This window comes from Lonchura striata, chromosome 3 (genome assembly GCF_046129695.1).
Source record: "Lonchura striata isolate bLonStr1 chromosome 3, bLonStr1.mat, whole genome shotgun sequence".
Lineage (NCBI taxonomy): Eukaryota > Metazoa > Chordata > Aves > Passeriformes > Estrildidae > Lonchura > Lonchura striata.
This window is the reverse complement of record NC_134605.1, coordinates 29,988,758-30,106,834: the sequence shown is the minus strand read 5'-3', so window position 1 is coordinate 30,106,834 and position 118,077 is coordinate 29,988,758. Positions and strand designations below refer to the sequence as shown.

At 54.6% G+C, this 118,077-nt stretch overlaps 8 protein-coding genes and 1 long non-coding RNA gene across 20 annotated transcripts in view; 6 read left to right on the top strand and 3 right to left on the bottom strand.

Moving 5' to 3' along the window:
* Nucleotides 1-1,114: 1,114 nt before the first annotated feature.
* Nucleotides 1,115-14,210, top strand: CAPN11 (calpain 11). 2 transcript variants are annotated; one of them, XM_021550427.2, is made up of 22 exons: nucleotides 1,115-1,207; nucleotides 4,279-4,561; nucleotides 5,141-5,210; nucleotides 6,559-6,677; nucleotides 6,819-6,952; nucleotides 7,120-7,288; nucleotides 7,797-7,880; nucleotides 7,965-8,050; nucleotides 8,249-8,323; nucleotides 8,671-8,831; nucleotides 8,911-9,080; nucleotides 9,287-9,298; nucleotides 9,569-9,780; nucleotides 9,898-9,937; nucleotides 10,200-10,265; nucleotides 10,613-10,670; nucleotides 10,768-10,832; nucleotides 11,683-11,751; nucleotides 11,882-11,960; nucleotides 12,415-12,531; nucleotides 12,605-12,663; nucleotides 12,910-14,210. In XM_021550427.2, the coding sequence occupies exons 2-22, from the start codon at nucleotides 4,316-4,318 to the stop codon at nucleotides 12,934-12,936; spliced, it is 2,118 nt and encodes a 705-aa protein (XP_021406102.1). In that variant the 5' UTR covers nucleotides 1,115-1,207; nucleotides 4,279-4,315; the 3' UTR covers nucleotides 12,937-14,210. The 2 variants fall into 2 exon arrangements, with proteins under 2 accessions (XP_021406102.1, XP_021406103.1); XM_021550428.3 differs by lacking the exon at nucleotides 1,115-1,207 and adding an exon at nucleotides 1,796-2,232.
* A 6,138-nt stretch (nucleotides 14,211-20,348) lies between these two features.
* LOC110481690 (uncharacterized) lies at nucleotides 20,349-34,540 on the top strand. 2 transcript variants are annotated; one of them, XM_077782028.1, is made up of 23 exons: nucleotides 20,349-20,939; nucleotides 24,021-24,128; nucleotides 25,523-25,678; nucleotides 26,356-26,487; nucleotides 26,610-26,801; nucleotides 26,882-26,965; nucleotides 27,082-27,200; nucleotides 27,356-27,470; nucleotides 27,738-27,821; nucleotides 28,135-28,250; nucleotides 28,422-28,566; nucleotides 28,781-28,887; nucleotides 29,004-29,070; nucleotides 29,227-29,352; nucleotides 29,428-29,559; nucleotides 29,819-30,075; nucleotides 30,193-30,316; nucleotides 30,482-30,676; nucleotides 30,985-31,140; nucleotides 31,616-31,836; nucleotides 32,151-32,328; nucleotides 32,643-32,792; nucleotides 33,017-34,540. In XM_077782028.1, exons 1-23 carry the CDS (start codon nucleotides 20,511-20,513, stop codon nucleotides 33,548-33,550), a joined length of 3,927 nt encoding a protein of 1,308 aa, XP_077638154.1. In that variant the 5' UTR covers nucleotides 20,349-20,510; the 3' UTR covers nucleotides 33,551-34,540. The 2 variants fall into 2 exon arrangements, with proteins under 2 accessions (XP_077638154.1, XP_077638153.1); XM_077782027.1 differs by having other exon boundaries at nucleotides 27,735-27,821; nucleotides 33,017-34,539.
* A 554-nt stretch (nucleotides 34,541-35,094) lies between these two features.
* Nucleotides 35,095-39,913, top strand: LOC110481669 (uncharacterized). Its single transcript, XM_021550401.3, has 9 exons — nucleotides 35,095-36,519; nucleotides 36,937-37,017; nucleotides 37,226-37,312; nucleotides 37,440-37,531; nucleotides 37,731-37,816; nucleotides 38,384-38,450; nucleotides 38,574-38,737; nucleotides 39,014-39,148; nucleotides 39,359-39,913. Exons 1-9 carry the CDS (start codon nucleotides 35,095-35,097, stop codon nucleotides 39,592-39,594), a joined length of 2,373 nt encoding a protein of 790 aa, XP_021406076.3. The 3' UTR covers nucleotides 39,595-39,913.
* A 1,584-nt stretch (nucleotides 39,914-41,497) lies between these two features.
* SLC29A1 (solute carrier family 29 member 1 (Augustine blood group)) lies at nucleotides 41,498-75,198 on the top strand. 8 transcript variants are annotated; one of them, XM_077782021.1, is made up of 14 exons: nucleotides 41,498-41,663; nucleotides 47,411-47,575; nucleotides 67,561-67,643; nucleotides 68,086-68,167; nucleotides 68,405-68,577; nucleotides 68,795-68,934; nucleotides 69,143-69,277; nucleotides 69,430-69,527; nucleotides 69,855-69,945; nucleotides 70,069-70,157; nucleotides 70,299-70,407; nucleotides 71,693-71,778; nucleotides 73,432-73,631; nucleotides 74,189-75,198. In XM_077782021.1, the coding sequence occupies exons 3-14, from the start codon at nucleotides 67,615-67,617 to the stop codon at nucleotides 74,298-74,300; spliced, it is 1,344 nt and encodes a 447-aa protein (XP_077638147.1). In that variant the 5' UTR covers nucleotides 41,498-41,663; nucleotides 47,411-47,575; nucleotides 67,561-67,614; the 3' UTR covers nucleotides 74,301-75,198. The 8 variants fall into 8 exon arrangements, with proteins under 8 accessions (XP_077638147.1, XP_077638151.1, XP_077638150.1 ...); XM_077782025.1 differs by lacking the exon at nucleotides 47,411-47,575; XM_077782024.1 differs by lacking the exons at nucleotides 41,498-41,663; nucleotides 47,411-47,575 and adding an exon at nucleotides 42,363-42,390.
* A 1,661-nt stretch (nucleotides 75,199-76,859) lies between these two features.
* HSP90AB1 (heat shock protein 90 alpha family class B member 1) lies at nucleotides 76,860-84,930 on the top strand. The gene is given in 17 exon segments (XM_077781755.1): nucleotides 76,860-76,891; nucleotides 77,009-77,096; nucleotides 78,200-78,346; nucleotides 78,525-78,612; nucleotides 78,615-78,730; nucleotides 79,035-79,194; nucleotides 79,384-79,541; nucleotides 80,001-80,151; nucleotides 80,154-80,290; nucleotides 80,730-80,895; nucleotides 81,090-81,228; nucleotides 81,230-81,275; nucleotides 81,551-81,695; nucleotides 81,964-82,148; nucleotides 82,150-82,233; nucleotides 82,660-82,993; nucleotides 84,347-84,930. Coding segments are annotated over 17 exon segments (2,286 nt in total). The 3' UTR covers nucleotides 84,457-84,930.
* Nucleotides 84,931-86,632: 1,702 nt separating this feature from the next.
* On the bottom strand, nucleotides 86,633-95,458 carry SLC35B2 (solute carrier family 35 member B2). Of its 3 annotated transcripts, none has more exons than XM_077782030.1 (4): nucleotides 95,381-95,458; nucleotides 90,597-90,790; nucleotides 90,208-90,368; nucleotides 86,633-88,965 (listed from the first exon to the last, which is right to left on the bottom strand). In XM_077782030.1, the coding sequence occupies exons 2-4, from the start codon at nucleotides 90,751-90,753 to the stop codon at nucleotides 88,027-88,029; spliced, it is 1,257 nt and encodes a 418-aa protein (XP_077638156.1). In that variant the 5' UTR covers nucleotides 90,754-90,790; nucleotides 95,381-95,458; the 3' UTR covers nucleotides 86,633-88,026. The 3 variants fall into 3 exon arrangements, with proteins under 3 accessions (XP_077638156.1, XP_021406139.1, XP_021406140.1); XM_021550464.2 differs by lacking the exon at nucleotides 95,381-95,458 and adding an exon at nucleotides 93,447-93,526; XM_021550465.2 differs by lacking the exons at nucleotides 90,208-90,368; nucleotides 95,381-95,458 and having other exon boundaries at nucleotides 90,597-90,782.
* Nucleotides 95,459-95,513: 55 nt separating this feature from the next.
* On the bottom strand, nucleotides 95,514-108,554 carry NFKBIE (NFKB inhibitor epsilon). Its single transcript, XM_021550447.2, has 6 exons — nucleotides 108,223-108,554; nucleotides 97,874-97,976; nucleotides 97,119-97,350; nucleotides 96,858-96,946; nucleotides 96,332-96,580; nucleotides 95,514-96,012 (listed from the first exon to the last, which is right to left on the bottom strand). The coding sequence occupies exons 1-6, from the start codon at nucleotides 108,552-108,554 to the stop codon at nucleotides 95,947-95,949; spliced, it is 1,071 nt and encodes a 356-aa protein (XP_021406122.1). The 3' UTR covers nucleotides 95,514-95,946.
* A 1,004-nt stretch (nucleotides 108,555-109,558) lies between these two features.
* LOC110481710 (uncharacterized) lies at nucleotides 109,559-117,712 on the bottom strand. Its single transcript, XR_002467291.2, has 2 exons — nucleotides 117,499-117,712; nucleotides 109,559-113,290 (listed from the first exon to the last, which is right to left on the bottom strand). It is a non-coding gene; the product is annotated as an uncharacterized LOC110481710 (long non-coding RNA).
* A 226-nt stretch (nucleotides 117,713-117,938) lies between these two features.
* Nucleotides 117,939-118,077, top strand: part of TMEM151B (transmembrane protein 151B) — an 8,941-nt gene continuing 8,802 nt past the window's right edge. The window contains exon 1 of the mRNA XM_021550457.2: nucleotides 117,939-118,077. This exon is cut by the window's right edge and continues 37 nt beyond it. Within this exon, the coding sequence (XP_021406132.1) occupies nucleotides 118,022-118,077 (56 nt within the window). The 5' untranslated portion in view covers nucleotides 117,939-118,021.

The window sequence follows — 118,077 nt, the reverse complement described above, 5'->3', positions numbered from 1 at the left end:
GGCCCCACGTGCAACCTGCTTCCTGCTTAGGAAGGATGGGGTGAGGTAGAAAGCAGGTGCCCTGTGAGGCCTGGGCTCACGCAGGCTCGATGCCAGCTGCTGCAGTGAGTCTGTATGGGCACAGCCTCCCCAGCTGCAAACAGGCACCATGGAAGGAGAGGGAGTTCCAGGGCTCGTAGCACCTATTAGGTTCACCCTGTTCAGTCCTGGCACCAAAAGAATGCCAATACAGAGCCTCTTTCCTGGGGCAGGGCTGAGCTGAGCTGCTCATGCCAGGCCAGACTGTGTCAAATATGCTGGATTAAGCCACACCAGCCAAGCTGTGCCAATTCATGCTGAGCCATGCCATGCCAGCCAAAACCATGTTGAGCCACACAGGGTTCCCCTGTATGGTGCCAAACCCTGTGTGGCCATGCCCCCTGGTACCAGCACCACCCAGCATAGCTGCACCATGAGTCACGGAGGGCACACAGGGGCAGCCCCGGTGTGGCTGTAGACAACGCCAGGGCAGTGGACCTGCCCGGAGAGAGCCCGGCTGGCACTCAGCAGCGAGGGGCAGCTGGTAGTCTCGGGGGGTGGAGGGGAGTGCCAGCCGGGACACGCAGGGAGGCCGGGGCAGCTGGTGGTGGCGTTGTTGACCGTGACCACCTGAGCCACTGATTGAGGTGGTGCGGGCAAAGTCCCCGCAGGCATAATGGAAGGGAGAAGGGACATAACAGTCTGGGATATCCGGTGGGACCACCGTACTCAGCCGTGGCACCAGAAGGTCAATAAATCCTGGGGACAAAGTGCAGTACAGAGCTTCACCCAGCTACGCTGGGGTGCCGGCAATGTGGAGCAGTCACCCTCAAATCCATTCCTAGGGGAATGCTTCCTCTTTCCCCTCCAGCCTTGGTTTCCGTATGGACCCAACCCTTTCCTCAGAACAATGGTGGAAGCAGCACACCCCTCGCGGCAGTACTCCTCTATCCCTGGGATCTGGCAAAGGGTACCAGCAGACAGGACCTCACCATCAGCCTGGATCAAGAATCCCCTCCCAGTGTCTGTAAGCTGTCACTGCTCCTTTAATTCCCCCTCCCCCTGCCCTCCCGGCTTTGCTCATACATCCTGCCCGCCTAAACTCCACCTTCTGCGGGGTTGTACTGAGCCGGGCTGTGCTGGGCCGGGCCGAGCCGAGGCGGGCAGGGCGGTGGCGATAGCAGCTTCCGTAAGTCCATCCCCCCGTCCTTACCCTTGTTCGACCCCCAGTTTGGGGTTAAGCACTGGGGGGGAGCCCGCCGCCGGGCGGGCAGGCCTTCGGGTCCGTTCGTCTCTCCCTCCCCGGCTGCTTCTTCTGTTTTCTAAGCTTATCTAGGCATGCCTACCCCTCCCATCCCCTTTCTATCTGCGGGGATTTTTGCATTAGGTAACGCATCCGCAGAGACCCAGAAGCTTCCCAATCGGGGCGGTGAGTAAACTGAGTACCGCAGCCTCCCGAGATGTGCTGCCGACCTCAAAGCCAAGCCCGTATCCCGTCAAAGGGATGCGGTAAGATAAAGGGGAGCCTGTGGGAAACGAGGGTCTTTGTCGTCTGGAGGGCTGGAAAGGGCCCGAGAGCTGCTTGAGCACTGTGGGATGCCACGGAAGGCTGTGACGCCTTGCCCGAGCTGAGTATGCGGCAGGATACCGTCTGTCAGGGCTGGTTTTGAGGAAGGGAACTCCCCATTTCCGTTGATTTGCAAGAGCAGCTGGCAAACCAGAGGTCTGCAAAGATTTTTGGCTGGACTTCAACAATGATGCTGCCCAAGGGTTTTGCAGTATGCGCTAAAGTGCACAAGGTGTCAGGGACCCTGCAGGAACCAGTGTGTCTTTTCGCTCCCACCTGGGAGGGATCAGAGGTACCTCGAGTACTGGAAAGCATCATATTGTAGTTGGGTGTCACCTGTGGTGGAGAACTGCCCTGGGGGCTTGGCTTGTCTCATCACACCCCTTCCTCCTCCGTGGAGGACCTGCAGTGTCCATCAGCATAAGCCTGGGGAGGTGTCAGTAACTGACCCCATTGCTTTAAAGACCCATATGGTTCCTCTCCCATTGTGGGGTCTGAAACGCTTTCCTTTGTTCTGCGCTTGCGTGACCTCCCTCTGCCACTGAGCACAGCCCTCCCGAGTATTTTGAGCCAGAGAGCTAAGAATAACTCATACGGTGCCCGTGTCTGCACAGAGCTACCTGTGTCCGCAGCCATGTCCCGTGCTGGTAGGTCCATGGGAAAGAGTGCAGGGAACCTGTCAGGGGCTGTGGGTAGGTGGAGGTCCTTGGCCACTGGCAGGTTGTGGTGTAAGCTCTGGGGAGATGGTGAAGTGGGAACTGCAGGCAGTGTGGGCAGCTGTACGTGGGATCCCTCTTCCCTCAGGGCCCCTCTGTTCCAGGAAGTGTCTGGGACTGGAGAAGCCAGCCAGCCAGCTCTGCAGGCACCAAGTGCCTTGCCACTGGGAGAGACTGCCAGGTTGCTGTGAGGCAGGAGTTGTAGGAGGAGCTCCATAGATGTGGGACCATTGTAGAGGAGAGAAGGGCTGGCACTTCCCTGGAGAAGGGTAGTGGGTTTAGAGCATCCCAGAGTAGGCAGAGTGATAGGGAAGAGTAAATTTTTTCTTCTGAAAAGCTTCTGGCTAGAACAGCCACATGGGTTAGCAGCCAAGTTTATGCCCTATGCATGTGCCAGGAGCTTGCACCCTATTCACTGTTGCCTGCCTTCCCTTTAGCTATCACAGCACTTCAGGACAAGGAAAGACGCCTCTTTGGAGCCAGGCTGTGCCCTGCTCCCCTGGAATAGCATACTGAGAAGGGAGTGGGCCAGCACTGGCATTTGAGTTTGCTGCTCGGAGTGGGTTGCTGGCTCCTGGCTTATTTACTCAAGGACTACACCACTTTCTCATACGGACAAACCTCTGAAGTATTCAGCACCAGCCCAGCCAAGCAGGAGCTGAGATTGCTGGGGAGTGGGGCAGGATGAGCCACAAATGGCAGTGGGCTGGGGGCAGTGGCACCTGCCCCATGGCCCTGCTGCAGGTCACACTGCTTGCATGGAGGCTTGGACTAGACGGTGCCAGAGGCCCCTTCCAGCCTGGGCGGTGCGGTGGGTGTGAGTGCTGGTTGCTGCCATGGTGCCTGGACAGGGCTGAGGGCAGCAGGACACCGGGAAGGGAGCTGGGACTTGCCCAGAGCAGCGGGCGCGGTGGGGCAGGGCTGCGGGACCAGGCATGCCTGGCAGCTGTGGCAAGCTGGTTCGAAGCTCCTGGCCGTGAGCTGCTGGGCAAAGCCCCGGGAGGATGACCAGAGCAGGGAGAGGTGCAGGATGCGGGCTCTGCGGTGTCTGTCCTGCCCCGCTCTCCTGGTGCCAGCGTGCCTCACTGGGCTCCGCAGTCCCTCCTCGGGGTCTCCCAGCAGGCTGCTCCACTAGCGGGTGACGACCCTTGAGTCATCTTCGCTGTGTGTGTGTGTGTGTGTGTGTGTGTGTGTGTGTGTGTGTGTCTGTGTGTGTCTGTGTGTGTGTGTGTGTCTGTGTGTGTGTCTGTGTGTGTGTGTGTGTGTCTGTGTGTGTGTGTGTGTGTGTGTGTGTGTGTGTGTGTGTGTGCGCGCGCGCGCCGTCGCGCCTCTTCCTTCCCCGTCCTTCTCTGGCCCCTTAGCCAGAACTATCTGCGCCCCGCTGGGCTCCTCCCTACCCGCCCCTCTTGACTCAGTGCTCAGGCAGCCGGGCCGGCTTTCGGGGAAGAGGGAAAAGGAGTGGGAGAGGCCCCTGGGGGTGGGAGAAGCTGCGGGCGGCCGCTGACGCCCTCCCGGGCCCGGATGAGGGAAGAACCCGGAAAGCTGCGCCGGGAGGAGAGGCTGACAAGGTTAGAAAGCGTCTGAAATTCCTCTGGGCTTAGCCTTTTGTAGCGGGGACAGGACAGGACCCATGGCCTAGGTGCTGGGGGGTGCTGCCTGCTCCCAGCCCGCCCTCAATGCTGCTTTGTCCCCTTGGTGTTCCCTAAAGACAACAGGGCTGCAACGGCCAGGCCAGAGAAGACGGCTCAGAACAGGGCTGCTGCTGGGGATGGGGTGTGGGAGGTTCTCCTGGTGTGTGTGCCCACCCTGGGGGTCTCTGGTGCCAGGCCAATGCTGCTGGAGAAGGTTCCTGCTGTGGGAGCGGTGGGGAATTGGGGATTCAGCCTCCAAGCCTGGCTCTGTGTGATGGCTGGTATCCCCAGGGGAGAGCAGGGTAGCAGACCCTGCCCCAGCGTGGCTGTGCCTGTTCTGTTGCAGGGAGTGGAGCAGAAGGTAGGGGTGGTAGTGCCAAGCTATGATGCCCTTTGGCGGGATGGCTGCTCGTGTGGAGAGAGACCGCTTGAGAGCTGAGGGGCTTGGTGAGCACAACAACGCCATCAAGTACCTCAACCAGGACTATGAGGCCCTCAAGCAGCAGTGCATTGAGAGTGGCACCCTCTTCAGGGATCCCCAATTCCCAGCTGGCCCATCTGCCCTTGGATTCAAGGAGCTGGGGCCACACTCCAGCAAGACACGGGGAGTAGAGTGGAAGCGTCCGTCGGTAAGTGCTGGGCTTGTTTCTTCTCAGGCTGGGCTGGTGTCCCTGCCCTGCACATCTGCACTGACGTGGTGTGCTGAGCTGCAGACTGGACCTTGCTGGCACCCCTCAGTGCTCCGAGTCCCTGGAGTGCTGCAGAGCCACTTTCCCAAGGGCCCAGGGTCGTTCCCCATGAGTGTCTGCTCAGAAAAGCATTGTGTTTAGCAGGCACTGCTTCCTCTGGGCAGCAGACTGCGGGCTTCAAAACAGATGGGTTGTGTTCTTACTTCAAGGTGTCATAGCATGGATGTGCCACCCTCAGTAGCTGGGGCCTTTAAAAGTGCATGTCCCCTGACGCCATCAGGGCAAGGGAAATGTCATCCAGCCTTGTCCTCCCATAGATACAGCAGATCTTGCCTTGCCTTATGGTGATGGCCTTGGGGTTGCAGTCAAGCAGCCTTTCCTAGCAGAAGGCAGGTGGGGTACATCTCACAGGGACCATATACTATTTCTCTCGAGTCAGAGTTGCAGTGGGTGCCAGCCCTGTTGAAGCTCAGGCCCTACCAAGGTCAAGCACCAGCATCTGATTCTGTTCTTCTGCAGGAATTAGTGGATGACCCTCAGTTCATCGTTGGTGGTGCCACCCGGACGGACATCTGCCAGGGGGCTCTGGGTGAGTGTTGAAGCTTTGTCCCTGGACCTTGGTCCAGGAATAATGACTGGGGAGGGTTGGGTGGCCCTTTCCATTCCGTGAGGTGGAAACTGAAAGTCAGGGGGTATCCTGTGCCTCCTAGTAGCTCTAGGATAAAGCTCCACAAAAATTAGTTGATGTGTGCACAGTTTGACCATGCTGAGATCAGTGGAGATTCTGGGTACATCCATGCCTCACACATGCTGACAACAATGCCAGGAGCTGCTCCAAAGTGCTCCCTGCTTTGGTAAATGCTGAGGGATGGCAGCTGCATGACAATAACAAACTGAGGTGGTGGTGACAAAATGCTTGTTAATGAATGTGGTGTGGCAGAAGGGTATTGAGAGGTGTACAAGTGATGATTTGTCTTTTCTCCAGGGGTGTCTCTGGAGGTGAGGGGACTGAGGCAAGGAGAGAAGTGTGAATGGGCTGGGTAGGCTAGCAGAGTTGAACCACACCTGGAATTTTTGGTCATCAGAAATGGATCTTGGAACCACAGACAGTGTTGTCCTGACTGGGAGCAAGTAGGGCACTTGATTGGGCGCACTGTATTCCTTAGCATATTTAGCATGCTGTTTTCAGGGCTGATTACATTTGATATATCCAGTAATTAGGACAAACTTGAGGTGGCAACTGGAGTGCATAACAGCCCAAAGCACTGTGGTAGTGTTCACTTCATCATTAAAAACTCAGAAATGGCATTTTGTCACAGCCAAACCACAGCCCAGTTACAGGTTATCCAGGCTCAAGGCTAAGGTGTGAAAGGCTTCAAAGGCAAAAGAGAAAATAGAATCAAGTCAAAGAATTTAAAAGCACAGTTCTGGCCTGGAGCAGCACTTGTGGTTAAGATTTCTCAGAAGGAGAAGTGCGGTGGCATTGCTTGCAATTTGAGAAGTTGGGGTAGCGGCATGAAACCGCTTGCTTATTAAAATGGCTTTTTACGTGTAAAATGTAATTCCACTACAGAACTCACTGTAGTGATACAGAGGGCAGTCATATGAATGAGTTCCAGGAGGGGCCAAATAAGTGGCTGCAGGAGGGGGCTGTTGGTGCTGACTATGTGTGGTGGTCTGGACACAGGCTCCAGGTGAGGGAGGAACATTCCCAATTGCCTTGAGCTAATACTTCTCTCTGTGGTTGAGCAAGCCTGGATCACTGGATCACTGAGTTCTGCTTGATGGACCTTCTCTGGTTTTTCCATGGACTTTTTGAGCTGGGTAGCCCCAAACATTTGCACAGAGAGCACACCATGGGCTCCTAAACATCTGTCACCTACCCTCTCAGCTAGGGAGGTGATGGGTACTCATACCAGCTTCCTCTCCTTCCCCAGGCGACTGCTGGCTGCTGGCTGCCATTGGCTCCCTCACGCTCAACGAGGAGCTCCTGCACCGCGTGGTGCCCCATGGACAGAGCTTCCAGGAGGACTATGCTGGCATCTTTCACTTCCAGGTGGGCTGGGAGCTCTTGGCCCTCCACAGCTGGTGGGCTGTGGCAGAAGCAAGGGTGGTGGGTCGAGACCATCCCTCTGGTGTAGGGATGAGGAAGACGTGTGATGCTCTGAGCTCACCCAACTTCCTCTTTACTCCCCAGATCTGGCAGTTTGGTGAGTGGGTGGACGTGGTGGTGGATGACCAGCTGCCCACCAAGGACGGGGAACTTCTGTTTGTCCACTCGGCAGAGTGCACCGAGTTCTGGAGTGCTCTGCTGGAGAAGGCCTATGCCAAGTGGGTATCCCCGTGATGGGCATGTGGTTGGGTGGGCATGTATGGGGTAGGGTACCTGCCTGTGTGGGGTGGAGGGAAGGGCATCTCCTCTGTCACTGGCCCTGCTTGTGCTGAGTGGCAGGGCAGCTGCAGTGCGCTACCTCCTTGTCTCCTCACACGCCCCTCAGGCTGAACGGCTGCTACGAGTCGCTCTCGGGGGGCAGCACCACCGAGGGCTTTGAGGACTTCACGGGCGGCGTGGCAGAGATGTATGACCTGAAGCGGCCACCTCGCAACATGGGCCACATCATCCGCAAGGCGCTGGAGAGGGGCTCCCTGCTGGGCTGCTCCATCGATGTAAGTGATGTGGCGGGATGAGCCAGGACTCTGCCACAGCACTGGCCGAAGTGAGGCCTCACAGCCAAGGCTGTATCAGCAGTCCCCTCACTGTGTCACCAGTGGAAGGTTACTTCTTTGCCCTCTTACCACAGCACTCTTTCCAGAGCAGCCCTGTGGCATAACACATGGCTCCTTTGGATGGAGCGGGATTGTTCATCTCAAGTGCAGGACAGGGGACTGCGGGTAACTCCGGCTGTGTTTTGCATCAGCAAATTACCTGGAGCAGGGTTTTTAAATTCTGATGTTTGGGTGGTTCCTTAATGGATCTTCAGTGTCCTCTGTTAAAGAAACTGTCTTTAAATTGTCCACAACCAGCAGCCTTTGAGCACAGGGAGTTGCTGCCAGCTACTTCTCTTGGCTGGAGCAGTGCAAAGCAAGGAGAATTCTCCACACAGTGGAGGGAAGGGGTAAGGATAAGACTACACGAATTCAGTCCTACTGACTTGAGCATTACACATCTTCTCAGATCACAAGTGCCTTTGATATGGAAGCAGTGACCTTCAAGAAGCTGGTGAAGGGCCACGCCTATTCAGTTACAGCCTTCAGAGATGTGAGTCACCTAGATTAGACTTTAATAGCAATAGCAGACTGGCCAGTGGCATGGGCTCCACCTCCTGTGTCTGGTGTCTGGCAGGTGAACTACCGGGGTCAGCAGGAACAACTCATCCGCATCAGGAACCCCTGGGGTCAGGTGGAGTGGACTGGAGCCTGGAGTGATGGGTAAGCAGGACAGAAGGGATGGCAGTCTTGCTCTGTCAGGCCAGCAAGCACTGCGCACACTGCAGTCAAATGGGGCAATTCTGAGGGGAAGCTCACAGTGTGCAGAGCCCTCCACATCAGACAGAGAGGAGTTGAGGGCCAGGTCTGAATTGCTCTCAGGAGTCCTTATATCTAATTGTCTCTTTCCTGCTATTCCAGTTCCGCTGAGTGGAACAACATTGACCCTGACGAGAGGGAAGAGCTGCAGCTGAAGATGGAGGATGGAGAGTTCTGGTGAGTGCTGGAGCAAGGTGCTGCTCTATTTCAGCAGCCAGTCTGGGAAGGAGTAGAGGAACTGGGGAGAGATCCTGCAGTCATGCTTCACCTGAAGTGCATGACCTGCCTTTATGAGATGGCTTCCCTGCCCTGGAGAGCTTGCCAGCATTTTCTCACCTGATCTAGTTAATAAATTTCCTCCCTTAAAGAAAATTCAGGCCAACTAAATGCTAAATAAACATCTAGGAAGAGTAAACTTACTGTCACTTAATTCTCCTGAAATGTTAGCTGGGTCCAGAGCTACTCACACTCTCCTCCCTCCCCACAGCAGTGCCCTGGCCTCAGCCCCTACTTGTCTCCCACAGGATGTCTTTCCGAGACTTCATGAGGGAGTTCTCCAGGCTCGAGATCTGCAACCTGACCCCCGATGCCCTCACCAAGGACGAGCTCAGCAGATGGCACACACAGGTGTTCGAGGGCACATGGCGCCGGGGGAGCACTGCCGGGGGCTGCAGGAATCACCCAGGTATTCCTGGCCTCCACTTCTGTGGTCTTGGCAACTTGATGAAACCAGGTGTCTCATCCATACATCCCCTTCCTCCCAGCCACATTCTGGATCAACCCCCAGTTTAAGATCAAGTTGCTGGAAGAAGATGATGACCCTGGGGATGATGAGGTGGCCTGCAGCTTCCTGGTGGCTCTGATGCAGAAGCATCGACGGCGCGAGCGGCGTGTGGGAGGTGACATGCACACCATTGGCTTTGCTGTCTATGAGGTAACACCTGCCCACTCCAAGGTTTCTTCCTTGGGACAGGCTCAACCCTGCCAGTCCCACTTCAACCCCAGTCCTCAAGAAAATCTTTTCCACCAGCTTTGGCCATCTGTGGGCTAATGTCCCCCATCCTGTGCTCTCTGCAGCTGTAAGGGATGGGGCAGGTACTGGGATTCTGATTTTTTTCCCCTTTTCCCTTCTATCTGTAGGTTCCTGAGGAGGTACGTCCTGAGCTGTCAGAGCCTACCCTATCTCGGAGGGAAGTGTAAGACTGGGCAAAAATGGGTTGATGTATCCAGTGGCATGGGAACTCCCACAGCACTGGCTCTGGCTAGGGTGATAGTGGCAGCTGGGCACCTCCATGTGGGAGAGAGAGATGGCTCCTGCTGGATTGACAGGGCAGGGCTGTCCTAACTGATGGGTTGGCACTGGTCCCACCATTCCCTGTGGGTGCTTCCCATTGTAGTCCACAAGCACATTCCTTCCCCCAGGCCCAGGGCATGCAGAATGTGCACTTGAAGAAGGACTTCTTCCTGCGAAACCAGTCCCGGGCACGGTCTGAGACCTTCATCAACCTGCGGGAGGTGAGCAACCAGATCCGGCTGCCCCCCGGCGAGTACATCATTGTGCCCTCCACCTTCGAGCCACACAAGGAGGCCGACTTCGTCCTGCGCGTTTTCACCGAGAAACAGTCAGACACAGCGTGAGTCCTGCTTGGGAGGGACACCCCGTGTCTGTGAGCAGTGGGATGTTCCCCACTGCAGGCAGCCTGCTGGCTGGGGACCCTGCTCATCACTTTGGTTTCCCCTTTCTGCCCCAGGGAGCTGGATGAGGAGATCTCGGCAGATCTGGCAGATGAGGTAGGAGCTGCCACTTTGGATCAGCTAGCACTGAAGTTCTGGCACTTGGGAAGGGAAGCTGCAGGCAGGGGGTGGCTGTCTGAGTCTGGGATGTCATGTGGCTGCAGAGGGGCTGGCAAGGTTGAGGTGATGGGGATGTGGGAATGAAGAAGAGAAGAACAAAGAAGAGCTTCCTTTCCAGTTGGCGTTTATTGAGCCTGGAAGGCAGGGCAGAGCCTGGGTTTGACCACTAACCTCTTCTTTCTGTTTTGCATCACCCTAGGAGGAAATAACTGAGGATGACATAGAGGATAGCTTCAAGAACATGTTCCAGCAGCTGGCAGGGGAGGTGAGTATGGCTGCACCAAGCTCTGGAAAGCCCTCTGGGGAGGGGAAGGGACAACCAAACCCTGGCCGTGGGAGTTTGAGCCCACCATACACTCACTCAGTCCCATCCTGCAAGACAAGCCCATCTGTGCTGTGCCTCAGCCCGGCTGCCTGCAGGGATGGTGTGATGACAGGGGCAGATTTGGCGAAGAGCATCCAGCTGTGACCAAAACTCTTCTGAGTGTACAAATGTAATGGTATCCTCATGTTTTGTGACTAAGGCAGTGATGTTTTGGCAGGAGGGGGACAATGGCCACAAGTGGGGTGGAGAGCAGGCAAGGGGTGATGCTAACTCTGCTTCTGCTCCAGGACATGGAAATCAGCGTCTTTGAGCTTCGGACTATTCTGAACAGAGTCATCTCTAGACGTAAGCACTACCGTTCCTACTCCTTGCTCCCTGCAGCCCAGGTTGCTCAGCAGGTTGGGTTTTGGTGCATGTGCTCAACCTCCTTCTTTCTCCTCAGACAAAGATCTGAAAACAGATGGGTTCAGCCTGGACTCCTGCCGCAACATGGTCAACCTGATGGATGTATCCTCTTGGTGCTGTGGGTCAAGGCTGGTTTTTGTGGCGCTTAGCCTACAAGAAACAAGACTTGTCTCTTGGAGCTGGAGCTTGGCTCTCCAACAGTGATGAAGCTGTTTAACTGGGGGAAGAAAGGAAGGTGTCCTTATGGCTTCAGGACCACCTGCCCTACACTCTTTGACTTCAGCAGCAGGTTTTTTGGCAAGGGCTATAATTTCCTCTGTTTCTTTGGTCCCTGGCTCTGCCACCAAAAACCCAGCACAGTCCCACCCCATGCCTTCTACTTTCACCACCAGGAGGAAGTTCCTATGTTTCACTTCCCACAGGCTCCCTAGCCAGATATGCTGTTGTGCCACCCAGCCTTTGAGGCACTCCTCAAAGGGAACAAGGACTATTGGATTTCTTTCCTCCAAACCATCCTGTCTAGCTGTTGTGGATGAGTCAAGTGACAGGAGACATGGCCAGTGTCCTGCTTGTACAAGGACATGCAGCTGGGAGGTCAGGCAATGAGCACCTCTGAGTCCTTCTCCAGCCCGGCCCTCAACATTCCTTTTTGCTGCAGGCTAGCCCAGTTTTGGTCCAAGGACAGAACAGCAATGTGCTTCCTACTGCAGCAGCACAGCTGCTCCCAAGGAGTGGCATGGCTGCTACTTCAAGTGTTACCCTTTCTTTGCTGGGTTGCAGGCTTTTTGCTGATGCTGCATAGGATAGAGGGGAAGGCTGGGAGAAAAATTGGGCAGGCCAAGTGTGTTCAGGCTTTTCTCACCTCCTGTGGCTGGGATCTGGTAGCTTTGCCTTTGTACCCCCCACCACCCTTTCCTGGCTGCTTTGACCTCCTTGACCCTCTGCTCCCCAGAAAGACGGCAGTGCCCGCCTTGGGCTAGTAGAATTCCAGATCCTATGGAACAAGATCCGGAGCTGGCTGGTGAGGAGGAGAGGGGACAGGGTGCACTGCACAGGGACAGCACCCCTCCTGAGGCAGCAGGGAGTGGGGACAACCAGCCTGGAGGCCAAAGGAGAGTATTCCCTTCATGTCCTCCGTGATGTTTTTGCAGACGATCTTTCGCCAGTATGACCTGGATAAGTCAGGCACCATGAGCTCCTATGAGATGCGCATGGCTCTGGAGTCAGCCGGTAAGTCTGGAGAAGGATGTGACTGGCCTGGAGGCTGGGGAGGGGGCTCCTGCTGTCAGTCTTGAATAGCAGGAGAAGAGTGTAACCAGCCTATATTGCATGCTTGAAGCCAACCTGTTGTAGTGAGATGTGGCCCCTGTATGCACCAGGCTTTCTGTATCACAGATGTGCCAAATGTGGGAGCCTCAGAGTTAGAGATGCACACAAGATGGTCCCAGCCTCTGCCCTCCTCTGACCTGCAGAATCCCATCTTGGCAAAGCAGAGGCCTGGGGTGGGTCAGTGAGCTAACTAGTCATATGTGGCTGCAGGGAGAGCATCCCCTCTTTGTACTGAGGCTGAACACAGTGCCCTTCCTTGGGTGGGTTGGTGGACTTTGTGTGGGTGCATGGACTTTTCACAACTACACCCTACTCTCCTGCCTCCCTGGGGGGCTGACTGCTCTCTGTCTTGCAGGTTTCAAGCTGAACAACAAGCTGCATCAGGTGGTGGTGGCGCGCTATGCAGACAATGACATGGGCGTGGACTTTGACAACTTTGTCTGCTGCCTTCTGAAGCTGGAGACCATGTTCAGTGAGTGATGGCCCTGCGGCAGGGAGGGCAGGAGCAGAGAGATGTGTTGCTCACTTTGCTTGCGTCCCTGCAGGGTTCTTCCGTAGCATGGACCCTGAAGGTACTGGCACTGCTGTCATGAACCTTTCTGAGGTGAGAGTTCAGCCCAGTGAAAGTTGGGGTGGGAAACAAGGGGACATGGCATTAGGGTGAATGGGGCACTTGGGGTGGGAGGTTGAAAGCTCTTCAGCCCTCTGGGTAGGGAAAGAACCCGTAAAAGATCAAGATGAGTACATAGGACTGCTGCAGGCCCTGTATTTCATGGAGGGCTGTTAAAATTTACTCATGAGGACATGCCAAAAATGCACCCTGCTCATCCCTTCTCCCTCTCCTTCTCAGTGGCTGCTGCTGACGATGTGTGGCTAGGAGTTACAACAGATCTGCTGCAGCTGGGACACCCCAATGGGCCAGGCCCACTCCAAGTGCCTCCCCTCGGATCTATGGATACAGGATACTCTTTCCCCCTTGCTCCATCCCACGCTGAGCCACCAGCCCTGCCTCCCAGCAAGTCTCACACCATCTTCTCCAGTGGACCAGGGGTTAAGGCAGGCAGGGGATTCCTTTCTCCTCTTCTGGGCTGGGCTTCTTTCCACATCCCCTTGCTCCCTCTCACCCCAGAACAGGAGGAGGGCGAGCAGCATGGGGTACCTGTGAATCCCTGCATGGTGGCCAGTTGGGGGCCAGCTGCAGAGCACGGAGAGGCAGCTGCTGGGGCATGACGGGGAGGACACTTGTATTGCTTTATCTAGTGCTGAGCCATCCCCTGCAGCACACATTGCCTATCTCTGCACCCACACCTGGGAGGATCAGCACATATTGCCTTGCTCAGGCAGCAGGTTCCTGAAGAAGCCACAGTGGCCTTCTGGGAGGAGGAATGGCCACACTCGATATCATGAAGCCTTGCACCGTACTTATCACCACTAAGCACGACCAAAGCGTGGAGCCCACTGGCTCTTTTCTGCGTGGCCTTCAACACATCCCTTCCACCTCCATGGCCCTGCCTAAGCCCACCACTGGGTCAAGCTCTACAACTCAAGCACTGAATGTTTTGGGGCTCCTCCATCATGTGAACACATGCAACCCTGTAGTGCAGCACTGAAGCTCCTCTTGCCCACGCAGGCACAGCTACACCATCACTGTCACAGCAGCCTGGCCTCCCCTCCCATCCCTGGGAGCTCCTGGGACATCTGCTGCCCTTGGTCATGGCCCACAGCAGGGCTAAGGGGTACAGCACCCAAGAGGCAATGCCTTCCTCCAGAGAGCAGGGGGTGGTGGTTTATGGGGGTCTTCAGCACAAAGTTGGGTTTTTTCTCCCAATCCCTCATCCTCCCATACTGTAACACTGTCCTTTTATCTTGGGCTCCTTTGCCCAGAGCGGATGAACTCCAGTGCCAACATATTTGCACTTCTCTGTGCTACTCCACTCCCCTCACCTTCTTCTGGGGTAATGGGGTGGCTCCAGCCTGGCAGTGAGTGAGGGCCTGTCCCCTGTCCTGTTGAGGCAGGCAGACAGTTTGCTTCCCCAGACCCCTGTTGTCACTGGAGGATGCACCTGCAGCAATAACCACTGCTGCCTGCCCGGCAGCTCTGCTTCCTCACCCTGCTCACTGTGCTCTCCAGGAATAAACAGATCTGTTAGACCTGTGGTCTGGGAGGTGTCCTGGGGTCTGCGTCCTCCCTCTGCTCACTGTGGGCTGGTGCAGAGCCAAGCCCCGGTCACGCTGCTTGCCCAGCCTGGGGCACAAGTGGAGCAGCACCATCAGAGCAGGTCTTGCTATGGGGATGGAGACATCCACATTCCCTAGGACTTTATAAAACTTGCCTCTTCCTTTTTCAATGCTTACACATGGGGCAGCACCACATAGAGAGGGAAAAGAGCACTGCTCTTAAAGAAAGGTGTCTTTTGAAGGCTGGGGAGGGGAAAGAGGATAAGATGGAGTTAACTATGGAGCTGGTGGAAGTGGAGAGCAGCCTGGAACTCTGAACCATGGAAAGCGACCAAAAGAGGTTTATTTCTTCCCTGGGTACAGCCTGTGGGAAGTATTTTCATCTGCTTCCTTTGAGGTCATGCCAGTTATAGCTAGAAGTAGAAGCCTTCCACAATAATGAGAGTGAAGTGCTGGATAGTGGGGCTTTTCACAGCGTTGCTCAGAGCCACTTGCTGTCAGCACATCCTGCTCCTTGCTCACACTCCAGAAGGACATTGCAGCCTGGATGGCCCAGGGGTGCTCAGCATTTGTAAGAGCAGTGACCTTGCATACTTTATCCATCCCAGTATCTCAATATCCTTTATATGGATGCCCTTTGGACCAGCCCAGCTCTCTGGGACCAGCATCCCCACAGTGGGGCAGCACCCAGTTCTGGTGCAAGCCCCAGAGCACAAACAGGAGCTGAGGTGTGCCAGCAGGAGGAAACAGCCCCCCAGCTTTCTCACAAGTCTGCCCTCTCCTACAGAGGCTCCCCAGGGCTGGATGGAGGTGGGCGGGCTACTTGTGCTTGTCGCTTGACTGCCTGTGAGCTGAGCTGCCTCCCTGTGGGGTGGGAGTACCTTAGGGCTTGCCAGCCCAGGCTTCATGCTCCTCCATGCAATCCCAAATCCCCTGCAAAACAAGGCTGAGGTGGGACAGAACAGGCGTGCAGGCAGGTAGAGCTGTCCCAGCTGCAGGGCCTCATCATGCACACAGAGGCCCAATTATAGGGGATGGTGACACCCTGGCTCTGGGATGACAGGTGCCCCTGGTGTAGCCTTACCAGGAGCCCCCTCCCTCCCTCCCTCTGGGTGCCAGCTGGCAGATCCCTTCCCTCGATGGCCCCAGCAGCTGGCAGATCAGTATCAGCAGGGAGTCAGCAGCTGGGGGCTTCCCCAGCTACCAGCTAATGCCACTAAAAGTAGCCTGGTTCCTCCCCCTCATTGCAAAGGGGACAAGGAAGATGCCCAGCAGACACCTTAAATCCTGAGGTGAGGGGAGTAGCAAGGGGGTCAGGTGTGACCAAACCTGCTCTTAGCTTTGGCTTAGTCTTGCGACAGACACTAGCCAGCACTTCTGCCTTTCCCACACCTATCCCATAGATCTGTGCTGGGTGGGCCAGCAGCAACCATGGATGCACAGCACCACTGCTCCTGCTCCCCAACATCCCAGAATTTCCTGCACCTCATTTGGCCCTGTCTCCCACAGCCCAGAGCTGCCTGCCCTCCCTGGGGGTTCCCCTTCTCCCACCAGCTGCTCGTGTCCATTCCCGAGGCACAGGAGCGGGCCAGGACCGCAGCCCATCCCCAGCTGGCCCACCAGCTGCCCCAGCAGCTGGGCTCTGGCATCTCCCCCTTGGCTATGCTTCACTCTGCCCCATTCCTGTGGGCACAAGGGGCCTTTGTGTGAACAGAGACAGGGTGTGGGGGCCCAGCCCAGCATCTCAAGCTGGGGCTGGGGACAGCCACAGCTGAGGGCTCGTGGGTGGGCAGCAGCTGACTCTGGTATGGCCCCACAGCTCCCAGCCAGGCACGGCAGTCTCCCCACTACTGCGAGGGATATCAAGGCAGGAAAGCCCTCATCCTCCTTGTCCCTCCAGCACCAGCAGCATCCTGCAGTCACTGCTGGCTGAGGAAGCAGCACCAACACCAGTACCGAGCCTCAGCGCCTGTGCCAAGGGATGCTAAGTTCTCAGCCACCCCACAAAGGGAGCAGGAGGCCTGGGACTTGGGGCAGGGGCCAGGAGTGCCAGCCAGCAGCTGCCGGATTCAGCCTTTTTCAACAGCTGCTGTCTCAGTGCCAGCAGCAGGGAATGAGCATGGGCTGGGGTTTTCCAAGGCCTGCCCACAGTGCATTAAACAACCTATTTATAGCACTTGTGTCCCTCATCAGTAGGAACGGCCTGTGCTCCTCCTGCATGGGGCTAGGTGCTTGAGTGCCACCACTGTCCCCATCACCCTCTGGGATCCCTGCCAGAAGGGTGAGGCTTCCTAAAACAAAATATTCTTGACCTTCCTGACTCTCATCTTCCTCCCCTGCCACTTTTGAGAGTTCCCAGTGCTGCCCAGAGCAAAACTTGCAGCGAATCTCATACAGATGGTGAAGATGCCCTTCTTCCCATGATCCCTGCTGAATCCTTTGGAGGTTTTATCATAAAACAGCCTATTGCCCATGATTGCTCTGTCCCCTGCCTCTGAGATGGCATGAGGGTCTTGCCCTCCCCCAGAGCAGAGATGCTGTTGTGGGAGCAGGCTGAGTGGTGCCAGTGCCAGATTTGCCTGCTGCGTGACGGGGCACAGGACTGCTCAGAAGACATTCCCTCCACAGAAGGGCAGCAGCAACCAAGGGGAGTTGTACTAGGAGGTAGCACAGCCATCTCCTGCCCAGATACTGACATGTCACACACCCATGACCCTACAGCCGTGCCTCCTCTGAGGTGGCCTCCCAATGGGTCCATCCTCTCGCAGAGGAGATGGAGGTGCTGGCTGGCTCCAGCCCCAGTGGATCTCAGCCCTTCCCATCAGTTAATAGGTGGTACAATAAAGCAAACGGATGCCTGAAAGGAAGTGGTCTTGACACATACCCTGCAAAACATAAGACAATCATCTGGTGAGGAATTTTGAGTCCCTTGGTGGAGAGGGATGAAATACAGACAAGTAAAAAGTGTTGAGAGACAGAGCAGTGATTGCAGGACCAGAAAGCCCTCCATGGATCACAGAAGTTACAGCAAAGCTCTACATGCCTTGGCCTAGGAAACACATGGGCACAACTCTGCTGCCCTAAATCTTTCATTTTGAAGTAGATACTGATGTGATTTTGTTTTCTTTCAAGGTTGCATTTTCTCTTGGGCATTACTCAACAGAGGAGCAAGTTTACATCCCTTCATCTCCGTGGGCTGTACTTTTGCCCACTTGGAGGCTAAAGACCCATACCTTCCAGATGGGGAAATAACTTGGCAAGATCTCTGAATGTTTGGCAAGAGACAAAAATCTGCTTTTCTATGAGTCCCAAGAGCTTGGCAATTAAGCCTTGCCCCACTTTCTTCCCAGTGCTGGGATGTTGCAAGCATCTGGCTCTCAAAGCAGGGTGAGAGCCTTTTGTGCTCCCTCCCCAGGAAGGAGCAGGTTTCTGCAGAGGCCACACTACAGCCCCTTTGTCACTACACACATGTGAAAGCATGACACGACCCGCTGCTACTGCAAAGGTGAAAAAGAGGAAGTTTATTTTCTGACTCCAGCATTTATACTTTTCCAAAGGTGACAGTGGATTGGAGGGTGAATGTGCCACCTCTCCACTGACATTGGACAAACTACTAGTACATCAAATTTCTCTGCCTCTATGGAGGAATGCAAAACAATAGATGGTTTACAGAAAGCTGTGAGAGAAAGTTCTCTACAAGAATGTAAACTCAGAAGGCTTCAGAAAATCTTAAGAATCAGGGCCAACACCCCTTTGTTCCCAAAGAATTTTCCATCCACTCAAGAGGCAATGCTCCCAGGAATGTGCTGCAGCATCTCTGCACCTGGTCAGCACCTCTTTTCTGGTAGGACTGGAGGACAGGATTCCTCCGGTAAGGATGGCAGGTAGATCAGTTCCCCCAGCTCAGGCAAGGCTTTTCCTAGGAAAAGGCTCCCTGGGGAATAAGATGTCCACTCTCCTCTATTACTATCATGACTAACACTGACCTAGGATGCTGCATTTTCATCCCAGTGGTCCTCAGCCACCTCAGAGATAGGATGCTGCAAATGCCCTCTGCACAAGGAGACGATATTCCCAATGGAGCTGTACTGCTGGGGAAAATAAGGCACTAAGTAAGGCTTATCCAGGATCGCCTGCAGCACAGTAAACCCAGAAGTCTCAAGAGCAGGCCAAGGACTGCACCTGCTGCCTCCCTGATCGAAGGGGAGATGCTCCCTCCTGGGGAAACGCAAACCCTGACATAGCTGCAGCAAAGCTTTGGCTCCCACTTCCTTCCTCTGAGCTCTTCCTGCTCCCAGTGCAGAGCTGGCGGCAGGCGCAGCAGAGCCCTGTGCCTGCGGCACGGCCTCTGACCACGGCAGACCCAGAGCCTGGGAGCCTCCAGGAGTCCAGTCCCAAGGGGCTGACATCAACCCCAGTCCTTGAAGCTCTGGGACCATCGGGGAGCTGTTTCTCTGTTTCTGCTCTCAGCACATGGTGTCCCTGTGACGAGGCATGGCCAGCCTGCTTTCCTCATCCATGGTTGGCTCCCTGGGAAGAATCTGTGGGGCTGGGAAAGGTCACCCTGGCTGAACTAACCACCCTTGGATGGGACTTACTGGGCAAGGGACAGCTTACAGCAGGCAGGCAGGGAAATGGAACAGTAGCTTTTGGTCCCTTGTGTCTGTTCGTTCTCCTAAATTCTTCTTGAGCAAGAGCCAAAAGTAGGGCCTTGGCAGGGTTTTGGAAGGAAACAAGGGGAGGAAACAAAAACAGACATCCAAGGAACAAAACAAAGGTTTGGCACAGGAGGGAAGTGGAAGGGCACAGACATGACCATGGACTTTCCTGCCTGCATGCTCAGTCTGGCTAGCTTGTGCTCTCCTGGCTGCTTGCTGCAAGCTAACTCAGCTTGGGAACACTGGAACACAGCTGGAACGTGCAGGATACTCATTACTATCCTGCTCTTGAGCCACCCATGGAGCCAAATTAAAGCTCTTTCTCAGGGGAGTACACAACTTCACATGAGTATGTTATGCCTTGGGCCAGCCCTGTGTACTTTCCTTGTTGGCTCACCTGATCTGCATTCCTGACCCTTATAGGAGCAGGGTGACAATTGGTGGCACTGGCAGGGAATGACAAAAAAGCATATTTTGGACTCAGCTGCCTGCTCAAGGGCTACGGCAAAGCCTTGCAGTGAAACAGAACCCCACCCTGACAGCCCACATTCCTGTGGTGGGCAGATGTTGATCCTCCCTTGCCCCCGTTATGTCCCCTACCCTGCCACCCCGACAAATGGGGCCCCGACTGCGACCTTTCAGGGAGCTGTGTCGGGCCTGGGAGGAGGGGCCATTTAAATGAACAGCTGGGGGGTTTTTTGTTGTCCCTTGCTCTGGAGCTGTTCCTGCCATTAGGGCTGGTGGCAGGTTCACGCTGGGGAGGCTGAGCAGTCCAGGCTACTCCGGGAGAAAGAGCTGAGTGGTGTCCCGGGGCAGCAAGGATCCCAAAGAGGGTAAGAGTAACCCGGTCAAGAGACGGGAAGGAGCCCCTTCCAGTGCTCCAACCTCGAGCCTGCCCCAGGCAGTCCCCGCTCTCAGGGGACTTCCCGCTCAGCTCAGACGTTCCAAAACGCGAGGAGCTGCCGAGCACCCCCGCTCCCGCAGGTCAGCCGGGGGTGCGCCGCCGTGCCCGCGGGCTCGGGGCAGCATGCCCGCCCCGCCGCTGGCCGCCTCGCTGCTGCGCGCCCTGCTCGCCCGCCTGCTGCCGCTGGCCCGCCGGCGCCTGCTGCCGCCACTCCGCCGCCTGGGGCGCCGGCTGCGCTCCCGGGAGAGCCGCCAGGCCCTGCTCACCTGCCTGCTCTGCCTCCTCAACCTGCGCAAGAAGGCGGACGACTGAAGCCGGCCGGCCACGGGCAGGGACGGGACGGGACGGACCCGGCAAGGCGCGGCGCCTCCCCCCGCCTGTCCGGCCCGCTGCAGGAGGAGGGACTGGGCAGGGGAGGGGACGCGCCCCGGCGGGGGCGGAGGGCCCGCCCAGGCAGCCGAGGCCGGAGGGTTGCCCGCGTCTCTCCGCTCCGGCCATGGTTGCTGGGCCGCCCCCCGCCCCGCTTCCCCCCTCCGCGGGGCCGCCCCGCCGCTGAGCGCCCCTGCCCGCCCCGGGGAAGGAGCCGGCGCTGCCCGGGCGATCTCCATCGCCCGCTCTCCCGGGCGGTGGGGGCCCCCGCACTGCCTCTTCACTCCACAGTGCCCGGGCCGGGACTCCCACTGCCCGCAGCGGGCAGCGGGAAGGGCGAGAATGTCGGGCAGCACGGCGAGGAAGGTGCAGCCCTTCACCATCAGCACCAGGCTCTCGGTGCCCAAGTGTGCCGCGGACTTCCCCAGAGACGCCTGCCCCGGCATCGCCCTCGCCTCCGCGCTGGACAGCCACCGCGGCCTCCGTCGCAGCATCAACGAGCGCATCTCCCTCTACCTGGCCCACGCCCGGGCCGGTCCCGCCGCCCACGCGGGGCAGCCCCGCAGCCCCAGCCCCGGTGAGGACGGGGGCCCCGAGGAGGACCGGCTGAACCGCAGCTCCCTAGCCCGCTCCATTAAGAAGATCACGCTGTCCAACTGGTACGGGGACGCTGGCACGGGAGAGGCAGGGGGACCCGGGGACCCTGCCCGCGCCAGCAGCGAAAGGAACCACAACAATAACAACAGCAGGACGGGGAAAGCTCAATTCAAGGTAAGCGATCCCGGTACTCTGTGCCCTGTCCTCGCCCCGTTTTCCCTGCAATTCCCCATTCCTCGCTGCCAAGGGATGGATAGGTCCTGGGGAGGCTGCGCCCATCCCTGTTGCCTTATCCCCATGCCGTCCAGGTAGCAGTCGTTGCCGGGCTCCTGGAGTAGTTGCTTTTCCTCCCGTGTGCCCCCCACGCACTTCTCTGTCACATCAGGCTGGCGGGCGGGAAGTCTTCGCGGGTGAGCGGAGATGAGCTTTCCCCGGGGCTGAGATGAGTCAGAAAAGCCCTGCCCTGGAGCCTGGCTATGGAGGGCTCAGCTTTCGAGATGCCTGTGATGCTGCAGTTGAGTGCGGGGAGCTGGGAACTCACTCTCTCATTTACCAGAGGGGAAACGGAGGCTGGGAGAAGGGAAGTGACTCATGAAGGGCCACACAGCCAGGCAAAGCTGGGACAAGGTTAGGATCAGGACCCAGGGCTCTCGGCACCCCGCCTTCCAAGTCTGAGCGCTAGCAGGCGCAGAGGTACGAATTCAACAGTGCCAGAGCTCAGGAGACCCCCTGACGGGGGGGAGGCATCTCGGAGACGTCGCAGTTTCTGGCAAGAGCAGGCAGGAACTCCTTGGGAATTAACCCTGACCTGCAAGAGCTGGTTTCCCGGCTGAATAGTACTAGGGAGAGCCGCGCATCCCACTGCCAAAACCCTCATCTTCATTGCCAATAAAGGCCAGGCACAGCCTCACAAGAGGTGCCGCTTCCTCCAGCACGCAATCAGCTCCTCGCTGGGCGGCCAGAGTCTGCGCAGCCCAAAGGGCATGGGCATGAGGGCTCCCCTCTTTCATATAAGGTAGGGACACGTGCTGGGCACGGTGGTGTGGGACTCTCGGGAGGCTGCCAGGATCAGCCCCTCCTCCCTGTCCAGCATAAGCATGTGGAGCTGAAAGAGGTGGGCAGGCTGCAAGATGGAGCTTTGGGAGAAAGAGGGAGCTGACAGGCAGGGGAGAACATGTGGGATGGCAGCTGGAGGAGAGGAGGGACACTATCTCCCACACAGAGCACGGTAATGCCTTCCTGAGTGTACCCCGCAGCCCTTTGATTTGCCCTTCACTGCCGCCCCATAGGAATGAGGGGCTTCTCCGGGATGAGCACAGTTCTGCCTAGGAGGGTCTGGCCCCACTCGTCTTGTTCGTGGGAAGTCACTGGCGCCTATTCTTATGGGAATGCGGCAAGCATATGTGCCATGTTAATTTTGCTTTTAGAGGGGGAAAAAGTGTTTGCAGAGGTGGCAGCTGAGGCTGCTGCGCTCATTTCACGTGTGGCTTTGCTCATGTCATGAAGCCTGGTGTCCTGCTAGGGAGCATTTAGCACAGCACCTCATGGATGCTGAGGCAGGCTCAGCTCCTTCTCCCGGACTTTGTTTGCTGAGAGAGTTTGTTGTTTTGCCCGATCGAGGACCCAGCTCCAGCCAGAGGGACCGAGAAGGGGGGGTAGTCCCGGTGGAGCAGCTCTGCAGGAAGGATGAAGTCATCGTTGTGCTGGCAGCCCTGTTTTCCTGCGGCTGACGGATCGTGAGACAGGGACTTTAAATAAAGCTCCCGTGTCACCTGCAGGCTTGTCTCCCACGGCTGAGCATTGGAGGCCAGCCTGAGATGTTACTGCATAAAGCTTTCTAGGGTCTTATGCCTCACAGGCACTTCACATTTAGCTCCCTATCATTCCCTAAATAGGCAGCCAAAACTCTCAGCTCTGTGGTCAGGCAAGGAGTTTCCTTTTCCTTCTAATACCCTCCTGCTGAGTTCTCACTGTGCATGCTAAGCTGTGATTCAGCCTTGTACTCTGTTTGGGATGGGATGCTGTGGCATGTGGCAGCAGTCTGTCCTCTGCAGCCCTGGGCCAAGCTTTGCAAGCCCTTGGAAAGGTCCAGTGGTGCTGCTCTCCTAGAAGTTGTAGAGCTATTGGGCCGCTTGTAGGGATCTGAGACTTTTTGGTGGCAGCAGCTCTATGCTGGGGGCTGCTGTTCATGTCAGGACTCTTCTGCAGTGCTGGAGAGATGGTGGGAAGCAATGTGCTGTGCAAGAAGGGAGTTCTAATTTGCCTAGGTTTGTTTCCCTTGGACAGTGTCCTCAGTTTGGAGTGGCCTGAGGAGCGGTAGGCCGGCTCTGGCTGATCCAGTGCCGCGTTTGCAGCTGTCTCGGAGGAGGGGTTGTCAGGGCAGCACACATTGTCCACCACCCTGTTTCTGTTGCCCTGTGCCCACTTGGATGGCTGCTACAGAGACAGCAAGGTGGCCCCAGGAAGGAATTGGAAGGAGGTCCCTAAGTTAGCCTGTTATATCCAACAGCCCAAGAAAAGATCCATCTGTAGAGGATGAGGCTTAATGCCCTTGGGCATGATCCAAACAATCCCACGCACCTCTCCTCCTGGGGCTGTGCTGCATCAAGGATAAGGTAATGTGGAGTTCATCCTGCACATCCTCTCTGTGCCTGGCTGAACTTCCTGGACTTTCTTCCTTCTGCCTCTCATGTTCCACACTCACCCCTGTCCTTTGGAAGCCCTTCTCTGCAAACCAGCTGCCCCCTTAACTCATCTCCCAGCTAGACTGAGATCAGGGATCAGCAGCTGAGAGGATTCAAGTTCATGATGCTGGAGTTGATGTCATCCTGTACCCTCATGCCTCTGCCCTACTGTCCTGGAAGAGGGCAGGGGAGTCTCACTCTGAACATCCTTAGATGACCTGGAACCAGTGGTGATCATTAATTGATTTCTGCTGGCTTTGGAATCAATTCAAGGAGAGAAAAGATTTTCTGGGGTACTGGGAGCTAAAATGAAGGAGGTTGTGAGCAAAGCAGCCTTAGGAGTTCTTGCCACTTGCTGGATACATAGTGGGAGCTGTGGATGCTGCTCAGAGAAGACTGGCCTAGATGCATAGGGAGGGATGGGCAAGAGCGCAGCCAAGCAGCGTCTGGGTACTACCAGCAGCTGCCTCTGGCCCAGGGCAGGAGGAGGTGGGTGAGTGCTCCTCTGTCTCCTTGGCTGCCAGGACTGTTAAGCACTACCAGGCTTACAGCTGTGCCTTCCTGCCTCTAGGTCTTCCTCAGGAAGGATGTGGATGCAGACAACAAGCAGCAGGAGCCTGGGAGTGTTCAGGCCAGTGTTTTCTGCTCTCCAGTGGGCAGATGCTCTCCCTTCTATGCGGTATGTCCCCCTGCCCTCAACATTAGGGGGGCATGATATGCAGCTTGGAGCTGAGTAATGAGGCTGGTCACTGGTGGTGTGCCCAGGTGTGGATGGAGCCTTGCCTCTTCCAATCAGTGCTGGAACAAGCTGGGCATGATGGGGCAAGGAATCAGCCCCCCAGGCAGCACCCAGAGGCTTTATTGCTTCCAAGGGCCAGATTATGGGCTCCTCCGGCCATGGCTGAGTCAAGAGACTAAAGGTCGTAGAGTCATAAGAGGGCCTGAGAATCTGTGTTGCTATTAAAAAAAAAAAAAAAAAAAAAAAAAAAGAGGATTTCTGTAGTTCTTGTGGTTAAGTAGAACAGGCATTGGAAAGTGACTCCCATGGTGTCAGCAGGGCACCACATGCCAAAGTGCTTAGAGAGCCAGAAACAGTTGCCTGAACCTCACTGCTCCACAGGGTCCTGGAAAATTGCTCGCTGGGAGGCTCCGGTGCAGCTAAGACCCTGTGAGGCAGCTCACACCCAGCCCTCTCAAGAAGGAAGAGCTGTCCCAGGCTAGGCCAGGAGCAATTTCTGCCTGCTGAGAGGAGGCAGCAAGCCTTGCACCTTTGGGTTCCTCCTGAAAATTCTGTTTCCTGTTTGCCACCAGTTAATATGCAGTCAGATCCCCATCCCTGGACAGAAGGGTGGGAAGCAAGTGCCCGGATGACGGTGCTGTCCCCTGGGCTGCGTGCAGCTGGGTCCAGGGCTGAGTTTGGAGAAGGGCCAGCACTTTCATTGGCTGACCTTTGCTGTCACCCCTGGCAGAGCTGGAACCCTGACAGAGAGTTTCATCAGCATCAACTGTCCACAAGGCCAAATCCCAAGGGAGATGCTGTGCTCTCTGCCCCCTCCAACCACTCACTGGGGATGGGAGTTTTGGGTGCCACCAAAGGAGTGGTGGGGCTTACCAGGAACCTGCCTCATGGTCCCTCCATCCCATCCCCTGGCATCATCCCCCTGCATGACACCAAACAGATGCTAAAGAAATGAATGCTCCTCACAGGGATGCACTGCCTGAGGCTGGAGGGGCAGCAAGCACTGCATCCATCTCCAGTGTGGGTGCCAGGACCAGTCCAGGTGCAGGATGCCCTCCCAACAGCCTGGAATGACCTAGAGAGTGACTCACTTGAAGGATAGCCCAGCAACCCCCTGCTGGGGTTGCAAAAGCCACCAATGTAGCCTTGGTAGAGGGAAGTGGTACCTCAGTGTGCGGGAGGAGAACCCCAAATATGTCAGTGAAAGAGTGGCATTAAGAATAAGGCATGCTGACCTCCTTCATTTGGGTTTCTAAAATGCTCCTGGGAGGTAACAGGGAGGGCTCCCTGGGGCAGCACACTGACACTCCCAACCCTGCCTCTGCTCCCCTCAGCTGGCAGGATCCCCGGTGTCATCACCCCAGAAAGAGAGCCCTAAGGGCAAGGAGTCTGCTGCAGCACCAAGATGCAGTGGGCAAAGTGGTGTGGAAGCAGCCCCTCTCCTGGACCTGAGTCCTCTGATAGCCAAGTTCAACCGGGAGATGCTGCAGGTGAGGCCAGCTGAGGCCCCCTCCCGAGGGTCTGCATAGGAAGTGGAATGGAGGGCCACCGGCAGCCTTTCTTGAGAGCTGTGGGGTGGGGTGTGCAGCAGGGAGGGTTGAACTCCCAGCCTGAGCAAAGCCATGGTTGTGGCATGAGATCATGTTTGGCTGCCTCTCCCTGGCTGTCAGCCCTAGGGAGAGGGGGTCAGCCCACACCAGGGCCCTGCTTCCTCTCTGTGTGCGCATGCTCCTCCTGTGCCCCATTCTCTTCCTCCTCTCAGGCCCTGTCCCTCCCCAGCAGCATGGGAACTGAGATGGTGGGAGGGCTGCTTCCATGCCATGGTGGGAAGAATGCATGGGTGTTTGCACTGGGGAGCAGGGTGGAGAGATGCTTTGTGCAGGGATGTTCTGTGCAGACCCGCCTGCTTGGGCAAGCCCAGTTTCTCCTGCTGGGCTGAGGCAGACGATGGACAGAAGTGAGGTGCTGCACACCTTCACATCCCCATTGCCACAGATGCTGTCCTGAGTGCTGGCCCGTTGATTCCCAGAGCAAACGTGTTTTCAGCTGAAAGGGTGCACTCCAGTCCCTGTCACAGCTTTGGGAAGGTTTGGGCTCAGGTCCCCAGAGCCGTGTTCTTGAGGCTCTGGTGGGGGCCCCCAGCCACGTGGCTCTTTGTATGTTGCAGGCAGAGACCTGGGTGCGAGGCAAGCTGCGGGACCTGAAGGACGGCTGTGATCTCCAGGATTGTGAGGAGGTGGCTCAGACCTTGCAGCGGGACATGAAGGATTTTGAGAACACACTGATAAAGCTCAATCAGGTGGGGCCAGGCAGACCATAGCATGGCATGGATCCCGTTACTCACAGCACATGTCTCTGGGTTCTCTGCAGCAGAGGATCCCTGGGAACCTCTGATGCTGAGTGGGTTGCTTGGCCCCACAGATGGGCGAGCAGCTGATGTGGAGGGCAAGCCCCAGTGCTGAGGCCGTGCAGAGGCAGCTGCTGGCCCTGCAGGACCAATGGCAGCTCCTGAAGCAGACGGCTGCCAGCCAGAGCAAAGCCCTCGGGGGGCTGCGGGGTCTGCAGGACTTTAACAGGAAAGCTGAGCGGCTGGAGACATGGATCAAGGACAAGGTTTGGGGGATGGGAAGCATGGTCTGGGGAAGGGGACAGCCTGGTTGTCCCCCACCTTCTCACACCCTTGCCTGGCCCAGGAGGATAGGCCCTCTCTGGCAGCCCTCCTGCAGGAAAGCCCGGATAAGATCCAGCTTACTCGCCGCATCCTTGACTTGAAGCAGGTGAGATACTGCTGGGGGATTGCTGACCTTTCAGGGACCTCAAATACCTTGAGGCTGGGGCATGGTACAGGTCCCTGAGGAGGGATGCTGATGTCTTTCCTCTCTGCTTGGGCCAGGAGGAGCAGCAGTTCCAGAGTCTGCACAAAGAGCTGAACAGCCTGGCCCAGAAGCTGGAGAAACAAGGCAAAAATGAGAGCAGAAACGTCTCAGCCCGGCGCAAGCAACTCAACAGATCGTGAGTGGAGGACACATGGGCTGAGCAAGGCTGAGCCAGGCACCATGAGCTGACTGACTGGGAAGCAGAACCCACCCAGACTTCCTGGCCTAGCTCTGCACAGCTCCCCAGACAGGCACAGGCTGCCATTCACCTTTCCCCTTTCACCTGCTCAGGTGGCTTCGGCTGCAGGGGACCCTGAAGGAGCACCACAAGGCTCTGCAGCTGGCCCTGGAGGTGGCCTCCTTCCTCCAGCAAGCAGATATCCTGCTGGGGGTCATCCATGCAAAGGTATCTGCACTTCATCCAGGTTCACCCTAGTATGTGGGGCTGTTGCATGGCCTGAATGAAACATGGTGGGCAGTATCTCGCTCTTGTCCCCTGCATGGAAGCTCCTGTGGTCCCAGCACTCTCAGCCTGGGCTGTGGGGAGAGAACCAGGGGATGGAGAAAGGGAGCCAGGTTGGCAAGTGCAGCTTTGCACTGTTTCTTTCTGCTGAAGCTGGGAGCAGGGCCCTGTCCTCCTCCCACTGCTGACCGTGGCCTCTCCTTACAGCAGAGCAGCATCTGCAGTACAGAGAAGCCAGGGGAGGGCGAGCCATGCCAGGATCGGGATATCAGGGACATAGCCAGCCAGGTGATGGTGAGTGTGATGCTCTGCTTTGTCCTCTGAGCCCTGGGGAACATCCTGACAGGGGGGAATGTGAGCCTTCCCAGGCCAGCTCTGCCACCAGCAGCGCTGTGGGCTCTGCCAGCACCCCCCACTATGTTGGTGGCTGAGGCTGTGTGATGGATGGGGGAATCTCCCCGGGGGCAGACAAGGACTTGGATAGGCACTCACTGCCTCTTCTGTCCTCAGAGGACTGGTTGTCATCACGCACCCTCCCCATGGCCATTGTGGTTTATCACTCTTGAACTCTGTCTCCATCACTTCCCAGCTGCTCTCTCTTCTCCAGATGCTGGATGTGACAGTGTCCCAGCTCCTAAACTTACAGCCCAGCCTGGCAGCCCAAGTCACCTCAAAGCACCGAGACGTAAAGGAGAGCTGGGCACAGCTCCAACAGGCACTGAGGTAGAGCATAGCTGTGCAGGAGCACCAGGGTCCCAACCCTGACCTCCCAGCACTGGAGCCAGAGGCTTGGGAAAGACCTGGGTTAGCCCCCAGGAGGCTGTCTCTGGGGCTTCACTCAAGGTCTCTCTTTATCCTCTGCTCCCCTGGGCTTCCCTTGCCTTCCTTTCCCAGGACAGGGAAGGTTCCAGCACGGGCAGACAGTTCCCCAGGGGGCAAAGCTGCAGCTCCAAATGCTGAGCCCCGAGTTGACGATAGCAGACATGGGGCTGTGGGTAAGGAAGCAGCAGCCAAGTGGACAAGAGGACTTGGCAGCATGGTAAGCACTATCTCCCTCCAGGCATCTGCAGCTCCTCTGCTTCCAGAAGACAAGGGAGCCTTTGGGAAAGGGGTTCAGGTGTTGGGCAGAATCCAAGCTGAACACTCCTGGATCTGGTCCCACCATTTGTGGGAGGTGATAAGTGCCAGGCCCGGGACAAAGCAGGTATATGCTTTGTGCTGGCCAAGGAGGAATGGGAATCTTTGTGCCACAGGTACCAAAAGATGTGCTGGAGAAGATGGCAGAGCACAAGAAAGGAGAGGAGAGCAACCCTGGCTCCCCAGCAGTGGGACAGACCCCTCATGGAGGGGACAACAAAAGGTACCAGCTTGTGGAGGTGGCTGTGGGAGTAGGACATAATCAAACGGGATGGGGATGGGGTTCCTCTGTGCAAGGGGGAACTTGCAGTCCTGACTGTCCTTCTCTCTCTGCTGGAGGACGAGAGAGGAAGAGGCTGAGCGGGGGCTGCAGCAGCTGGAGACCCAAGTGCAGGATGTCTGCCAGGTAATGTCTCCCCAAGAGTCCCCTTTGCTCCCTGCCCATCCAAGAGGAGACAGGGAGTCACTTCCCTAACCTCCTCCTGCTGCTCGTGGGCATGAAGGCTTGTGCCTACATGCCTGGTCTGGGCACTAACCCAGCATGTCTCCTGCTCCTTGGCAGACTCTGTCCCCATACAAGGAGAGTATGGGTATGGGAGTCCCCTCATGTCCAGTGGCAAGCCCGGAGGCAGCAAGGATTCAGCAAGAGCCCCTGTCCCCCAGCTCCAGTACCAGGGCTGTGCTCCTGGTGAGCCTGCTTGGATATGAGGTGCGGGCAGGACACCAGGTGGGACCCATCCTAACTGCCCTCCCTGCCTCCCAGGAGGAACCAGCACGAGGAAGGCCTCCCAGGAGCCCTCAGGTGGAGGCCATGCTGTGGGAATTGGGAGAGTTATGGGAGGACCTGCAGAGGAGGCATCAGGAGAACGGCGTAGTGCTGCAAGAAATCGATAAGGTATGTGGTGTCAGGGCTAGGGTGAGCACAGGGCATGCTCCAATTGGAGCAGCTTGCTGGGGATCACCAAGTGAGGCTGGCACCTCTGGGGCCTGGAGCTGCAACACTGGCACTGATGTCTCTGGCTGGCCTTGCAGATGGCACACTTCTCCCACTGTGCTGCCTGTGCCCCAGGTACCTCCAGTGGGATGCCAGCATGGCTCCTGCCTCCTCTGGCTGGCTCAGAGCCAGGCTGATGGGTAACCTGCTCTCCCTGAAGGCACTGAGGCTTGTGGGAGAGCTGGACCAGGCTGAGCGGTGGCTGCAAGACGTGGCTGGGTCACTCTTGGAATCAGTCGCCATGAGAAGCTCAGCAGAGCTGCGCCGGGACCTGGAAGAAATGAGCCAGCTGGAGAAGCAGCTCCTGCTCTGTGGCCTCAAGCTGCAGGCACTGCGGGAAGAAGCAGCAGGCGAGTCGCCCACTGAGCACGAGGGGGCAAGGAAGATGCAGAGGAAAGTGGAGATGGTGGAGGAGAAGTGAGTCCTGGAGGCAAGTGCCTCTTATCTGGTCCCCAGGTTGGATGGGGAGGAGGATGTTGTCCCTGAGGAGGTGCAGAAGCTGCCAGCACCTCTGATGAGCACCTCTCCCCACAGGCTGGCACATGTGCAGGCGGCCCTACGGCACCGGGCAGCAGCTCTGTGGGACTCCCTGGTGCTGTCTGAGTTCCTGCAGGACCTGCAAGAGGAGGAGGCAGGGAGCCAGCAGGGATCTGCAGTGGTGAGCAATGTGGCCAAGCATCCCTTGGGGTCACACAGCACCTGGGATTAGACTTAAGGGTTGATCTGTGGTTGGCAAGGGGCCCCTATTGGGTGCTCCCCTCCATCCCAGCTGCCTGGGGTGTCACTCCCCATCTCTTACATTTGGTGTTTCTGCTGGCTTCAGGCAGGGAGTGGGCGTTGTGGCTCGCAGGGGTGTTTTGCCCTGCTCTCAGCCCAGACTGAGAAGTCTCCAAGCAGTGAGGAGATGAGGCGCCCCTTGGGAGAGCTGCAGGAGGCCGTGGAGATGCTGAATGATGCAGCGAAGGAGCGGGAGAGGGTCATGGAGGTGGCAGCGGAGACGGAGAGCCTGGAGCGTTTGGTAAGGAATGGAGGCTGGGAGCCTGGGGATGCAAGCAGGTGCTTCATCTGCAGCTGGACATGCTGGCTCACTGGACAGGGGATGCACTTCAGCTGTCCTCAGTGGGACACAAGGACATTGGGATTCATGGGGACCACTCTGTGTGAGGCTGGTATCCTTTTCTCTCCCATGGCTGGCACCTGCCCTTTTGCAGCTGCATGGCAGGGTGTCCCCAGGCCAGGGTGGGCTTGGGGCTGTGTAGCAGGTGGTAGCACAGGGTCTTCCACCCTGGGGCTAATCTCCCTCCGTGTCTCCTCCTGTCTATCCAGGTGGCGAAGATATCCCCACAGCTGGAGGCCCTTCAGTGCAGAGCCAAGGCTCTGTCTCAAGACATTGTCCTAGCAGAGAAGAGCTTCACCACGGTGAAGAGTGAGAAGGACCTGCAAGAGCTGCAGGGCTTGCTAAGCTGCCAGCAGGAGATGGAGGTGAGTCAGGGGAGCACTGCCAGGGAGGTGCCCCAGCTGGCTGGGGCTGTCCCAGTGAGGCGCTGACCCCTGTCTGGGGGCCCAGGTGTTGTAAATTTTGGCACACTGTGGCCACTGTGGCGAGGCGGGCTGGAATTTTCCAGTGGAGCTGAGACTTGCCTGCTCTGATCCCCTCTGATAGCACGGGCCAGGAAAGGGGATAGAGCTTGCATCAGCTCACATGTGCCAACACCCAGCTGCCAGCACCTCACTTATCTTCCCTCTGGTGGGGAAGCGACTCATGCACCCAGGGCAGGGAAGCCAGGCAGTTCTGTGCTCTTCCTGTGCTCCCCACGGAGGCTAGCTCTGCCCACTCTCTGCAGCCCATGTACCAGCATCCTCTCCTCTGTCCCTGCATCCCAGAATGCAGGGGAATCCAGCCTGAGTTCAGAGGGTTTGGATGCATCTTGAACCTTTCCTGCCTTGTGATCTTTAGCAAGCAGTGTCACAGACCCTGCAAGGGCAGCTGGAGGAGCTGGAGAGGGCAGCTGCCCGTGTGCAAGAGCTGTGCCCCGCTCGGCAGTGCCCCATCAGCTGGGAGCTGCAGGAGACTCTGTGGGCCTGGGCAGGGCTGCGAGAGCTGCTGCGGGAGACCCGGCTCCGCGTGCAGCAGGCCAGCCAGCTCCGGCACTTCTTCAAGGATTATTTAGCCATGATGTAAGTGGCAGTGACCTGTTGGGGTTGCTTCTGTGGTGGCTGAGGGGGAGCTGGTGAGAGCATGGCATTGGCAACTATGTGGGCAGTGCTGGAGCTGCAGCCAGGCATGATCATGGGGAGCCTGGAATGCAGGGTTGTACCACAGCTGTCTGTTGTGAGGCAGCCCTGCAGCATCTTGTCCTGCCTCAACAGTCTTGCCACAACGCTAGTGAGCTGCTTCCAGCTATCCCTGAGCATGGGAATGGCTTCCCTGGGGCCTGCAGGGCTGGAGAAGGTTTGGGTCATTCCTCAACCTGTCTTTCATGTGCTCACAGCTCCTGGACTGAGGACACACGGGCTCAGATCTTCTCTGAAAGCCCAAGCAGCTCCAGTATCCCGGAGACTCCATGTGAGGAACTGGAGAGCAGAATTGAAGAGAAACTCAAGGAGTTTGAGGCACTAGCAGCAGCAGGGCAGCAGCTGGTGTCTGAGGAGCACTACCTGAGTGCAACAGTAAGGACAGGGGAAATAGGGTTGGGGGCAAATTCTCAGCACTCCCTGAAGTCCTCTGGGGATAGACCATGAAAGAAAAGCAAGGTGTGGGTCCAGAGCCCCAGTAAGTGGGATGGGGACAGCTATGCATCCCTGGGGCTGCTCAGGGCAGGAAGAAGTTTCATCCAGTGGATCCTGAGCTCTGAGTTGATGTGGCTGTGACTGTATCCCACTCACAAAAACCTCCTAACTGCTCTGTTGTGAGATATCCTGGTAGGGCCAGTGTCCCTGGGCCAGGAGTCCTTGCAGGCTGCCCAGCATTTCTCCTCCATCAGATAAAGGAGCGCTTGGAAGAGCTGCAGAGCATGCTGGGCTGGGTGCTGGTGCGGTGGCGAGCACAGAGGCATCAGCAGCAAGATCTGGGGAGCAGACAGGAGGACAAGAGGGAGCTGGAGAACCTCTCAAGCACATCCCCCACTGGTCAAGTGAGTACCCAGCCATGCTGAGACTCAGAGAGAATGACCAGCCTTGAGGCTGAGGGTAGCAGAGGCACTGGATGGAGTACGTGGTGCAGAAGGTGGGGAGGGATGTGTGCCAATACCTGTGAGAGTCTCTGGGGTTCAGGCAGGGCAAAGGGAAGGCTATCCTGAGAAAATGCCTGGCTCCAACAGCCCTTCCTTCATGTTCCCTCTCTTGTCTTGCTCCCCAGGAGCAGCATGCCTCACATGTTCCACCCCACCTGGAAAGCATCCACAGCCCAGTGAAGTTCATGCCCTCCTCCCTCCTCGAACCTGTGCAAAGATTAGAGCCAAAGCTTCCAGAGAAAACAGCCATCTCCCCACCCACGTCACCCCTCTCAGATGCCCCATCAGGAGTGGAGCAGAGCTGGGGGGAGCCCAGCAGCAAAACACCCCATGATGCGGAATCCCAGCAGGCTGCCACCTGGGATCCTGCTGAGACTTCCACGCTGCTGCTGCCACCACGGGGCCCCTGTGGTCTCGGGGGGACGGTCAGCCTCATCCTCAGCATTGGCAAGAAGGGCGAGAAGAAGAAGGCACAGCTGCTGGCCAGCAGCAAGCAGCCATGGGAGGAGGCACTGCCAACGGTACGGGCGATGGTGGGCAGCTTTGGCAGAGCCATGGGCGGCAGCCACACAGCCAGAGCAGCTCTCTGGAGCTGTGCCACAAGCAGACTGGGAGGCTGCAAGGGCTGTGGGGTAATCCCCAAGCTGAAACCCCTCTAGGCCATTTCTTAGTGAGCCGCTGGGACTCTGTGGGTCTCTGAAGAGGGACCTTCGGCCGTGCTGATGCTGCGTGATGCCTTAGGGCTGAGACCGGCTTGTGCCACCCACTTTGCCTGTGCTCTCCTGCAGCAGTTCCTAGCTCCTTGCCCACTCCGTCCTCTCTGTGTGTCTCTTTCTCTCCCCTTGCTCAGCTCCCCACCACTATACACTCAGGCTGTAAAACCTTTTGGAAGCGTTGCCAAGGGCTTTTAGGAAACACTTGGGATAGCTTAAAGCAAAAAAGAAAGCCACCCCACCAGCCACGTCACCAGCTGGTGGAAGAGGTAACATCCTGGGGGAGGCTGCATGCTGGGCAGAGTGGCTGCATGGTGTGAACCTGCCTGCCACCAACCCTCCCGGCCATGCCACGGTGCCCTGGTGGCAGTGGTTCATTGGGAGAGGGAAAACCCTGCTGGGGATGTGGGTCCAGAGTGTGGGTGCTGGGACGTGGGAGGAGGGGACTCAGGCAGGGCTTGCTGCAGTTTGGCCCCCCATTCAAGTAGTTTTGGTGGCCATGGGAGATATGGCTACCTCGTGGCCAGTGGGAGAGCCTCCCTGCTCCATTGCTGGGGAGCAGCAGCAGTTCCTTTTGTAGCCAGCTGAAGGGGACAGAGGTGGCTGGGGCTGTGTGAAGGGCACATTTTGCTGGGGTGGGGATCTCACTCCAGGTTGGTTGGCTTATATCTCTGAGTTTGGGAATTTGTAGGGGCTCACATCTCTTTGTTGCTCCAGAGCCTGTGCAAAAAAGTCTGTGTGTGAGGAGCCCCAAGGGCAGCCAGGCTCAGTAGCCAAAGGAAAGGGCAGGACAGAGAGGCTGGAGGGTGTTGAGGTAGGGTGAGGGGCTGCTGGGCTGCTAGGAGGGTTTTGGTAATGGGTGCCATCCAGCCTAATGGATACAGGAGAACACTACTCCAGCTCCTGCAGACTCTTGCAGCTGTCTGCAAGCCCAGGAGAGGGTCTGCAAGGAACAGGAGGGGCAGGGTCTGCACTCAGTCCCTGCTCTCACATTCATTGCTCTACTGCCTGGAGCATACAGGGCTGGCAGGCATGGACAGCAGTGACTGCTGTCTCAGTAGCCACCCAAAAGTGATGGCTTGGAGGTCAGCAGTGCCAGGGAAAAGCTGTATAGCAGTCAGCCCCAGCTGTACCACACCTGGGGGACTCCATCATGGGAAGATTCCCTTGTCTGCCTCTACCCTCCTTGTCTGCTTCTGCCCTGCCTGCACCAGTGTGGGAGCAGCCCTCAGGGAACTGAGGCGAAGCTCTGTCATTCCCAGCACTGCATGTGCTGCTGGTGAGTGTTTTTGTCTGCCTGCCCTTGCAGCTCCCTGCTTTCCCAGATGCAGCATGGAAAGGGAACAGTGGGCACAGGGTGGCGGAAGCTCCAGCGATGGGGATCACACCTCCCTCCTCTGTTTCCTCAGGTGCAGGTGGAGGCCAGGAAAACCTGCAGCGCAAAGCGGCTGCCCGCTGTTGTCCGCCGCCCTCCAGCATCCAGTGGCGGCATGCCGGCTGTGTCCCACACCCTGCCCAAGGCAGGGGCTGGCTGTCTCTTCAACAGCCTGCAGCGGCGGGAGCAGGCCAGGGCAGAGCAGGCACAGCTGCTGACTCTCCGGGGCATCATGGGTGACAGCTCCCTGCAGCCCACGCCTGAGAAATGCTGTGGCCCCAGCAACACCTGGCCTCACAAGTGTGGTTGGAGGAAGGGGGGGTCAGGGGCAGCTGCTGCTGGACCTCAGCTTGGGGAGCTGCTCCTCTATGTCAGGAACCCGCTGGTGCAGGACATCGATGCCGAGTGCGGGGCAGCCCCTCAGAATCCCTGCCTCCCTAACCCAAAAATCACATGCCCCCGTGTTTCCCTGGGCTCTGTGCTCAGCCTGGAGCTGCCACGGGATGCAGTGGTCTTGGGGTGCCACCAAGGGGCTGCGGCACGCCAGCAGGAGGCAGAGGGGCAGGAGCAGAGGCAGGATGAAGGGGTGAGGCCTTGGAAGCCCACAGGCACACATGGAGTTAGATGGCAGGAAGATGGGAACGATCCCTGGGGGCCCAGCAAGAGGCCGGGGATGTCACCCAAGAGGAAGCAAGAAACATGGTTCAAGGAGGTGAGCTTCAACCCGAGCTACAGCCAACAAAGAGCACACTGTGCTGGGAAGGAGCACTGGAACCTGCAACACCCCAGCAGCACCAGTAAAGACCTTCTGGACTTGAGGTCGAGCCAGCCATCCCATGTTGGCATGGGGGATGAGCTGGCCACCCGCTTTGGCCAGGATGACAGCCCCACTGCCACTGGCAGGGCCAGGCATCTCAGAGCTGCTTGGCTAGAGCTTGGATCGTCCCCTGCCAGCACCCCAGGCAGGGCTGGAGCCATCCCCAGCCCTGCCTGCACACAGCAGCCAGCCAGCAGCAACCAGCCCAGAGGGTCCCCAGCTTCCCCTGCCGCCCCCAGCCAGCTCTCTGTCTTTGAGTGGGCACTGGGGTCTCCACATCCCCAGAGCCCTGCACGGGTAACTGAGGAAGTTTGCCACCCTGCCCACAGGCAGTTTGAGGAAGAGGAGGAGGAGCTGCAAGCCATCTGGGGTGGAGCACACGAACAACAGGCACAGAGCTCACCAGGAGACAGCTGTGCCAGCCACCGGACGGGCAGCAGGGCAGGCAGCTTGCGCAGCCCCAGTGCCACTACTGGCGGGCCCCTCATCCTGTCATCAGCCAACAATGTGCTAGTAGCCAAATTCACCCTTCCCACCGCTGCCCAGCTGCTCCACAGCCCGTCAGGAGAGAAGAGCCCCGGGGTGGTGCACAGTGGCAGTGGCAGTCCCAATGGGCTCAGGGTTTCCCCCTACTTGGAGGAGCTGGTGTCGGTAGCCCCCTTGGATGCCTCCAGCGCCTGGGATCAGCAGAGGCATCAGCAAGAGGAGAGAGAGAGCAGCAAGGTAAGATCCACAGGCCAGGGACTCTCCTTCAGGGTCAGATAGGGGGCTGGAGAACAGCCAAGGCCGAGGCAGCAGCTGGGTTATCCACTCCAGCAAACATAACCTGTATCTGGGGACTCCTTGACTCCAGTGGCCCCTTTTCTTCAGCTGGTGGGGAAGGGCTAGGTGTGGTATTTGCGGTCCGTGCAGCATACATACCCACTACCAACCCCTAGCTTCAGCAAAGTGGCACTTCACCCCTAAAGCTGACGCATAGCCCAGCTCCTGCCCAGGTGAAAAAGTTGTTCTTCATTGTCATCCCACTCCCACTTTGGCATTGCTCACCAGGGATGGGTCATATAGACCTCATGTGCATGGATGCTGAGCTGGCACCACTAGCCCCAGAGAAGTTTTTGTTTACCCTCTGTGCCCTTGCAGGTCCTGCCTGCTAAAATGGAATTTCAGATGATGGAGGGGACGCTGGAAAGGAAGCACGTATTGCAGGCAGGAGGGAGAAAGGTACAGACATGGCTGTGGGGCTCCTTTGGGATAGGGGTGCTGGGACATGACAGCCAGGGATGTTCCTGGAACTACCACAGCAATGCTGCTGGCCATTCTGGAAGGGCAGAGCCTCAGAGAGGCTGGGCCGCATTTTGAGTGGCATGAGACCATCTGTCTTCTTCCAAAGCTGTTGGCATCACAGCTGTGTCTTGCTTGTGTCCTGCAGGCCAGCTGCCGGGCCTGGGGCCTCTTTCACGCTGTGCTGATGAGGCAGACACTGTGCTTCTACCAGGACCGCAGGGACAGCCTCAAGGTGCGGTGGGGGACATTGGGGTGACATAGGAGGGGGCTGGCAGCAGGGTGATAGCTCTGGGCCCCATGGCCAGGGAAGGCAGAGCTGTCCAATCCTGCTGTTGTCCTTGCTTTTCCTTGTGCTGTAGAGCTCCGTGGTGGCACTTCCCCTGAATCTCTCCGGGGCAGTCTGCACCCCAGATGCTGAATACACCAAGAAGACCAACTGCTTCAGGCTTCAGTGAGTCCCCCATCCAGGGCAGTAACCACAGTCCTCCCAAGTGTGTCCCTGCTGGGACAGACACATACCAACATCCCCAGGGAGGACCAGCACACTGCTTAGATGAGGATTTCCTTCCTTCTTTCTCACCTGCTTCTTTTCTGGTCTGGTGGGGGCTGTTGTATCTGCACCCTACATTGTTCTTCCCCTCTCCCTGCAGGCTGCAGGATGGCTCTGAATACCTCCTGAGGGCCCCCACCCAACCCCTCATGAACGAATGGGTCTCAAAGCTGCAGCAAAACTCAGGTGAGCAGCCCTTGCAGGCAGAGCAGGGGCCCAGCTCTATGTAGTTACCATATTTGTTCAGCCCCCACTGAGCCCTTTGATACATGGGGGGTCAGAAGAGAAGCAGCACAGCATTTTACTCTGATTTATGCATCCTCCTAGCTTGCCTTGGGAACAGCAGTTCTCTGCCAGGCAGAATTTGGAGGCTTTGTTTTCACACCACATACACAGCTATAAATCAGAAATAGCACAACTGACGTCAGTGGTGCCTCAGCAGCAAAAATCCCATGTCAGGAAAATTATAATTGTGCCTTGGTCTTCCTCCATATCCGCTGGGCTTGGAACTGCCTTGCTTGCCCTTGAGGCAAGGAGACCTGTAGTACTGAAGTCTTCCTGTTGCTGTACCCATACCTGAGGAGTTCAAGCCCTGCTATGAAATCCTAGGCTGGTTGTCAGGACCAAGAGCAGGTACTACAGCAGGAGGTTGGAGGAGCCAGCCATGCAGTATGGGCAGTGGGATCAGGGACTGGCTCTGTGTGACAGTCCTGTGCACTGCCAGCATCCAGGAGGATGTTTGCTGTGCCCCAGGTTTCCCCGAAGTGGATTACTTCCAGGCAGCAGCACAGCGTGTCAAGAGCACTGGTGGTACTGGCAGGTGAGTAGCCAGGAGCTGACCAGCTGGGTCTTCTTATAACTCTATCCCACATTTCTCAGAGCTTGCTGCTCCAGCAGGACATTGGGGGGCCAGTCTGGTTTGCTAAATCTCTGCTGCTTTCAGTTTCAGCAAGGTCTCCAGCCCTGGGACCTCCCACCTCCAGGGACATCATCAGGTCACAACCACCAAGAGCCAGGAGATTGTGGGGTTACCCTGCGCAAGCCCACTATTGCAGCGGCCTCTGGGCAGCCAGGATGGCCCAGTCGATGGGACTGTGACAGCAGCAGGTGACTTTCCTGTCTGGCTGGGTTGCCACTGTCCCCCAGCTTCTCTCCCCAGCCCAGAGAGGTGCATGGGAGACAGCTGAGGGAGGCTGAAGGCTGTCAGTCAGTCTTGAACTTGGTGGTATCTGGGCTAGGAGTCCCACGGCTTGGGATGTGAGGAAAGGAACATTTTCTTCACTTCCTGGGATCCTGAGATAGTCATACATTTCCCTCTTCGGGGCTGACACAGGGGTGCCCTGTGATTGCCTTGCCTTGTGACATGTCTCCATTCTGCTTCAGAGAATGCTCAGGGGACTGGGCACAAGGAGCAGCAGTGGTCATCCAGGGCGTCCCCCGGGCTGTGGGATAACATCTGCCCAGAGGATGACTATGGGCTGGTGGCCAACAAGAGGAGGTCCTACTCCTTCACCTCAGGTACAGTCCTGATTTTGCTGTCACCGCCAGGAGGTGGCACCACTGCCTCTGTCCCCGCAGACAGCCAAGGACAGATGCGATGCTACTCCAGCACGCACCTGGTTCCACATACCTGTGCTCTTGTGTGTAGCCCCCATTTGGGGAGGGCTCTAGAGGGCTGCCAGGGCCTGCTGGCACCCTGCCCCTTCCACTGACTGCTCCTTCTTGCAGCCACCTACCAGAAGATCACCCCGCTGGCGGTGCCCAAGGAGCCGGTGGAGGCCGGGAGCAGTTACTCCGTCACACTGTACATAGGGGAGCAGGTGTCAGCCATGCCCCGGGCACGCTGTCACTCCTTCGTGGCCCAAACAGGGAGCCCTCGGGACACACGAGGGGAGAAGACCACTAGCCCCCCTCGCACCAAGAACAAATCTGTCTTCAAGAAGTTCTTTGGGAAAAAAGAGTGAGCCCCAGACAAATGGAGAAAATGCCCTAACCTGCCTCTTATCCTCCTCTTGGGCCATTCTGGCTTGATCTCTACTCCCAGCACCAGTTCATGGCTTACTGCCTCCCCAGGGGCAAGAGGCTGTGCCAAGTGGCTCTGCTTCAGCCAGCCCCAGGTCTGCCCTGTGCCCCAGGCACTGCAGCCCCCAGCCTCAGCCTGGTGCTGAGCACCCCTCCTGCCCAGTGCTCTCCCTGGGTGCTGCTGGCTCCCCAGGCATCCTAATGACACACAGCACAAGCAGAAGGTGTGGATGATGGTTTTTATTAAAAGATAAATAGACAGTGTGGGAGCTTTTTTGTCCAGCAGCATCCATCAGCACAGAAGGAAAGGAGCTCTCTGCAAGGTGGTCCTTGCTAAGGAGTAAGGGGAGCTTCAGATGAGGAGGGCCCTGCAGTGAGGTTCAGTCCTGCTTGTGGGGGGAAGCTCAAGCTGTTTGGTGCCTTTCAAGGATGCTTCACAAGGATGCTTTGTCCCATGCTTCCTCTCTGCCTGCACTCAGCCCAGCTAATCCCACAGGCTATCTGGGCCCCTTTTCCCTGCCCTGGGAGCTTAGCAAGGAAGTCACTACCTACAGAGTAAATACTCCTGCCTGTACAGCCCTGCCAAGCCCGCCCAGCCTCGTTCTCTCCCAGGATGGCTGCCAGCCTAGGTCACAGCAGGTGAATGCTGCCTGACACAGATGGGGGTAGCGGTGTGTGGATAGACCCCCCCATTCCTACAGCCCAGATATTTTTGCAGTAACTTCAGCAGACCATGCCAGTTTCAACTGCCCCAATTGCCACTTGTACTGGGAAGGGGAAAAAGCAGCTGATCCAACCTGTCCAGAGTCTGTACCAGCCCTAGAGGAAGAAGGGGAAGTTTCCAGGGACTTAGGTAGCAGGGCCTCTCCCTGTCAAGCCGTGAGGCTCAACTGTGCACACCACTTGCCTCCTCAAACACATTGTGGGGCTTAAAATAGAAGTGTTGGCTGCAGCCCAGCTCTGCAGTAAGGGCTGGGAGAACAGAAATTCTCCTGCCACCCCATCTCCCTCCTGCAGTATTCCTGGGGCTGGAGACAGGCAGTGAGGTGGAGGTGGGGACACCAGGGTCACCAGCAGATGGACTTTCTCCAGGTTCCCAGCAAGGGGTGGGGAATGCCCCGGTGTGGGCGGGGGTGTGCTTTCTGAGCTTCCCCTGTGTCTTACCACCCTCCACTTGGCTCTATCACTCTTGGCTCTGATACCTGTTTTCCTCCAGCACCAAAGCTCAGCTGCCTGCACTTCCTTAATGGGAAAAGACAAGCAGGATAGTAAGGCTGGGAGGGGAGATGCCCTGGGCAGGGGCCAGGCTTGTCCAGACCAGTGAGGAGGTCAAGGTACAGCATTCTGGCTCCGGCTGCACATACCAGGAGAGCAGCTGGTGGGCTGCTGCCAATTCATTCCTGAGCAGCTGCGGGGCCCGGCAGAGGGGCAGTGGGTGCACGGGGCTTTACTAAGGGCCCCCCTGCTAGTCCTAGGGCTTGATGCTGACCCATGATGGGGCAGGAGCTCAACAAGTGTCCCATCATGGCCCAAGTCCAGTACAGGAGCACGGGGTGACACGTGCCACTCGAGAGATAACACCATCCCAGGGACAATGCTGGCACCTGCAGCACCATTTTCGGTACCCCCGTTGTGCAGGCTTCATTGTCCCCCTGAGGTGGTTGCCCACCCAGAGCCTCCCCTCCTCCCCTGTGCTGGCACTTGGCCCCACGGCAACCCGCTGACGAATCCCGTCTGTAGTTCCTATGGCAGAAGCCAATTCCTCCCTCCCTGCCCCGCCACTAATCTGCCCGTGCACGCAGCCTCCACCTGCTGAGCCAGCGGAAGCCATGCTCAGCCAGCCCCAGCCAGTGCCAGGGCTCTAAAACCCACTCCGGCTGCGGAGCCTGTAGGGTGGCGGAGCCTTTGCAGCCTGGTCCTGCTGCCGTGGGAAATCCCAGTCCTCTTGGTACCGGGCAGTGAGGAGTCTGCAGGCAGCATCACCCAGCGCCAGAAGAGCTGAGCTATCAAGGTAAGGGCAGGCTGCAAGCAGGGAGGTGACCAGAGTAAGCACTGTCGCTGCTGTGCTTTGTTCTGCCAGGCACTAAGGAGAGGGTCTGGTTCCAGCCTCCTCCACTGAGCCAAGGTCTTGTCACCTATTTTGGCGGCTCGGCAGTCCTGTTCAAGGTCACCCTGCAGCCGGGAGCCTATGCTGAGCTCTGGGGCTATCGCACACTGAGGGGCCCCAAGCAGGTCTCGGAGCCTGACCCCGGCCCAGGGGAATGTGAAAGCGGGGAGCAGCTGGAGGAGCAGTGGAGGGGCTGCCTGCCGGCACCCTGCCCTCCTTGCCTAGGCAAAAGGACAGCACGGCTATGCCCCCCTCCCGGGGTAGTAGGGCCAGCCGTCTGTTCCAGGAAGAGAGGAGACACTGGGGAAAAGCCAGAGCATTGGACATTCCTGTGCCGGAGCTGCGGTAGCGGGGCGACCCCAGCACCCTCCCCGCTCTCAGGTGCGGCCGATGGAGCTGGGGAGTCGCGGGGTCAAAGCGGGGTGCGAGAGGTGGCGGCAGCGGGCTGCTGTCCGGCGGCCGCGGAGCCGAGGGCTGTCCCAGCTCGGTGGCGCCGTGCCCTTGGCGCGGCGGGAAGCGCTAGGACCCGGCCTGCCGCGGCCGGCACTGCTGGCACCGGGCGCTGCGGGACGGGACCGTATCCTGCAGGCGGCGGCGCCGCGGGAAGGAGCCGCAGCCCCCGGGGAAACGTGTAAGCAACGCGGCGGTGCCCCGGCTGCCTCGGGTGTGTGTGGGTGCTGGGGCGGAGCGGGGACCCCGGCAGCGGCGGCGGCACCGCTCGGGGAAGCCCCGGCAGCCGTTCCGCGGCCGTGCGGAGCGGCCGGGGCTGCGGGGGCGGCCGGCTGTCCGACCGGGGCTCCCACCCTGCGCGCTCGGCCCCGCTCCTGCCGCGGCTGGGTGCTGCTGCCTTCCCTTCCCCTTCCTCTACAGGACCGCCGCGGGGCCAGGGAGCCGGCCCCGGGAACAGAGTACCACGGGGCAAGAAACGCTTCCCCTTTCGCCACCCCCCGAAACAGCCAGCTGGGGACGGCGTTTGGTTACCCTGCCCGTGGAGATGCCACCCGACCGCTGACGCGGCTACCACTTACTGTCCTCGTCACCTTCCTGTGTCAGTCCCAGCCTTCTCTGAGTGCGGGCTCCCTCCCTGCCCCACCAGTGGCATGTTCCTGTATGCCTGTATGGTCTCGGGGCTGCCTGTACCACAGGAAACACCTCCAGGGAGCCCTCCCCGTTCTTGGGGTTCCTGGGCCTCTGCCACCGTTCACCTCCCTGCCAGAACAACTACAACCCCATTCACCTCTTGCAGGCCCTTTGTCCCAGTAGCTGGGCACTCTCCCATGACCCTTTCTATTTGTAGGCTGACCGCTGGGAGCTTGCCCTCCCCCTTGCACCATTCTCCATGCAGGTCCTTTCTCCCAGGCACCATTCCCTGGCTGCCCTCGTTGTGATTTGGCCCAGCACAGAGGTCCTGGCTGCATTCTGAGTCCAAGGCATGGCCCAAGGCTTGTTTGCAGGAGCCTGACCTCGCGTGCAGGCAGAAGAGAGGTGAAGCTACAGACAGAGCAGGGATTGTAGCATGGCCCTTGACTCAAATCTGTCCAAATCAGTGGTGCCTCTCAAGGTCAGGGCACTGCTCTGCTGCCCCAGTAAAGGTCTTAGTGCAGGACGTTAGAAAACAGGGTCCCCACTGCTGCTTTTTGTCCTTATCTCTTCAGTGCCTGGTGCTGTCCTGGGAAAGGAGTGAGCAAGTGCTTTAGGGGCTGAAATGGATCAGAAATTATAGGATGTGAGGGAAGCTGGCACAGCTGGGTGGTAAGAGATAGTGAAATTTGTTAACGGTCCTCAGGCTTGTGCAGGGAAGGTAATGGAGGATGTGGTGGAGGAGCACCAGCTGTGCTGCCCTGTTTTATGCACAGACGTAAAAGAAGTCCTGCTGTTCCCTGCCAGGAATGCCCAGAGCATCCCTGAAGGCAAGCTGGATGTCACTGGGACCAGTGGGATGGGAGAGACCAGGCAGCAGTGGCAGAGAAGCCTGTCCTCCATCAGAGTAGGCACCCCTGTCCTGAGCTACTGCCAGCAACAAGACCCTCCAGGGCTCTCCAGAAAGCTAGGGGTTTGTGGAGCTCTTTTCCTTCTTGAGAAGCCTGCTTTTTCACAGGGAACCCAGTACCTCCATGACTGAAGATGCAAAGCTGGGCCAGCAGCAGCACTGCTGGGCACTGCATAGCAGCTCAGCTCTGCTGCGAATCTTCCCAACTCTATCATCCCAGAACACAGCCCTAGCAAAAGTCAGGTGAGACTTTCCCACTTGCTTGCATCCTCTGGAGATGGCAGATCCTTTGTGGAGAGTGGAGAGAGACAGGGGGTTGGTGATGTCTGGCAGCTCCTCCTCAGAAGAGGGATCTTTGTGGGAAGCCAGCCACCACTGTTATCCAGGCTGACTTTTGTCATCTGGCTTGCCAGAAAAGAGATTTACTGGGTCTGGGCAGCAGTGTTAGAAGAGCAGGCTGTTTCCCTGGAGACTGAGTCCCTGTCAGCTGAGTATGGATGTACAGAATAAAGCCTGAGGCCCCAAGTCCCTGGAAGGGTAGTGCCAGGATCCCCTCTTGTCCCTGAGGCACTGGGTCTCTGGCCCAAGGGTGCTCCTGGATGCCTCACAGCCCAGGACCAAGGAGAGAAGCAGGCAAGCTGCCTTTTGAGAAGTAACCTATGCTGAGGAGGTGCACTTCAAGCCTTTTCCCATCCCATTCCTGTGGAACTTGGGGTTCTCAGGGGACCAGCCAGGACTCCTTCCTCTGTGGCCAGCAGCTGAGCAGCAAGCACAGCCCTGCAGGACAGCTACTGTGTTCAGGGTGACTGTCATCCATCCTGACCCTGAAATCAGCTTCCTAACACTATCCCTGTCCTTTTGCCCAGTGTGTTATCTATAGACAAACTCTGTTTCTTTAAACCACCTTCAAACAAAAAGCTCCTGCTTCTGCCCTCAGACTTCCCTGCTTACTCCCAGATTTCCCAGCTCCCACTCATCCCAGTCCCTCTACAGGTTAGCACAGCACACACAACAAGCCCGCACTTCGGGGTGCCCTGTCCCACTTTGTGCACTTGGCTCCCAGTGCCGTTTGTTCCCCCATCTCCTTGCTGCCGCTCACCGCCTCCTCATCCTCACGGTGACCCCAGCGCTCGGGGCCGTGCCTACGCTTCCCTCTGCCCGAGGGGTGGCTTGGGATGCCTCCCCACCCTGGAATGCCAGACCCTCTCCCACCAGCCAGCAGCTCGCCACCGCTGCGCACCCCGCACGCTGCTGCCCAGCCTGGCTCCCGCACTCCGCGGAGCCGCTCCCGCCCGTGCCCGGCTGACTCCCCGCCCTGCGCCGCCCGTGCTCCGGGCCCGCCAGGGGGCAGCGCCGGCCGCGCCCGCCGCTGCGTGCGGGGCTCCGGCCGAGCGGGGCGGCCCCGGAGCCCGCGGCGTGGCGGCGGCACGGGGCCGGGGGCCAGCGCCTCCCCCAGGGACAGGCAAACTCTGCCGCGCTCCCCCGGCCCGGCAGCATGGCCGTGGGGCACTGCAGGCTCCCAGCCGCGTACCCCAGCCCCTCGTGTGAGGGGTGCGGGACCCCCGAGGGTTCCCTCCTCCCTGGTCCGTGTTAGAGCATCCTCTGCCCACCGGTGGACACTCAGCTTTGCAGAGGGGCTGAGGAAGGGGGAGAAGGCAGCCCCAGTGGTACCCTGGCAGCCGGGCTGCTGGTCATGTGTTTGGCCTGCCCTTCTTTTGATGTCCCACGTTTGTGCTCCACTGGGTGGCCTGGGGGGCCTCGTTTCAGCTTGGGAACCTGCGGAAGCATGACTGGCAAGGAGAAGAAATGATGAACGGCTGGTACTGTTGGAAGCTGTGGGAAAGGGCCGTCCTGGAGACCTCCCTGGGGGATGTTTAGGAGCATTCAGCCGCAGCTCCGCTGCTGATTTGCCCAAAGGGGAAAGCATGACTGGATGGACTTAGTCTCCAGACAGGATTTAGTCAGCCTTGCCAGACATTTGCACAGAGTGGAATTCCTCCACGTCAGCCAGCAAATGTTGGGCCAGGCACAGATCAGGGCTAGCATGGCTTTGAGAGTTCCTGGACCTGTGTTTAGAGCCCTTGTCTCTGCAAGTGGCGATGTGCCATGGTCCCCGTGGTGCCAGTGACCACAGTGCCCAGGGAGCAGGCTGGCTGGGAGAATAGGTAGGGACCTGGGCTCTGCCCTACCATGCAGGGTGGGCAGACTCTGGCTGCAGCAGCATTCCCAGAGAGCTGGAGCATGGCTGTCTGCTGCCACCAAGGTGCTCCGGGAAGGCTGATGGGGAGCCATTGCTTCAGAAAGCCACCTTCTGCCTTGTGGATGGTTCTTGGAGACTCTGGGAGTCACTGGGTACCTTGCTCCACTGGGCTGTGGATGGACTTTATCAAGGGGGGAACGGGACCACACAGCAGCTGCCACCCCTCTTCCTCTCTCCAGGTTCCCTGGTTCCCAGCAGCCCACAGCTACCCTGCGGTGTTTTACAATTGTGGCTGTGTGCCCGCCAACTTCTTAATGACTGTGCTCCATCGTGGGAGACTGGTGCTGCCAGTTAAGGAGGATATGCCCCCGGCACTGCTTCAATGGGCCAGATGACCTTGGCTATAGAGTGGCTCCCTCTGCCAGCACCAGCTCCATCCTCAGCCAAGGAGACCTGGAGTGACACCATGACAGGGTGCTTGGAGTGGTCTGTGCCCTGAATGCCACAGGGTGCTCCTGCCTGCTGCTGACCCAGGGGTTAACCCTGTTTCCTCTGGTACAAGTGGGAGCCTGAACTGTGTGTCTTGAGTTTATCCAAGTCTCAGCTTGGGCCCTGGCAGTGGAGACTGCTTGCAGTGAGGTAACATTTCACCCTTGGCCCTGGCGGCACAGCTGTCACTCAGTAACTAGAACCCAGCAGCTCAGCTGCTAATTGGTACCATTAGCCAGTATTTACTCTCTTAATGCTTGCAGAAGAAAGCAAATGGGCAGCTGGAGCTCAGGAGAGGGCAGCAGCAGCGCAGGGAGGGAGGCAGAGGGATGGGGATGGGGATGGGAATGGAAGAGGGAGGGATTGCTCCTGGAAGGATTGTGCCCAGGAGATGGTGAGAATGAGAGACCCTCAGAAGTGGCTTGGGCAGAGGGCCTTGTGTCCTCCAGCCTGACAGCAGGGAGATGTCCTGTGTCCCAGAGATGCTGCTGTTCCACTGGGGCAGGCTGCCCCCACCTCCAGCAGCCTGAGATGGGGCTGGAGCTTGACTGGACCCCAATGTCCATGCCAGGTCCCAGGAGCCCTGTGGGCACCACGGGCCCCTTGCTGAGCTGTGACCAATCAGCAGACAATGGGATTTGTTCCTGTTTGCCCAGCTGGAAAACACCCATGGCCCTGCCACTGGGCTGGAGGTGTGTGGAGGCCCTTCCTTGTCATGTCTGCAGACCGTTTGCTCACCAGGGCTGTGAGTGCTTTGGGGGTAGTTGTGTCACCATATTGCATCCCAGTGCTACCAGCAAAGGGTAATGCTTAGCATGGGGAGGTGGTGATTGGCAGCAAGGGCCTCTGTCTCCCTTGCCTTTCCTTGCAGGGTTTCACCCAGGGCTGCTCTGCTGCTGGCAGCCAGGTCCTGCTACCCTCAGCATACTAGTGAAGAAGTCACAGGCAAGCTGCCTGACTTTATCCCTGCAGGTCAAGTCGTGCAAGGAAGCAGAGGGACAACAGGATGCTGGAGGTCTGCATGGCTCCCTGTAAGCGGTGATATGCCAGCTGGATCTCTGTGCCACAAGCATAATTCAGGAGGGTATCACAGCCCACTCCTTCCCCACCTCATCCCAACAAGACTCAGGCCATCAGGTGAGCATGACCTCTGTCCTACCACCTCATCCCAAAATACAAGGCAGGGCACCAAGAGCCCAGAGATCACCATCAGGAGTCCTGCAAGCAATGACTGGAGATCTCCTACCCCAAAAAGGGTCTGCCAGCAGTTCTGCAGCCAGGATCCTGTTCCAGGGTCAGCCAGGACCAGCAAGGGAATAGCAAAAATAAAATGATCAGTCCCTGAGCCATTTGCTGACCTCAGCAACAGGCTGAGATGCTTTGTTGGCTATCAAAGCATCTGTGATCACTGCAGTCTTGTTATAGTTTGATTCTCAGGAGCCTGTAGCAGGGTTTTTTTGCCCCCATTAGCTAATAGATTCATAACCTGCTGGCACTTGACAGAGGTTCAGCATTTTCTATGTTTCCGTTCATGTGACTGATTTTCCCCTTTCCCCCTTTCCCTGTACAGCTGCCTTGTCATACATGCAGGCACATGCAGCTGCTAATCTGTTTGCTATTCTACTCCTGCCTGCCTGCTCTGCTTTTCAGACATACTGGCTCTCTGTTTCTCTGCTCTGTGGCACCAAGGGCCAGCGCAGAGGCTCTATGAGCTGACCTGCCCATGCCTTCCACTGGAATGGGGCAGGCAGCATCCAATGGAGGGAAACGCAGTCAGTGTGGGTCATGCTCACAAAGGGAAGGGTGGTTTTGCAATGGAAAGAAGAGCTGGATGACATGCAGCTCCCTGGCCTCAGCTCTGCTGCAGGCTGATGGCCTTGCCATGCCTCAGTTTACTCTGTCCCTAGCACAGGCACATTACAGGGAAAGGAAAATCTCATTGCCGGTGGGTTAATTAATGTATGCTTGCAAAGTGCTTGCAAATCTCCAAGAAAAACGGTCCATGTGGGTGCCAAGTGTAAAGGAAACATTATGTGCCTGCAAATACTGCCTAGCCCCTCAGGCCCTAAAACTCTGATATTGTCCAAGAGGCACTAAAATTATTCCTTTAGCTCCTATGATGCAATATCCACTGCCTGGAATAAATCCCTTTTTGCTCTTGCTTTCCAAACCAGCTGTTTGCTTGTTTTCCCCTTTTTGGATTTCACAGCTTTAGTTAAAGCAGGGAGTTAAAGCTATAAGGGAGGAGGGGAAAAAAAAAAAAAGCAGCTTTTGTGAAAGGTTTGGCAGCAAGCGTCACTGAAGGGAGAGCACTTTGCCTGTTTGTTCTGCCTGTCACAAACTAGCTGTGAGCAGAGCGTACAGATTGGGCTCCAGGTGATGGCATCTTAATGCCTGCAGTGCATGTTTGAGTTTTCAGAAAGAAAACTCAAAGGGCTGGTCAGCTTCAGCCCCACCAGCATGTTCTGGGAAGCATATCCATGGGACTCTCAGCCTTATGTAAGGGAGAGGCTTTGCTGGCTGCCTTCCTCCCTTGCTTTCTCCCTTTGCTCTGGGGAGCGCAGCAATCTGCCAACAGCAGCAGCATGTTCTGGCACTGTGCTGCTGCTTTGGGGATGGAGAGGGTGGGAACACAGCAAGCCCCTGGGCCCCACTCGAGGCTGCCTTTTCTCCTTGCCCGAATTACATAGGGGAGAAACATCCAGCTCTGCGGGTCATACAGTAGTGGGCCCAGTACTAGTGATGGGCAAAGCTCAGCTGTTTCCATTGTGGAGCAGAGACAATTTTCGTAGCTGTTTGCTATTTCTAGGAGGTTTGTTATTGTGCACACAGAGGTGAAGATGATAACACGAGCATCACTAGGGAGCAGAGGGCTCTTTAAATGCGACACCTTTGCCAAGATGAAGCAAGGCTGCTTGGCCCTGCAGCAAGAGCTCATGTTTGTGGGGCAATAAATGAGTTGTCATTGGCTGTGCAATTTGTTATCTTCCCATGCACCGTAGAGGAGATGTCACCCCTCTGAAACTGCATGCTGCCATTGACATTACACAACCCAAGGACTTGCATTGCTCTTGGGAGCATCTGAGCTCCCTAAGGGGCTAAAGGGCCTCTACAGAGAAGAGAACTCTGAGCAAAATGTCTCCTGTCCTGCAGCAGCCAGGGCTGGACTTTGAAGGACACTCACTCCCTCCCAGACTTAGCCTTCTTCACCCCACGGTGTCTTGCTTGCTCCGGGTCTTCTGCCTGCACAAGAGAAGACATCATCAGACCCTGTTCTGCAAGCTAGTGATGGGTGGGGGCACAGGTCTGTGCAGGGAAGCAGCCGGTGCTGTGCTTAGGAGCTGGAAGCTGCCTTTCTCCATGCCTCCCCTTGGGTCTGTCTGCTGGCCTCCTGTCTGCCTGCGGTCACCAGTGGCTGGGATGCTCTTCAGAGCTAATGGATTTCATCCCCTATCTCCAGTGAGAGATGTCTCTATGGAGAGATGTTTGATTCCAGTGAGCGGGGAGTGGCTGTGCAGACAGGACCAGAGCTGCAAATGAGAGAACATTTAATCCTGCGTTGGTGACAGTAAGTGCTGCACACCCTGCTGCTGAAAGCCTGGGGTGAGGCAGTGGCTACACCCGCCCTGTCCTGAAGGAGAAACTTCCTGGAATATCCACTCAAAGGTAAATTTTGTGGTGTTTCTCCACCCGAGGGGGTCTGAGGTTATAATGATTGAGGCTGAGAGCCTTGTCCTGGCATCTGGAAGCACAAGTGTCCGTTTGGCTGGGCAGTGCCAGTCTGGACCCTATGCTCAAGTTTCTGGGGGAATTGGTTCTCACAGCTTTTAGTCTGTGCTAAAGCTGGAGCTTATATAGAAAGACAAAATTGTAGAGATGCTCAAATTTTAGCTCATGCTGCTGAGCAGCAAGTGTGGATATCACAAGGAGACCCACACTGCCCAAGCTGCTGTTGCATCCATGTTCCAGGGACTACCAAGGGGGGCTTGTGGGCCTCCATGAGAAAATGGCACATCTCAAAGCTAGAGAGGAGGTGACATAAGACATCCCAAGCAGGTGACCTTGCTTTTCTGTTTTGTTTGGATTTTGCAGAGAAGAGAGGAGATAGGAGAGAAAAGATGAGGCAAGGTAGGGAGAGCAGCAGTCTTGTCTGTGTTACATCTTACCCAGAAGACCTTCCAGATCAGAATTGCTTACAGAAAGGGGGCTGAGGAAAGGCAGACCCAAGGCCTGGATCTGTCATTGCCTGGGAGATGCAGCCTGTGAGCTTTAATTGGAGATGAGAGCTTTTAAATTTAATCTGATCTGATATGGATCTTAAATTTAAGAAAAGAACCTCCTGTTGTACTATCTGGCAGCATTGTCTGCTGCTCTCCTCATGTTGTTAGTGCACCCTACTAATCTGCCCCCAGAAGCCCATAACCATGAAAAATATCCATGGCCAGTGCAGAAGGAGAGATCCAGCTGTGGAAGCTGCTACTGAGCAGATCAGTAAAGAGATCTTTTCCTTAGGATGAGACTCACAGTGTCATTGTTGCAGATCAGAAAGCACCAGTAGCTGTCTCAGACTTGTTACCACTGACTTTTTCTTGGGCTTTGAGGGCTTTTTGCTTATCTGGAAATGTCTTGTAGGTCTGTCTTAAAATACAAGCTTGATACTTGGATTCTGCAGGAAGATGTGTGTTAGAGATCATCTTGCTGAGAGAGTGTGAGAATGAGAATCTGCCAGAACTTTTGGGGGTGTTTTAACTTCTGGTTTTAATTTCTAACCCAAACTGATCACCATCTGCAAAGAATTTTCTGAGGCTGTTTATTAATGGAACAAATGTTTTAATGGTCAAAGCTGCTTCAGGGATTTTCTGGTGCCACTGCCTCTGCCTGCACAGCACAGTGAATGGAGAGAGAAGGAGGGCCCAGTTTTCCTTTAAACACCCAGCTACATAAAAAAAAAAAATATTTCTGTAACTGTTTAACTGCATGGATATAAGGTTAAATTCAGGTGCACTCCCCTCTGCTGGGGGACAAAGTACCTAAGGAATCCTCCACGTCTGCACTTCAGCAGAGCAACATGTGTTGATCACAGCAGAGTAGATATCAGTTCTGGAGAGATAGGAACTTGGAGGTGGCAACCAGAGAAAAACTAATCTTAGAGTTTGTGCCTGCCCTTTGGATACTGAATACATACGGTACTTATATCCTCCAAATATGGGGGGATTGCTAAGGTGCACAGGGCTCTGTAGGTTGCCTGCCATCCTGGGTAGCACCACCTGGAATACACAGTGCAACAAGCTGTCTTTAATCCTCTTGGTGACTTATAGAATTGTAAATGGTTTGAGTTGAAAGGGGTCTTAAGGTTCATTACATTTCCATCCTCCTGCCATGGGCAGGGATGACACCTACTAGATCACTAATTCAAGAAAGTTTATATATATATGTATATATATATATGCACAAACGCATATACATGTGTGCAATGCATCTTCTGGGGCTGATGTTACAGCCCTTGGTGCCAAAAAGAAAGTGCCTTTGTATATATATGTGTGTATACACATGCATGTGTATATTTGTGTGTACATGTATATACGCATCCGTATATATGTAAACGTATGCATATTACACCCTTATGTGGTGACTGCCAGCAGAGCGTTTTTGTCTGAATTAGAATGCAGCACGGGGGGCAAGTGAGGAACATAGAGAACTAGGGGCCAGTTCACACTCCATTTCGAGCCGTCATTTAATGCACAGCTCCTTTTAGAGCTGCAATACCCACCAACGCAGGGACACGAAGGGAAGCCCGGCGCTGGGCACGGCCGCGGAGTTGAGCGGCTGGCTGTGCGCGCCGTCCCGCAGGAGGCAGGGCGGCGGGCGGGCGGGCGGGCGGGAGGCTTTCCCGCCGGGCGCGGGGCGTGGAGAAGGGCAGGCGCGGAAACGGGGGGAGCCGGGGCCGGGCGGGCGGGCTCGGGCCGGCGGCGGAGCGCGGCGGAGCGCGGCGCAGGTGGGTTCGCCCTGCGGGGCGCACGGCTGCCCGCCGAGCGGGGACGGCTGCTCTCACCCCTTTTCACTCCCGGGGGACGGGGAGCGGGCAGGGAGCCGGAAAACCCTCCGCCTCTCCCACGGGGAAACCGCGTGGCACTGAAGGCGGCAAGAAGCGGAATTTAGCGGGCGGTTCGGAGGAGGCAGGTCTCCATCCGCGCCGCGGGGACAAGGAGAAGGCAGGCAGCGGTGGGCCCTTGAGTTCCAGGTACTGGCTCCAAGTCGCCAGAGCTTTTGGCCACCCCGGCTCCCTCCGAGGCTCCGCGCGGCGTTTCAAAGCTGCCGGTGGTGCGGGGAGCCTTCAGAGGGAGCCGGAGGATTCCCCAAGCTCAGGATTCGGCGCCACGGCGTGAGGAGAGGCGGCGTGCGAGTCGTAGCTTAGGCGGCCGGGCGGGGGGGGTGTGTGATGCATAGACGCTGCTTTCCGGGGCTGGGGTTGGGGGGGGGGGGGGGCTTCCTTGCTACCTTGCACGGCAACTACACATCCGCTTTCATAGTTACTGCCGCGCGGAGAGCATGTCGTTTTGGGGATGCAGAGCGGAGCAGCCAGCACGTGGCTCTGAGGATGCAAAGCTTAGTGATGCTCTGATACTTGGGATGCAGGACTTCATCGAGGGGCTTGTGCCGCGCTCCTCCGGCTGCAGAGGTGCACACCCTGCCGAGTGCCGCGTGTGCACGGCAGTGTCTGCCAACCTGCCTCAGCCGCGGCTCTAGGGGGGACCCGCTAGCAGGTGCGTGGGCAGGGTGCCATGTGCTGCTGTGCGAGAAGTGAGGCAGAGTCCCCTTGGCTGGCAGAAAAATTGCTGGGTCGAGGTTGCTCCAGGTCCCGCTCAAGAAAATTCTCCCGGTTGGCTGTGGGATGTTGTGGATGATTTCAGTGAGTGTTTCTTTCCATTCCTGAGTTAACCGTCAGCGTTAATGGAGAGCAGGTCCAGGCAGAAGTGCCAAGAGCCCTGTGGAGCCCTTTTGTGCTGTCCTCACCTCTGTAGTTAAATCTGTGCCTCACACCCCTGCTAGATGCTAATACTGCCAGACCAACACAGTCCCTGCCTGTACTCAGCAGCGCTCCCATCTGCCTCTCGGGAATGGGCTGTGGAATTGCAGACTGTGTGGGAAGGCAGCAGCAGCTAAGCCCTTGAGCTGTGGGATCGCAGACAAGTGAAGCCTCTGTCCTCGATTCCAGGGCTAGGGGCTCCAAGAGGAATTTGTGCAGCTGTTGGCCACAGCTGGATGCACTTCCCGATTGCTCCAAAACAGAAAACAGCCCAACGGCCCCTCAGTTGCCTGTTGTGAGCAGACATAGTTGAAGGACTTCTGTGAGTGCCGACATGGGAAATCCCACTCTCCTTCTGTACTGCATCCTGGCTTGGTGACATTGTTCCCACTCACCATCACCTTCTGGACAGTCTCAGGCTCCCTCGAGCTTGCCTTCTCTACAAAGCTGTCTCAGGATGTGACTATGCAGGGATGCTTTTCCCTTGGGTTTACTTGTTGTCTTTGTGCAGCTCATGGGCCATTGATAGTGTCAGTCCAGTGCTAACACCACATATATACCCTCCAAAGCACTCCTGCCATTGTTTTTTGCTCCTGGAAAAGACAGGTAGGCTTGCTCTTAGCTCACCAAGAACCTTTTCAAAGAGCAAAGGCACTTTCTTTTCAGCACCAAGGGCTGCAACATCAGCCCCAAAAGATGCTTTGCAGGATGACTCGTCTGTCCACAACTAGTGCAGACAACAGGTAGAGGCTGTACCAGATACCTGGAGTGAGGAGGCTGAAGAAATTCACTTCAGCTTAAATCAGGAGATGCAGCACCAGCACGCAGGACAGTATGGTACCTCCATCCTGCAGCTGTGCCCCTTCTCCATTCCTCACCAAGCTGCATAATTAACTACTGGCATAAATTTCCCAGCATGGCATGACTGCTCTCATTATCTTGGGCTGGGAAGTGTTAACGAGCTTCTTCCTCTTTAAAGATGAGCCATGGGCTTTGTTGTTGCCCTGGCCTGACCTGTCTTATTCCTTGTTGTGGAATGGGGGTATGCCAGGGTGCGGAGGAGGACAAGGCAGGCGTTCACCCGCTCCCCTGCTGCACCTTCCTCATTCCTACTTCTCCTGGCAGAGGCAGGGCTTATGGACCAGCCCATTGGGATAGAGGGAGCCCAGTACCACCGTTGTGCCTGTCCAAATGGGAAGGCACCAACCACTGCCTTTAGGAAGCCAGGAAACAGCTTCTGGTGGTTTCCATGGGGCAGGTGTAGACCTTGGTTGTTTTTGTTCAGTGTAACTTCCAGGCCCTTGGCAAGTGTTGCAGAAGTTGCAAGGCCTGCTCTCATCCACGGAATTCTGTTTGCTTGCTGTCCTTGCCAGCTCTGTACTGACCCAACAGTGTAACAGTGACCCACTTACCTTCCTAAGTCTTCCCAACACCAAGCTCTGTCTGAGACCCATGCCAGCCCAGCACTGGGGCTGCAGGACTGCCCTCTCAGAGTCTCATCTCCATGCTAACTTGTACTCAGCTGCCAACAAACTGAGGCCCAAAGCACTATGCAAAATGAGCTACAGGCATTTGCATCTGGGCAAGAGTCAGGGTTTTGCTAGCCACACAGATATCTTGATTTGATTAAGCAGTGCTATAAAGACTAATTGCTTCTTAGGTTAAGAATGTGCAAAGGTGTGGGTTGGGGAAAGAAGTGTGGAGAGCAGGGCCAGAGCCTGGATGAGTTTGGTTACATCAGAATATGTTGTGTGGAGGGACTCAGTTCTCCAGCTGAGGCTGCAGCACAGTACTCGACCACATCTTCCACTCCAGATTGCATGGACCTAGATGTACATGGGTGAGGGGAGGCTGTACATGGGCTCTGGGGTCCCTGTGTGGGAGAGGAGCTGTGATGCTGCATGAGGAATGCATCTGAGGATTGTTGTTCCTGTAAGACAAGAGAAGCTGTTGCACAGGAATAACACTAATAAGTTCTTTGTAATTTCGTTGCTGATGGTAGTGGTGTGAAAAATGTCCCTGTTGTGAACTTTTGGTCCTGCTCTGGCTTAGAGCAGACATTTTCCTGGTCTTGCCACTTCCTAAGAAAGGAGAAGCTCAACGCTCTATGTGTGTGGCTGTCATGCACTAACTGTGACACAAATTGGTGAGCCTGGCATTCTGGGTGCAGTGCTCAAGGCTCTCTTTCAGGGTCTTAATTAAGCTGTGGGTGAGCACAGTCAGGCTTCATCTCCAGGAGACCGACTTTCCTTGGGGCCAAAGTGGAGCAGAGACCTATTGCCTACCTGGTGGCTCGTGCAGAAGCTGTCAGCAGGAAGTCAGGCAGATTTCTGCAGAGACTTCTTCCTTCTTCCCCATCACTCGACTGCCAGTGCAACTCGCTTGAGTTCATATCCTTTAGGACTAGTCTGATAGGAAGGCACCTCGCTGTGAGATTTCCAGCTGGAAATGCATGGAGTAAGCAGACCAGGAAGCTGCAGAGGGAGGAGGGAGGCAAGGGCTGGAGGTGGGGAGCAGGGCTTGGAGGGACGTGACTGGGTGGGCAGCAGTAGTGGGACTGGAGGGTTGTGCCATCAGCATCCCACCTGCTGAGCAGCCTGCTCTGGTCATGTACTGAGGTTCAGTCACAGCAGCAGGACTGTCATCAGCTGTGCTGTGCCATCCACCTGAATGTGTATCTGTGCCCCTAGACTGACATGCAAGTGGCTCCAGCCACCTGCACAGCTGCTGGGGAGAAGGGTGTCTTTCCTGGCTTGCCCTGGTTGGCATCTTCTCTGCTGCCCAAGCTGTAGCTCCAAATGTGGTCCTCATCCCTGCCTGGTTCATTTTCCCCAGCACTTCCAACCATGGACACAGTTTACACCTGTGGCTGAGGGCCTGTTCACCTGGCTTGAGCCCGTGAGGGCTTTGGAGTTTTGCTAGAGGTTTCATTCATAGTCATGGTAAATCCTCTGAAAGAAACTCTCCTGTTTTAAGCTTGGGGATGACTCCTGGAGAACAACCAGGGAGGCAGGAAGGACTGGTGACAGATCTGGCTTCTCAGTCCTGCCCAAGGCTCAGGATTGAAGGAGATGCCAGCCTTATATGTCTTGCCTGCTCTGCCCATGCCAGGCGGTGTAATTTCCTAGCCTCAGGACCAAGTTGGAGGCAGTTCCATTTTTTATCCTCCCTCAGTGCTCTACCCTCAGCTCCCTGATGGTATTTGCTCTGGACTGGACTTCAGCCCCCACAGGGAGTCCACTGCTGCAGGGTGCACATAATGCACGGTTCTTTCATCCCATCAGGGTTTGTAGATGTTGGGCTGTGGCTGAAGATGGCAGGGCTGGGTGGGTCTTCATGGCATCCTGGCAAGAGCAGGAGGGTTATCCATAAGTGGATGCAGACCAATGGCAACACAGCCAGGGTATTATGAAGTGATCCACCCTACCCTGCAGTTTCTCCTTCCCGTCTTCACACCCACTCCTCGTGGCAGTACAAGGTTGGCGTGTCTGTGTGGTGAACCACATCAGGACACTGATCTGCTAGCGTGTTTCTGAATAGGGCTGGGGGCAGCAACTGTGGGGTGGCCACGTGATGTGGGCCAGAATCCATGCCTTGCAGAGGAAGGTGCTGAAGAGCACTGCATTCTCCCTGCCTGGGCTCTGCAGCTGGGCTTGCTCCAAAAGTGGAGCCTTTGAGCAGAAACAAAACCCAGCATCAATAAATAGCCTGCCAGTCAATACTCAACACACAAGTCTGCTTCACACTGCATCCCCTCCTTCCCTGTGGCTGTGAAGGGGATGCAATGTGTCAGAAGGGACTGCTTCAGCAAGGCTCAGGCCCTGGGCTCCCCATCACCTGGCACCGCTGTGGAGGTACATCAGCATCCACTCAGGCAAGCCCTGACAGGACACCTTGCCAGATGGCCAGCTCACCTCAGTGGAGGTGGCTGTAAACTTGGGTCTCCCAGCAGGGTGTCTAGAGCTGCCTTCATCTTCTCTGCTCCTCACATTAATTTGGGGAGACTGAGAGGCTTCTGGAGCCTGCCAGCCAATGCCAGTAGCTGCAAAGTGACATTTCCTCAAGAGCAGAGCATGCAGTGGCTCTCATCCAGAGTTTTTTGTGTTTCCCTGAGACATCCTGAGGATGTTCGAGGGTGCCAGACAGGCTGTGATACCATGGCTGTGGCACACTGGGTGGTGGCTGTTTTCACCGATGTTGCAGCACAGGCTGGGATTCGGAGGGGATGTGACGAGCTCTTTCCTAGCTTGTGGCTGGGCTTATTATTGTTGGTTGTGTGTGAGATTCTGTTTTGATGGCATTTGGGCAGACACAGCAGTCCCCACCTCCTGTTTACTCTCCCTGCCTGATCCTACTTGCATAAAGATTTTCCTGTTTGCCACTGGTCAGCGAAGGCCAGAGCCAAGGGTGGGAGGTTTGGGCTCTGACTTATTTGCTCCAAAGGAGGTGTCTGCCTCAAGTCTTGCTTTGACTCCTCATGTGAGACCTCAGTCCTGCCAGGCTATTTGGGGAAGCTGAGTTATTCAGGGAAGAGAGTGCCAGAGATGGTGCTTCTGCCCTGGCTCTTGCTCCAACTCCTTTGCTTGCACCACACCACCGACAGCACGCTGCCTCCTTGGCTTTCCACTCCTTGGTCTACAGATCATGTGTTGCACACACAGCTCTTTTGTGTCTGCCACAGAACAGGGATATGGCAAACCCAGCTCCCAGCAGGCAGCATATTCCCTGCTGGGAAGTGTGCAGGCATATGTGGCTCCTCCAGTCCCTTCAGCTCCTGGGACTTGTGGGGACAGCTTTACCCCACTCTTTGGAAATGGCTGCAGCTTTGGAAGTGAGTGGATCTAGCACAAGCAGACACAGACAGGGCATCCATCCCTTCTTTTGTTTCTGGGGATTGTGGGATGCCCCTTGGCTGGCACAAAGTGGGTTTTTGAGGTGAGGGCATGATAGACACTTCCTGTCTCTTGAAGTAGAGCCACTGTGAAATAGTTGCATTTAGCATCTGAAGCCCGTTTGGGATTTGTAAGATGCTGTGGCTGTCCGGTCAGTGTGCAGGAACTTGGCAGGACGGGTGGCTGACAGACAGACTGCACAGGAGCCTGACAAGTCCCAAAACCTGCTTCTGTGCTCACCATCCCTTTTCTCAGTAGGGCTGAGACATTTAATGCCAAAAGCAGTGGTCAGCCAGGGCCCTCATTCTGAGCTGGCCTGCAAGCAAAAGGCCCCTTTGGTCTGTGGGGACCCAAAATAGCCCGTGTATTTCTGTCCTGGACACTGGGACATGCAGAGGACAGAGCCAGCCTCAACTCACCACAGGCCAGTGGTGGTTGGCTCTTGCATGTCTGTCCCATCCTCTGCCAAGGGGGCTGCTGCTCAGTGGGGAGGAATTTCCTCTCTGAATTTTGGAAGCTGTGGAGATGGTGACACCAAAGGAAGATTGTGTTGTTCTGGCTCTGGTTTAGTTTCTCTGTCCTCCACTAAATTGGAAACAGCTGTGCAGCCCAGACCAGCCTCCAAAAAACTGCTGAGGTGGAGAAAAATAATCTCTGCTCCTGGGCCCCAAACAGGACTTGCAGCCTTCTTCTGGGCTGTCCAGTGCAACAGCAAGGTTCACTTTGCCCAGCCCTGGGGATGCTCTCCCACCTCCTCGGGGGGCAGCAGCTCAGCAGCTCCCACTGGGCTTGGGCAGCTCTTGCCTGCTGAGGTTCCTGCCAGTTCTGCGCCTTTGAATCTGGCTCCACAAAGGAAGGAGCCAGAGCTGGAAGGGCAGCCTCTCTCCTGGGCGCTGGAGGTGCCGTGGGGTGCAGGAGGTGGCCAGGTGGCAGTGGGCAGGGGGTTGCTGCAGGCAGGTGCTCTCACTGCTGGTTGGCTACTGGCTTTTCCTGCTCTTCTAGAAGCATCCCTGTTTTGGGGACAAGTGAGAGAGGGCTCAGACTCACCTTGGGAAGGAAGTTCCTGTAAAGTACAGGGTGGCTTTGTGGTGGGAGAGTGCTTGAGCTGAACCCTCCAAGCCACTTTTGCCTTGCCCCTCACAGTAGTACTGTTTTGAGGACCTCTCAAACAGAATGTAAGCTGTCCCCATCCTTCTCCTCCAGACCCTCACTGCAGGTTTCTCCATGCTCAGCTTCCTTATGTTGTTCCTGGCCTGACTCCTTCCTGGGTCTGCCAGCTCTGAGCTCAGTCCTGTAAGCCAGCAACATGAAGGAATTAAGGGGGAATCATCTCCACTCTACATCCCTGCACCCTAGGGGTGCCAGTGGCAGGTGGCCTCCTGCAGTCCTGCTCTTCCCCTCTGGTACTGCTCCCCAAACCGTGACCTTGGGGTAGCCATGTGTTGTTGGTAAACATGGCCCTACCAAGCCCAGGAGATGGCAGGCTATGGAAAAATTCATTTTACCCCTCTTTCATTCCTCAGCTGTGGGATTCTATCTACTGGGTTTCCCCCCACACATTCAGTGAGTCCTTATCTTCATACTTGTCTGGCTAAGAGCTGTTTTGCTATGGGCTCCTCTTTCTGTGTTTCACCTTTGCTCTCCTCAGCTGCAGACAGGAGGGGGAAGTGGGACATGGTCCTGTAGGCTCAGCCCATCCCTCTGACCTGCCTAGCTGCTGCCCAAGGTGTGGCCAACCAAGATACCGTGGTGCAGAGGCAGGGATTCTTCTTGAGCAAGCATGAAATCAGGGAGAAGGCTGATAATCCGAAAGAGGCGCATCTGGCAGCCAGATCCCACGGGGTCTTACTTAAGTGCTGTCCCAGCCCACCAGGGAGCATCCCTCCTCCCACCTCACTGTGGAAATAAGGACCTGCCTGTGGGCAGGAAAGAGCTATAACTGTGCTATGTGTTGTACATATTTGGGATTGCCTTTGTCCTTTGTGCATGGCTGCCCTGCATGTGGTGGCCTGTGCCACTCATGCATCAAGACCAAGGCTTCTCCATGCAAGGAGGACCAGCTCCAGCTCAGGGCTGCCTCTGGCTGCTCCTTGTGCTCCCAGCTGAATTTTATATTAATGATATCTGGTTGTTCTGCCCAGGTGTCATGTAAGATTTTCTCCATTTGGAAGCGGAAACATGGTTTCCTGCCATTGTGCTTCTTCCTGCTGCAGCCCCCAGATCGATTAGAGGGAAGTACCCCTTCCCACAGCACTTCCCCTCCCCATGACCCCCAAGCAGTACCTCCACTGGCCATCCTGGCATCCCTGGGGATTTGGACCAGCCCTGCAGATATGGGCTGTAAGGGTCTGCCAGCTGCAGAGGATTGCTAGATGAGGATGAAGGTCTGGGGCAAGGCATCCCCAGGGTCTCCCCAAACCCATGATGGTCCATCAAGAAGCCATGGTCAGGTGTCGTGAGCTGTGCATGCCCATAGTATGCCCATGCATGCCCACTCTGTGCCCCTTCCCACCTCCTTACAGCTCCTGGAGGTGCTGAATGCTGCCTGGAAGCACCATTCAGATGGTTTCTGCCTGGGCTTGGAGGCTTCTGCAGTTGCATTGAGTGAAGCCTTGAGCAAATCCCTCCCTCTGCCCTTGGGAGAAAAGGTATTTATTTTTCTAAGTTTCCACAAATGGAGACTGAACCTAGCCCTGGAAAAACATGTCTCCTTCCACAGCCTCCCAAGAAGCAGGTTGGGGTTGTGGCTTGGAGAGGACAGTCTTTTCCCTGGGGCAAGCAGCCTAAGTGGGTGCCATCAGAGAAACCAGCTTCTTGGAAGAATCCTGTCTCTGCAAACAGTCTCCTGAGATCAGCTTATCTCTCCTCCTCTGACGCCTGCTCATAAATGACGTTTTCCCCCTGCTCCTGCCCTTCCCCAGGCACTTGTATCTCCTCCCGCATCCCCAAACCGCCGGCCCTGGAGAAGGCAACGGCTCCAATATTTGTGGGGCTTTTCCTACCTCTCCAAGGCTGCATTGTCCCTGCATCGTCCTGTGGTTTGAAGTGACAAGGATCAAGGGGCTGGGACCGCTCTGCCCTTCTGGTAAGCTTGTTGCAGTGACATTGCAGTGTCCCTCTGCAGTGTTTGATGGGATGCTGGGCAGGAGCACCCATCTCTGCTCCTGGGGGAGGTTTCTCTGGCCAAGGACCAAATTGCACCTGGGCTTGGGCACTCACCATGTGCTGAGGACAGAGGTGGGCAAGTTCATCCTGGGGATGCCATCAATGGCATTTTACCAGCATTAGTCAGGGCTGGGAACCCACTCAGCTGCCCTGCTGGAGAGATGGATGTCCAGGGCTTCCTGGGACTCAGTAATGGGTGGGATAGTCCCAGCTGTGCCACCTGGGATAGTTTTAAGGCTGGCTCTGTCCTATCGCTGTTCTCTGCCCTCTACCTGGTGGGAAGCCCTTCAGGGAGAATGCTGGAGTCCCTGAGGAATTTGCTGCCCAGCCAGGTCACTTTACCTGCCTGGGGCAGGGGCCCCCAGGGAGCCTCTCAGGGCTCCTTGAACTGTCCAGATAAGGAACTTCAGCCCGGTTGGTCTACACAGTTCAAAACACACCAGGGCTGCACCACCCGGCATCTGAGATAACAGCAAGTGCTGGGAGAAGGGTCAGTATCCACAGCTGCTGCTTTGTGAGGAGTTTGTGGTTGGCTGCTAGTGCAGCTAGCTCAAAAGGGGTATAGAGGTGCCTCTTCTTTTTTTCATGGAGGAGTGGAGGGCGTGGGTGAAATGGAAACATTGCTCAGGGATCCTCATTCTGTGGGGTGAGAGTGCTGCACAGAGCACCTTGGAAGAGGTTTTTTCTGCTGTCCAAGTGCTGGCAAAGCAGAGGACTTGGTCTGCAGACAGCGAATCAAGGGAGAAAGCAGAAATACCTGCTCCCTCCTGATCCCCTGCTAAGCTCTCTAGACGGAGGCACCGAGTAGTGCTGGAAGAGCAGAGGGCATTACAAGGCTGTTTACTGAGAGGCAGAGAGAAGAAGAAGAATAGGAAATATTATCAGTTTGCTGATGGAAACAGCTCACAAAGCACTCCAGGACTAGGAAACCTGCTTTAGGGTGTTGGATGGATGAGGGATCAGAATAAGAGAGGCCACAGCAGAGAGGGCAGATGAAACTTTTACCTCTCTGTTAGTTCTACAAGAGTCTGTGCATTTTTTTCCACCTTCCTTTGGGGAGCTCCTCAGACCAGAGGAAAGGTTAGAAAACAAAGGTAAACGGCAGAAAGTGTTTGGGCCAGGCAATGTTCCCCAGAAGGAAAGGGAGGGTGAAGTGGCTGGTTGTGACTGTGACCTCTAGTCATTCATTTGCAACTGCTCCAGCCCCCAGGGACTGGATGGAGGGAAAGATATGACGTTATTTTCTAAGAAGGGCTGAAGGAACTTCAGGGAAAAACCGACTTCTGAATCTGCTGAATGTCCTAAGTGTCTGCAGGGACAGGGCCTGTGGCAGGTGGGGAGGCTCCTATGGAAGGGCCCTCAGGACTGGAGGAGCACTTCCTAGGGAGTCTGGGCTCAGAGTGCCCACACTGCTTCCTTCAAAAAATCCCAGTCAGCTTTCAGCCCAGTTTTTTAAGGGAGCTTGTTGGTCAAGAGGGAAAGTCCTTACTCGGCTCCATAACTAGTATGAAAACAGGAGGGAGTATGTAGGAGTCAGCAGTCAGTTTTTCCAGAGAAAAGAGATCTTTGCATTTGTCACATGTTTTTTCAACACATTTATGAGTGACCTGGAAAAGAGAATGAGCAATGAGATGACAGGGCTTTGCTGAGGTGATTGGATTACTCAGGTTCATGGGGACAAGTGCCAGCTAGGAGGAGCACTGATAACCATTACACCAGGCAACTGAAATTCAGTTTAGATAAATATCAAGTGATAGACAAGGGGGGAAGGGAAGAAGCCCAAATCCACAAACAAGATTATGCACTGAGCCAGCCATGAGCTGGCCACTCACAGCAAAGCAAAGCCGGGGGCTATTTCACATAGCTCAGTGTGCATGAAAACACACACTGAATTATCTTTCCCAGTTACAAAGCAGAAACAAAGCAGGAAAGCTTTGTGCCATTCTTCAAATTGGTGTCTCACCCCCACAGTCTCTCTGTGCCCCCAGCACCAGCATCTCTTTAAGGATCGGGAGGAGCCAGGGAAGATTTGGAGAAAAGCAACAAGGAGGACTTGAAGGCATGGAGCTATGCCTGAATGACTAAGTGAGCTAGAATTTCTGTTTGAAAAATGTGCTGTTGGGTGGATACAATCCAGGTCTGTAAAGCAGCCACTCCAATGTTCATCCACCCTTTGATGTTGAAGGCAAGGGAGCCCTGGTGAGGCCCTATATGTGGGGAGACCTCCTACCCCCTCTCAGGAGCTCCTGAGTTGAAGGGGGAAGCAGGATTTCACAGAAGTGAAACCCACCATGGCTACAAAACATAAGAACATCATGTCCCTTCCAGCTCGGAGGCTGGAAGCTGGGAAACAATTGGGCAGTTACTCCACAACCAAGACACATTTACTATTTCCTAGAATCTGCTGTTGCCCTCTGATAGAGACCAGCCCTTGAGCTGGACCAGCCTCTGCTTTGACTCAAGGCACCTGCCTGCCCTTGTTTTGGGAGGGCTTGTTTTTGGCTCACCACCACAGCAGTGGTGCGCAACTGTGCACACTCATCTGTCTTGTGAAATACAAGCGTCTGTCCTGAAGGTGGAGGTGGAATTCCCTGCACTCAAGGTAGGAGGACCCACAAGCACCATGATCAGAGTTCAGGCATGCATATGAAATCTCATTAAAGGGGCAGTCTGTAAGTGTTTCCTATCTTCCAGCTGAGTCCTGGCCACCAAGGTTTCATGTGACTTGCATACCTGCAGGCTTGTTCCGTGCCTGCAGATAAACTTGAGGGGCCCCTGGATCAGCCTTCCACGTGGGAGAACTCTGGTGTCACCCAGTGGGCAAGCACACATAGGGGATGGGGTGAAAGGCTGGTGGGGCAACTGGTCCTGTCCCATCTTGGCCATGCTTGGAGGAAGTACTGACATTATCCCTGCAAAATGATCCCCTGACAAGTGGTGTCAGGAGGACACAAGGTGCTTGCTGGTGAATTTGCTGGTAACCCCTTGGCTATGGACCGCCAGGACATTTCTACGCTTGGTGTGGTGTAAACGGCTTTTTTTAAAAAATTGGGTGTTTCTGGGTATAATTCCATGGTGCTATAGCATGCCTACATGGCACCAGGGAATTGCTCAAGCGGGAAACTAAGCATGCATTGTGCTCACGCTTGGTGAAAGCAGCAGGAGCAGAGGAAAAGGTAATGTGGGGAAAGGGAGAGGTAGGGAAGTATCCAAAGCCAGGTGACAAATGGCTGCCTGCAGGTGTGGCTGTCCTGCAGTTTGGGTTTTCTGTAGAGATTAAGCAATTTTGGTGACAGCTGGCCCTGCCATCATCTCCCAGGGCTCCGCTGGCAATAGGGCTGCACATGGCCACCAAGGGTGTCACTCAGCATTTGTCACAGTCTTTGAGTGTCCTGAATGGGCAATTAAAATTGTGCCATCTCTTGTTTGTACCTGCTCAAATGTTCTAGCTTATGGTTTGTTAAGCCCACTCTTTGTGACCTTGCTTCTTCTACTTACACATCACTTCCATGGAGTTCAGACAGACTGCTCTATGCCCAGGAAGAAAAGGGATGTCCTTATGCCAAGGTGCTACATCACTCCTTATTTCCTGTGTCCCACCTGTGCAGCCACCACACTGGTGGCTGAGCTGAACATCAGCAGACTCCTGTGGGGGGCAGTGGGAGCTGTGCTGTGCCAGCTGCAAGAGTGGCATCTCTTCCCATATCCCATCAGGTAGGGCAGCTCTTCCCAAGCGGGAGCAGGGTTGCCACCTGTTGCTGGTGTTGGTTTACAGAACCTTTTCTGTTTGTTGTAGGGTTCTTTGTAACAGCCAGCAGCTGGAAGTGTTTCCTGCTGTAATGACTGCTGACCTTGGCAGGCACCGTCTCTTTGTGGAAAAAATTAGGAGGCATTTAGCTAAGTGAGACAGAAAACAAACAGAACAGGCAGGGGACTGCGGCTGGGCAGTGCCTGCCAAGGAGGCTGGGCTCCTGACACAGGGATGTGGGCACTCTCCGGACGGAAGCAGGAGGTGGTGGGAAAGCAGCATGGTGGAGCGCCCTGCCCCAGCACCCCCAGAGTCCTACTCCCGACCCTCCCCACCTCCTTCCCAACACCACCAGCTTCTGCCATCTCCTCCTCAGCAGCCTTCTGTTCCTCTCCTCCCTGGATGGTTGGGCAGCAGGACCTGGGCTGCGTGCCAGCTCTGGTACCCGATACCTCTTCTCCTCCTCCGCGGGTGCCGCTAGACCCACAGGGCTCCAGCCTGTGACTTGATCCAGGGCCTGCCACTCACCCCCAAGGGCGAGAGGTGTGGAAGCAGGGGGACACACTGCCTTCAAATACTCCAAACACAGGGCTCACCCTGGCTCTGTCCTCTCTCCCAGGTATGTCTATGGGGTCAGTCCCTGCCTCTATTTCTAGGGACAGCGATGTGACCTGGTGGGGGCTGGAAGGGGGATCAGTGGCTTGGCTGGCAAGAGGAAGCATGTTGGGACTTGCTGGGGACCCATGGGGGAAGCTGAGGTTCTTTTGCCTGTTTTAGGTTGAGATCAGTTTGCTTGGAGACAAGCATTGGCCCCAGTGGGCTCTCTGTGTGCGAGGGGATGGCAGTTGTGTTTGCAGATCCCTCTGCTAATCCCCCGTGAAGATGTCTTCTCCCCACAGAGGCACTGGCAGGCTGCCAGGAGGGGATTTTGGGATGTTTTCTCTGGAAGCCCGGATAGCTTACAAGGGCAAGGTAGGAGCTGTCATGCCCCTGAGATCTCGGTGTGGGAACACAGGTGAGCGGTGCTGCAGATGGCTCCAATATGAACAGGGTGGCACCTGCCGGGTTGGCAAAGCCTTTGATCCTTTGCAGGCATACTGTTATCCTGCTCTGTCTTTCCCAAGCAGTCCAAGGGGCTTCCAGAATCTCTCTCCACATCCCACCAGCTATGTTTCGGCTCCATTCTAGCTCAGGATCCCCAGCCTGCAGGATTCCACTGGAGGAGGAGGCAAGCTCTGTGCAGAGCCCCCCAGGCACCTGCGCCAGGGACGGGCTGCGCTGCCTTCAGTGCGTGTCGGTGCTGGCAGGGACTACAGATCCCAGCATGCTGCTGCCTCCTCCTCCTCCTCCGCCCGCTCCGCCCTACTTGGCGGGGCGCAGGCAGGGATGCTGCGGGCGGCGTTGGAGCCGGCGCCCGCGGGGCATGTCCCGGGGGTGCCGGGGGCACGGTGCCGGCAGCCCTGCTGCAGGTGAAGCCCTGGGAGGAGTTCCGGAGCACCCCATGCTGCGCCGCCCCGACTGGAAAAGGACAAGGCAGGCCTGCGGTTCCTCCTGGAGGCTAATCCCACTCTGGCCAGGGAAGAGGGGGTGACCGGGGAGGGAAAGTCCCTTCTCGGGGCTCTGGAGGCTTCGTCTCTGGGGCTCTCAGAGCGATGCCTGAGCGGTGCAGCGGCTGGCCAGGTGGTGACGGAAAAAAGGAGCGGTGGTGCCCGGGAGGGAACGGCAGTGCCAGGGGCGCCCTTGGCTTTTCAAGGTGACCCAGGAAAGGGCTGTTAGAGCCCCAGGAAAGTGGAATTGAAAACGGGAGGTTTGCTGGTTCTGGCCGGAGAGGCGGCTGAATTAAATGTGTCTTTTGTGCCACCGAGCCTGGGGCATTGGAGGGAGCTGGGGCGGGCAGCGGGGGCAGACACAGCCCACTGTGCACATGCTTCACTCACAGGCCCAGGATTGGAGACAGAGAGCTTTAGGCTCACAAATCCTTTAAGAGCCTGCTGCAAGCTGCTGGGCAGCCAGCATGAACAGCCTGGGTATCTCAGGAAAGCAGTTTCCTTTCGGAGGGAGGGCTTGCTGTGCCTGGCCAGCAGAATGTGTCACGACCCCTTGGCTTAAGGACTCTGAGCTGCAGGTTTCCAAAGCTCCTGCACTGTCCTCTTGTCATTTTCCGGGTTGGTGTTTGGCTCTCAGTACTGTGGAACGCTTACTGGCAGCATGGGTTGGGGTTAAAACCAGTGCTGCTCCTGCCTGGCATGTGTCTCTCACTTTCCCATAAAATCTTCTGTTTGCTTTCCAGACGGAGAGCAGCCATAAGACTTGCTGGGACCTGTGCTGACTCTCGCCACACAAGATGACAGCAAGAGACGGGCCCCAAGATAGGTAATGATGGTTCTGATGTAGCTGTGGGGGCACATCCAGGATACCAGGAGGTGAGACAGCACACGAGGACCTGGCATCTGGGAGACCCCCTCTCCTGCATGCTAATTGGGCTACCAAGCTGTCCCTTCTTTCTCAGCTTTTCCATAGCAAATGGGCTGGAACTGTAAACAGTCCCCTGTAAACATGCCTGGGGAGCCTAACCCCCTCCCAGATCTGGTGATGGATACTGCACATGTTGAGGAGCAGCCAGCCTCTCCCTGCCTTTATAGCCTCCTGGGGAGCGCCTCCCACAGCCCCTCTGCAGTGCCACATCTCTGGTAGCCCAGACTAGCAAGGGCTGTGGAGCAGGACAATATTGTCTGGTGCTTCCCGCTGCAGGGTCAGGGACAGTCAGAAGCAATATACAACTTCTGCTCCAAACCCCACTCTGTCCCCTGCACAGGTACAAGGCTGTCTGGCTGATCTTCTTCATCCTCGGCCTGGGAACGCTGCTGCCATGGAATTTCTTCATGACCGCCAGGGAGGTGAGGGCTTCTACCTGTTGTTGTCCATGACAGCAATTGTCCCCCGTCATATCTAGGGACCATGGTGTAGTTGTGGCAGCATGGCACAGCATGCAGAGGACCACAAGCATGCGTGACCTGGGTGTGATGAGTGGCACTGAGGCAGCAGGAGGGATGGGCATGGGTCTGGAAAAAGAATAAGGGTGGCCTTGGAAGGCCTCACAGAATCTCAGCCCCACCAGGCTCCTTCCTTTGCAGTATTTCATCAGTCGCCTTAAGGATCCAGAGGAGACAAGCCACGTCAGGAACCAGACTGGCAAGGCCACCTTCACACCCTCCTACCTGCAGTCCGTGTTTGACAACTTCATGACTCTCTGCGCCATGGTGCCCCTCCTTATCTTCACCTGCCTCAACTCCTTCATCCACCAGCGGTGAGCCTTGCTCTGTCCTTGTGCTTGCCAGCCCCCATAGGGCCGCCCAGCCCTGGCCTGTTCTCCTGTCCCAGCACTAAACCAAGCTACAGCCCATTCGGTCAAGTCAAAGGCAAAACACTGGTATCCTGTTTGAGGGTTTGGCTTGGTTAGAGCTTGGTCCCAGCCCCAGGTTTTTAGGGGGTTGAGTTTTCCTCACCGAGACCTTCTTTTGTAGGATTCCCCAGCAGATCCGCATCTCAGGCAGCCTGGTGGCGATTGGGCTGGTGTTTTTAGTCACCGCGATCATGGTGAAAGTCCCCATGGATCCTCTTCCCTTCTTCATCTTTACCATGATCAGCATTGTCTTCATCAACTGTGAGTGAAGCAGTGGGGGAAGGAGAAGGACACAGTCCAATGGCTAGGGCTGAACCCTCTGGGAGAAAAGCATGAACCTCACTGTGGGAGAGGCAAGGGGGGAGGGGGACTTGCCTTACTTAGCAGGGCAGGGGTCTTGGCTCCCTGCAGAGGTGCAGTCCATCCTTGTCTTTGGTTTCTCATTTCTGCTCCTCTTTCCCCTTTGCAGCCTTCGGTGCCATTCTCCAGAGCAGCCTGTTTGGGCTGGCAGGGCTCCTGCCTGTCAGCTACACAGCCCCCATCATGAGCGGGCAGGGCTTGGCAGGCACCTTCGCTGCTTTGGCAATGATCTTCAGTATTGCCAGTGAGTAATCCCTGCCTTGCACATGACAGGGCCTTCCCAGATCACTGTTGTCACAGCATCTGCCGAGGTCATGCTGTGTGGAAGATGGTAGCGGGGCCTTGCTCCTCTCAGCTGCCATCATCTTCCTTTCCTCTCCCTTTCTGTGCTATCAGTTGGTGCCCAGCAACCCGAGAGCTTCATCGGTTACTTCACCACCGCCTGTGTGACGATCGTGCTGGCAATCGTCTCCTATGTAGTTCTGCCTCACATGGTGAGACTGCTGTCCTGGTAGGGAAGGGCTTGGGGACATCGGACCTTGGCACATCCCAATGCAAGAACCGTGGCCCACTAGCAGCTTCCACCTCTTGTGTCAGGGCAGGTTCTCCTGTGTCCCAACGGAGCACTCTGGGATACTTCCCACCACAGATACCTGTATATTTGGGGTATCTGAGTCCCTGGGTAAGCAGGAAAGCATCAGTATTGGACATAATTGGAAGGAATACTTTGCCCATATTGCCCATATCTGCCGTTGTCACACAGCCCCTGGCAGCCTTCTTTCTGCACGCATGGATGAGTCCTCCCTGCTGTCTCTCTGCAGGATTTCTTCCGATACTACTCCATGAAGGACAAGACAGAGTACCACGTGTACAATGCAGAGCTGGAAACCAAGAGAGACCTGATTAAGAAAGGTGAGGGGCTGAGAGAAGGAAAAGGGAAAGAGAAAGAGCTTAAAGAAAGAATGAGATAGAAGGACTGAGTTAGATCTTGGCTTTTTGGGGTCTGCTATGCCCTACTTGTGTCTCTCCCTGCAGACGAGAACGGGATGGAGCAGAATAACTCAAAGATCATCCCTGTCCACAACCCTGATGAGCAGCCCTCTGTCATTGCTATTTTTAAGAAGGTCTGTGAGTTTCAGCAAGCCTTGTCCTGCCCTTCCTTTCGGGATGGGCACAGGTGTAGGAGAGCATGGGGAGAGGAGACCAGCCCTGCACTGGTCTCTTGTCCTGTGTTTGGTACCAGCATTTTTCTTTCATCTGCCTAGCTCTGGGTCTTGGCTCTGTCTGTCTGCTTCGTCTTCACTGTCACCATTGGCGTCTTCCCTGCCATCACAGCTAAAGTGTCCACTGTCCTTGGAGAGGGAAATAAATGGGGTAAGTGTGCCAGGGATGGAGGTGAGGTAGGAAAAACCTGAGAACAAGGTAAATGGGAGAAAAGAAGGTGGGGCTTGAGGGTATGTATGGTGGGGTAACCCTGTCTGGATGCCAGGTGCACACCAAAGCCATTCCAGCTGGACAGGAGAGATAAAATGTGACAAAAGGCTTTTGGGTTGAGATAAGGACAGTGAGAGATCACTCATTAATTACTGTCACAGGCAAAACAGACTCAACGTGGGGAAAATTAATTTAATTTATTTACCAGTCAAATCACAGTAGTATAATAAGAAATAAAAATTGAATCATTAAACAACTTCTACTCACCCCTCCCTTCTTCCCAGGCTTAAGTTTATTTACAATTTCTTTATCTCTTCCCTCTGCAGTAGTGCAGGAGGTTGGGGAATGAGGGTTGCAGTCAGTTCTTCACACATTTCCTCTGCCACTGCTTCTTTCTCAGGGGGAGAACACTTCCTACTCTTTCCCTCCTCCAGCATTGGGACCCTCTCATGGGAGGCAGTCCTCCTTGAAGTCCAATGTGAGTGCTTCCCACAGGCTGCAGTTTTTCATGAACTGCTTCAGCCTGGGTCCCTTCCATGGGACACAGTCCTGCAGAAACAGACTGTTCCAGTGTGGGTCTCCTGCAGGGTCGTAAATCCTGCTGGCAAACCTGCTTCACAGTAGGGTAGTCTTCACAGGCAGTAGGTGGATATTGACTCACTGTGGACCTCCTTGAGCTTCAGGAGGGCAGTCTGCCTCACCATGGTCTTCACTACATGCTGTAGGGGAATTTTTACTCTGACATCTGGAGTGCCTTCTCCCCCTCCTTTTCCACTGGTTTTGGTGTCTGCAGAGCTGTTTTTGTCACATATTCTCACTTCTCTCTCTGGGTGCAATTGCACATGTTGCGATTTTTTTTCCCCTTTTTAATATGTCATCCCATAGGCCCTACCGCTATCACTGGTGGCCTTCGCCAGTGGTGGATCTGTCTTGGAGCCATCTGACATTAGCTCTGTTAGACTTAGGAGTGCTTCTAGCAGCTTCTCTCAGAAGCCGTCCTGTAGCCCACCCTGTTACTGAAACCTTGCCACACAAACCCAATACAGAATGCTGGAAGGGAAGAGGGAACCACTGTGCGTGATAGTTTGGATGTGGACGCCAGCCCGGCTGGGAGACCATTCCAGGCCTTAGTGGGAAACTAGACCTGAAAGACAGTCAATCTCTGGGCAGTGGGTATGAAGGACTGGGACACACTTGGATTCTCACTGACCATCCCCTTCTTCAGGTCTCTACTTCATTCCTGTCTCCTGCTTCCTGCTCTTTAACGTCTTTGACTGGACAGGACGGAGTCTCACTGCCCTCTTCACATGGGTAAGTATGGGGCAGGGAGCAGATGCCAGGCAGTGTCTATCCTTAGCTCTTTCAGCCACAGCTGTCACTGGGGCTGCTATCCATGGCTTGGATAAGGAAGGAGGTGCAGAGATAACTCCTGCTTTAAGTTCTAAGCGCAGATTATGGGTCAGAGCCGAAAACCACAGTGTTGTCCTGTCCTCCCACCTCTCTTTCAACATGGCTTGGATGAAGCTGCCTCCTCCATTTTAGCTTCTCTGTAAATAAACCTTCACTCCAGCTATGCAAACGACGAGACAGGATGGCGACAGGGAAAGAGGGTGAAAGACAGGGCAGCCCAAAATAAACTTCTGGCCTTGGCACAGGACACAGCTGCTTCAAAGACCCTTGTCCTGAGAGCAGGGCAGGGCCATGCCATGTGGATCACAGTACTGTCCCCTGCCACATCCCCTTGCTCTTATCTCCCCAGGATGGGCAAGGAAAGGGGCTTTCTTGTCTGGGTCTCTTCCTGCCTCTTCACCCACTGCCCAAACACTGTTTCCCCCTGTATTGTTCAGGCTGTTTGTTTAGAGAAGCTCCTCAGGACCACATGCTGCATGGGGTCTGCCTGGGCCTGCCTTCCCCACGGCCTGGAGCTGCTTCTCCGCTGGCCATCACTGCTTGTTGCCTTCAGTCTTGGCCATGAGCCGCCTTGTCTGTTGTTCAGGCCACAGCCTCCATGATGGGATGACCCAGCAGGAGATGTTTCCAAAACAAGGCAGCGTGGAAAGTCTGACTGCATGTGGTTTGGGCCACATTTCCCTGGTTGGGGCCCCGCTCACTCTTGTGCTCCTCAAGTAGGAGAGGCAGCTGCTGTCTCCAGTTTGCCCCATAGACACGGCAGCTGGCCTAACCTCAGTTTCCTCCTGTGTTCATGGAGTTTCCTGTGGTCATGCCAGCCCAGCAGCTCCCAAGACAGCTGTGGGTCTCTCCTTGCCTCAGACCAGTGGACCCTGTCATTTGTGAACCTGGCACCTCACTGAGGGGATGAGGCCTGTCTCGGTCCAGGGGCTGCCATAGTCCCAGCTGCAGGGACAACACAGGGGGATGGTACCTCCTTCTTTGTCCCAGCCTTAATTGCTCAGGAACTCTAGTAGGATCTAAGGAGACTGTAACTTGGTCCATGCTTTTCCCAGCACATTCCAAAACAAGCTCAGCATAATCCCTTTCTCAGATTTCTGGATCTTGCCCTGCTTGTTGGAGGATGGCATAGGATGGTGAAGAGCTGGCTAAAGCCCAGTCTGGCACCACTGAGGTGCCAGAGGGGATTTACCTCAGCCACCCATGTTCTGCATGCTGGCTCACTGCATGAGCGTGCACAAAGCTCTCTTGCCTGCCTGTCTATTGCCAGCAAGGGCTTAACAGTTGCCCACAAGCCTGGCTCAGTATTTTGGCTCTAGTGCTGCTTCAAGTCACCTGTGACAGGGCTTTCAGACCTAGAACCTGCTTATGACTGCAGATGGTGATGCTGAGATTTGTTGAAACTGAGGAAGTCTCTCAGCAGCTTTGCCATCTCTGTGGCTCTTCCACAGCCCTGGAGCAGTAGGGACAGCCTCTGTAGAGCCTCTGCCAGCATGCCATGGGATGGGGAATGTCCAGTTCTCAGTGGCTCAGTGATCTATGTTTTTCTCCCAGCCCGGGATGGACAGCTGCCTCCTGCCAGTGATGGTGGTCCTCCGTGTCATCTTTGTCCCTCTTTTCATGCTGTGCAACGTGACACCCCGTTACTACCTGCCTGTTGTGTTCTCTCATGATGCCTGGTACATCGTCTTCATGATCTTCTTCTCCATCTCCAATGGCTACCTGGCCAGCCTTTGCATGTGCTTCGGGCCAAAGTGAGTGTGAGCTGGGGACAAGGGAAGGGTTGGTTATGCCCCCAGATGCCAGCCCTGGAATGATTTGTGGAATCTAGCTCTGCCCAGCTCTGGCATCGGGAGAAGAGGCCGCAGGCACAGAAGGGAATTGTCGCTATCCACAGTGTCCCATCTCCCAGGCTTGTGCCTCCAATCCTAGGGATGAGGAAGCTATCTGGGCTATCCATTTTCCCCACCTGCCACATTGGGAAGGGGCTGGATGCAGCGGGGATCTGGAGGGGAGCAAAGCATGGCGAAGCACCCACAGTAGGGTGAGCAGCCTTGCCCCAGCACAGGCAGCACAAGGAGCCCCACAGGAGTCAAAGAGGGATGTCCCTGGTGCCAGGAGCTTCAGGGTGGCCTGTCTGATGCACTTTATGAACCAACAGTATGGAGACTTGGAGCTCTTGTGGCTCTGGAAGCCAAGGGGGATTTCTTCTTGCCACTCCTCTGCTGCAGACAAGCTTCCCAGGTCCACTGAACAGCAGGGCACGGGACACGCATCTTGAGTATGGATCTGATACCTGTTTTTCCCCTAGGAAAGTGCTTGTGCACGAAGCAGAGACAGCTGGAGCTGTCATGGCGTTTTTCCTGTCACTGGGCTTGGCTCTAGGAGCTGCTGTCTCCTTTCTGGTCCGAATTCTCATCTAGCAGAGGCACACAGAGGGTGCAGGACACCAAGAGATGGCTCTGCATCCTCCACTGAGGCCCTGGACTCCTCAGCACTGTGGGGAAATAACAGCTTCCACCCATTCCTGCCAAATCACACTGCCACAGCAGACATTACACCCAGGGACGGTTCCACTCCTGCAGGGTTGGCCTGGTTCCTGCCATGCTCAGCTGTGTGATGCCTTCAGGCCTATGTGCCTTCTCCTTCCCTATGCTGTGTGTGTTGTAAGACCCCCCAGGATCTCCAAGATGTCCAGCTGCCTCCCATGCTGCATAACTTTTCTGGCTCAAGGCCAAAAGCCATTTTCAGCCTTTTTCTCTCTGAGAGAGTGAAAGGCTCATAACTAGTGTTACTCTTTCTCTTGCCCTTGTCTCCAAAGCATCTAGGAGATTCTCTCCTCTCCTCCTAGGAGGCCTGGAAATACCCCACATCCCTCCTCCTGCTGGTAGACATGTGGAGGGGGAGGAGAGCACCAGCTGGCCTCACCATCCCTGCTCTCTGCTATACGCACATCCTCCTGCCCAGTGGTTTCCCAAAAGTGTAGACATCTGTGTCCCAGCCACAGGAAGAGCCAACACTGTGGTAGCCTGAGGGAGGAGGAGGTCTCCACACCCCACCTTCTCCCCCTCTCCTTGCTTCTCTTTTTTTTTTTTTTTTTGGTGACTCTGACATTGGTTTTTTTCAGCCTCCTGGTTGTGTGACAGGAGGTTCTATTGTGGGTTACAAGAGGAAAGGCAGCAACTCCCTTCCCAACAAAGCTGCCTTCCCTACCCATGTGTGCTACAAGGGAAGGCCTCACCTCTCCCTTGGCTTTCCTGTCCCTTGTTGTGTAAATGTGTCTATACAGTTGCCATTTTCTATAAAAAGAACAAAAAGCTCCTTTGGGTATGTGTTTTTGTCTCTGTCGCCACAGGGGAGAGGGGCTGTGGAGGGTCAAGGGTTGAAGTGAGAAGGCACTGGCATTTCTTTACTATCCTGTAGCCCCCTGCAACCAGCATCAGAAATGGTGGGAATGGTGTGTGCATGCCCTGCACAGCCAGGCCCAGCTATGACACAGCCAGTGTTGGAAGGGGATCGTAGAACTATAAAATCAGAATGGTTCAGGACCTTGAAGATCATCCAGTTCCAAACCCCCTGACATGGGCTGTGACAATTTCCACTTCACCAGGTTACTTGCAGTCCCATACAGCCTGGCCCTGAAGACTTTGGGGGGTTGGGGCATCCACAGCTTCTCTGGGCAACCTGTTCCAGTGCCTCTTCACCCTCAGAGTAATACATTTCTTGCCCAATATCTAAAACTTCCCTCTGTTTGAAACCATTCCCCCTTGTTCTGTAACTACATACTCTTTGTCCCTATCCATCTTTATTGTAGGTCCCCTTCAGGTACTGGAAGGCCACAATTAGATCACACCAAAGCTTTCTCCAGGCTGAACAAAAATTCTCTGAGACATCCCTTGCAGGAGAAGTGCACCATCCCTCTGATCATGTTGCTGCTCCTCCTATGGACTATCTCGAACAGGTGCAAGTCCTTCCTGTGCAGGGGACCCCAGAGCTGGATGCAGCACTGCAGGTGGGTTCTCACCAGAGCAGGGGCAGTAAACTGTCCCTTGCCCTGCTGGCCGTGCTGCTTTGGATGCAACCCAGGACACCACTGTCTTTTTGAGCTGTGGGTGCACATGGTGAAGCCTCTCATCCACTAGCACCCCAGGGATGCTGCCCTCGAGGTACACCAAGGGAATACTGACACCTTTGATGAAGAGCAGATGCACCTTCATACTTGGAGGTGCAGTGCCCTGCAGCACAGCACCTGGCAGCTTTCTTTGTGCCTGGGAGAAAACAGAGTGCCACCTCCTGCTGCTGGGGTGAACTACACCAGCCTGCCAGCGGGAATCCCCCTCCCTCTGTCCCACATCATTGATTCACAGCCATCACCTCTTTGCACCACCAAGCAGCAAAACCTGTGTGGGAGCTTGGGTCCCCTCATCCCACTTCCAACTTCCTTTTGCTCGTCAGGGCTTTTGTACCGACAGCTTCAACACAGAATCACAGAATGGGTCAGGTTGGAAGGGACCACAGTGAATAATTAGGTCCACCATCTCTGCCTAAGCAGGGTCATCCTAGAGCACAGGGCACAGAATTGTGTCCAGACTGTTCTTGAGCATCTCCAGTGATGGAGTCTCCACAGTCTCTGTGGGCAATCTCTTCCAGTGCTGCATCACTAACACAGTAAGTAAGTTCTTATGTATTTTCAGGCCGAATTTCCTGTGTATCAGTTTGTGGTTTCTGCCTCTTGTCCTATTGCTTGGCAGCACCAAGCAGAGCCTGGCTCTATCCTCGACACCTTCTTTGAGATACTTATAGACATTGATGAGCTCCCTTCTCAGTCATCTCAAGGCGGAACAGGCCCAGCTCCCTCATCCTTTCCTCTTAAGAGAAATGCTCCTGTCCCTTAATCATCTTTTTTATCCTCTGCTGGACAGACTCCAGGGGCTCCATGTCTCTCTTTTACTGAGAAGCTCAGAAATGGATACTGGATGATAATGGATAATGGATACTTGCAGATACTGGAATGGTAAGGCTTAAGACTGATTGACACTGAAAGGACAACGTCTCCAAACGCGGTTTTGCAACCGCGACACAGGCCGCCCGTACACTGCGGCACTGACACCTTCTGTCCCCGCCCCTGCAGCCGCTGTGCTTCAGTTTCACGCAGCCTCAGGCCAGCAGAACTACGCGGCTCCCGGCCTCGAGGGGAGCCGCCGGGTGAAGCTGGGGCGGTGCGGATCCCCGGTTCCGCGCCCCAGCCGTGGAGCCGAAGCGGTGCCGCCGCGGTGGGGTACTCGGGCAGTGGTTTTCCAGCCGCAGCTGTATTCCTCCTGGCCGGGGCTCCCCGGCGCGGCGCTAGGAGGTCCCGGGGCCGAGGGCGGCGGGGAGCCGCGGCTGGCAGAGCGGTAGCGCGGAGCTGAGCGTTTGTTGCACGCCCGCCCCCGCCACGGCCGCCGCTAAACGGCAACGCCGGTGCCTCCCGTACACCATCGATCTCGGTTCCCTGAGCGAGACGCCTTTAAAGCGGAAGGACACGGTGCGCCCTGAGCCTGCCCCCTCGTCCCGTGCCTATAAAAAGCAGCCGGGAGTCAATTAAGCGCTTTCGCCGCTCCCTTACGCCCGGGACGGTAGGGTCGGAGCGGGACGTGGGGCTGGGCCTGATGCCCCCATCACCCACTCTCTGAGTCTCTTGCCCTGAAAATGTACTGAAAATAGGCATGTGTTTGTGAAAAATGCATATTTATGAGTGGCTTTTCGCAAATGTTGCAATGAATATTATATGTGTCATGTTAGAAAGTTATGCTGTATTAATTCTCTTACGTATTGTGTTAAGTGTAGTTTTAGGTTACAACATAATGTTAAAATAAAGACTATGTATGTGGGGGGAGTTTTCTTTTTAGGAATGAGATACTTGCTTTGAGGAACACCTAAATCTTCCACAGGAGAGGAATTTATGGCTTCTTATCAGAAGAAGCTAATTTCTTCAGTCCTTGCTCAGATTCCAAGAGGCCAGGGGATTAAAGGAAACAGTTGACATACAGCAGTTTCTTGTTTAGAATAGAATGTATGCATAACCATGAAGGACGTATGAATATGCAACAAGTGTATTGGTTTAAGGGTGATTCCTTTGTTCACAAGGCATGCTTTTTGTGACTTAGTGTCCTAGAGCATCCGGACGTCCATAATTCTTTGCTTTTTATTGTCTTGTAATTGTCCTAACTCTAAAATTTATTACTCTAATTGTATTATTATTTTTTTAACCATTTTATTATTATTAAACTTTTAAAATTTTAAAAACCAGGTGATTGGCATTTTTCACATGTTTGTCTTGTAGACGCCGGAGAAAGTGCAGCACGAGGAGGAGGATGTGGAGACCTTCGCCTTCCAGGCGGAGATTGCCCAGCTCATGTCACTCATTATCAACACCTTCTATTCCAATAAGGAGATGTTCCCACGGGAGCTCATCTCCAATGCCTCTGACGTGAGCCCGGGTGGGAGTGGGCTCTTTCCTCTGCCTGCAGGCTTGGAGTCGGGCTGGTGTCCTTCCAGGGGTGCCTGGGAAGAGGCAGACTCCTAGCTCTCTGGGAAGGCTTGTGCAGGGCAGGGATGGAGAAGGCTCATGAGTAGGGAGGTTGTGTCAAGCATCCCTCTCCCCCTAGGCCCTGGATAAGATCCGCTATGAGAGCCTGACCAATCCCTCCAAGCTGGACAGTGGGAAAGACCTGAAAACTGATATCATCCCCAACCCTGGGACTGCAAACTGACTCTGGTGGACACTGGCATTGGGATGACAAAAGCAGAGCTCATCAACAACCTGGGCACCATTGCCAAATCTGGGACCAAAGCCTTCATGGAAGCACTGCAGGTGGGCTGCCTTTGGCTGCATGGGTTTCCCAACACCTGGGTCACAGGCTGGCACTGAATGTACAAATAATAAATAAACAATAGAAAGGCTCTGCCGCCTTGCTTCCTGTGGGAAATGTTGGCCTACTCAAGTTTGCTTTCCCCATCTTTCCAACACCAAGGAGGAGCTGAGCATAGAGCTGGTTGCCTGTTGACACTTGCATGTTTTTCTCTGTGTGCTTGACCCGGTTCTTTGCTGCTGTGAATCAGTCACAGACATTTTCTGCCTGTACACTGGTCTTAGCAGCTGCTCTCTGCTTTCACAGGCTGGCGCAGACATCTCCATGATCGGGCAGGTTGGTGTGGGTTTCTATTCCACCTGTCTGGTGGCTGAGAAGGTGGTTGTCATTACCAAGCACAATGATGATGAGCAGTATGCTTGGGAGTCATCAGCTGGGGGCTCGTTCACTGTCCGAACTGACCATGGTGTGTATTGTACAAAAAACCAAGCATGTTTTCCTGCCAGAAGTACCCCTTTCGCTGGTGCTCCTTAGAGCTGTGCTGGCTGTCAGTCACACTGGTTAATGTTGGGTATCACGTAACATTTAGGGTCGAGGAGCTGGTCACACTTGCTGTCTGCCCTGAAGTACTGATGTTTCTCTTCCCACACTGCAGGTGAGCCCATTGGACATGACACCAAAGTGATCCTGTACTTGAAGGAAGACCGGACTGAGTAGTTGGAGGAGCATCGTGTGAAAGAGGTGGTGAAGAAGCACTCCCAGTTCATTGGCTACCCCACGACACTCTACATACGTACGGAAATGACTACCACAGTTGTTGTGGACCAACTGGAAAGCTGGAGGCAGGGGTGGTGGTGTTAGAAACAGGAGCCCATTGTATGGTCCCTTCTGTAGTTCCTGGCTGCTGGGTACTGAGCAGTGGTGCTCTCAGCTTCTGTGGCCAAAGGTGGTTTGAGGCTGGGGGCTTACTGGAGGTGAAGGAGGTGGATATCCAGTCACACTAAAGCCTTTGATCTCTATAGCTGAAGATCATCTTAAATCAGCCATAGAAAAAGGAGGGTTCCTGCCACTTTTCTCAGACACAGCTTTTGGTTGCATGATGAGGGGCTTTTGAGGACTGGTTCCAAGAGCTTTGATTCCAGATGATGCATTTGTTTGGACTTGGAAGATACCATTTTTCTCATCTGGAGCTAAAGGATTCTTGGTAACTTCAGACTAAACCTAGCTATTGCTTGTTTGTTTCTCCACAGCTGGAGAAAGAATGTGAAAAAGATCAGTGATGATGAAGCAGAGGAGGAAAAGGATGAGAAGGAGGAAGAGTCAGTGTCCAAAGATGAAGAGAAACCCAAAATTGAGGATGTGGGCTCTGATGTGGAGGAAGAGGAGGGAGACAAAGGCAAAAAGAAAAAGACCAAGAAAATCAGAAGAAATATATTGACCAGGAGGAGCTGAACAAGACCAAATCAATTTGGACCCACAACCCTGATGACATCACCCAGGGGCAGTATGGCGAGTTCTACAAGTGCCTCACCAATGACTGGGAGGACCATTTGGTTGTCAAGGTGGGTGCTGGGCTACCCTGCCTTCCAGGGAGAAGCAGAGGGCCCCTTTCCAGCCCTTATCCAGAGTCACCACATAGATGTGCCTCTGTGGGACTGAGCACTCTCAGGCCACTTGGTGATGGAGCAACCTGCACTGTGACTCTCATGCAGGTGGAAGGATTGGCAGTGCCAGTCCATAAGCAAGACAGGAGGATGTGGGGTTTCAGAGGAGCACTGACTTCTCTATCCAAGCCTGCTGTATGCCAGAGGACCTTGGCACATAGGGGATAGTGGGTCTGAGCAGAAGGAAGTACAGGCTGCTTGGATGCTAGAGATGTTGCTGTGCCCCTTTGCCAGCCCCAGTGCTGAGGAGTAGCAGTTCAGCCTCCCTGCTGTGAGAGCTGGGGAAAGGAGAAGTGAAACACCACAGCAGCTGTTTTTTTTTTTCCTGGTTCCACAGCACTTCTCTGTGGAAGGGCAGCTGGAGTTCAGGGCCTTGCTTTTCATCCCATGCCATGCCCCTTTTGACCTCTTTGAGAACAAGAAGAAGAAGAAGAACATTAAGCTGTATGTGAAGCAGGCCTTCATCATGGACAGCTGTAACGAGCTTGTCCCTGAATACCTAAGTAAGAGCCCCCCACCACAGTCTCCCAGTGCAGAGCTCGGATCCCCACAGCCTGTGGTACCACTTCCAGAACAGAGGGACTGGATGAGGTGTTAGCTGGTGTGGGTGCACAGCAATCAGTGTTTTAGCTCTTTTCTTTCTGTGCTGAAGCTCAAAATCCTTAACCTGACATCTATTTTCATTCTCCCTATGCAGACTTCATCCGGGGTGTTGTGGACTCAGAGGACCTTCCTCTGAACATTTCTCGTGAGATGTCCAGCAGAGCAAGATCCTCTGTGATCTGCAAAAACATTGTGAAGAAATGCTTGGAGCTCTTTTCTGAGCTGGCAGAAGACAGAGAACTACAAGAAATTTTATGAAGCTTTTTCCAAGAATCTCAAGGTGAGTTGGGCACCCTGCACCTGGAGGAGGGAAGGGCCCATGACCTATCTGCCTGAGGAGCAATGTTCTTCCTATGCTGTGTCTCCTCTGCATGGATGTTAGGATTCATGTCTTGTGAATGTGTGAAGGAGTGCCTTTGTGGGCACCTGTCCCCTCTGGCTGCTCTAGGTCAAACACTCAAATGATCAACAGCTGGGCAGATGGCTGTGCCTCAGGGGCGGCCAAGTGCATCCAAGTCCTGTCCTGGAGACTTCATGCATCTCTTCTGCCTCCAGTTGGGCATCCATGAGGATTCCACCAACTGAAAGTGCCTTTTGGAGCTGCTGCGGTATCACACATCCCAGTCAGGTGATGAGATGACTTTGCTTTCTGAATACATGTCCCATATGAAGGAGAACCAGAAGAGTATCTACATCACAGGTGAGCCAGAGCTCCTCTGAGCCTAGCAAGGTGGAGGCAGGTAACCTGCATATGAACCATAATTTAAAACATTTCCTGCTGCCTACAGCAGGTCATCCCTGCTGAATTACAGCTCATTCCTGGGTGCTGGGGAAAGGCCACCAGGCCTAGAACCCTGGCTGCTCTGCCAGTTTTATGTTAGGGGTCCCAAGTGACTGATGGTGTTTGTCCTGCTGTAACCAGCTCTTACCTCTTGGTGATGTTTCATTTCTACCTTCCACAAACACAGGGGAGAATAAGGAGCAGGTTGCTAACTCAGCCTTTGTGGAGTGTGCACGGAAGCGTGGCTTTGAGGTGATGTACATGACAGAGCCCATCGATGAGTATTGCGTGCAACAGCTCAAGGAGTTTGATGGCAAGACCCTGGTATCAGTCACCAAAGAGGGGCTGAAGCTGCCTGAGGATGAGGAAGTGAAAAAAAAAGATGGAGGAGAGCAAGGCCAAGTTTGAGAACCTCTGCAAACTTACGAAGGAAATCCTGGACGAGAAGGTGGAGAAGGTGAGGTGGGCAGGGAGCTTAGCCCTGTGCTGGAGAGGAGAGCTGGGTCCTCTTTGCTGCAGGTGAGAGCTCCTGCTCAATGCATGCCTCTCATCTCCTGCAGAGGAGCTGCTAAAGGAGACTGGAGGGCCCAGCATGCACCATCTTGCTCTAAGCAGCCAGGCTGCAAGTAAGGGGCACTGACCCAAATACATGCATTGATGAGAGAGGTTAAGTGTGGCAAACATGGAGTGGGTGCTCTTAAGTGCTGGCTGAGCTGTACAAATTAGTCTGCAGCAGTCCTGGAGCTGCTTGGAGCATCTCTGCTTGCTTTGGGGTGTTCCCAGGTGAACCAGGGTCAAAGACTTGGGCTGCAGTATGCTGTGGCTGGGCCTAGTCCAGGGCTTATGGGGGCCTTGCTCAGCTAACCCTTGGCTATGTTGGCAGGTCACAATCTCAAACCAGTTGGTCTCGTCTCCCTGCTGCATCGTCACCAGCACCTATGGTTGGACAGCCAACATGGAGCACATCATGAAGGCTCAGGCACTGCGGGACAGCTCTACCATGGGCTATATGATGGCCAAGAAGCACCTGAAGATCAGCCCTGACCACCCAATTGTAGAAACCCTTCGCCAGAAGGCTGATGCTGACAAGAATGATAAAGCTGTTGAAGATCTGGTGGTGCTACTCTTTGAGACTGCTCTGCTGTCCTCTGGTTTCTCCCTGGAAGATCCCCAGACCCACTCCAACCGCACCTACAGGATGATCAAACTCGGGCTTGGTAAGCATCCATGCAACTTCTCAAGCCTGAAGCAGGTCTGAAAGCAGGTTAACTGGTCAGGCCTAGTGTCTTGAGGCAGGGGGAGGCCAGTAAGGGAGCCATGGCTGCTATGATGTACTGTGAAGTGGCTCTGTACATAGGGTGACCAGGAGAAAGTGTAAACCTGGAACAAGGTACTTCAGGAGGGCTCAGGACTCTGGGTGGTGACCAGGAGTCACCACCAGGATGTTCAGATGACAAGCAGAGGCTTTTTATTCCTTCAGAGTAAATGTGAAAGTCTGTCATGGGTTATGTGACCCATCTGGAGAAACAGCTTGTGCTTACACATGGCCTCTTCCTCCAAATTCACTGTTTAACTAAAAATGTAAATCAGAAGGTGTTGTGGCTTGGCACAACTAAGTTAGTAACTCTGTGCTGCCTCTACTCCTCTCAGTAGGAGTAGGATGTTCTGTTAGTCAAATTGCAGGTAAGGGGACTGTATGGTAGTACAATTTTCTGTTCAGAGTTACACTGAAACAGCAACCTGCAGGGTTGGAAACTAATGAGCTAGAGTCTTGCAACTGCTTTAGTTGTGACTTGACTGGATTTACTGCATTTTTCTCAAGAGAAATGTTCATGCTGTTCAAACCACATCCTCCTGGCTTAAACTCCAGGTTTTGTGGTGCTGGGTGACAAATCTTTTGTAGTTAATATAAATTGGTTAAGGAGCGCACTCTAATGGCATAGGTAGTATCCATATACTAGTGTAGATGTTACTGGGAAGATGTACTGCTTCAGGATTAGTGCTGGAGCTGACTATAACTTGTAGCAATGTTGACTTGCAATTATTAGTTTTTAGCCTGGAGGAAAGGAGACTGAGGGGTGACCTCATTGCATTGTACAGCTTCCTCACCAGGGGAAGCAGAGGGGCCTGCATTGGTGTCTTCTCTGTGATGACCAGTGACAGGACCTGAGGGAATGTCATGAAGCTTTGTCAGGAGAGGTTTAGGTTGGATATTAGTTAAAGGTTTCTTACCCAGAGAGTGGTTGGCCAAGGAACAGACTCCCCAGGGAAGTGGTCACAGCGCCAAGCCTGCCAGCATTCAAGAAGTGCTTCGACAACACTCTGAAGCACATAGTATGATTCTTGGGGCTGTCCTGTGTAGTAGAGCCAGGAGTAGGACTTCAGTGATCTTTGTGGGTCCCTTCCATATCAGAATATTCTATGATTCTGTGAACTATTGGATACTAATAGCCCGATTCCTCAGGCTGGGGGCAAGGAGCCAGGAGCCAGGTTTACTCTGGGAGAGGCTGTGCATCTGGGATTAGGTGTCATTTGGAGGCCTTATCTCTTCCTTTTCTCCCCTCTCCCAGGCATAGATGAAGATGAGGTGGCTGCAGAGGAGCCCAGTGCAGCTGTTCTTGAGGAAATCCCCCCTCTGGAGGGAGATGAAGATACATCCTGCATGGCAGAGGTAGACTAAAGGAGGAAGGTTCTTCCTTCACCTGCTAGACCTCTGCTCTGTCATGTTTGCTTAGAAGATGGTCTGCTCCCACCAGCTGCTACTGACTTCTTGGTGGTGTCTATTCTTTTGGCTCAGTTTGGTTGGGGTTGTTTTTGGCAGGTGCAGGAGGGCATGATGCCCTATTTGTTAGTAGTGATTCAGGTAGCCTGAGGCCCATCTCTTCTGTGTCTTACTGCTTACTGATGTAGGAACAGCTGATGGGGAGTGGAGGTGTGAGGAGGCATCAGGCTTCCCCTCTCTCCCCCTCATGGAGTGTCCCACATTACCAGTAGGCATCAAAAACGATCCTTACTCCATTGGGGTGAGAGAGCCCTTCCTCCAAACTGCTGCCTCCCTGAAGCCCCAGGATAGTATAATGTATTTTTGGTTGGGTTTTGTTTGATTATTTTTCTGGGGTTTGTTGTACTGGAATTAAAGAATTGATGATTTACATGGTGGGGTCCCTTGTGTTCCATGCCTGCTCATCTGAGGAAAATGTCTCAGCCTGCGCCTGAGGGCACTGGACTCTGCTGTGTAGGTGTCCCCTGTGCCTTGACTGCTTTTCTGAGCCCTGCTTTAGGAGATCTTTATCTCTTCCATGCCTTGGCAAGATGAAGTGGGTGGAAGGAACACATGACTTGCTGTGCAGGTGGGGTCATCTCCAATGAGCAGTCATTCTCCACCTGGAGAGCTGCATGCTCCCCAGCCTGGGAGCAAATTTCCAATCTGTGTGGGTCAGCTGGGTGAGCTGTGCCAGGGCCTGAGCTGCTGCTGGCTGGTTAGATCTGAGCACCTCTGGGGCACAACAGTGGCAGGAGCCATCTGCTTTGTTCCACTGCAGTGTGGAGCGACAGTTTACGACTGCAGTCAACCTGCTTCTCTTCAGTTTTTGGGCCAAAGACTCAACTCCTTTCCTCCCACCTCCAGCCTGCCCTTTCTGTCTTTCTGCAGCCATTGGATGTTGAGCAGTATCTGGCTTCTTTCCATCTGTGTCCTAGATGTGAAGCGGGACATCACCTCTGACTGAACTGCCCCTTGCACTGAGCTCACTCTGAGGTTTGTCACCCTTGGCCACAATGGCCCTTCAGGTTTGTCAGAGAAAAGTGACACCAGCATTAAGTTCTCTTGCTGCCCACATGCCAACTGCCACAGGCACAAAACAGAATGGACTCTAGCCAGTATCCATCTTTAACAGAGAGGTAGAGCCTGCTGGGGCAGTGGTGCAGCTGAGCTAGCAAATTGTTTAAAAGTAGGATTTCCCTCTCAATAGGTAAGTGTTGCCAAATAGTGAATCAATAAAAATTAACCTTTTAAGTTAATGTCCTGGGTTTTCTTTTTCCACTAATGTTTTGTTTAAATCTACATTTAAATTAGAAAAGTTATCCTACTGTATTCCATTCCTAAACTGGAAATGTGGATTTTTGTTGTTTTGTTTTTAATCAAAGGAAATCACATTCCATTTTCAGTCTGTCAGCGATGTTGAGTGCAGACATTTGGGCAAATTTGTAGGGCAGGATGAAAAGCTGTGAGGTTGCACAGGCACCTCCAAACTCTCAGAGATAGAAAAGGAGCCCTGGTAAAACTGCTGGGAAGCCAAATGCACTGAAGCCTGGGCTGTGCTCAGCACCAGCTCTGATATTCCTCCAGGCTCAGCTAAGTCACCACTGTCCCTAGTCTCCTCCTCTGTTCTTCTTGTGACCCTCACCCGAGTGTCCCCTTTCCCTAGCTGTGTTAGGTCCCAGTCCTGTCTCTGACCTCAGACTCACTCTTGCCTGGATTTTCACCAGGCCTCCCGCACATACCAGGATGTATGATATGAGGGGTGGATGTATACCATCCACCCCTCAAGCCTGTCCTGGCTCTGGCTGCTGCAGTATGCCCCACAAAGTGCTATAGCACCGGTGGCCCTGGCTGGCAGGTGCTCAGCAGGCCTCTGTATCACTTCTTGGTAGCTACACCCACTGGGAATTCCTTAAGCTACACCATGCAGAGAACTTAGGAGCCAAACTAGGCTCAGGCTAATGGCTCCTTCACCTGCCCACCAGCGTAAGCAGCATTCCAAACCTGGCTGTGCTCCCCAGCTGTGTGTGCAAGGATCTCCTCTCAGGCCTTGTAGCTTTTGAGTGCAACCCTGGTAGATACCAGCCTTGGCAAAGACAGAGAGAGGCACCTGTATTTGGAAAGATAACTTTGCTGTCCCAGAGAGACCAGGGACACAGGAAGAGTTGGAAATCTCTTCCCACCTTCCAGGTACATGGAAAAAAACACCCAACCAACAAAGCAAAACAAAACAAAAACAAACACAAACAAACAAAAACCAAAACAATAACACAAAAACATAAAACCAAACCCACATTTCTACCCATTGCACTATATGCAGCATATTTTTAATTTAATAAAATAAAAAGAGAAAAAAAATGCCTTGCAAAAGTACCAAAACCTGCTTGTTTGTCAGTCAGGTTGTGTTGACGAGAAAAGGATTGACCAATAAAAGCCAGGCTTCTGGGGAAGAACAGCTTTCACTGCTCCATCCCCTGCTGTCTGTGGAGCAGGAACAAGGCACCGCAAGCGGGCTCTGCCCCATGTCCCAACCCTCCAGGCACAGACTCTGGCCAGCCCCTGGGAAAACCAGGGCCAGTGCCTCTAGGTGGCAGGAAAAAGAGGAGTTGTTTGTGCTTGTCTGAATGGCAACTGCAAAGCCCAGAACCCATGGCACTGAGGGACCCGAGGTGGTGCTGGGGTTTCTGGGCAGCGCAGGCTTTGGCCTGTAACAGCAGCAGATGTAACCAAAATTAACCTTGAAGGACTCAGCAAGCCTTGGGAACTGCCCAGCTCAAGTACTGCATAAAAATCAGCCTGGGCTGAGGGGGGCAAAGAAAGTGTCCTGGAGCAGGTGTAAAGAATCTGTAAAACCAAACTGGGAGGTACTGGCTTTCACTGCAGTGCCCTCCCAGAGATCCCAGGCCTGGGGTAGGACAGGCTGGGTATCCTTCTCCTGGCTGTGCCTGTAATCACCTCTGCCTGACCCAGAGCCCCTCCTGAAATGGAGAAAAAGCAGTCCCTACCCTTCAACGGCCTCAGCTTGGAACTTGTCTCACTCAGAGGTGTTTCAAAAAAAAACCTAGTGTTTTGCTTGCCCTTTCCTCTTGGCATGCTCTGTAGTACTAACAGAAATGGAGGAGCATTAGCCAGAGGCAAGAGAGTGCCAAGGAAGTGTTCCCTTTTTCTTCAGTGACTTTGGAGAGAAGCCACAAACCAGAGGTGGGGCAGGAATACCAGCAGCCCCATGCTGGTGTTTCCCCAGGCCTGTGCCTTGGCTGTAAGTCTTTGACCCATTAAGGCAAATAGAAAGGTTTGGAGCTGTGTCAGCCCAGAGCATTTCCTGGGCTTGTTCCAGCCCCTTTCCCAGGAAAAGTAGGTGGAAAACTGAGTCACTGGTCCTGTCTATCCATATCCCACTCTTCTCAGTTGGTTCTGAGAAATCCAGCAAATACCCTCAAGTGGAGGCAGGACAGTGGGCATGGCTTAAATGCCATGGCCTCAGCTTCCTTAGACCTTTTGAACAGGGGTCTCGCCCAGTGGGAGCTTCTTACTGTGCTTCTTCATGCGGCTGCGGGCATAGACACGGAGAAAGAGGGCCATGAAGACAACGGCAATGCCCAGCCCACCCACAACAGTGACAGTGTGGCCATAGATGAGGCAGGAGAGGAGAATGGCAAAGGCCTGTCGGAGTGTCATGATGATGGTGAAGACAGCTGCCCCAAACTGGTTGATGGTGTAGAAGATGAAGAGCTGGCCACAGGCAGAGCACACGGAGAGCAGCACGGCATGGGCGGTGAACTCCGAGTGGCGGGCCATGAAGCGCAGCGACTCTAGCAAGGCACCCTGCTCCACGAGCGAGCCCACTGTGAAAAGGCAGGAGAAGACATTGACACCAAACATCATCTGCACGGGAGACATCTTGTAGGTGAAGAGAGCATCCTGCCAGTTGGAGGTGAAGCTGTCAAAGATTATGTAGCCAGCCAGGAGCACTATGCCAGAGAAGGTGGTGACAGTGGACACCGTCCTGTTAGGAGCGCTGGAGAGCAGGAACATGCTGACCCCCACGGAGATGAGGGCAGCAGTCAGGTACTCCCAGTACTCATAACTTTTGCGCGACACCAGTTTGCCCATCATCATCACTGGGATCACTTTGGAGGCCTTGGCCAGCACTTGGGTGGGGAAACTGATGTATTTGAGTGCCTCATACTGACACCAGCTGCTGAGGATGTTGGAGAGGGAGGCAAAGGAGTATTTGTACATAGGAGCCCCATGGCGTGGCTGCTTGGTCAGGGCACAGTACAGACCAGCCACAGTGAAGGCCAGGATGCGGTTCATGAACACGAGGAACTGGGAGTCCTTGAACTTCTCTCCAGGGTCTGCTTCAGTGGCACCGTATGTTCTTGTCATCACACGCTCCTGGAGGACACCCCATGTGAGGTAGGAAGCCTGCAAAGCAGCAGGAGCACAGGGAGAAGTTAGGACCTATAACAGCAATTGCCAGTAACAACAGGCAGAACAGACCCCAGGAGAACCTTGGTCTCCCCAGTGTTGCTCATCCTCTACATGGCAATGCTTCCCTAAGACACTGGGAGATGGGACCACCCTCCACTCCACCCATCTGGGGGAATGCGCTGATCCATGTGGTTACAACCAGGAACATCCTATTCCAAAGCACACCTGCTCAGTGGACCGGGGAGAAAAGCCCACAATGTAAACATCCTGGTGAGAGCGAGCAGTTATGCTTTGAGCTACTTTAAGGCTGTGGAACCAGACTGACTGAATCAGGGAACATTACTGATACACAGCTGTGGTTTTGTTGCTAGCTCCCTGCGGCAGGTCCTGGCAGTTTTCCCAGTGGCCACTGCACTGGTTTTCACTTCCAGCTCCCTAGGCCTGGTTTTTGCATCCAAATCAATTCTAGTTTCAAAACCAGCAGACAAAATTGTCCACGAGGGATGATCACTGTTCTGGTTGTCATGTCCACTACTTTTGGTGCAACAACACCAAGTGCCTCACAGAAATAACTTCCTCTCATCACACATCCCCCAAGAAAGTAAGACACAGAGAGATGGAATAATTTAGTGGCCCACAGCATGTCTGAATAGGCTGGGGGAGTAAGCCAGAGAGTGAGTTGTTTCCTGGCTGCAGGACACCTGGGTTTTTCTATCTCGGTGCTCACATTGCTATTTTTTGTCCTCATAGATCAAAAAAGTTGCCATTCCTAATGATGCTCAGGCTGTAGCTGAGAATTGGGGAATCTAGGATTTTAAATCCCTGTTTATCTGTAGGTGAATTAAGTATTTTCTCTCCAGTACTCAAATTCAATCCATCAAGGCAGAATGCATCAGCCCCAGACAGTGACCCATGGGAGAGCCTGGGATAAAAGAGGGTTCAAAATATCTGCTGATCTGACATCAGAGCCAGAACAAAAGCAGCCTTAACAATCTGCTGAATCACAGAATTTTCAGAAGCTCTAGAGGCTGATCAGACAGACAGGATCCTCCAATCCAAATGACAAAAGCAAAATGGACCTCCACAGCTCTTGGAGGTGGACTGTCCCAGCCTCCATCCCTGCCTTGATCAAGGACAGCACTGCATGCTTGGTCTTCCAAGGATCTGACAGTCACTAACCTACTGGCCACTTCCTCCTTCCAGAACGGAACAGCCAGACATGCACAGGACCCCTACCTGTAGACCAGCAGCACAGAAGAGCAGCTTGAAGACCTGTCGGGCTGTGGAGGACTCTGTGGGCTCTGCTCGGGGTGGCAGGGAGCCATCGTCCTGATGTACAGACTTCACCTCAGAGCCAAACACACATGATTTGATGACAGGGAAGCAAATGCCTCTGCCTGAACAGGGTAAGAAAAGATGGAGACACAGTTACCCAAAGCCTGGGCACCACATGCTGCACCAGCTTGAGAGGTGAAACCTCCCTCCTCACTAGCCTCCAGATCTGCTAGCATGGGGGCCTCAGAGAAATTTGTTTCAGGATAGCAGCTGGAAAGCACTGGGACACAGATCTGTGAGTGGCTCAGACATGACAATGCAGGTTGAAGAAGGGAAGCTCCCGCTCCTACCTGTCTCCAAGTAGTTCCTTCTCTTGAAGTACTGGATGAGAAGGAAGCCTGGTACCACAATACTTGCATAGCCAGCAGCATTAACAAAGAAACGGAAGAGCCAGAAGTCCCCCCAGGAGTCCTGCAGGGCAGGGGCGATCTCTTCACCTGTAGCCATGGTAGGGAGAGAAGCCAGCAGGAGGGGAATGTAAAATCTGTGGAGAGAGAAAGAGGCAGGTGGTGGGCTACTGGTACATCGGCACTCCACATGCCTGTAATACCCACCCTCCAGCCTGATCCTCATCACCTGTAACATGGCCACCTAGACCCCACTGCAGCAAGAACAGTGATACTGGCAGCACACAGAGTAGGAAGAGTCCTCTGGAGCTGAAAAGCACAGGCCAGACATCTATATTTGCTTCTGTTAAAGGTGGTTGCTCTGGAACATGTGGACTTACAACTTTGGATTCCCAGGATTAGAGAGAACACTGATGTAACCATCTGGTTTTGATTACATTCTTACTCCAAATACAAGAAGCACCTCACACCTCACCTTTTAAAGTTAAACTTTAGCACAGCTTTTGGGTGGAAAAGGAAAAGGTCACTGAACAGAACTGACTCCTACTTAGAAGCTCATGTTTCAAGCCTGTGGCAATGAGCAACCTACCTCTGGAAGCAAACAGTTCAGAGCTTTCCCCTCCAGCTACACTAGATGAGTGGAGGAGAGGCAGGGTTTAGGGCTGCCAGCCTCACCCACCTTCCCATGCAGCCCTGGAAGTGTGCCAAGGCATTCCTCACAGATCAGAGGAAATTACCAGGGTTCACCAGCTTGGCAAAATACAGTGAGAAAGCAAGGCTGGAAAGGAACTTTCCTACCAACTGTCTGGTTGGGATTTTACCAGGACTATGCAATGAAGTATAGGTGATATTCTTCAGCTGTAGCGGTAGGAAGCGATCTAACCAGCTTTAAAAGTTCATGAAGGAATTCTTCCCTTCACAGTCCTCTCTGTCACAGAGGCAAACCTGCAATATTCACAGTACTCAACAGAATGAGAAACCAGGCAAGAACTTCCTACACCCAAGGCCGCCTGTATCCTCCCCTCACAAAGCAAGCTACAGCTTCCTGCATCAGGGTAGAAGGTTTCCCTGGTCCATGCTACATCCCTCAGCTGAAAAAGCCTCCCACTTGCCTTGGGTGAGAGTGCTGTGGGCTGGCTACATAAACATGTACCAGAAAAGCTCCTGTGACTGAAAGATGTTAATTCCTCCTCCCCCTGAAACAAGTGAGTTGAGGAATTTAAGCCCTATTTATAAGTGTACCTGGCCCCAATGTTGTATAACTGTGACCTCTAGTAGCCTCCACACAAAACTCAGAGATTTACAAACTTAAGGACTTTAAAGGCAAAAAAGTCCCCTGCCATTTCATGAACAAGCACTTCCACCAACCTCTTGTCCCCTTGGGAAAGACCTCAGGGACTTTTCTAATTCTCAGCTACTGTGGCTAGGCCCTTGGAGTTCCTGGGGCTGACCAAAGCTGAGGTTGTGTTTCACCCAGAAAACTCCCTTCTGTGACTTTAAAGACGTAGAAATTCCCAGACGAGGGAGAGGTGCACAATACTCGCATAGCTAGGGGTGGCTTTCTTTGCATTCTTCCGACTCCTCTGTCTCCCCCCTCTCCTGGAAAAGACAGTCTGACACCTCCACTCAATCTGTCCTGCTGCAGGGGCATCATCACAAGCTGTACAGGTGCTGTGGGATGCACAAACAGGGCTCGGTGCTCGCACCTGGGGCTGAAGCTGCCCATGTGCTCCTGGGTTTGTCCATACTAAGTAACTGTGGCTGACAGTGGGGTGCAGAAATACCATTCTCTTTTGGAGAAGTCAGATATAAATGACTGGGTCTGTTGCCACATTTGCAACTTGAGAGGGACTGCAATCTCTGTTCAGCACGACTGCGCCTGCTGTTACCCCGCCAGTTCCTGCAGCACTACCATGGGAGGAGAATCAGCTCCGCTCTCCCACAGCGACCGTGAAGAGGAGGCTATGGAGGGACAATGGCTCTCTATGCCTGCGCTAGCAATTCCCAGGCCCCAAGAGCTGACTCAGTGCAGCAGCCCTGCCCTCTCTGCCGAGGCTGGGAAGGAACAGGGACCCCAGTGTTACAGGTAGAAAGCGGGGCGGGCTGAGCCGGCAACATGCTGAGGCATGAAAGGAGCCTTAGTCTACGAAGCAGTCCAGGAGTCGAGACACTGCTCTCCTGGGCACTGCAAGGGCAGCTCTCAAAGGCACCGCTTCAGAGCCGGGCTGGCATCCAGCCCTCGAACTGGGATGGACAATTGGGTCCCGACTCTGAAAAAGATCCCTGCCATCCCTGCCTACAGTCCTAATACTCTTCAGCGCGCCTCCAGCGCCTGGAAGAGCTGAGGCCAAATGCAAGCTCGGAGCTGAAAGGTCGATACTGCCATCTCGGGATCCCGTGTCTGCTCCCTGTCCCTTCACGCAGCCGGGTCGCAGGGGGTGCCTGCCACCGTCCCCCCGGGCCGACCGCTGCCGCTGCCCAGGGGCCACGAGCAGAGGCGCGGGGCTGCCGCTCCCCGCCGGCCGCGGCACGGCGCGGGGCTCCCGGCGGGGAGAGCCCTACGCCTGCCGCTCCGCCGCTTCTGTGCCCGAGGCTCCAGCGGCCCCGCGGGAGAAGCAGCGCACGGCCGGCTGCGGGACGAGCGCGGCCCCGGCGCCGCCTCCCTGCCCGGCGGCCGCGTTCGCAGCGAGCGGGCCGGCAGCGCGGGGCGGCCTTCGTCCGCCCTCAGCGAGCAGGGCAGCTGCCGCCCGCGGGCCGGCCGCTCGCCGCGCCCGCTCTGGCCTCGCTACCCACCTGCAGACCGGCCCGGCCCGCGCTTGGCCAGCTCCCCTCAGCTCCGCTCCCGGCGCCGCGGCGGAACCCCGCCCGGCGGGCGCGCTCCGCGCCCCACAGCGCCCCCGCCGCCCCGGAGGGAGAGCGGCGGCGGGGGCCGTGATCACCGGAGCACGGAACCAATCCGGCTGGAAGAGACCTGCGGTCATCGAGCCCAACCTATGACGGAACACCACCGGCTCAACCAGACCATAGCACTGAAACCGATCTCTCCTTAAACACCTCCAGCGAAGGTGACTCCACCACCGTCCTTGGCCTGTCTATTCCAACTGTCTCATCAGCCTTTCTGTAGAGAAATTCCTCCTACCATCCAACCAAAATCTTTCCTGGCACAGCTTATGTCCTCTTGTCCTGGAACTAGTTGCCTGGGAAAAAAGGCTGATCCCCACCTGGCTACACCCACCTTTCAGGGAGGTGTAAAGAGTGACAAGGTCTCCCCTAAGCCTCCTTTTCTCCAGGCTAAATACTCCCAGCTCCCTGAGCAGCTCGTCATAGGGCTTTTGCTCCAAACCCTTCCTTCACCAGCTCTGTTGCTCTTCTCTAGATGTGCTCCAGCACCCTCTTGAAGTGAGGGGCCTAGAACTGGACACAAGACACGATGGGAGGCCTCACAAATGAAGAGGGGCAATGACTTCCCTAGTCCTGATGGTCACACTATTCTTGATTCAAGCTAAAAGCCTTCAAAGCTGACTCCTGGCTCCATCCCTGGCCCCTGTCTCAGGTTAACCCTCCGAGGTGCCAGCCCTGCACTGAGCACAGCCACAGCTGGTCCCTGAGGCAGGTGCTGCCCAGGGGCTGCAGGTCAGTATGACACCTACTGCAGCCCCAGTCCTGAATCCCCTATCCCAGCCACAGGCGTGGCTGCAGGGCTGGCTGGAGCCAGCATGTGGCCACTCAGTGACATTTTACAAGACATCTTTTTAAAACAAAGAGTTTTATTTTAAAGTAACAAAACAAACAAAAACGTGCAGATCACTTGTTTCTGCCTTTTCCCTTTGCTCCCAGCTACAGCCCTGGCCACACCATTCCACGCTGCCGTGCAGCACGTCACTGCTTCTTCGAGCAGCCTGGAAGTGCCTCATGTCACCTGTGAAAGATGTCCTCAAAACAGCCCCATGGGTTTGCAGCAGGGTTGAGGCCCTGCCAGAAGGTGAGGCAAAGATTTAGAAGAAACAGAGCAATCCAGCTTGGGACTGCTGAGGAAACAAGGCAAAGTCCAGAGGCCTGGTGGGGGGTGGGGGGGCGGGGGGAGGGGGTGTCCTTATGCTGCTTTCCTGGCACTATTCCCTTACAAGAAGGGAGGATGAAGACGAGCTCACTCCAGAGCACCCTGGTAGATTGCACCATCCAGTATTTGTCCTAAACAATAGCAGCTGCTCCCACGCAACAAGTGAGGAATTTTTCTGGCTGAGATGGCGTATGACATCTGTGCCTCCATTCCCACAGCACCTTTGGCTAATTTCCTAATGCACTGCATGTGCTCCTCTGGCTGGAGAAGTAAATGGCAGGGAAGGGTGGTGAGCCTGAACAACAGGAGGGATGGGAAGATAATGCTGCCACCTCTTCCACTTTCAGCCTGGGAGGATGTAAAACCCAGGGAAGACTCATACCCTAAGCTTTTTAACCCCCTCCCAAGGCAGGAGAGGGGGCAGGATCTTCCTGTCCTCTGTAAAAGAGGAAACCACAGCACAGTAAAGCAGCAAGGTGTCAGTCACAATGGCAGAAGCAGGGATCTACAACCTGGTCTTCCGCATCTCCTATGCTCTTTCTCCAGCCCTACAGCCAGATGTTTGGCAAGACAGCATGGGAATAGAGCACCTTACTAGGATCCGCAGCCTTGGCCTTGAGCACTAGAAAGGCTCTGCAAGTCGGGAAGGCGCTGTGCTCCCACTCACCTTGTGCAGTGTGAAGGACCTGAGGGAGCAGGCAGACTGGAAAAACCCCTGTAGCCCTCACATCTCCAAGCCCCTGCAGTGATCCACAGCCTCCTGACACTGTGGGGTGGGTGAGATCACATGAGACCTCTGGTGCCCATAGCAACAACAAACATTTATTAGAGTGAGTGTTGACTCTCCTCACCCCACACTTATTCTGATGGGGTGCCAGACAATGCTCTGTCCAGCCTACAATGTGAAAATGAGTCCTCTTCCACTCCTTCCCTGTGTATGCTGGAGATCCCCACAAGTCAGACTCATGGCAGGGAGGGGAAATTCAGTCCTGCTGCAGTACACAGATTCTAAAAGAAAAGCCTCCCCTATGTAGTGCTCATAATGCCACCTTCTTCCATCTGGGAAGGCAGCCTGAGGCAAACAAAACTTTTCCAAAAAGGGGAGGGGCAGTGGGATAAGTCTCCCAAAGTGTCTCTGCTCCCACTGAACTGCAGACAGGCGACATCCAGTGGGCAGCAGGGCAGCAGCACCGAGGAAGGAGGCAGCCCAATGGGCCAAAGGAGTCCATCTGCTCATTCAGAGCACACAACAGGCTTCCCTGAGATCTTCAGGTCATCGAAGGGCAGCAAGGCAAGGAGCTGCAAAGATCAAGGGTATAGACATGTAAGCAACCAGGGTTGTGTCTCCACCAGGGAGTGTAGGGGCCCAAATCTTCCCCCTACCCAGTCCTCCAGCCTCCCACATCCCCAGGGAAGTACCAAGAAGCCCTATTTAGGCTATTCCTAGGGCTCAAGGCAAAAGGCAGTTATCACACACATCACAGAGCCAATGCTTACAATACATCGGGAAGGATAGGAACAGCTAGAAACTCCTTCTAGGAGGGTCCATCTAATCATCTAACTCCTGAACTTCCTGACACACTTGCAGAGCCACAGGCTTCCCCCCATAGAGACTCACATCATCATTGCCATCAGCCAGGTCCTGAGCTGTCTCATTCTCCATGTTCCTCAGCAGGGTGTCAGCCCCAGAGTGTGAGAGGATGGCAGCGATGGCAGCATCCTTGCGGCCCACGGCCAGGTGGAGCGGAGTGCACCCGTTGTACATCTGGGCATCCACGTACGCCCCATTGCGCAGCAGAAACTGGACAGCCCTACAGTTGTGGCACTCCACAGCCAGGTGCAATGGGGTCTTCCCGCTCGTGCCCTCCTGCAACCCACAGATCACAAGGCTGTGGGTGGGGGGCCCCCTCAGCTGGGCCCTGCAGCACCCACCCACACCCCTTTGACTGGGTGCAGAGGGCAGTCCCCACCCTGATTTCTGTCACAGCACCCAACAACCTCTCAAGGATCTTTACACTCTGCTCCCTCAAAATTTAGTGCTCTCAAGCCTCACAGCAGTGCCTGCCCCAGGGCTGAAGGGAATGCCAAAAGGAAAGACCCACCATCCCAGCCTTTACAAAACATCACACCATGCCCAGTCTTACCCGAACATCAATGTTGGCGCCGCTCTCCAGCAGCAGAGACATCATTGGGATGTTCCCTTTCAAAGTACTGATGTGCAGACAGGCCAAGCCTGTGATGAGGGGGCAGAAGAGAGAGTCACTGTCAGCCCAGACCACCCTGGGGCACACCAATCCCATCCGCATTCCCATTCTGCTGTGCTCCTGGATCCCTGCATACACATCTCATGGTCTTTGCCCTAATCTGGCCACCAACTCTGCCACTGCACTGTCCCCATGTCTCACCTTGCCAGTTCTGGAGCTGCAGGTCCTGGTAGTACCCACGGGGCTGAGTTGTGTCATCTGGTGTGGCTGGGCCCTTCAGCAGCTGCTGGGCACACTGCAGGTACTGCTGCTCACAGGCCAAGTGCAGCGGGGTATTGCCGTTACGGTCCTGCAGCCCAGGGTTCACTCCCTTGTGGATCAGTGCCTGGATCACGCTGGGCTGCTCCAGGTACACAGCAAGGTGGAGCGGGGTCTGGAGAGAAATTAGGAGAGGGGAAGATGCCCCGTAGGACACCAGGTATGATGAGCCCCACCAGTCTCCAGGAGCGAGCCTGGCAGCAAGAGCTGACCGCCACGTGGGACACCCCCATCCCTGTTGTGACATTACATGTGGCTGACACTGGTGTAGTCACATGGCTTGCTGTTCCCCTGCACCTCAGCTCATGAATCACCCATGGAGACATCTCATTCTCCCAAGTTATCTACCCTGCCAAATTTAAGCCATGCCTCTTCCATGGCTGTCTGCAATGTCCTGGGGCCTTGCAAAGAAGCTCTTCACCCCACAGTGCTGGGAGCTGTCACACTTCTCTCTCAGGTATCTCCACCTCTCTTATTCCCCTCCGTGCAAAGAGACTACACACACACAGGACCTTCACATGCTCTGGGGGAAGCAGGTGTGGGATTCTGGGGAAGGGGCAGATGGATTGAGCAGCTATCCAGGGAACAGCCTATGGCATTTCTCTTTCTCCCATCTTCTGTCTATTACAACACCATACCTGGAAAAGATCATTTTGGATCTCCAGCACCTCCCTGGGTAGCTGAGCGATGCAGCAGAGTGCTACAGCTGGGACACAGTGGATAATAGCCAGATGAACCAACCTACAAGGGGTTAATGGTGACAGGAGAGAAAAGAAAGAAAAATAAGCCATGCCCAGGAGTAGAGATCCTTCCCTGCTGCATGAAGGAGCAGGGAAGAAAAATTTCCCTGCTTCTTCCAGTCTCCTTCCCTCCAGCTTAGAGGTCCTGCATCTTGCCCTTTCCCTTGGGAAGCTCAGCAGAGGGCCAAGGCAGGAACATGGTCTCAGGCTCCACAGGGCAGTCCTTCACTCTGATCCTCACGGGGAACAGATCCTCCTGTCCCTGCTAAGCAACACAGGGTCCTCCCTCACACCTCACAGATGTGTAGGGTTTCAATGTGGTACTGCCCAAAGCCAGGCCTCCAACTGGTGTAGGTCCAAAGGGCCTGGGATGTCTTTCCCAAAGTTCAGGAGCAGGGTTTGGTGGCTGTGGAGAGATGTCTGGGCTATGGCAGCTACCTGGGGAATTCCAGTTCCTTACTGCCAGCTGCACATTGTACTTCTGCTTTCCCCTCCACAAAGGCAAACAGTCAAAGCTGGGCAGCAGCCCAGTGCTGGTCCAAGATCACCTGCATGGCACAGTCCCTATACCAGCTGATCTGCCAGTCCCACACCGATTTCCTCTTCTCTTCCCCACATCCTTCCCTTTTAGCACTGTCATGGCAGGGCTGGCACACAGCCCACAAGCACAAAGGACACCTGAGATGCATCTGTCAGAGCTTGGTGGCAAGCAGGGAGCTCTGGTCCTCAGGACTGTGGTCCCCACAGCCATGGGGTGGCCAGGCACCCGAGTCCCCCAGCCCAAGGACTGGTCTAATTTCCAGGCCCCGGCACAGTCAGAAGAGAAGCGAGAGCACAACAGAGGCAGTGCTGAGAGGGAATTTCCAGTCCCCTCTGCCAACCTCCTGTCTCCCACGCCCCCTGCACTGAAGGGCCCATCCTCCCACCACAGGGCAGCCCCCACAGGCCAAACCTGGCTACCATGGTCAGCAGGCAGCATCTCCTACTCTGCACAGCAGGGCAGACATGAGCTCAGCCCCCTGACCCCTCACCACTACACTAGAGGCCCTGGGTGGCCTCTGTCTCTGAAAGGAACCAGTTCCAAACTGAAGGCTGGGCTCTGCCATCTATGCTACTTTGATGGAGACTGACAGGGTGAAGAGATGGAGGGTGAGAGCTGTGCCAGCCCTGGCAAGACACTCTGTTCTCCAGACAGCCCAGCTTTGGGATGCCACCAGCAATGTGGGGCATAGAGAACATCCCTCCACAGGCAGGAGAACAACACCTGGCCTTAAAGCATTGCAGACAAGAAGTGGGATTGGGATTGTCTTTTTGCCAGTTGCACTGGGACATAAATTTGCTGAGAAGGTCAGAGACCAGTCCCCAAGAATGTCTTTTATTGACCTCCTCCTAAGTCCTACTTGAAGATCAAGACAGCATCTGGGACCCCAGGCATCTTCAGTTGAAATCTGATTTTGAAGGCAAAACAGGGCCAGTTCCTCTCCACCCTGCTGCCAGGGACAAGCTGTGCCCAACAGGAGAGGCTTTGTCCCCGGGGAAGCCCCAGGTTAAGTTGCAGCAGGGAATTCCCCACTGGAAGGGGGAGGCCACCCACACTTGCTTGCCTCTGCACAGCCATGGGGTGCCCCCTCACTGCCAGCACTCCCAGAGCAGGGGAGAGAGCTGCAGGGGCCATGCAGACCCATGGACAGGGTCTGGCCACCCTCCATGGACCATGAGGCAGAGGCACAGCCAAGGGGCCCAGCCCAGGAACAAGGCAACCAGCTGTAAGGACAGCCCTCCCCTGATCAGGCTTTTAGGAACCCTAGCTTAGGCATGATCTCAGTAGGGAGGTTCCCTGCTGGGTTTTGCATCAATCCCTTGGGCAGCACCTTAGCTGAGGTGTCCTTTGCACACTTGCAGGGACAGCCCCTGTTTCTCCAAACTTGCTCCCAGGCACCAAGTGAGGGAAGAGGCTGCAAGGATCTGACTTTTTCAGATACAACAGAGTTAAGACTGCTCAAATAAGGGACTTTCCACAGCAATTCAGCTTGAACTTTAAACCGCTGGTGCTTTCGCTTTCCAGAGCCATGCTGGGCTCCCAGGGGAGAGAGCAGTGCTCATGGTTGTGTCCCACGGCAGACAGCCCTTGTGCCCCAGGAATCCCCCGGGCCCCTCTGTCACTACCCACACCACACGGCACTATCATATAGGGACGAGTGGGGCAGTCACCCGGGGGAGATGGAAACTCCCGAGCAGCCCTCTGCCACAGCCAGTATCTCACTTTTCCTGGCTTGGCTGCCTTTGCAGCTCAACAAGGCAGCGGACCCACTCGGGGCTGGGCTGACACTGAGTTAGTTTGGGCACCCATGCTGCACAGGCAACAGGGATGGCCATTTGCCTGAAAAGCTCTGGCTTTCTCCTCTCAGCTGGGATATGCCTGCTTTGAAGGATAGCTTTCCACCCTCCCCCTTCTTTCTCCACCCGGATGCAGCCTCCTCCTGGGCTTTCATTTCTGCATTCGTTCCTGCCTTTCCTCATTATCAGCCCTCAACTTCCTGAAATGGCTGCAAGAACCTGAGCTACTTGGGAGAATCATCACATGGCCAGTGGGCTGGGAGGAGCCCACCATGAGCACATGAGCACTGAGGCATTCTGTGCCACTGCAGTGCTGCCAGCCAGGAACTGGGATTGTCTCCTAACTCAGGAAACCTGAAGTGCAGGCATTGTACCAATCTTCACTTTTTTCCACCGAGGCTACAAGCACACCACTCTCTGTGTCACAACAGTCGCACAGTCCAGCTGCTGATGGGCGGCTGCATGCTGGCACGTCGTGTGCCAGAGCTAGCTCATGGTGAGGGAGAGACACCCACTCGCTGCCAGAACCTCTTCTTGCTCAGCCACAGCAGTGTGCCCTTGCCAGAACAAGCCCTCTGCCCTGCCATACTCAGATCCTTGCCCATCCTGGGCTGCCTACACATCTCTCCTCTGCTTTCCTACACTTGCCTGCTCCCTCCCTCCCCATCCTCTTGCCTGCAGTGCTTCTGGCTGCAGCCACAGGGGTGGAACTGTCAGAAAGGGCAACAGGGAGTTTTGAAAACGGCATGGGATGAGGAGCTGTGAGCAAGGGAAACACAGCAGGAGTACAGACTTCTGGGTTCATTCTCAGCTTTTCCACTTGCTCACCAGCTGTCCCAGCATAAGGGGACTCAACACTCTGAATCTCCAAGGCATAGGACATACCTGGCACCTGTCTCCTCTGCTCACCTGTCGGTTCCCGCCCCTCACTGTGGCCCCAGTGTTCCACCCATCATCAGAGAGATAAAATCCCTGGAGCAGAGAGGCTGGGGCTATCCCTGGGGATATCCCAGGGAATGAACATGCCATGCCGAAAGTGGTCCTAGCTTAAGCACAGGAGAGCATCCATTTCCACAGTGCTGTCCATCTCCAACTTCTGAGTGACCTTAAGTGTCCAGTAGGAAAAGTTCCCACACATGAGGACTGGAGGCACGAGAACAGGGTAAGGGGTGACACCAAGCTCTGACACACAAGCAGAACTGATGAAGTCTCACCAGTTCTCTGGCTATCCTTTCCCATCTCTTTAGAAAAGGAGCTGACCATGCAGATTCCCCCATCTGTAGAGCAAGACACCTTGTCCACAAAGCAGCCTTTCCCTTAACCATATCACCCCAGAAGCACCTTAAATCAGGGTATCCAGCATTCAATTGAATTTGCTTTGACAATTTTTTTCCCTCTAGATAAGGTCTCTGCCTGCAGCAGGAACAGCTCATTCCCAGCTCCTTGTTTTGGCTGAGTGGAGCAGTAGATCATGCAAGCAATTTACACAAGAGAAACCTGTTCAGGGGAGGAAATGGCCCCAGCAGCAATAGAAAAGAGAGCAAGGGAGGAGGAAAACAGCAGGGGAATTCCACACTTACCCTGCTCTCCTGCTCCAGCCCTGTAACCTGCACTGCTAACCGCTTCCTCAGCCACCAGCATGAACCTCTGCCAGCCGGCTTAGCAAGCACAGCTTATCCTGCCCTGTAGCCCTGAACCATCCCAGCCTGGCTCCCCTCCTTCCTCCCCACATACCAATGCAATGCTGCCCAGCTCCATAAAGCTGTTCCAGCTGCCCTCTGGCAGCTCCAAGAGAACAGTGGATCTCAGCTGCCTTATCCCATGTTCTGTGTTCCTGCACTGTAGGTTTCATCAGCCTTTTTCTGGGAAAGGCACAGCTTGAATTTGAGTGGAGAGGGGAGTTGGGATGGGACTGGAGGGAGGCTGCAGCTAGAGGGATGCAAAGCCCTTTCAGCCACGTTGGGTTCAGCATTGCTAATCTCCAGTCTGGGCAGCAGCTGCTTCCCAGCCTGCTGCTCCTGGGACCACAGTGAGGGGTGGGAACCGACAGGTGAGCAGAGGAGACAGTCTCACCTTTCTTGGGGTGCTCTGCAGAGGGTCTGGTCTGAGTGCTTGAGAATGAGGGCAGCTGGAGGCTGACTGGCAGGAGAGGCAGAAGGGCTCTGGACACCTCATTTTTCAGTGAGCTGGGGATGAGAAGGTACCCTGACCTCCCAGCCTCTAGATTCTGCACCCACATATTTGAGAATTTTGCTCCATTTCTGAGCAGATGGTGGCTCTGGGATTGCAGAAGCACTAAGCATCAGATGCATGCGGGCTGTTCCCTGCAAACAAGGGGCCTGTTTGCTACTATCTAGGCACAGATGGGCCAAATCAGAAAACAGGTCAGCCCACCCAAGCAGGGGCCAATCACCATCAGAGAAGCATGATGAACAATTTCAATAAAAACAGTAAACATCCCAAAAAGTCCACTGACTGTGGACAGTCCATTTCAAACAGATCAAACTCACAACTGACTCCTTAAGAGGCAAATACATTCTACAGTTTCTGTACAAAAAGAGATATCGTGAGGTCAGAAGAGGAAAGCACCTGGACTTTGCCAGAGCCTGTACAACACACCCTAGCAATCATTTACAACCCCACAGATATCCTCACTGTCTTAGGATTTTCTTTTAATGAGGCATGAGCTGTGAGTCTAAGATACCTCAGGGCCCCCCTTCAGCTCTGGATCTGCCCCAGTCAGAGGGGCTTCCCAACTCTGTGACACAGAGAGCATCCCACACAGCTCATTGACAGGCACGTAGTAACCACTCTCACAGCTCAGAACCTAGAACCTCTTCCTACACAGTCACGTCTGACTCCTCATTTTTTCACATTATACTAAAAAAACCTAAACCCAACCCTGACCCAGCAGCAGTCAAGCCCACCTGCAGAGTCCAAGGACCTGAAGCTCTCTGCGCCTTGGCTGATCTGTTACAGCCAGGCTTCTGCATCCCAAAACATGGAAATTTCCAGCTATTCTTTCCCTTCCTCTGTGCTGAAGTTCCCTGTGTTTGTCTCTAACCCTGAGGCAAACCTAGGGAGGTGGAAAGTTTGAAGAAACTTCCTCCAGGCCAGGCTGAAGTCATCCAAACAGGGAATAAAACCTCTTGCATGCATGATCTCAGAAGGCTGCCAGGACTTACCCACTTTATGCCAAGGCTATATGTGTGTGACCTCTGCAGCAGCCAGAAACTTCTGCGGCATTCCAAAGCAACTTGTGCAGAGCTGCCTGGCCTTGCTTAGAGGGACACCAAGCTCTCCTGTTTACCAAACTCCTGAGCACACACAGAGGAAGAGCTGAGAGTTCAGGGACAGGGAGATGGACACAGGAAAATCTCCCTCCTGGCAGACCCAGGTTAGGACTCACTTTCTCTAATGCCCCACAATTGGCAGCATGCTAGGGAATAACTTGGGATGGACTTGAAATCCTGACAATTAAGCAAGGTTTCTGAAGACCCTCTAGTAAAACCAAGAGCATCCCCACTTCCCATTAACTATGGCCAACCCACTGCTGGGCAGCTGGCAACAGCCCAGCCCAGCAAAGCAGAGGCACTCCCAGCCTGACCAGCAACCCCGCATCTGACTTCTTTAATCCTTCTCCTAAAACTGAGTCTCTCCAGTCCCCTGTTTCTTTTTCCTTTCTTCCCTTTCTTTTATCTTTGCTGTCACACTCTGAGCAATCCCCCAGATGCACAAGGGTTCAGCAACACCCTTGTACAGCAGGGGAAAGCAGCCAAACTGGAGTAGACAATCTGAATGGGGACAACCTCTATTCCCCTGCTCAGGGAAGATCTTCAGCCCAAGCCCACATGACTGGAGAGGGTTATGATTGGCACAAGCCAATGAATAGTTAGAAGTGGCTCTTGGCCCCTTGAAGATGAGCCTCATGCTCAGCAACAACCTGTGCAGGCAAGAGAGGCCCCTTCACTGCCATCATGTGAAGAGTTCAGAACATCAGCTCCCATGGGGCCCTGATTTTACTTGATTAGCTGTCCCCAAGCCCTTGTTAAGGCATTTCAGCCCACGAGTCACTGGCACGTGATTTCTTATCAGCAGATGGGGCACCACTTGTCTCTGGTAGAAGGAGGAAGTCAGGCTTCCTCTGCTCCCCTCCCTCCCTGAAACACACACCCAACCAAAACCACAAAGTCCCATTTTCCATCTGAAGAAGGCCTAGGTCTTCCTTCTGTGATTAAGCTGGGGTGCCTCGACCTTCACCCCTACAGAGGTGCTGCACTGCTTTGCATACAGAGACCCATGCAGAAGACAGTCACTCTCCTGCAGAGGTGCAGCCCCCAGCCTCTGCATCACCATGACATCAGGCACAATGGCAGAAAGTGGCATGTGGCCCAAGGACCAGCATGGGTAGGAAGGAAAACATGGTTTGCAGTTTAACATAGACTATACAGTCCTAGAGAGAGGAAACTCTGCTTAACTTCACACACTCATGAATCAACTCTGCCTCTCCAGAGTTGGCAGAGGCTGACATCAGCCCAAGGAAACGGGGAGGTTTTCTCTTGTGCTGGGACACAAGGTGATTCCTTCACACCCCATTTCACCTCAAAGGAGCTGGTCCCACACTCATCCTTTTCCCAGGATGGTGGAACTGTGCATCTGCCAGGTGAAGATGGGAAGGACAGGGTTTCCTCAATGAATCCTCACAAAGGCTGAGGTGGTCTGGAGGCTGGGGCACAACAATAAATCTGCCTGCAGTCCACTCAGAGGCAGCCAGGCCCACAGTTGGAAAGCCCCTCTCTTCACTTCCACACAAAGCAGTCCCATCAGGACCCAAATCAGCAGAAAAGGCGTTAGTTTACATGGAAGAGACAGATATTTAGAGTTTTAGGTCACAAGGAAAATATGGATTCTTGGAGGAGACCATTTGAACTTCAGTGCACAGGGTTTCCTCTCTACCTGTCAACACAAAAAGCAGGATACAGATCACTGTCCAAAGTGCACCCACGATCTTCTGCTTGCCACCCCACTCCTCATGCTTGATTTCTCCTGCCCTCACAGCTGAGCCACACTCTCCTGGGGACTAATGTGCCTTATTACTGTGGCTCTGAATTCCCTGAGGTAGAGGGGCTGCCAGTAGCACTTGGGAGCCATGTAGAAGATGACATTTGGGCAAATAATTATTGGAAGACAGCACCCACACATTTCACTGGCTATTATACCCCCATCCTTCCTGTTAGCCAATTTCCTTCCTGCCAAAATGAGACTCCTTCTAACTTTGGGCACAGGGAGAGACAGTTTTAGACCCATTGCTTTATCCTGCCTTGCTCTGATGCTCATCTCCTTTGGAGGCAGGCAGGGAAGTATCCAAGGAGGATCCTGCTGACACTTCAACTGCCCAAGTACGTGCTCTTCACCTCTGCCTCCACCTCCTGTTTTTACCCTTCAAGTGCCAGGCTGACAAACACAGACACACCTTTAGATGGCACAGGTGGGTGAGCCTGAATCAGCTATGGACAGTGAAGATTTTTGTCAGACGTAGAGCCAAGACTTTTGCCAGCTCACTTTTGTGTAAGCCCAGTGCTCCTCTCAGCTCAGCACCAGCCAGGGCATCTGGGCAAACAGGAACTAGTTAGGCAAAACCCCTGAACTTTTTTGTATTTTCAAAATTACAATTACAGGAAAGCGTAGTTCCCCAAGTCTTCTGAAATATAACGATAGTATGATTTTAATTCTCTGCCTGGAGCTGTTTTGTGGCAGACATTTAAAAAAGGCACACAAGGAAATACATTGCTGACAGAGATGAAAAGAAGAAATGAAGATGTTTGTCTGGCCAGATGAAAGGGATGTAGCCTGTGACCATCTGATCCCTTCTCTCTGGGGACCTTCTGTCACTGGATGAGCAATTGCACCATAGATTTCAGCATTACTATCAGCCCTGACTTGTCTTCACATACAAAACCGGTGGCAGTTCAGTGAGTTCCTGGGTGCTCACAGTTCCCATCTGCATCAACCTGAGTGGTAGATGTTCAGCACTTCTAAATATAAATGCCACCTACCTCTGCCGCAGGGTCAGGAGGAGAGAGAAGAATAGCAGAGGCACAAATCCACAGCCTCACCACTCTAACCACAAGAGCGGGGCTTTTTTTCCCAGCAGTAGGAGTAGATCCCAGGAAAGCCTGCCTCCATGGTGAGCCCAGAGCTGCACAACCAGCAGACCTATAGCTCCCTCCCTCCGTCTTAACAGATTTCCTATTCTGAAATGCACTGGGAGTGAGAGAAGACAGAAGAGCAAAAGCAACCTCTGAGATCCTCTCCTGCCTACAGTAACCAAGGCACCACTGATTAATGTTTTCCTAGTTAATAAGATGTTTGCATTAGGTCTCTCCAAGCAAGTCTGACAGACAAAGGGCTTCAAGCACCAAACAAGACAGCCTCAAGCACTAAAAGCATCTCCAACCAGCTGCATCTGTGGGGCTCACTAATAAAACAGTGAGAAGCCCCAGGCACACCATGACAGACAAACATGGTGGGAAGCATTACTTCCACAGCTCTGATTAAAAGACACCTGGTTCTCTCCATGGGCACCTTGGCTCTGGCATTAGAGCTGGGAAAACTGGCAGAACTCCTCCATTCTGAGGAGCCACAGAACCAGCCTGTAGATAGGACAGGACTAGAAAGCCTGTCTGGGGAGTGTGGGAGGCTGGGTTTAGTGTAACTTAAGCTTGCCATGAGACTTCCAGCCAACCCTCAGAACAGATCCCAGAGTCAGCATTAATGAACTAATTAGCAGATGCAGAGATTCCTTCCTAACAGGGAAGTAAACACAGGCTGTCTCCCAGCTCATCTTCAGCTTCAATCCAGATGTGCTCTGCCAGGCAAGGACAGAGCTTTCTTGCTGCTCTCACTATCAAAGACATTTGCTTGATCATGTCAGTGCCTCTAAGTTTCTCTTCCTCTTGCACCACTTCTCAATATTAAACTCTAGCCTGGTTTTGGGGCAAAGTTTGCCCTCAGCTGTGAGAACACTTCGCTCACACTGCATGCACACTCATGATGAAAACCTTCCATCGAGAGAATGTACAACAGGAAAAAATGCTGTGATTACCTGAAGGTAATTACCAGAAGCCAAACCAAATAACTCTATCGTGATGCCTCTGCCCTTGAGAGGGCATTACGGATGTGGGAAGCCCTCCTTGTTAAGAGAAACACTTGTCTCTGTCACAGAAGCTCAGGAGGGCAGCCACACATTGGGGTGTGCGTCACAGCTCTGCCAAAAGCCATGGCTCTGTGGGCAAGTTGGCAAAGCAAGGCGATTCCCACCTGAGAACAAATAGTTCTTGGGTTGCTTGGTTGAGCAGCGCCTAACACAGCCATCGCAAAGTCTTGCCCTGCACAGCTAATCTTGTTTCAGGACTTGCTTATGTGCCATCTCATGCAGCCAAGCCTTCCCTATTGTGGAGGAAACGTTGCATTCTCTGGGGAAGAGACAGAGGAGAGGCCTGATTTGCTCTCCCCTTTCTTCTAGTTGTTAGCAGCCCCACAGCAAGTGGAGGTGGGCTTCCCATGATGGGTCCGTTCTGTGCCAGGCAGCCTGGGGTGCCTCTCTTCCTGCTCAGTCAGCTGGACCTGGCTCAGATACCTCTCAGGGTGGCTGAGATACCTCAGGCGGGTGAGGGGGGTCATCCACCCAAACCGGAATGCCAAGCATCCACGCACACTAAGGCAAGGCGGGAGGCTCTTAGGACAGGGGCCCGGGAGACCTTAACAACACGGCTGAGCGGATGCTCCTCGGGAGAGGGTTGGAGACCACGGCAAACACAGCCTGGCTTGTCTCTGGGCTCCCCGCCGCTGCAAGGGGAGCAGCCCGGGGCTGGGGGGCAATCGCTCGCAGCTGCCCGAGGGTCACTCACGTGTCTCCGTCCTCCGAAAGGTAGGTGAGGGCCAGCTGCTGCCGACCGAGCTCCTCGGGCCGTGGCGGCGGCTCCTCGGGGCGGCCCCCCGGAGCCCCCGGCAGAGCCTCGGGCAGGGCGCCGGAGCTATAGCTGGAATCCAGCCGCTCCTCGGCGGCGGCGGCCTCGGCGAGGGTCTCCTCGGGAGCGGCAGGGGGGCCCTCGGGCGCGGCGGGGGTCTCCCTGCCGCCCGGCAGCGAGCGCAGCGACTCGATGCCCGAGTCGCACTGCCCGTCCTCGCCCTCCCAGCCCGCCGCTTCCTCGCGGCACTCGCCGCCCGCCGCCCGCGACATGGCTCAGCGCCCGCCGTCCGCCGGCCCCGGCCCGGGTCCCGCTCTCGGCCCCGCTGCCGGGGGGCTCATGGCCGGAAAGCCACCGAGCGGCGGCCGGCGCACAATCTAAGGCGCCACGGCTCCGCCTCCGCCGCCTCCTCCTGCCCCTGCCCCTGCCCGCACTGACTCAGCCGCGCCCGGCCCGCCTGCCCGGGATTCCCCCGCCGCCCTGCCCCGCCCCGGCACGACGAGGGGCTGCTTTTCCCCGCCCTCCTTGTCTGCGGAGAGCACCAGCAGCGAGAGGGCGGCGGCGTGGGCGGGGGCCGGAATCTGGGGTGCGCAGGGCAGGGAGGCGGCAACGCTGCACTTCCCTAGGCCGGGCAGTCTGTCTGTCTGTCTGTCCTGGGCCTGCCTACCACCTGCCCGCTTGGTTTGGGTTCTTTAATAGCAGGAAGGTCTGCCAGGGGAGGGAGCGGGACCTTGTCCCACCCGGCGGTGTGTGTGTGAGGATGCTGGTGCGTGTGCGGGTGCCGAGTGAAGCCGCAGGCTCCGTGGGAAACAATGTGGTGGATGTCACTTGTAGCAGAGGTGCAAACAAGGCGTTTGCTTTTCCCATGTGTATACATTAAACTGTTCCACTCACTAAGACACCTTCTCATCTCTTCTGCCTTTACAGGGGAAGCCAGGAGGTCACTGTAGCTGGCTGCACAAGCCTCTTGGTCCAGCTACTTCTCACCACCCTTCTGTGTCGAAAATAGAAATCCTTTCAAAGCCCAGAGTGGCTACCAGGGCTCACACAATAAAAGCTAAGATATAGAGATCAAAGCTGAAAATAGAAGATCGAATGAAGGCCCAGCTTACTGCCTGTTATTGATTTACCACACTGCATTTCAGCGCTCTCTTCCCAATGCCAGAACTCCTATGGATCTGCATAGATGTCATGTAATTACTTTCCAGTGTCCCAAGCAGTGGGCTTTCCTCAAAAGACAAACTAGATGGCTCTGAACACAGCTGATGCTTTAAAATCAGTTTCACTTTTTGCTTTTATTGTTCAAGATGACTTTCTGTCTGTGCAGGATGCCCATTCTTCCAGTTCATCTGAGCAGGAGGGGAACAATCTCCTGCAAGGAAACTTACCTGGGAAGAGCTTGGTGATGGATACTGGATGGACTCACAGGAACCACATGCAGAGCAACAAATAGTTCCCTATCCCACACTGCAGCTGTTGCTTTGGGTTTGCAGGAAGAAAGGTTTTGGGGTGTGAGGGCAGCAGCAGGGAGACAGATAAGTCTCTTTTGGCATCAATGACTTCCAGTCACAAGTTTTCTTCCCATGCTCAAGATTTATTTCAATGTCTCCAGTTGTGTCTCTGGCACTATGTCACTGCAAGATTACAATTACTGAGGGAAAGGAGCTTCTCTGACATCTGTCAGCTCCATCCAGTGCGGTATGGGGATCTGGACCATATATCAATGTCAGTCCCTCTCACACCCTGGTGATGGCTGCATCCCAGCTCCACCTGTAGCTGTTCTTCCTGATCCACACACATAATTAATAGAATCTACTACTAGGTTATCCACCAATTGCCTTTCTGAATGCCTTTACCATTTTCTCTAGTAACATACTAGATGCAGCTCCATCATGGAATGGCTTCTTGTGCACTTTCCGATGGATAAAGTGGTCAAATCAACACAAACCTGTGTGGTGATACACAAAGATTTAATTTTTCTGTGAACTAGTTTCAGCTTCTCTTTTCATCAGGCATCAGTAACGCCTTGATTATATTGCAATGTGCTGTTCCAGTTGGGAAATAGGTGTGGATCCTGATTCCAGGACTAGCACATGTCCAGGAACAGTTCAGCCAAAGCACAGAACCTGGAATAGTAAGCCCTGAACCAGTTCTAGCAAAAAGGCAATTCAAGACCCACCACCAGGGACTCTACAGTCCAATCTTACACCTCTGGTTAGCAAGTAGCCCCTGGAAGTGGCCTTCCTCTGCTGCTGATGTGAATTTATCTGGAGTTTGTGATCTTGCAGCTTGCTTATGGTGTGTCTTGAACTCTTTTAGCTGGCTAGTGCTGTGCCAGGGCTGTGTTGCTGTGGTCTACTGCAGCTGAGTGGGGAGACCAGGCATGCCTCATTGACATCAGCTATGCACCCCAGGCATCCATGGCCAACCACTCTCTGCTCTGACCTTTCAACTACACCCACTAACACCCAGCTCAGGCACCATCTCTGCCAGCTCTCTTCGACTGGGTGTGCTTCTATTAACCTTTCAGACAATTTTACTGGAAAGTCTGAAACAGGAACTTGGCTGCTTTGCCCCGTTATTTGCCTTCTGTTACTCATTCTGCAAGGCTTGGCTTCCTTTCATGTCGTCTTCCTAAGAGAGAGCTTTTCTGCCTGGCTGTGCAAGTTTTTGACTTCCATAATTTTCAGAGGCTTTAAATACAGAGAGATATACATATGCATAAATATCTATCTATCATGTATTGAATACAGTGGTAGAGGGATTACAAATAATTAAATATAATATGAGGCAAATCTTGATGTTCTGATTTAGTTTTGAAGATTTTAAAAAACGAAGCTCTCGTTCTTGGGTCTCTCTAGTTCCCTTTAATATGTATCACTTAAAATGGTTAAAACTGCAGGGAAAATCTAAAGAGGAAAGGATCTATTCCCACTAGAGGTCAGTGTCATCACACGCTGTTCAAGGCACCAGCGCTTTCCCACCACACTGCGCTGCGAGGCACATCAGGTAAGAGTATGGACATGGGGAGGAACACCTAAGCTACCCAGACTCCTGGGCATGAGTCCCTGATAATGTCCTGTTCCCAAGCACAGCCTTCTGACTGACTAAATTAAACGAAGGCCTGGCCTGGCACCAGTATCCTCTCTGAGCTGTTAACTGGGTAAAATAAGTGAAAAGCAGCTGAGAGTTATGGAGAAAGGAAAATTATACCCATGGAAATTTTACCCAGTCAATGTCTGTTCTGAGAAAATATAATGGTCCTTTACCAGCTGAGGTCCTGTCATCTGTAAGCAATATTGGTCACCTGAAATTGTAATAAGCAGTTATTGCCACAATAATTCATACCAGGCAATGTGACTGGTGCTACCTTCCCCCTATGCAGACTGTCCACTTTCATTCCATATGAGCACTGAGCTGCCCCATTCCCTGGGGATGCAGCCCTTTTCCTTCATCCCCAGAAATCAGAAATGCCGAGTCCATAAGAAAGGTGCCAGATCCCCATTTGAGGAAGCTCCTTCTGCATTCTTCTCACCAGAGATGTTGCTGGGCACCCCAAACAACAACCTGGACCCCCGTCTGGAGCTCCAGCTCCAGTTCAGAGAGCTCAGCCTGTGAGCTGGACATTCAAGGGAAGCAGAAGCCCTGGAAGAGTAATGAAATTTGTGGGAAGACAGCAGACTCTCTTCTCTGACTGTGCTTTCACATATCTGACACCAAATCAATTCTGTAGTGCACCAAACTGGGTCACTTCACTTTCTGCTCCAATAAAGGAAAGGAGGAACATGACTTTTTGAGATGCTATGCCCAGAAGCAAGGCCAAGCTTTCCAACAGAGCAATTCAAAGCAGGTCCTGCTCAGCTACCCATTTTCTGGGGTAGTCAGCCCAGAAAGCACTGGCTGCCCTCTCCTGGTAAGTCTGGCTGAAGTCACAGGGTCACTGAATCGCTCCAGGGATGCTGCTCTGGGCATCTGATTGCTTTTTCAATATGGGATTATTTCCAGCCAGAATTTTTCTCCTTGTAGTCTGTGTTGGATGCCTTTCATACTTGCACTGTGCACTCCTGGAATGTATGGGAGCCATCGTGTCATTGTGGTGACACAACCTGGAGCAGATCAGGTTTGTCTACATGTAGGTGGTCAGCAAGTTGCCCAACTAACACCCTTCCTGAGAAGACTCCCACTGTTGGACAGAGTCCCAGTGAACAGGGAAATTTCTACCTCCTTCTGTCTTTCACAGTGTGTGTGATGTATAGGAAATTGGACAAGAGGATTAGTTAATCCCTTGAATGGGGATCACACCTAACTCACTCCACTCTTGGCCACAGCATTCACTTCCACAAACAAAAAGTGATCAGTATAAAGATGCACAAAAAATCCTCAACCTTACAAAGTGAATGAACAAAACCCCTAGATATTTTAACAAAACTTCATTCTAAATTATATCCCTCTTGTGTAATTCCTGTCAGCCTGGTGGCTGCTGTAGCAATGCTCTCTGCTTGCATGTGGGCAAATGCATGGCTTATAGCCCTTACTATGTATTCATGTGTGTGTGTGTGCTCAGAGCTCTCCCAAAGGAGATGGCAGATGTGATTATGAATGGGGAAGGAGTGGCAGATGGTCTTGGAAAACTGATAATAAAACCATGCTTAAATAGATGGTGAATCTGTGCCCTAGGTGAGAAATCTTGTCACCTGGGGCTCTCTTTATAGCTAGTGATGAGACAGACTCACTTCAGAGGGTGGCTCTGATAACCTCTGTCTGGCCACATCTCTAATGAAGAATGCTCCTCCCTCCCCATGGAATAGCTGTGGAAGACAGTGCTTCATTGCTGGGCTATAATTTATTCATGGCTCTCTAAGTACAGTTCATCTGGCAGAGACTTCCCAAGACAAAACAAAAACCTCAACCCACCCAGGCATGCCCCAGCTCACCTTGCCAGAGAGCACAGGACAGATGTTTCCAGTGCTGCTCCTGGGCTTCAGCATTGCCACACTGGACCTGATGGCTGGTAGAAGGGAGGATGGGTTAATTTTCATTTTTAAGTTGATTCTGCTTGAGCTGCTTTCTGCATCACCTCAGCCCCTCACTGCAGCCTTGCACCCCCACCAGCCCAGTCCTTGTCTCCCAGCAGTGCTCTGAGTGGCTGGGTATTACTCATGCAAGCTTAGCTCTGCTTTCAGGAGAGTTAAACCTCCCGGCTGCCAGACTGAATTAAGGCTTGTGTCTCTCCACACTTGCATCAGAGCGAGTTGGGAACTGGACTGGTGGGGAGCTGTACTACTGAAAACATGTGAGGAGCCCAGGCAGGGGCTGGAAGAGAGGGGTGAGCAGGGTGGAAGGGAGGGGAGGTGAGGGTGAGTGAGCTGTTTGAAATACTCGGGTGCTGAGCAGGAGCAGGTGGCCATCCCATTGGACAGAGCAGTTCTGACACCATGAACAAGTGATGACCAAGTCTGTGTTGCCCAGGTGATGGGGCACACAGAAAGTAGGATTGCAACCATTCCCCAGGACTTTGGCCACACTGACAGACCTGGCCTATACAATGACCCCTAAGCATGCAGTGAGTTTTAGCCCCCTTCCCTAGAACAGCAACTTCCCTGACAGCCAGGTCCATGGGGAGAGCTTGTTGGGACAGGGATGTTTCTTCAGGTCAGGATATGTCAACTCCTACCCTTCAGTGTGGGGAAGGCAAACAGAAACCTGTTTTCTGCTTTTAGGGAGGTGGCTCTTGGGAGCGTAACTAGAGACAGACTAAATTCCCTGAAACATTAGTTTCTGTGGTTTATTCATTTCTGGGGGTGATGGGGCAAAAATTTAAGTGAGAACAAAGCATTTGGCAAGGGAGGATTTGGCTCAGTTTCCAGGCACTTGAGGCAGTTGCCGTTGCTCTGGACTTATATTGGACAAAATGTCCTGAGGACTGTCAAACAGCATCTGGACAGTGCTGAATCCACTTCTCATTTCTAGGGGGGATGTGAGGGAGGGCCCTGGGTATCCTGCTGGGCTACTGCAGAGAGGAAAGTGATTTAACCTGACCCAGAAATCTCTGTGGAGCCTCACAAAAGCTGTGATGATGACAAAATAGACTCTCATGAGGCTGGATGGAAAACAAACCAAACTGTATACAGGCAGCCTGTTGGAAAAGAATGGATCAGAATGGGGATCAAAGACTTTTCAATGCCAGCAATTCTATTCAGTGAAATGTGCCCCAGAGCAGCAGCTACAAACCCATCTACTTTATGAGGTTCAAGATTTGGAGTGTTTGGGGTCTGCAGTCATGATGCATACCCCTGTTAGCGATGCTAAACAGAAATGAGCTCCCCAGTCACCTGGGGGTTTCCTTCCCACAATAAAAAAAGTACACCTGAATCTCCTCCCAGGAGACATGAAGTCTGAGTGCAGCAGATGAGAACACAACTAATGGCACATATTTCCTTGAGGACGAAGCTTTCAGAGGTAGATGGCACCCAGACAGTCAACACCACTGACCAGCAGTGGCAAATGGATGTTGTTTAGCTGGAGCAAGAGGTGCATTCCTTCACCCACACTCCCCTTGTTGCATTAATAAGGAGTAATTTAATTGGAGTGACACATTCTGGAAGGCTCAGGCAGCCAGCACAAAGTATCCTTGAAATTTCTAAATTGAATAGGCATTAATTTCTGAGCATAGAAAATCCTGCATCCTAACACAAGGGGATTCTCTGCCACGCATCTTCTTAAGAGACAAAAATCATCACCCCACTAGGAATCACTGATTGCTTTGGAACAAAAGACTGAGTCTTGATCACACTTGGTCTAATGAAAAAATAAAGCTAAACAAAACGATATATATATCTATATGATGCTGTCAAATCCATTTTTATATTTAGGCTACAAATACCAGCACAAGGATAGGTTATCTATGGCAGCCATCTGGTTTAAAATGCAGCCTCCATCAAATTTTTTTTAGAAATTGAATGCAAATTTGCTTCATGGGTAGGAACTAATATTTAAGCAGGAACTAAAAGGCAATTTTCTGTAACTACTGGAGACAGAAGAGTGAGACCTTTTGTGGTTTGATGCATTATGGAAAGTGAATGAATCCTGCTAATATGATGTCATGCTTTATGCTTGCTTGGAACAGATATGAATGTCTCTGCAGGGTGGCAGGTACAGGGTTTCTGAAGAACAAACCTATTGGTAAGGGCACCACCTCTACTTCAGTTGCTGTGTCTTAAAAGCCTCCCTCCATTTTGTCATATCAGAAAGGCATCCATCCCAGAAATATCCTGCTCTCCAACATGATTTTCCACTAGAACATCCTGAAACCTACAGGAAAAACTGGGGGGAAATCTCACAAATTTTTGTCTCTTGCCCCCAAGAAAAGAAGTATTGAGTGGATCAGGCAGTGTATTGTAATTACAACTTCTGGGTCCTCCTTCTGATGATGACACAGAACACAATCTTGGATGCTGTCCATCCTGCTTTAGTTTCTGAAAGGCCTAAGCATCATATATAGTCTTCTTTCTCCCATTCCTGAGAGTCCTTTGTTACACATTATCAGCCATGCCTTTGGGTACCTGCCCAAGGCTTGAAATCTGCCACATATCTGTTTTCCTCAGGAAGTGACTGAGAACATACACAACTTCAGTTCAGACAAAGCAGGGCACATAACCTCTTTTGTGCCACCTCATCTCAAAAATAGCATAGCTGTTGATGTGCTTGACCGTGTTGTCTCCAAAATATGCTGCCAGGACCAGTATCAAGGATGCCTGACACAAAAAACTCTACCTCTAGCTCACCAGTAGCCACTGGCTCCACCAGTGGACAATAAATTGCACTGAGGGTAGCTCCATAAGGATGGCAGCAGCCTGCTTCCCAAGGGCTGGTCTTAGTGGATAAATGGGCACATCAAAGGAAGCTCCTTGAGTCTGTGGGTGTGCTGTGAAACTCCTTGCCACAGAATGCATGAAACACCGACAAGTCCAAAATTAAAACGAATTCAAAAGTAAATGGACAAATTCCTTAGAGAAAAAGAACACCATGGGCTATTAAATGCAAAGACGTAAACCCGTACCACCTTTCCCCCCTATTCACCCTTCTGCTTTGGTCTTTTTGTATGATATTCACATTTTTGAGATAAAACAAGTGCTCTTCCTGGAGGGCAATCCCCCAGGCACTTTTTCGTCTAGCTGAGGTCACATTTGATAAAAAGCAGAAATGCATATAGGAATGCAAATTATTTTCAACTGTCTATTAGTGTGCATGGAATAACATGCTGCTACAGGAAACTGTGGCAGCTCTGGGCTTGTTTCTCTTTGCCTTGCTCTGCCATGACACACATCCATGTGTGAGTTTTCCTTGGACACATGGGATCCATCATATGAGGGTGAGTCTGAAACTCTCAAGAGCCAAAGTCTGACAGGTTGACTGGGCAGGGGGTGTCTGAGTGGTAGGCAGCGAAATTCCAAGCAGGCTGCTCCTGTTTGCTGCTGTTCCCATGGAAACAGGGGAAAGGCAAGAGGAAACACATCCCCAGCCTCTTTTGAAGATGAGCTCCTTTAGCAGCACCCCCAGCCATCACATCTATTCCCATAAGAAGCAGGGTTTGGCAATTCCCCTTGGATGCATCTCCTTGAGTGAGACCATCAGGCCTACATGCTGTTCCTTCCTCATCCCAGGCAACAGTGGACAAGTGCATGCCAATCATCCCATAGCCAAGGCTGAGCCTCAGAGTTCAGAAAAAGAGAAGTTTCCAGCAAATTCTGTAGCTTATGCTTCTCCCCAGTACGGATCTGGGGAAGCACCTACAGAGACACCTGATTTCCTGACTATCAGGGAAGCTGGGCTGTACCTGCAATATCCAGACCCTGACAAGTACAGACCCTTCCCAAACTCTATGTGCGTCCCCCCTGTCAGTTTAGGTTGAGGGTCCGAAGAGGCTTTTCCACACATTCCTGTAATCAAGCATTTCCCTGCTGAGAAATAAGCTGCAGCTGTCTCTGCAATAGCTAGGTGAGAATCTTTGGGCCCGGTGCAGATCACAATAGGGAAGATCCTGCCCAGCCTAAGGATTTCCGTGAATGCCAGGATCAGCACTGACGGTCACCACTGCCCCACTTCCCCCGACCAGCTGAGGTGCCCACAGATTAGAAAAGCAGACGGGGCGCATGCGAAGTGCTCCCGGTTCTCCCGCTTCATCCCGAGGGAAGGAAAACCCACGGGACCCCTCACCTCTCCATCAGCTGTCCAGCTGGGACCGAAGCCAGCCTGAAGACCCCTCGGCGCGGCTGAGAGCAGGAGCTTTCCCCGGCAGCGCCGGGCGGCAGATGCGCTCCTGTGGGGCTCGGGAGGGGCTTCTGCCTCCCTCTCTACTGCCGGCCGGCGCCTCAAGGTCATCCACCGTTCCGCTCGGGCGGCCGCGGATCCCGCCGTGCCCCCATCCCCATCCCCATCCCCATCCCCATCCCCATCCCCATCCCCGTGCCGTTCCCCCCGCCCCCGCCGCAGCCCTCCCACCGCGGCTCTGCCCGCCCTCCGCCGCGTGTAGCGGCGCTGCGCTGCGGCGGGGCCGGGGCCGGGCCGGCGGGCGGCCAGCGCTGCCGCCGAGCCGCGGCTGGGGGCGATGCCGCCGCGCCGCCCGCCCGCCGCGCCGCCCCGCCGCCCGCCCGGCGCCCGGCGAGGCAGCGCCCGGCGGCGGGCAGGATAATGCAGCTGCCCAGCTCGCAGGCACCGCCAGCGGGGCGCCCCCGCCGCCATGTCCCCCCCGGCCTCGGCGTCCGCCGCCAGCGAGGGAGGCAGCAGCACGCCGGT

Bases quoted from the DNA above. Each gene is read 5' to 3' on its own strand.
- CAPN11 (XM_021550427.2), top strand. From the start codon at position 4,316: ATGATGCCCTTTGGCGGGATGGCTGCTCGTGTGGAGAGAGACCGCTTG. The intron at 6,678-6,818 runs GTGGGCTGGGAG...TTTACTCCCCAG, and splicing joins CTGGCATCTTTCACTTCCAG to ATCTGGCAGTTTGGTGAGTG. The intron at 8,051-8,248 runs GTAAGCAGGACA...CTGCTATTCCAG, and splicing joins ACTGGAGCCTGGAGTGATGG to TTCCGCTGAGTGGAACAACA.
- NFKBIE (XM_021550447.2), bottom strand. From the start codon at position 108,554: ATGTCGCGGGCGGCGGGCGGCGAGTGCCGCGAGGAAGCGGCGGGCTGG. The intron at 97,351-97,873 runs GTATGGTGTTGT...ATTTCTCTCCAG, and splicing joins TCCAAAATGATCTTTTCCAG to ACCCCGCTCCACCTTGCTGT. The intron at 96,013-96,331 runs GTGAGTCTCTAT...TGATCTTTGCAG, and splicing joins TGGCTGATGGCAATGATGAT to CTCCTTGCCTTGCTGCCCTT.
- LOC110481690 (XM_077782027.1), top strand. From the start codon at position 20,511: ATGTCGGGCAGCACGGCGAGGAAGGTGCAGCCCTTCACCATCAGCACC. The intron at 26,966-27,081 runs GTGAGATACTGC...TGCTTGGGCCAG, and splicing joins GCATCCTTGACTTGAAGCAG to GAGGAGCAGCAGTTCCAGAG. The intron at 30,076-30,192 runs GTGAGTCCTGGA...CTCTCCCCACAG, and splicing joins GTGGAGATGGTGGAGGAGAA to GCTGGCACATGTGCAGGCGG.
- SLC29A1 (XM_077782025.1), top strand. From the start codon at position 67,615: ATGACAGCAAGAGACGGGCCCCAAGATAG. The intron at 69,946-70,068 runs GTGAGGGGCTGA...CTCTCCCTGCAG, and splicing joins GAGAGACCTGATTAAGAAAG to ACGAGAACGGGATGGAGCAG. The intron at 73,632-74,188 runs GTGAGTGTGAGC...TTTTTCCCCTAG, and splicing joins TGCATGTGCTTCGGGCCAAA to GAAAGTGCTTGTGCACGAAG.
- LOC110481669 (XM_021550401.3), top strand. From the start codon at position 35,095: ATGCCGGCTGTGTCCCACACCCTGCCCAAGGCAGGGGCTGGCTGTCTC. The intron at 37,018-37,225 runs GTACAGACATGG...TGTGTCCTGCAG, and splicing joins TGCAGGCAGGAGGGAGAAAG to GCCAGCTGCCGGGCCTGGGG. The intron at 39,149-39,358 runs GTACAGTCCTGA...TCCTTCTTGCAG, and splicing joins GTCCTACTCCTTCACCTCAG to CCACCTACCAGAAGATCACC.
- SLC35B2 (XM_077782030.1), bottom strand. From the start codon at position 90,753: ATGGCTACAGGTGAAGAGATCGCCCCTGCCCTGCAGGACTCCTGGGGG. The intron at 90,369-90,596 runs GTAGGAGCGGGA...TACCCTGTTCAG, and splicing joins AAGGAACTACTTGGAGACAG to GCAGAGGCATTTGCTTCCCT. The intron at 88,966-90,207 runs GTAGGGGTCCTG...GCTGCTTTGCAG, and splicing joins TCTGTGCTGCTGGTCTACAG to GCTTCCTACCTCACATGGGG.